Raw genomic sequence first — 121896 nt, 5'->3', positions numbered from 1 at the left:
TACAGGTGTGTTAATCAAATTACCAATTACTTAAATTAATCAAGATTTCGACTTATCTTGAAACGAAAACAATAATAAATCCAAAATCTATTCATTCAGTTCCTGCAGCTGCAAATAATTAACTAAATACATTACTCAGGACTTAATTGTTTGATATCTATCTATTATAGACTAGTTTCCGCCCCCGGTTTTACTCGCGTCCCTAGTTAACTGTTTCACTTAGCTGGATAGTGACAAAAACTATTATATGTCCTTCTCCTAGGTCTAAGCTACCTCCCTTATAATTTTCAGATTAATCTTTTAAGCTGTTCACACGTGATGGCGTGACCAAGGGATGTAGATAGAAGGAAGATAGGGGTGCGTTTAAACCGAACATCCAAAAAACTAAGCTCACACAAGTAAGTATATCCTCTAGGATATACTACATCGTCTCTACATCGTCTCTGATCATGCCTTTTAGGTATCAAATTTTAGTCTAATTAGAATTTGACTAAAATTTGATACCTAAAAGGCATGATCAGAGACGATGATCAGAGAACGGTTCGGTAATTTTGTTTCACTGTCAAACAAAACCATAACTGGAGCTTATACAGTAAACACACACAAACATAAATGGAAACACAGTCATGTAATTTCCACAACGCATTCCAAACAAAGTTAACAGCATCAAAAATATCTTTAATCCCTTATGACCTGATTCATTACAACAGTACAGCTGCTGTTTATCAAAATTATCAAAAATTATCTCCCTAAACCGAACACGTGTGATTAATCAACAAAATAAACTGATTGCATGATTGTATATTGGATATAATTGAAGAAATCTTTCTTATCAGTCAGTCGGTCAGCCGTGGTTTTTCAGTCAAAATGTTGCGTGCCGTGATTTTGTTTTGTGTCGTCCTAGCTGTTAGAGGACAGACTACTGATGTTTCTCAGTGTAAGTACCTCAATTAAGATATGTAGCTAGAAAGATGTGGCTTGGCAAAAAGTCCTAGGAGGGCTTTATTACTAGCGCATTTTGAAAAGCGTATAATGGCGCCAAAAACCTGTAGCAAGGTTCCAGGTGTCATATTTTGGACCGGTAGTTGTCAATTGTTTGCTGCTGATAAAAACTGATGGGATAATCCGCTAGTGTGAAGCTCTGTCAAAGTTTTACGTTTTTTAACCGACTTCATAATAATGATTTGAATTTGAAAATAAGATGTGCGCCTCCAGAGCTGGGTTAAAATATAGGCGGACATGGGTATGCTTCATTCATAGATAGGAAATGTATTGGGTGTAGTTTGAAAAAATGTGTTGTCATATGTCTACTTACCTACTCATATAATAATTGAAAGGGGTTGAATGTTTTCATTCACAGAGAAAACTTGGTTTGGAGTATCTTATCTGTCTACAGCATGGTATACTTTACCTAAATGTGGTTTAAGCGAGTATTTGTGTGTTTCCGATAAATCTTCTGTGTGAATCGTCAGAGACTTAGCTTTTGGTAATTTTAATTATGACATAGAAAGGTCACCATCCTCCAAGCCCTTTTCCCACCTATGGAAGATGCCTTTCCTAGACTGGAAGCCGACCCCAAGTCGGCTTCCAGTCTAGGAAAGGCATCTTCCATAGGTGGTCTTCCATAGGTGGGAAAACCCCAAGTCGGCTTCCAGTCTAACCGGATGTAGCTGAGTACCTGTGCTTATAATTATGACATATGTAGGTGTGTTACAGCGAAAATAAAGAATTTTATCTACTTAATTATGATAAGGTGTAAATGGAGTCATTTCATGTAATTAGTACACCACATAGCGGCAATCACAGATCTTATAAGATAACTGGTTACACAAAGAAACGAAGTTTCATAAGATAGCTTCTAAAACTGTATTCATGAGCTAGTTGATTAAAATGGTTCATTGTAGATAATGTTTTGGTAAAATTCCAATAGTAAAAACTTACGTCTTGAGAATACAGACCTTTTAACCCTACAGACCTACTCCCTACTTGATTAGAAGACATTAGAAGAATGAGAAAGAATCCTTCTCTGTGTGCGATGAGGCCTGTGCCCAGCAGTGGGACGATAAAAATAAGACTGTAATATTACATAATGTGTTGTTTTTCCCACAGGCACAGCAAACCCTGGTCCTTTGCCCATCAACGCGTACATCGCCGGCTGTGGCGCCCCCCCTTGCAACCTGCCGCAGCTGCAGGATGCTGTCATCAATATCATCTTCAGAGCACGTTAGTATTTCCTGTTTATTTATAAACCACCAGCTTTCGCCAGCGGCTTCATACTATATTTCGTTATATACTGTGGGAACTACTGTAAGCACCAGAATAAAAAGTACCTCATAACCTTCTTCGATAAATGGAATATCTGACATCGCAAGAATTTTTCACATCGGGCATTATGGTTGCTGAGATTTTCAAGTAAACAAACAAACTCTTTAGCTTCATAATAATTATCATCATCATGTCAACCAATTGCTGTTGAATGCTAAACGTACGCCTACTATCCCATCTCGTAATAATAACATAGAAAATTGATATCCAACTAGAGATCACAGTAACCCCAAATAATAATGGCTTCGCTGAAAATCAGCGCCGTGGCTCTGTCTCGCATAGGGTCGCTGCATATGCTGAGCGAAGGCCATTTCACGTGCTTGTGACGCATATTTTTCTTCTACCCTTTTCTTTTGTTTTCTTATTTTACCATGTTTTTTTGTGTTTTGTATATGCTTGTTTTTTAATAATAAATGCTTTGACTTTGTATCATATACTTTCCAGCCAACACCATAAGGACAATGAGGACTTTAGCCGTGGCGTACATTCCCTCACCTTTGGGTAACATTCCCTTCCCCTACGGGCTTGGAGACAACGCGGAGACTTGCAATTTCCTTACCAACACCTACTGCCCCGTGGTGCAAGGAGAGGTCATACAGTACACGCTCAGAATGTACATCGAGTCCTTCTTCCCTGTGGTAAGTACTTTCCACATGAAAATTAAAGTCAAAAGGTTTTTATTTCACGTAGATTTCAGGCTACTTTTTAGGGTTCCAAATAGTTGGTCCCATGGAAAAATTCTAAAAGAAAATCCATTGAAAACCCATTTGTTTTAAATGGATCTACTGTCATCTGACCCTGGCAACTTCCTTCCAGTTTCCAATCCATGGACCGCCTACCCCAAGTGGCTTGACCTTATGATTGATTGACTCGTGCGACTGTTACTTAGCCACAAAACTTCTACCACTACGAACAAAAATATTTGTATGCAAATGTTTTGTCTAAACAAAGCTACTGACTGCTTAGGATAATCTAAAACCTGGATTTTAGGCCTGTTTTCCTGCTATGGGTTAGCAGCGTGAGGGAGTGTCATACTCTTACTGACTAAATCCCATCATGTTCCTTCTTAGGCCTTTTATGTACCAGGGTCACGGTAACACTTTTGAACGAGCCCGCAGCTCTAGATTTAAGACCTCAAGTATACAGAAACTTCAAAGTCCCGCAGCCCCGGCAGGTCTTGGATATTATACCTAAAGTACAGAAACTTCAAAGTCATCTAAATGTTCTTTCATTCCAGGACACACAAGTTTCCATCGAGTTCAGGATCGTGGATGAGGCCAATTCTCCTGTAATGTGCATCAGAGTGCCAATCCGTATTACTGCGCCTGAGACCTTCGGAGCCAGGAACTCGACTCTCATCGGAGAGGCCTAAAGAGGAACTGCGAAACTATCGTAACTACAACTTCTTATTTCAAAGATCAATCAACTAAATAAATTATAAAGGTACTCTTAGGTCCTTCCTGTCTTCAAGAATTTTGTGTACATTTCTCGTTATCGGCACGAATCTTGAGCTCTGACTTACATCTGCGCAGAAGTGATTCATTAGCAAAGAACCAATCCCGAGTGACGGCTATGACGCGATGCACTGCGGGCCAATCACCCCTTTAGCCCGCCCCCGCGCCTCACTTCACTTCATACCACAAAAGGGACCCAATAAATTACTTCTGCGCAGGTGAAGATCAGAGCTCAAGATTCGTGCCGATAACTATAACTTTGCCACTCTGAAGCCAGCCATTTAACGCCTCGTGCATGCGTAGTTTGCTCGTTACATTTTCAATGTTGTGAAGCTAACTTCGGAGCGGTTATTTGACGAGTTCTGCACATTTTATATTTTACTAAGCAATTCAATGAATGGTAGATGTTTTAGTTACAGTAAGAAAACCGTAACGAAATGTGATATGTATTTATAATTTTTAAATAAACGTTTTTGTCGATATCCTGGTCGTTTTGTTTTATAACAATTTACCCGCATTTTAATATAAATAAGGACTGGCCATTTACCGCCACGTCTCTTCGAAACAACATCCCATACCTGGATAAAATATAGAATATTTTGCTCGGGGATAGTGAAGCTTCCCAACAATGTCTCAAATCGGTTCAGCAGTTTCGAACTTTATAGGGTAAAAACAAAAAAAAAAGGGTCCTCTTTATTATTATTAGTTTGGAAATATAGTTAAGGATTCCACTTAAGCAGGGACTTGTTCTTTCAGTCGGGCAATGGCAATTTCTTTCAGCTTCCTTCTGTGTAGCTTCATAGAGGAGGTGAGCGGTAGTTCGCTCATGAAGATAACTCCGCCCTCCAGCTGCTTGACCTCTGTCAGTTTTTCTGAAACCAATGAATTCATATGTTTTATTTCAACAAAAAAGAGCTCGATTTAATTGAAATGGCACGTCCCACTATCGCATTTACGGACGCAAGCTACTAAATGAATGCAACAAACGTAAAAATGCTCTGTCATTATTCTTTCTGCTGCTTGCATCTGAGTCAAACCAATAGTCGAATTACCAATGACAAGGGCAGTTTTGGTCTGGAAAAGTTAGCTCATTGATTCCTAATCAAAAAAATGACTTATTTGGGTTTCAAACCTACAATAATTGTTAACTTCAACAATTATTGTATGGGTTTCTATGTTTTGAATCCGAATGTTATTAATTTTACTTATTGTCGCTAATTAGTTCTAAAGGAATATATTTCTGCTCATAGAATTCTGCATAAGTTGAATACAATTCTATCATTATATGAAAGGTCTTAGTAGCCTACCTTTAACCAAATCTTTTATCTCCTGAGCCGTGACCTCAACTCCTGGGCGCAGTACGACGCACGCCACGGGCAGGTCTCCGCACTCCTCGTCAAATATGCTCGTCACTGCCACATCTCGTACGCCGGGGTGCTGCAGGATCACGCCTTCTAGTTCCACTGGTGATATCTGGAAATAGATATGAGCAGTGGAATGTAACGACTGCAAAGGATGTGGTCGCCTATAACTGGGAGCGCACACTATAGTTCGGCCGTTCAGAGAATGCGTTCCTGACACATCGCGATTGAACTGACGACGTAACTTTGTAATGGCGTTGCAGTTACGATAAAAATTTTTTGCTGATTGTTTACCGTTTTAACAATTGATGAAATAAATTTAAAACAACATTATTATATCAATAATCAATGAATGTTATAATTTTGGTCCAAACTGAGTGTCAAATAACTTGGTAAACAATATTTTTCTAAATCTATACTGCGCAATTACAAGGTTATGTCAGCGCTTTATATTTGTAGTGCTGTGCTAAAAATAACAGGCAAGTATCGTAATCAGTTCTTTTACAGTTATACTTATATTATAAAATAAAAGATTTGTTTTTCTTTTTTAAAATTTGAAAATAATGGACTATAAGATAACTTTTATGAATTTAATACAGCTAATTTCAGCTAATTATTAAAAGCTTATATTAGTATCTTAAGGTAACAAACTGCGTAAGTTAAAACTTCAATACCAATCTGTGTTTAATAATCTTAGCAAATTCGGATTTATCTCACATAGCTTAATCTCATAGACACCAATAAGTAAGTAGTATAATATGTGCGCAGTCCTGTTTACTATATTATGTCTATGGTTTTTATTTGATTATCCGGCTTATGTTTAATGGACTTGTAGCGACATGAAACGCATACAACCTTTTCGACTCGCAACCTTCAATAGTCATGAAGAAAAATACAATGAAGTTCAAATGTCAAATTCAAAATTTTAAATTTTCAAAATCAGATTTTCGTTGGCGCAGGCGTACACATATAAATAGGGCGCCGCCCGTATAAATAAATTAGTCGACATAAATTCTTCGTGCGTAACTCATCTCCTTAAGACTGTTTCTGCTTTTCAAACTGACATCGGCGCTAAATAGGACTTCGATTGTGTTTTTTATTGCGTTCTTTTTACTTTTGGTGCATAATAATGCCTAAACGTGGACAAACATTGAAAAGTGGAGCCCGTGAGTTAATCATCAAGCTGCAAGATTACTTTGAGCGGGAGCGGCAAAATTGCGGACCCCTGATACCTGTCGAACAAGTACAAGAACGCGTCTCTCAGGCGCTTGGAGTTAGCAAACGAACGATAACAAATATTAATAAAGAAAAGTTCGGCTCGACTGGCATGGAAGATAATATTTTACGTACTCCGAAGAAGAAACGTAGAACTAAACCCGTGACAGATATTGACACCTTTGACGCCGATGCAATCAGAAATCATATATATGGTTACTATTCCAGAAATGAATATCTCAACAGGAAGAAGCTTTTGGCATCCTTAAGAGAAGCTGGACTGTTTAGGGGGGGTAAAACTGCTTTAACCAAAATCTTAAAAGATATAGGTTTTTCGTATAAAAAAACAGACAAAAGAAAAATTTTATTAGAACGATACGACGTAATTTTAAAAAGGATAAGTTTTTTGAGGGAAGCAAAAAAAATTGATAACTGGGATAATGTCGTGTTCATTGACGAGACATGGCTAAACGCCAATCACACGGTTTCCCGTTCCTGGACGGATGATACACAAGCGTCAACGTCAAAAGTACCAATGGGTAAGGGGGCCCGTCTGATAATATGCCACGCAGGTTCTGCAAAATACGGCTTTGTGGAGAACGCGTTACTGGCATTTCAATCAAAAACCACAAATGACTACCACGAGGAAATGAATGCCACTACATTTAAAGAGTGGTTCCAGAACGTGCTTTTGCCCAGCCTAGCAGAGCCTTCTGTAATATTCATGGATAATGCCTCCTATCACTCGGTTCAAATACAGAAACCCCCTACCCAAGCTAATAAAAAAGAAGAAATGGTGGCTTGGTTACAAGCAAAAGGCATTGACGCAAATATGCAGATGCTAAAAGCAGAGCTAATTAAATTAGTTAAAGAAAATAAAGCGGCAAATGTGCGATACGAAATCGATGAACTGGCTCTGGAGTACGGTCATCGCGTTCTAAGAATTCCACCGTATCATTGCCAATATAACGCGATCGAGCTAATCTGGGCTCAAATAAAAGGTTACGCCGCCCGCCACAATACTTCCCCGCCATTCAGCACGAAAAAGATGATGACCCTATTAAAAGAAGCCTGCGGGGAAGTCACAAGAGATGACTGGGCAAGGGTTGTTGAGAAGACTAAAAACCTGATTTTGGAACATTTTGACCGAGATATCAGGATTGATTCTGTTATTGATAATAATATAATTATACATGTAGGGGAAGATGATGATGAAGACACCACCTCCTCAAGCGAATCGGAGTCTGATTAATATTCTGTACGCACATTCAATTCAATGTACTTACTTTATTGCATAGAAATTGTAACTTTGTAACAAAGAATAAATAAAACAATTTTATTATATGAATATTACCTTTTTTTGGTTTCCACTTAAATAACTAAAATAAAAATTTAAATGATTCCGCCAATTTAAAACGAAAATAATCTTAAAATAATTTGGCGGTTCATTTTGGAGGAACGGTAACGAACTCAGTGTTATGTTGTGCCCATCACTAGTCGTGACTAACTGACAGGTGTCAGGAACGCATTCTCTGAACGGCCGAACTAGACCTGATTTATATGAAATGATTTAACTCTTGTAATTGTGTTGCTGCTGTTGGCAATCCTAAATAAATAAATAGATGATGTTAGAGGCTAACTGTTTCGTGTTACTCGCATCCTAGGAGAAGTTTTTCCCTACTTGTACAGAAAATAATATGTCGTTCGGCTCTATCATCGAGCAAAATTCATTTGAATCTTCCAAAGGAGTCATAAGTGTCTAAACTTAATTATTAAGTCTTTCTACTATACTTCGGCCGTTCAGAGAATGCGTTCCTGACACCTATCAGTTAGTCACGACTAGTGATGGGCACAACATAACACTGAGTTCGTTACCGTTCCTTCAAAATGAACCGCCGCATTATTTTAAGATTATTTTCGTTTTAAATTGGCGGAATCATTTGTTTTATATTTTAGTTATTTAAGTGGAAACCAAAAAAAGGTAATATTCATATAATAAAATTGTTTTATTTATTCTTTGTTACAAGTACATTGAATTGAATGTGCGAACAGAATATTAATCAGACTCCGATTTGCTTGAGGAGGTGGTGTCTTCATCATCATCTTCGCCTACATGTATAATTATATTATTATCAATAACAGAATCAATCCTGATATCTCGGTCTAACAAAAGCCGGGTAATCAAATAAAAACAGATCGAAAACACTTGAAAAACGTGGTCTATGCGCACGAAACGACAACGGACGACTGTTTTAGCGTCACAAAATGGCGGCCCATAACGCCATTTGGGGTTACCATTTTTAATCTAAGTATAAAAATGCGGTTTGGTCATAGTTTTATTTTTATATTTCATAAAAGTTATAATTAAGTCTTATAGTCCATTATTTTCCAATTCTTAAAAAGAAAATCAAAACGTATTATTTTATATTATAACTGTATAAGAACAGATTACGATACTTGCCTGTTATTTTTAGCACAGCACTACAAAATATAAACCGCTGACATAACCTTGTAATAGCGCAGTATAGATTTAGAAAAATATTGTTTACCAAGTTATTTGACACTCAGTTTGGCACAAAATTATAACATTCATTGATTATTGATATAATAATGTTGTTTTAATGCTCCTCAATTGTTAAAACGGTAAACAACCAGCAAAAATATTTTTATCGTAACTGCAACGCCATTGCAAAGTTACGTCGTCAGTTCAATCGCGACGTGTCAGGAACGCATTCTCTGAATGGCCGAACTATAGATCTTCATTCCAAACTATCTACTAAGTAGATGTTACTATGACTGCTATCTAACTAGATGTCAAATATTCCTGTGCTTTATTGTAACATTCTGGTTCTTGGGTTGGGACTACACCACCCCCACACCGCTCGTTGAGACTTTGGGGGTGGGTTGCACTAGTACTATTTAACTATAACCATCAACCAGTAATTGTAGCCCATTGGTTAAAGTGACGGTCAAAGACAGCAGATTTAACACAGCAGGTTTGATTAATATTATCGTTGTCATCCTAAAACGTTGTACAAGAAAAAATGTTTCGAAGGAGTTTAGCTGGATATAAAAGTCCTGTATCATATAGCCATAGCCTGATGATGATTCCCCTTAGTCACCTTGCGACCCCTATACTTGAGGAGCAGTTTGATGCGCTCCACGAAGAAGAAGTTCCACCTGTCATCTCTGTACATCATGTCACCAGTCTTGAACCACTTGTCTTCCGTCAGGACCTCTGCGTTAGCTTCGGGATTGTTGTAGTAACCCTGAAAGTAAAATTAGTCTTAGATCTAGTTTAACTGGTGACGGATAAAGTAATAGTTATTTATCTGGTAGTTACTGCTATTTGCCAGACGAATGCTGCTTATTCCTGTCAGATATTGTTATCCGAGACCTGTGAAACTGGAAGTGATGGTTTATCCGTCAGATATTTCTCTGATAGGATAATTCTGAATTGAGCAGAGGTTGATTAACTGCAGATAGGTTGATAGCAACTAGCATAATTCATTAAGTCAGTAGAGATTGATTTCTACACTATCATATTTATGTATGTGCCTCCTATCATATGAATTATGTCAAATATTAATCTCCAATCGAAAATGATTGATCGGTTATTGTCATTCGCAGTAAAACAACTGTAACTACTTACTACATTTGAGTAGGAACTTAAATAAAGTTACAAAATCTTGATATGGCTTTTTACACATATGCACATACTTCTACTTAAAATAATGATTCAATTGTTATTATTGTATTTACGTTTATTTCTATCCGAATTTTATTTTTTAGCAGAATTTTAAAGAGAAATCATATAATTAACAAGATTGTTTCCGTCTTACCACAAAAACTTTTTAACGTCAGTTTAAGACTTGTCTAAAAAAATGTCAAATTATGACGTTGACATATGGTTCATTTTGGAGCCACATTTTTTTTAGACAAGCGTAAAACAGTGGTTGGAGTTGAGGTTTGGTCTTGACACGGTGTGCTTACTTAACCTTAAATTTTGCTTTCGGAAAGAGGTTTTAGTGCTGTTTCTGTGGTGTGTTTTTGTTTTTTGTTTGGTGAAGGATTTTTGTAAGTCTAAATTTATATAGTCTAAGTATTTAACACTCATTTCCCAAGGAAATGAGTGACAAAGAACCCCCTGATGGGGGTGGAGGGGTTCCTCCAGATATAGACATCTTAGATTGTTCCCAAGACATAAATGTAAGTCTTCAGCAGAGATCTGCCCTTAAACGACCTGCGGATTCAGATTCCTCCATTGAATCCAAGAAAAACAGACCTCCGTCTGATTCAATTCAGTCGGTTTTTTCGAAGCCTGGATTCGAAACCAACTCCAAACTTTTCTACAATGAGTGTGACAGAGCACCCTTCACTGTTTTTGTATCCAAAATTGAGCCTGATCCTGCCACTGGTACAACTTTAAAAGTCCTGAAGTTCGCTCAGTTCTTGCACAAAAATAACGTCAAAGGCATTTCTGAAGGTGGAATTAAGTCCCTAGGACGCAATAAACTCGCCATTGAATTCAAGACTGCTTCGGAGGCCAATAGTTTTGTGGAGAGTGACTTTCTTACCTCAAATAACTATAGTGCTAAAATCCCCCGCTTCCAAATTACTCGTATGGGCATTGTCAGGGATATCCCTACCGACTGGACCTTGGAGGACTTAGTCTCAGGGGTAGAAACTCCTCGCAATTGTGGGGAGGTCATTCGGGCTAGACGCCTCAACTTTAAAAATAAGAAAGGGGATACAGTAACGTGGTCCCCTTCTTCTACGGTGGTTCTGACTTTCGCTGGTCAAACTCTCCCAGAGAGAGTTTTCTGTTACAATGCCTCCCTCCCTGTCTCAGTCTATCATCTCCCAACAATCCAATGCCGCAACTGCCTCCGTTTTGGCCACATCCGCTCTCAGTGTAGGTCGAAAGCTCGATGCTTTAAATGCGCTCAGCCGCATCCTGGTGACAGCTGCAACGTCCCTGACTCACAGGTAACTTGCATTTTATGCGATGGTGGCAATCACAAGGCTACAGACGATCAATGCCCTGAACATTCACGCCAAAAAAATATCAAAATGGTTATGTCTCAGGAGAACCTCAGCTATAGTGAGGCGTCTGCAAGATTCCCGCGAGTTAAACGCTTCTACTCTAACGTCACGGCGAACTCCCCACAATACCATTCCACACAGGCTCTCGCTCCCGACTTCTCTCAGCTTTTTGCTTCCCCTCTCTTGTCTCCTTCTTCTCCATCTGCCTCCCCCTCCAAAACATCGTACACCAAAACAGTTTTCCGTTCCCCCAGACCTAGACCCGAGCTGAGCAAGTCATACGATGTTCAGGCCCATAGGTCGATTGTATCGTCCCCCAATTCCTCTCAGCCAAATGGCTGTGCTTTACAGCAGCCTCCTAACACAGAATCCACTCCCCTTTGTACTCCTAATGACAACCTTATTGAACTTCTCACTTGCTCCCTTATCAACATCCTCTCCAAATTTAGTGATGCCATACCGAACAACGTCCTCATACTTGTTGAGCAGCTGCTTCAATCTTGGATCCGTAGAAATGCCAAAGATCCTTCAATGGAATAGCAGAAGTATCACTCAAAAAAAGCACGATTTACTGTTCCTATTGAATCGCCACAATCCCGTTGTTTTTGCCTTGTCGGAGACATGGTTGAGGCCGGGGTCCCCTTTTAGGGTTCCTGGTTTCTCGTGTCTCCGGGATGACAGAGACGACGGTCGAGCGGGATGCGCCCTGCTGGTTAGCAGATCAGTCCCCTTTTCCCAGATTCCCATCCCTCTACATAATCCTGGTCTCCATGTTGTTGCCATTAGAGCCATGGACGTCTCCTTTGTTTCCGCCTACATTCCTCACCCTAATGCCAACATCCTGTCTGAATTTAACCATATTCTCTCCACCATTCCCAGCCCTTTGGTGGTGCTAGGCGATTTTAATTGCCGTCACACGCTCTGGGGTTCTCATACTAATGATCCCTCATCTAGCTTTCTACTAGACCTACTAGATGATATGAACCTCTGTGTCCTGAATGATGGATCTGCTACCCGTAGGGTCTCCCCTACACAAAATGCTAGTGTCCCTGACCTTTCTTTTGCCTCTCCCACTCTAGTCTCAATTCTCTCTTGGTCTGTCCTGCCTAATTCATATGGCAGTGACCATTTCCCCATCTTAATTACTTTTCATAATTCCTTCTCCCCTAACCCTCCCATTCAACCTCTCCAGAAATATCGCCTCCTTCAAGCTGACTGGGGTAAATTTTCTTCCTTGGTAGATTCAGAACTTCACACCCTTCCCCAGGTAAACTCCTCTAATTCCCATGACGTCTATGAAAATTTTGTCTCCTCTTTAAAACGTGCGGCTGACGCGTCTATCCCCCTAGAAAACTCTGCCCGGAAATTTATTTCCTCCCCTCCATGGTGGGACGCCGAGTGCACCGATAGCGTTCGAAAACGGAGAGAAGCAGAAATCCGATACGCATCCTCTATTAATATGACCAATTATCTCGATCTTACGAAAACTTCGGCACGCACCTGCAGATTATTGGCGAAAAAGAAAAAATCTGGTTGGCATAACTTCTGCGAATCGTTGTCTCCCCGTTCACCAGTATCGATAGTCTGGAAAAGAATTAAGGCATATCGCAGAGTCTTAGACGCCCATTCCTCAGACATTTCTTCCAATGACTCCAGTTGCTGGCTAGAAGACTTCATAAGTAAGCTAGCCCCTCCCTCTGTCCCTAGTTTTGAATGCCTTTCCTTGTCAGACTCTCCTCCCCCCTCTTCTGATAAATTCGATGAACCTTTTTCTCTTTCTGAATTATCTTGTGCTTTGGACCATCTGCGGGATTCCGCCCCGGGTGTAGATGGTATCCCATATTCTTTCATCTGTAAATCCTCTTCTCTTTGTAAACAAATACTCCTCAACCTTTTCAACTCTTTCTTCCTCTCTGGGGTAGTCCCCGAGTCTTGGAAATGCCAAATTATCATTCCAATATTAAAGCCTGGTAAAAATCCAAAAGATTCCTCCTCATACAGACCCATTGCTCTGTCCTCTGTTCTGGCTAAAATCATGGATAACCTTATCAAGAACCGGCTTGAATGGTTTTTGGAAAGTAAAGGCATCTTATCTCCTTCTCAGTTTGGCTTCCGAAGAGGAATGGGTACTCTGGACAGCCTTAGCATTTTCGTTTCGGATGTTCGAATCGCTTTTTCAAAAAATGAAAGCGTAGTTGGTGTCTTTCTTGATGTTGCATCAGCTTACGATAACGTCCAACTTCCACTACTCAGGCAGAAGATGCATCAGCTGAGTGTTCCTGTGAGGTTGGTTAACATAATCTGCAACATGCTAATGTCTCGAACGATCACTATCCGTCATCAACATTCCGTTTCCCCATCCCGTTTAGTCTGGAAAGGCCTGCCCCAGGGCTCGGTCTTAAGCCCTATCCTGTATAACTTATATACTCACGATTTAGAGTCTTCGGTTAACTGCTTCTGCAAAATTCTACAGTACGCGGATGATATTGCCCTCTATTATAGTTTCTCCTCCCCTCAAGATGCCTCTTCTCGCTTAAACTCTGCTCTATACTACCTCAATCAGTGGCTATGCGACCATGGCCTTAGCCTATCAGTGCCTAAATGCAATGCGGTTGTCTTTTCTCGCAAACGTAATATCCCCCCTATTAACCTATCTATTGATAATGTTCCCATTTCTACTCTTGACAAAATTAAATTTCTCGGTATAATTCTTGACTCTAAATTATCTGGCCTTCACCATCTAGAATACATTAGCAAAAAATGTGAAAAAGGTGTGAACGCCCTACGTGCCCTTTCTGGGGTTCGGTGGGGTGCTCACCCATCAACCCAAAGAATCCTTTATAATGCCATAATCCGGAGCCACTTTGACTACGGCAGCTTTCTGTTGGAGCCATGTAACAAAATTGCCTTAGCCAAATTGGATAAGATCCAAGCCAAATGTTTGCGAATTATTACAGGAGCTATGAAATGTTCCCCTATAAACGCTCTGCAGGTGGAATGTTTGGATCCTCCTCTTAACTTACGCAGACAATACCTCTCGGATAGATTCTTTTTCAAAGCTCTCCAAATTAAATCCCACCCCCTTCTTCCTCTTTTAAAAACACTGCATGAGCTTATTGCCTCTTCCCGTTACTGGTCACACAAACTTCCTCCTCCCCTTATTAACAGCTACAGTAAAGTCAATGATCCTCACATATCCCTAGTCCAGTCCAATACTAACCCTCTTTTTGAAGTTAGTTTCGAAACGTTACTCTTTCAACCGAAAGTCATTCTCAGCCTCGGTATTTCCAAACATGACCCTGGTGCTAATAATAAATTAAATAAGATTTTAACCGAAGACTGGCAAGACTGGCTCACTATGTACACTGATGCTTCCAAAATTTCAGAAGATGGCATTGTGGGAACTGCGGTGTGGATCCCTAAATATAAAATTATTCTGAGCAATAAAGTTTCTCCACACTCCTCTATCTATACAGGGGAATCAATAGCCCTTTTAGAAGCTGTTAAATACGTCGATTCTCATAGTCTAAACAAAACTTTAATTCTTTCTGACTCTCTAAGCTGCCTTCAAGATTTGATAAAATTTCCTTTTCGTGCTCGTCATAACTTCCCCATTATTCTTCAGATCAAGCAACTTCTGTTTAAATGTCACTCTTCAGGTATTCAAGTTACTTTGGCCTGGATCCCCAGTCACTCGGGCATCGTGGGTAACGATAATGCAGATTCACTTGCCAAGGTAGCAATTCGAAATGGAGATGATTCTTACCTCAGGACTTGTTTCCCTCGAGATCTGTGCTGCACCGCCAAACCTTCTATGATGAAGAGCTGGGATTCCCTTTGGCAGAAAACCCGTAAAGTCAAAGGTAAATTCTTCGGATCCATTCAACCTTCTATTCCTCACAAAGCTTGGTTTAGTAAACACAAGAATTTTAAGAAATTGGCTACATCGGTCATCATTCGATTGCGGCTTGGTTTTGTCTGTACTCCAGTTTTTTTGGCTAAGATCAGAGTCAGAGATCATTCTATCTGTGAATGTGGCCTGGAGGAGGGTACTCTGGAACACTTATTCTTTTCCTGCCCCCGTCTTATTACGCCCCTTTATGACCTCCTTCCTAATGACATCCCACGTCCTATTAACATTCCTTTTTTACTAACCCTAGTCCATTCTCCCATTATTAAAACGTTATATAAGTTTATTAGTATTAATCAGATACATATATAACATAATTCACCGCCTATACTCACAATAGTTATTATTGTTTCGATGTTTCGATGTTACTTTTTCGCTCTTACTTCAAATATGTATGACATTGACAATACTGACAATTAATCATTTATGTTCTAACAGCTGTGCCGTCTCGTGTTTGTCACAAATACTAACAAATGTTTTGTCCCCCTTTTTCAGCTCTACAATCGCTGTAGTCACTAGAGAATAATAAGTATTATTTTATTTTTAATTAAAAACCGATCAGTGTCATTTCCTACCTTGACGTTGGCAAAATCTTCGATACAAATGAAGGAGCCATAAACAAAAAGAAGAAGAAAACAGTGGTTAAAGTTTTTGTAGTAAGGCCATTTATGTTTAGTTTAGCGCCTACAGAAATTGAGTAGTTACACTCATGTCATACATCGGCACATTGCTAGTATTGCTATCAACCCCAAATCCTATATGTGTCTCTTCATAGACTAGAGAGAGTTACAATCTTATACTCAATCTTATACATAATTATTGTATGGAAAATGAGAACAGCTCCTTTTTGTAAAGTCGGTTGAAAACAAACAAAAACAATGTAATAGTTTCTTGTTTACCCAGACGACTTTTAATTGACTGTCATTTCTTTCTTTGAAACTATTGGCTAAAGAACAGTAGAATTTAGAACCTCTTCTTTTTGGAAAGTCGGTTAAAAACGAATTGAATTTATTGTTACCTTGATACCACCGGGTGCTTTAAGCCACAGTTCTCCATGCTTGTAAGGTTCGGTTATTTCCTCGCCAGAATCCAGATCAACTAACTGAAAAAAAAAAAAAATCTTTTATTGTATTTTTTATTTAATATTTATTTATTTATTTAATAGTTTTGTACACATAAAAACACAAAGAAGAATAAATAATAGAAACAATTGTACAAGGGCACAGCTTATCTCTAAAGAAATTTCTTCCAGCAGGCCCGTTATGGGAGAGTTAGAATAAAAGAGATTTTATGCGAAGAAAAATTCCGAAAGGATGAAAATGTTGTTGTGTACCTGATAATTCAGTCAGCAGTAAAATAACAATTTTATTGTAGGCATATTTTTATTCGTATAATAGAGATAAATTGTCTACGGATCATGGCTTGCATGATGTTTATATCGATAATTGGTTGCATATCTACAATTACTACTATAACTTTTTTGTTTTTAGAGGTTTTTCGATTATGATGTTAGCTCGATAGTCCGCGAATGATAGAAGAAAATATAAATTCTTCTTCTTTCTCCTGCCCTGTTCCCAATTTTACTTGGGGTCGGCGCAATATGTCATTTTCTTCCATTTTCCCCTGTCACTCGTCATACTGACACTCACAGAAGAAAATATAAATTATTTTGTTTATATTTATTTCTAGTTAATATCAAGTATATAATACGTACTTTGTATTGCAAATGAGCATACGGTGTTCCACAAGATCCTTCAGGTGAACTGTCGCTTTCAAACGTCGTGGAACCAATCTCACTTAAACCATGTCTGTCTAGTACTGTTGCATTTGGCAATACCATACTCTGTGAACAAGAATATTCTTTTAATAGAAACTTGAAACTTTGTATGTGTATCTATGGACGTTTGTTCCTCTTTCATGCAAAATTGCTGGCAGTAGTGAATGGATTTTGATGAAACTTAGCAGTAATATAGTTTACATAATCAGAATAACATATGGGCTATGTTTTTATCCGGGACAACCATCTACTTTTTATTAAAGGTTTGGAAAATACTTTTGTCAAGAACATGGGGAAATTGCTGGCAGAAGCTAGTATAAAATACCTAAAGTATAAAAGAGCTGGTATATGATGAGATGGCTTCCGGTTCGACCTGTCAAGTAAAGAACGCGTATATGCAAGTGTCCGAAATAAAAATACGAGTAAGTGCGACAAATCTAGAAATTCGTGCGTGAATAGTGCATCTAAACACCACTGTGCGTGCCTTGTACAGTATCCACTATAACTTAGGGGAAAATAACAGTAATTAGTGCTAAAAAACAGTGAATTGCGAAACTTTTTGTGTATAAACATATAACTACATACAGCAGAAAACGAGTCTCGCAACTGATTCTAACGTCAAAGTCAAAACACCACTTCCGACGTCTGACGTTTGACATTCAGTGTTGTTACTAGCAAAAAACCGAACACACCAACGAGTGTTGCCAGAGCCAAGAGAAAGCTACCAAATAGTAGAAATAAAAACAAATAATAGAGTCTTGGGAAAAATGGATTCACAAATCACCCTCTCAAAGCTAGAAGAACTATTCGCAAGACAAACAACGCTAATCACCAAAAATGTCACCGAAGACGTCACAGAAAAAGTAACCAAAAACCTCTCTGCCAATATAGATGGAAAACTTAAACCACTTATAGAAGAAAATATGAAACTAAGAAAAGAGGTTACAGTTCTTACAACAAAATTGCAAAAAATGGAAAGGGAAATAAGGAACAATAATATCATACTGTACGGAGTTAAAGAAACGGAAAATAATTCTAACGAGCTTCTAGGCCTGATCATACAAACCCTGAACGCAGCCTGCGAAAAAACCGACTTAGAGAAATGGGACAAATGGGAAATTAATAACTTTTACAGATTGGGAAAACCGATCGAAAACAAAACAAGGCCAATCCTGATCACAGTTACTCTCGCATGGCGCAAAGCAGAAATGCTTAAGAACAAAAAGTATCTACCGGAGAATGTTTATATTAATGAAGACTTTCCAAAGGAAATACTTAAAAAAAGGCAAGAACTAAAGAAACAACAACAAGAAGAAATCAATAAAGGAAAACTGGCTTACATTCGGTACGACAAATTAATTATAAAAGAAAAACCTTCAGAAAAGAGAAAACGATCGCCGACAAATTCACCTAAAACAACAGAACATCCAGACGAGCAAATAACCCCTGCACCACCAATTAAGATAAATAAAATTAATAAACTAGAACAGGTGCACCGCGCCAGATCAAGTTCACTTTCATCAAATGGGCCAAGTAAACAATAGCAACTACCGAAACAACAGGACCGGAAGACAAACGACACAAGCAATAAAACGGAAATAACGATTTTAACAGAATTAAACCCCCCCCCAAGCCGGCCGGTCACCGTGGGGGAAGACGACCAACACCCTCCAACAAATCTGCCATCTAATACAAGACAACGGACACGAAAAAGAAACAATCTATATCTGTGTACACTAAACACGAGAACCTTGAGAACACCAGAGAGTCTGGAAGAGTTAGAGTTAGCTATTAAAAACATCAAATGGGATATTATGGGCATAAGTGAGATGCGAAGAATAGGAGAAGGAATAGATGAGAGAAGCAATTTCATTATGTATCACAAAGGCGAAGTTGCTGGTCATAGAGGAGTAGGATTTTTAGTAAAACTAAACCTTAAAAGCCAAATAACTGGGTTCGAAGGCATATCTGATAGAATAGCTGCGATCCATATACATCTACCGAACCACTCTAAAAATTGGACAGTCATTCAAGTCTACTCGCCGACAGAACAAGCGACAAGAACGGACATAGATAACTTTTACAACAACCTAACAGAAATTACCGAAAAATATTCGGAAAACAATTTAGTCATAATGGGTGACTTTAATGCTCAAGTCGGCGCCCGAGCACCTGGGGAAGAACAAATAATAGGGAAATACGGAAGTGGCAAAAGAAGCGAGAACGGAAAAAAACTAGTAACATTTCTGCTTGAGAATAATTTAACTATACTGAACTCCGTGTTCCGCAAAAAACCGAAAAGCAAATGGACTTGGCTGTCTCCCGACGGAAAAACTAGAAACGAGATCGACTACATAATAACAAACAAAGTAAAGAAATTTAGTGACACAGGAATAATACAAAATCTAAACTTCAACACCAACCACCGTATGGTACGCAGCTGCCTATGTGAAAGTGGTACAAAAAAACCCAGACCAAAAGCAATTCAAATGAACAAAACACAAATAAGCAACGAAATTTGGAACCCGATCACTGCCCCAGAAGATTTAATGACAGTTGCTACCTCAGATATAAACTTAAAAGAAAAATATAACAAAATAGAAAACAAGCTCAAAGAACAGACAAGAACAGATATTACAAAGAGTCAACAAACCTATTTAAGTGAAGAAACTATAAAACTTATTGAAGACAGAAAAAATCTTATAACAAAAAAGGACAAAAAGGAAAACCAAAAAGAAATCTCTAACCTTAGCAAACAGATACGTGAAAAAATTAGAAAAGACAGAATCATTAAGAGAAACAAAACTCTAGAGAATTACATCAGCAAAACAGGAGGCACCAGGAAGGCGCTCAAGGAACTTCGAGAACAGGGGAAAGAATGGATAACAAAATTAAAAGATAAAAATCGACCAACTATATCACGCAACAGGATACAAAATATAGCAACAGACTATTACCGCTCAATATACAAAGAACAGAATCCAATCCAGCCAAAAACACAATTACTCGCTAAACAACAAAACATTTACAACATCAACAAGATCGAAGACATACCAGAAATATTAGAATCAGAAGTAGAAAAGTCTATAAAAAGTCAAAAGATGGAGAAAGCCCCTGGTCCAGACAAAATAACAAACGAACTCATAAGAGGTTCAATTAAAGAAATAACCCCGATACTAACAATGGTATTTAATGAGATTCTATTTACGGGCAGGTTTCCAAGTCAATGGGCAGAATCGCACATAATACTTCTGCACAAAAAAGGTCCCAAAGACGACATTGGAAATTACAGACCCATCTCTCTCATATCCAATGTGTACAAAGTTTTTGCTAAGATAATTTTGGGAAGAATATCACGTACACTCGATGAAAACCAACCTGTAGAACAGGCTGGGTTCAGAAAAGATTTCAGCACCATTGATCACATACATACACTAAAACAGCTTATACAAAAATACAACGAATACAACAAAAATATCTACCTGACCTTTATAGACTACTCCAAGGCTTTCGATAGTATCTCACACGAATCAGTATGGCAAAGTCTACAAGAGCAAGGCATCCAAAACGCATATATCAATATCATCAGAAATATCTACAGTCAAAGTAAAGCCAGAATCAAATTAGAATCTATAGGAAATGCTTTTCCAATTAATAGGGGTGTCAAACAAGGTGACCCACTCTCGCCAAAGCTTTTCACAGCAGTGCTCGAACACATGTTCCGAAAATTAGAGTGGGAACACTCAGGAATAAATATAAATGGATCACGGCTGAACCATTTAAGGTTCGCTGACGACCTTGTCATATTGGAAGAAGACCCACAAATACTACAATCCATGGTACAAACCCTTGTAGACCGGAGCAGAGAAATAGGGCTGGAAACCAACATGAGCAAAACCAAAATGATGACTAACTCGGTGCCTGTAGACATAATCATTAACGGACAGAAACTTGAATATGTCAAGGAATATGTATACTTGGGCCAGATTATATCAACAGACGACCAAATGTCCAAAGAAATAGAAAAAAGAATTGCAACTGGTTGGAAAAAGTATTGGAGCCTAAAAGAAGTAATGAAGAGCAAAGAACTGGGTATGAAGATCAAGAAGAAGGCGTTTGATACATGCATCCTGCCCTGCCTTACCTATGGCTGTGAAACCTGGGCTCTGACAAAGCAACACAGGGACAAACTAGCAGCTTGTCAGAGAAGCATGGAAAGGAGCATGCTAGGTCTAAAACTAATGGATAAAATCAGGAGTACAGACATCAGGAACAAAACAAAATTAACAGACATACTGACACGTATTGATCAACTCAAATGGAGATGGACGGGACATATGCTCCGTTGCAAAAAGGAAAAGTGGAGCAAACTGATTACAGCTTGGTACCCAAGGGACGGCTCTAGAACCCGAGGTCGCAAAGCTAGAAGATGGGAGGACGACCTGAAATTGACCTTAGGCCCCCTTTGGCTAAGAATAGCAGAAGACAGAAAGCAGTGGAAAGAGTTGGAGGAGGCCTTTGCCGTAAGGCACACCGAAATAAGGGACATTTTATAACATTTTGTAAATTCAGTGTAGCATATAAATATTTAACTTTAAGTTCACATGTTGTTTATTCGGAAATAAAAGGCTTAATTATTATTATTATTATCTTGTATGTCTCTACCAGACCTCGGGACTATAGAGTCCCGGATTTTTGGGAGGCGAACGTGGGGCCGAAGCCAACACGCTGAAGCCCTTTTGAGACAACTTTAATGAAATGGTGACACAAAACCGACAATTATCCCTGTATACACTATAGAAATGTACCCAAGGACAATCCCCGGTTCTGTGCTAAACTATTGCTAACTATGGATGAAAACTACTTGGGCTATTGTGATGGGATGCTAGTGGACTAGGAATGGGGAAACTACGGGAACTATGGCACCTGCCGATAACAATGTAATAAAAACACGTAAAAATGGCAGGTGGAGACTCGCCAACTCACTTACTGGGCCCCCGGGAATCAGTCACTGAAAAGCAACAAGAGGGCAACAGGGACATGAGCGGCTGAGAAGGGTGAGGATACCTCGGCGGACTTTAAACGCAGATCACGCGCTCCCTGTGGGTCCAGCATCACCGGCCCACTCGCCACTTACCACGAGGCACCTACCCTCCGAGCGGGCTGTTAACCCTGCTCTAGCGACTCCACTCTGACCGGCCGATGAAGGCAAGCCAAGAGGCGGGAGACCTATCCCCCGTCATGCTTCACTCCGGCAGGCCGGAGATGGGGGACAGTATACTCTCCCTGGAGCACTCGGATATATAGCCCCGCGGGGTCGCTACTCCCCGTCATCCGCCTCAGATGCCCTGCGGGGCTTATTATTATTAATTATTATATGATGAGAAACGTTTCAAAATGAGACTTTCTGCTACATTACGCATTTTGTGTAAGTACAAGTTTTGCAGTAAAGTAACTCTGTCAAACAATCCCTGAAATATTAAGCTACATACCCTCAATTCTTCAATAAGTTTAGTGGGCACAGCACTGCCTCCGATGTATATGACTTCGAAGCTTGATAGATCTACGTTCTCCCTTTTAGCTGTCTTTACTAACGTCGTCATCTTAGTTGGACTGATGATCATGAAGGTTGGCTGGAAATAGGTAATAAAGACTTAAATTCTTGTGATTTCGGTGAGATGGAGTGACAAACAATCTGTTTTTAGCTTCGAAAGAGCTTCCCAAACCAGAACTGATCTGATTGGTTGGTGAGTTAGATCACAACCAGAACAATGCTGAAGGGAAACCCCACTTTGTCACATAAGAGTCATTAGTTGTTTTCTTTGTTATTATTTATTTCTTTTATTTTAATCTGCTTTCGGCAAGAGTATGAAACCTTTACTACTACTTACTTTATGGCTGCAGCTTTATGCTTTATACAAATCAAATATGATTTCTGTATGTGATGATGATGATAGAAGACCACCTCATCATCATCTTTAGTATGCGTAGTTGGTTTGGATAACATCAAAGAGCTCAGAAATACTTTTTTTATGGGAAATCAACAAAGCATCCATCACGCTTTGGGTTAGCAGCTTTGGGTTGCCATAATCTTACAGACTAAAACCCATCATGTTCCTCTCCTCCGAAGTCTTTTATGTACCTGGGCCACGGTAATTCTTTCGAACAATAACGCAGCCCCAGCTCAGAAAAAATTACCTGATACTTTTGAATGAGCTCTAGAGTGTGGTCAGCAGTCATCTCAATGGAGGTCTGTATCCTAGTATACTTGTAGTATGGTGACATAACGTAGCTGAGGAGGGATGACAGCCACTGCAGGGGAGCCACCAGGAGTTTGGCACGAGTCGGGGGGATTTTCTTGGCGAAACCACTGCACAATAAATCCTTATTAATATTATATGCAAAAGTTCATTCTATGTGGGTGAACGTAGATCCACCAACAAGGTGGACAGACGATCTCATAAAGGTCGCCGCAAGACGCTGGATGCAGGTCGAAGCATTGAAGAAGTAGAAGAAGCATCTTTATTTGCTTTATTATTTGCTTTGCTTTATTGCTATAAGAATGAAGGCTGGTGTGGGAAGAAGTTCCCTCGGGTGAAATCACTGATAGAAGCTAGTTAAATATATACAGGGGAATGCTGCAGTATTTATTACATTAGTTTTATATTTACCTACTTTTCTTTAAAATTACTAGTCTGTTTTTTAATCTCGTAGACTAAATTGACACTTGTAAAACGTCAAACTTACAAATAATGTTGCCAGCTCTTTTGTGCAATGTTGTACCTACGATACCGATTTGTTGAATCGTAACTTTTTGTCGATAATAGACGAATTTATTTTTTATTCAAAGTTATATATTTACACACACACGGCTGCACGACGTGCTACAAACTGCCAGGGAAATCTGACCAAGCAACGTCATGCGTAATCCGACCATGTTTTAATCCCTTTAAATTAAACAAAAAAAAATAGACACCTTCAGTGTTGTTCCCGTACGCGTTAAAACGGCAATCTTACCCCTTTTCTCATACGAAATGGCAAAACTTAAGAAATACGGCAACTATGGAACTTGACACCATACAAACTGATGATTCAGAATATTCCTCAGACATGGAGTCATTATCTGAATCAGATTAATGCGAATGCCAGTAATTAAATTAATTTTTTTTCAGGATAACGTATTGTAAAAAACGATACTTGATTTTATCAACGGTAAGTTTCGGTTGTGCCACATCACTATTTAAAAATTGCAATAAACTGTCCACACTCGTAATGTCAGTTTAGTCTACGAGATTAAAAAACAGACTGTAGGTAACTCATTTCTTCTTACCATAAATAAATTCCGCTGCTCGCCAGGTTCTTATGCGTGATAATAGCGGCTTTAGGCTTTCCAGTGGTACCGCTCGTCGCTACCAGGTATCCTATAGTCTCCTCAGGATCAAAGTCTTCAGCTCTGTAAAATTATTGGTCTATGTTGATAAAATTTGTTTTTATTTATTTGTCATCACATTATGTAGTTACTTTGCCATTACAGATAACTTAATCTATTTTCTACATAATTACAAATATGGTCATATAAATAAAGATCTTATTACCCAAGAAAAAAGACTCAAAATCCAGACTCCATGCTGTCTCTTAGAATTAATCATTTATGAGAATATTCTGTTATACATGTATACGTTTCTCGATGGGCATCGGCATCTTCGAAGCTAAAATGTCCCGTACTGCCTTCACCAACACGCATGTCCAGCGCAGTGAGTAGGTATGGGCAAATCCCGCCATACTTGAGGGTCGCCATTAGAGATGGGTAACTCAGGAGTGATAGATAAAAAAGATATGTATCTTTCCGTTCTTATCACTCACTCTTTGTATCAGTTCAAATCCGAATGTATCAGTGTATCTTTAACAACTCATTCAATCCGTCGTCCGTTTGTACCTGTGTTGCACTCGCACACACAGCGTTGAGCGGCTGGCGTCACGGTTTCTCATCGGAAAGTCCAGACATCTCTTTCGCACTTCCCTACTTAGAATGTTCTGTCTCACTTTCTCGATACCGAGAATACGACGACCTCTGTGGCGCAAAGGTCACCAAGCCGGACTGCCGAACCTGAGGTCCCGGGTTCGATTCCCGGTTCGGTCGACATTTGTGTGATGAGCATGCTTGTTGGCCGTGGTCTGGGTGTTACAATATGTATTTATAAATATGTATATATGTAGCTATATGTAGTTTATCAGTTGTGTTAGCACCCATAACACAAGTTAATTAATAACTTACCGTGGGGCTAACCGACCGTGTGTGAAAAGGAGTCCCGCCATTATTTATTATTATTTATTATTAGAATAAGTGTTTGACCATTATTTTTATTTATTTATTCGATTTACACGGCTTTAACAGCCAATTACATAAATCGTAAACTTAAATTTAAAATGAAAAATAGAAACTTAAAAAAAAAAAAAAAAACTTAAAAATATTATAAACTGATATACGAATCTATCTATCCTAAACGAATCTATCACTCTTAGTTCGTACTGATTTAGTGATACATTGGATTGAATTGAACGACAGGCCCGCCGCTAGCTGTTTGTTCGCCCGCGTGCAAAACTGATTATGCCGCCCTACAACTACATGGTACTGGGTTTTGTCAAAAATGAAAAATTTAAACGTTAAGCACACAAAAATACACAAACAAAAGAAAAGAAAGTCGCGAGCGCAGCGAGCGCGAAATTTTTTGAGTATTGGGACACAAAAGCACCCAAAGCGGTAAAAAAAAGCAATATAGGTAAATTGGAATAGCCGCGAGCGCAGCGAGCGCGAAATTTTTTGAGTTTTGGGACACAAAAGTACAAAAAGCGGAAAAAAAGCACTATAGGTAAATTGGAATAGCCGCGAGCGCGAAATTTTTTGAGTTTTGGGACACAAAAGTACCCAAAGAAACCGTGACTGAAGCGAGCACCAGTGAGTTTTGTCACTTCGGTGCCTCAACTTTTTGTTAGATTTAGGACTGAAAAGTAAGCGCGGAACAAATTAAAACGTGTAAAGAAAGAACTGCGAGCGAAGTGAGCGCTTTTTTTCCAACTTTAAGGAATTCATTTAAGTAATCAGTCAATTTATTGTGAATTTGGCGCGAGCGGGCGCGACAAGGATGCGGGTGGAAAAGAGAGGGTTGACAGTCGGACTGTGTCACCTCTCTCAGTCCCGTGGCGATGCATGTCTCGAGCCTGCACTGCGACGGGTAGTGAAACTAGGCTTTGCAGATTACGAAAGCACCCTCCGTGGATGGTCCCTTTTGCCCGTGCCATCCTGGTCGTGCAGATATGTGCCGACCGAGATGGCGCCCCTCTAAACGTGGTACCCGGGGCGGACCGCCCCCTCCGCCTCCCCTTACGCCGCTACTGACGACCGTGATTGAAACTATAGCTAAATTACTTAGTCTCTGCTGGAGCACTGTTGATCTTAAATAGTTTTTAAAAATGTTTATTTTGAAAATGATCTTTCAACAGATGCTACTGAAACCGGCAGTGTAAGTAATATTCTTAGCGCTATTGCTGTTTTCGGAAATATTGAAATGAAATAATTGGTAAAAAGATATTGTATTTTTTAAATATTACGTGATAAGTCGCTCGATTTGCCGCCCCCTAGGACGTGCCGCCCGCGTGCGGTGCACGCCTTGCACGCCCGCTTACGGCGGGCCTGTTGAACGAAGCGAGTCACTCTGAGCAACAGTACAATGTCACTCACGGATTCGAAAGGATATAGAGATACAAAAGAGTGATACATATCCCAGTGATCAAAAGATACATATCAATCTTTTCTTTTCAATGATACGTTTTTCCCATGTCTAGTCGCCATTGTCCAACAGTGGACGTTTTCAATCAGTGACGACGATATTACTTGTTCATATGTTCTTACCTAAAATCCTCGATGGGCACATCTTCTCCATGTTTCTCCATAATTTCAGACAGTGTGACAGTTTCAGGATGTTTGTCAAAAGTGACTATCATAGGATCCAGTTCCAAGAGACCAGTAGCTTTTTGGACGTCTTCCACTTTTTGGCTTTGACAAAATATGATTTTGGGCCTGTTGGTGTTAAAGGTGTCTTTCAAGTCATCTGGAATGAGTTACAGTTATAATCATGGTAAACTGGCAATTAAAGGAAATACATATAAGATTAGAAACAGTAAAAACTGTAAGTATGTATGTTTAATGAATATACCATGCCCCTTTTGAGTAGGGTCGCGAACCATAGTAGTACTCTTTTTTTATGGGAAATCGTTGAATGATTAGTCTCTCTTACTGGCTAAAATCTAAGATGTCTTAAGCTCTTTATATACCGGGGCCGAGGTAACTCTTTCGAATAATCCCGCAGCACCGGCAGGGTGAAACATAGTCCCATTATTATTTAAGGTTTGAGATTAACCTACCACTGGTCTAAAAGTCTTTCAAGTCTATAAAAATACTGATGGATTCTTTTACTGTATTGCTACTTACTAACTGCCAAAGTCCTGTCAATAGCCGCAGTAGTGATACCAAGGAACATGGCTGCGTAGAATGGAACAGCCAGATCCAGGTGTGAAGGGGCCATCAAAACCATAACGTCACCGATCTTCAGGCCCAACTTTTTGAAGGCAGTCGCACATTTTATACTTTTTCTCAAAACCGAGCCGTTTGTCTCTGATTCTCCTGTAGCTCCATCTATCTGTGGATTTGATATAGCAGTAAGTGTTTGGTGACCTTTTGGAAACAAGAAATATGTTCTACTTCTAAATAATAAAAAAAACATTAAATATGTAATATGTAACCCAAGATTAACCAAATAGTTAGTAAGTCATTTTATATTAAAATTGTATTGCTGCGCCCTAACAGGGTCTCATGTATGTACCTACCTCTACATTCTATAACGCCTATGTAACACTCATGATCGCAATAAATATTTGAAGGTTGAAGTTTGAAACATTATCAGCCGTTTTTCATATTTTTAAGATAATTGGTTTATGGAGTTAATCTTGAATTGTGCTTAGGTTAGTTGTAAAGCCGACAATTTTTATCTAAGGCATCGTTCAGACCAAACGTATTGTCGGCCGCTGACTGTGAGCGCGCGTTACGCAGTTTATTGCTTTTCCATATATATTGAAATTGTCGTTCACACCGAACCGACTATACGCTATTACGTCGTCTGTTGTCGCTGACTCTCAGTGGCCGATTATTTTACTACGCGACTATGCACGGCGGACGCGGATTGGCTACGCGGACGCAGTGGCCGAATAGCGCCGCTCCGCCGCGCGCCTCGGCCGCAATACACTCGAGAAACAAACTTCAATGAGGACAGACGTGACACGCGATGTTCGACACCGAAAAGTTTATTGCAGAAGTACATTCTAGAGAATGTATTTGGAATGCGAATTCAGAAGAATTTAGTGATAGAAACTTACGAAGATGCGCTTGGGAAGACATAGCATCTGTTATGTATGAAGATTGGGGGGTTCAAATACTGAGCTCTTTTATGTGTAGAATAGTCAGCCGCTCAGCGTACGCATCTAGTGTGAACCTACACGAGCCTATTCTTTTGTTCACACATGTAGCGCATCGTACGCTATAGCTTATTGTCGGCTTGGTGAGTACGGGTACTGCAGATTGAGTCGACGTTCACACTGGGGCAGACAGTGAGTATACTCACAGTCAGCGGCGGACAATACGTTTGGTGTGAACAATCCCTAAGACTACTGGTTTATCGCGATAGTGAAACCTCCCAACAGTGCAATTCTTGTCCTCTTTAAAACTGTTCTGTTCTGTTACAGCATTTTTATCGTCCCACTGCTGGGCACAGGCCTCCTCTCACACGGAGTAGGATTGAACATTAATCACCACGCTTGTTTAATGCGGCTTGGTGATTTTAGACTATGGGTATAGGTAGTCCAGGTTTCGTCAAGATGTTTTCCTTCACCTTTTTATCAGCCATTGGTGTCTGAGATATACTTTAAAACTAGTGACACGTGACAAAATAGTTGTCTAACTAAAAGTTGTGTGGTCTAGGCCTTAAGATTAGATTATATTTATCTGAGATTATTGTAGTTTCAAGTAGGTCATCTGGGTACGTTTGTATTGGGCGGTAAATGGGTCAAGTTGGCGAATTTTTTGCAACCTTGATTCTAAATTATGTTTTACACTATTATTTGCTACTATAAGCCTAGTTTGTGATGAATGAAAGTCAACTGAATGAAGACTACTTAGAATGTGGAAAGGAATATATGGTGGTTAGCGAATGGATAGATTTAGAAACGACGTGTAAGGGTAAGTATGAAATTGCTGTTGGTAACCGCCCAGCTGTGTGAAAACCGGCTGTCTTAGTTGAAGTTATGGGTAAGGAGAAATGAGGATCATATGAGAAAGACGCTGAGCCAGGTTCACGGAAAGAAACTTTGGATACATTATGTGAAAGACGATATGGCTGGAAAGTAGGTTAAATTGGAAAAAACGTAAGACGGGGAAGCATGGGAGAATATGCTATTCTGACTCCAAATAATAAATAGAGAAAGGGCCGTTAAGATATTGTAGTTACCGACAAATAAGGTCGGTTCAGGCAACGTGTAGTTTATTTAAATATTTTTTGGAATTAATTAAATAAATGAAAACTTTATCAAATTAAAAAGTTCTGAATGAAAAATGCCTAACAGTCTTAATACCAACCTGCATAACAAAATCAGGATCATCCTTCAAGCTCTGCAACACAATTTTTCCAAAATGATACTTATCACTAGGAATCCCCGTTTCAGAAGCTATTCGAGAACTGAACTCATTAAAATATTTGAGAACTAATTCATTTTTGAAACTGAATTCTTCCATGATAGAAGTGAGTATCAAAATTATTTTGTACGTCAACTCTATTCTTGTGTGAATTTGCGAGTGTAATAGAGGCCTAAGTCTGACTGATGTAAGGTGCAAAGTTTTGATGTGATGCGTTATCTGCACGTAAACTTAAGTCGGGTACTCACCTGATCTGTAAAAGTGACGTACTGTTGCAAGTACAGTAACCTTTTATAAGTGAGTACTTAACACTTGTGGTTTCTGGGAACACAAAGTAGCTCTGTGCTTAAGGACTTTTTGAGCCGCATATACGAGGACTGTGCCACGAACGAAGGTTGGGCCTGAAGCATCATTTTTCAACAGGTACACCTCAAGCCGTGGCATTCGTTGTGAGCCTGAGTATAGATCCATTTTTAGCAATCTCTTGTAAACATGAGTAGGTACGCTTCTAGTCAGCGGGGCCCAGCAGACTAAGACCTGCCGGGGCTGTGGGATTGTTCGAAAGAGTTACCGCTGCTCTGCTAATAAAAGGCCTATGAAGGAACATGATTGCTTTTAGTCAGTAAGAGACTGACAGTCCCGCACGCTGCTAACCCACAGCGGGAGGAGTCATTTGAGGATTTCCCGTACGCTTCTTGTATCTTTATAAACATTCATGACGCATACTGCTGCCCTCATGTACTGTCATTTCCACATATGAATTAGGTATGTTACTGTATCTGCAACAGTAACAGTTATAGCTAGAAGGTAAGTACCAAGCTTTATTCTTGGCCTTAAAAAATTTTTGCGACAATGGCCGCGAAAGAGCATTAGATAACATTTTATATCCCTCGAAGGCCAAAGAGTGAATGCGCTGTATGTAATACTTATCACTGAAGTATTGCAATAAATAGAATAGAAGTGTTAAGATAAAGATTATTTATTTGTCTAAATCATTGTGAGTGCGCTGTACAAAAAGATTTGCGAAGCTGTTATGTAATAAACAGTTTTAAAAACTTTAAAAGGCTATAAAACATTGAAAACACAAAGTTAATAAGGTATGTAAGTATACTGTTAATAATATCGATAGGACATTTGGCACACATGGTCCTAAACCAACCATTCATAATAATCAAAACGAATTGTTTCTTTGTATAGGAATTAGGCATTAGGTGTCAAAACCTCAAACAGTAGAATCGATCAACTTAATTGAAACGTTATGATGCAAAGATCAATTCTTTAAGGTTTTCTCTTTAAAACACCTGGGGACAAAAGCAGGATCAGCAGGAATGGAAACAGCAATCTCAGCTTGTACTCAGTTGTATTTAGAGAGATTGGAAGCCGAATCCAACATAGTTGGGAAATGTCAAGGCATATTAAGAAATGACTTTAAAAAGAGGGATATGATCATCTTTAAAAATAAACACACTTATATTTGCTACAATTTTTTGAAGTTTTATTGTAGATTGATTGCAATACAATCTTTATCTTATATTAACTGCCTATTTCAAATTACTCAATAAACTATAGACGAGGGAATTACGATTGATAAGATTAAGAGTAGGTACCCGTACACTGCAGACTAAACGGTCGACCGATAAAAATATTTTTTGAAAAAAATCTTGATTCCAATCTAAGTCTTCAGGCGGTTTGGTATTGTTCGAATACCTGATCGTTGATATCGTCTCCAATACATCTCATTCGGTTTTTTTTACATAGATATTTACAATACATATTTACAATAAAAATCAAAAACTATCCTAGTAAAACAAACAACTAAAAAGCGTCAAAAAATTCGTCCCCATCGCTGTCAACTGGGAGCGTGCCCAAGAGGCTGGCAGCATTACCTCGTTGGATTGCCATGCTGATTCTTTGTCCGAGGTAATAGCTAGCCTTCTGGTCACGAGAAGCGTCAACCAGCCGCCTAGAGAGATCTTTAAATAGAATGTGGGCATTCGAACCCCACGACCCGAGGGTTTCAACCCCAAACGGTTCGAAAATATAGTTTCCGACAAGGCCACTATATTTCCGCCGCTTGAGGTTCTCCGCAGCCGCAGCGGCAGCAGCAGCACAGCACGCAGAACTTGGAAGGTGTGATGGCGCAAGAGTATCGACACAGGTTGCGTCCCATACTAAAGGCCTACCCATCTTCCAAGGGAATAACGACATGCCGTCTGGTCTCTTACCGTCGTCGTATCGTATATATCGTATATACATCTCCGTACTGTTAGGTTATGGGCGAAATAATAGTTAATTTAACGGGTTTCCTTAGTTTTATTTAGTACTAGCTTTTGCCCGCGACTTCGTTCGCGTGGAATAGTGACTTCCGACAGATTTTTGGTTTGACCAATAGATGGCGCTACATGTCCGGAATAAATTTTATTTTTATATTTTTTTGTAATAAAAACTATCCTATGTCCTTTCTCAAGCTCCAAACTATGTCTGTACCAAATTTCACAGAAATCGGTTCAGTAGTTTAGGCGTGAAGAAAAGACAGACAGACGGATGTTACTTTCACATTTATAATATTAGTTAGGATCAGGGTTTAGCAGAGCAGAGCGTTGTCCGCAATTTACAGGTGATGACAGAATGATACAGAGAAAAAGTCACATCGTTTAGAGTTTCTATTCTAAAACATACTTATCAAGATCCCGTCCCGGTCCATCCGACTAAAAAGTCTGCAGTGTGCCTTTACGTCGCTAATATACGAGGGCGATTGACTCTTTATCTCGATGCCAGAAATAAAGGGTTGGTAAACTTGTGGTGCCACTTTTGATCGGATATCGAAATAGCACTCTTGCTTAATATTGCGCACTTCGTACCATAGGTTACTTTAATCTCCAACATCCGACGACTTGGACTCTAACCGCCGTTTCCAATATTCTATCTATATGTTGAGTGCACCTCACTCATTATTCCTTCACTCTCATAGCCCTATGGGACGGCAATCCGACACGACCGGAAAGAGATCAGGCGCAGGACCGACATTTACGTGCTCTCCGATGCACGATGGTAGGTTCTTACGCGCGCCTTCAACTCTACATTCAACGTGCACATTCACATTCACGAGCGTGTCAACGGTACGCCCGAGCCCGTGAACGCGCCTGTGAACGTGAATGCCGCGACTCGGGCAAGTGTCGGTGTTTTGGCAAAGTTCAAAGAATGAATGTGTGAAACAATCACCAACTTCGAGGCTCCGGGCTGCTTCTTGAGCGTGAATCGAACTGGAGATCCCTTGCACAGTAGTCGTGCTATGCGACTACTATATAGGCCAATGAAAATGATACGTTGCAAAGTGTTTAACAGTTATCTAATTACATTCATATTATGAATGACATTTGTTATTTGGGTGTGGTGACTTATCTTTCACGGTCAAACGGTAAATGATAATGATTAGTGATATTGTATTGTATGTTATAGGTAACATTTTGTTCGGATGATGGAAATACTTGAAAATCTCTTAAAACATAAAGTACAGCGTCTTTTATTTTTGGGCATTTTAACAAAATAACATGGCCAAGTTCGAGTCGGACTAGCGCAAGAAGTGTTCCGTACCATTATCTATGTAAAGAGCAAAAAAAACACGTTTGCTGCAAGTACATGTAAAAGAAGCAAAAAATCAAGTTAATTGTATCTATGGGAGCTCCCTAAGTTATTTATGTTATTCTGGCTTTAAAGGTTTGGTTGTTATAGTGGCAATAGAAATACGTACCTACATAAATACCTACATGTGTGATAAACTGTCTAATCTCCACCATTTATAAAGTGCCCTTAGGGTACCGAACCCTAAAAGTTATCTCCTAATGTCGCGCAGACATAACATAAGCCAAAGTTTTGCGTAAACACTCGCCGCCTGATTAATGATAAATTAATGATAAATATTGATAAACAGATTGTAAGACTAGACATTATTATCTCAATGATGGTACAAAATAGGAATAAATATTCCATCAATAATAAAAACTGCCAAAGTACCATCATTGATAAAACTTGGGAAAATACGTTTATTATATGCACCCTAAAAATATATTATTCCAGCTTTCATTTCAGAGTTTGTTGTTATAGTGGCAACATATGGAGTTACAGACGACTTGAAATCAACCTATCTCAGTCTGTTTCATCAATAGATTTTCAACCTTTTCACAATTGTGGAAGGTTCGATTGGTAAGAGGAGTTTGGGCGTTCCTGGGCTATCGGCGGCCAGCGATGAAATTGTATCAAACGGTAGCTCTAGTAATTAGGAATAACTTTTACCATGGGCGTTATCCCGCGGGACATTTAGGATAAAACGATATCCGCATATTTGTACATTTGTAGTTTTTGATGTTTACTTAATTCTGAGCTTTTAAAGGGCTTTTAGTATATCATTTGAAATCACTGTCTAGCTATCACAGTTCTTGAGATGCAACTGCCCGTGCAGCGACTGCAAGAAAACAGCCTTAGTTGCACTTCTGGTTTTCATGTGATATGGCTTTCCATCATCCAATTCACAGAAATCTATAGATCTAGAGCTCCTCATTAGGAGTATTTCTTCAAAACAAGCACAGCTTGGTGGTCACTGGTCAGACTTATTCGTGGTGGGAGTGTCCGCGATTAACCAATCCGATTCGACCGTTTGTATAGCTCTATAATTTTACCTACAAAGTTGTGTATTGTTTTCAGTAATGTATCCATTAACTTAGGTCCTTTTTAATAACATATTAATCTAATAGACATCATCATTATCACCTCCCGAGCCTTTTCCCAATTATGTTGGGGTCGGCTTCCAGTCCAACCAGATGCAGCTAAGTACTTGTGTTTTACATGGAGCGACTGCCTATCTGATCTCATCAACTCAGTTACCCAGGCAATCCGATACCCCAAGGGGTACAACCAGTGCAAGACTGGTTGTCAGACTTTCTGGCTTCTGACTACCCGTAACGAATGCCAAGGATGTTCAAAAGACAGCCGACTTGTGCCTTCCGAAACACGGAAAAACTCGTCACGATAATATATGACATATATAAAAAAAAAAGAAAATAATGTTAGAAACAGGGACCAATTAAGACCCCAGAGACAAAACCAATTATTACGAAAGTCTAATACAGACGAGTAATAAAAAACTTATTTATTCAAAGCAGGCTGAAAATCAGCACCTTTCAGGTCAAAGGACAATGGGCACAAATATATGGGACCTGGTATACCCCACCAATAGGAATGTCATATATATCATTGGATAGGCCTTTTTATGTAGGACAAGATTTACTATGACAGCTTTGCTGAAATGTTTGTCCGTTCTGAGATATAGATCAAAAACTGTGCTAAAGTTAGAACTAAGTAATCTATTGATACCTCAAGTTTTTAAAGGAAAATCTAAGTACTAATAACTTTAAGTCTTGTAAGTACTACTGTGCCCGTTAGGATCCATAATTGTTACTATTATGTAGCATTTCAACCTTTTATTGTACCAACTGGATGTTGGGCGTAGTGAGAAACCGCACCAATAGGAAAGTCATACATATCATTGGATAGGTCTTTTTAACTGGAACAACATTTACTATGACAGCTTTGTTCTATTGTTTGTCCGTTCTGAGATATAGATAACAAACAATCTTAAAACTGATGCTAATCAATACTGTAATCTGATTTTCTTTCATATACAAGACTTACACTTAGTAGTTCTTAGATTTTCCTTTAAAAACTTGAGTTATCAATAGATTACTTAGTTCTAACTTTTGCACAGTTTTTTATCTATATCTCAGAACGGACAAACATTTCAGCAAAGCTGTCATAGTAAATATTGTTCTACATAAAAAGGCCTATCCAATGATATATATGACATTGCTATTGGTGGGGTATACCAATCTGCCCATTGTCCTTTACAAAGACAGCCCCCAAAACGCCCGCCCTTCACCACTTCCTATGTGTTTTTGCTGGGAAGAAGGCGTGGTGGAACAAACTCCCCAGCAACACAATTCTGTCTGTATGGTTTGAAGAACCGATGATTAGTTCCACATCTATTTATAGTTAATACTAGCTTCTGCCCGCGACTTCGTACGCGGATCCTGTCTCTTATGCCAGCGACTACGGGGTCAGCAAAATCAAAGATCTGAATAGTCTGATATTGAATTTGAAGGGCCCGTTGACTTGGAAACAACGGAATACGCATAACCATTAGAAACGTTCCATATATTTAATTTTTGTACTTTAACGGCAAAAGCACAGCAGACTAAACAAAACGCTGAGAACTGAACCGCAATAGACGTGACCATAGGGATAAAAGTGGTGATTCTAATTAGTCCGCATTTAAGTTGTGAGTGGCAAAAATATTAGGCTACGTATATTTTGGATACCAATGACCGTTATTTGGAGGGGATGTTAAACTGTAGGTTCCGGCTGTCATTGAACATTCTTGGCAGTCGTTATGGGTAGTCAGAAGCCAGTAAGTCTTACCAAGGGGTGTTGGGTTGAGCGGGTAACCGGGTTGTGGAGGTCAGATAGGCAGTCGCTCCTTGTAAAACACTGGTACTCAGTTGCATCGTGACTGGAAGTCGACCCTAGCATAATTGGGACAAAGGCTCTTGAGATAATAACGACAATAATAATGAGATACAGGCACCGCAGGACATCTGAGGCTGATGACGGGGAGTAGCGACCCCGCGGGGCTATATATACTGAGTTCTCCAGGGAGAGTATACTGTCCCCCATCTCCGGCCGGTCGGAGAGAACCATGACGGGGGTAGATCTCACGCCTCTGGCTTGGCTTGGCCGTCCAGAGTGGAGTCGCTAGAGCAGGATTAGTAGCCCTGCTCGGAGGGTAGGTGCCTCATGGTAAGCACAGGGAGCGCGTAATCAGCGTTTAAAGTCCACTGAGGTATCCTCACCCTACAGCCGCTCATGTACCTGTTGCCCTCTTGTTGCTATTCAGTGACTGGTTCCCGGGGGCCCAGTAAGTGAGGTGGCAAGTCTCCACCTGCCATTTTTACATGTACCTAATACATTGTCATCCACTAACATCCCATCACAATAGCCCAAGTATTTTTCCTCCATAGTTAGCAATAGTTTAGCACAGAACCGGGGATTGTCTTTTTTTAACGACGTCCACCGGGGATTGTCCTTGGGTTCATTTCTATAGTGTATAAAGGGATAATCGTCGGTTTTGTGTCACCATTTCATTAAAGTTGTCTCAAAAGGGCTTCAGCGTGTTGGCTTCGGCCCCACGTTTGCCTCCCAAAAATTCGGAACTCTGTAGTCCCGAGGTCTGGAAGAGACATACAAAATAATAATGAGATATAACGAAACAAAGTCGGAGATTGGGGGCTCGTAACGCCACGTCTAGGTATGTAAAATTTGTACTAAGCAGTGACTTAACACAAAATTCAAGCGTGTTGTATCTTCGTTATTATTTGTTTGTGAGGGAGAGAAAAGAAAAATACGTGTCCATTATTTTAGGGTTATCTAAAAGACGGACTAATTACTTTTTTTTGATTCGCCATACCTATTTCATAACATTCATTTCTATACATTTCTAGTGTAGTATTGCTCTTGAAGTTCCACATCAGGTGTTCCAGATCTTCGATGTTTATACGTCAATAGAGAGTGCTTATCAGATTGAACAACTTTTGCTAAAACATCATACCTGTATATGGTACAGAGAAGCTGGGCTCTTGGGGTTCCACATCAGGTGTTCCAGATCTTCAAATTTATTATCTCAGCTGAAAATGCTCATCACATGAAACAATTTTTGCCATGGCACCATTTTTGTATCTCTTATAGTTTTGTTGGTCTGTTGGAGTTCTGCATCAGGTCTTCAAGTTTCGAAGATAAATTATAGCCTATATGTTGACCAGGCTTAATACTGATACAACAAAGAAAAAATCATCGAAATCCGTTCAGTAGTTCGGAAGATTAGCGTGTACAAACAAACAGACATACAGACATACAGACATACAGACATACAGACATGCAGACATACAGACAGAATTTTTTTTTTGGATTTGTGCTCCATTACTGTTTCTAAACCCCACCCAATTATTATTTTTTTGATATATTCAATGTACAGACACAGTTTTTTTACAGATTTATTATATGTATAGATTAGTAGGCAAATATTTTTGTTGATCATCACTTATCTCTCGCAGACAATACGAATTATATAAGTAATTAAACAGACAAAATATTATGTAGGTATTGATAAAAATATAGTATATAAGGACCATGTTTTGCCGAGTTTAGTACAGATATAGGTCGGCTTTCGAAAAATACAGTTGGTATGTATATATTTTTATTATATTTATTTAGCAATAAGTCGTTATTAATTAGATTTTTTTCTGCTTAAATAATTTAATAGTTTTTATTACATTTATTTGTTCATAAATATATTACTTATGTGTGTATTTTTGAATATTTAACAATTTTAATTTTTAATATTTTTAATTAATTTTAATTACATTATTGTCTTACTAAAGTCAATAGTTTTTTTTTATAGTTTTAACGTAAAAATATTGCGGAACAATCTCTTATTTATTTTTAAGCGGTTTTTTAGCCAATTCAGCGTTTCTGGATTAATTAAAAATATATTAGGAAATAGTAAATTTAGGTTTTATTGAAATACCCCCCGGAAACGTTGTATGTAATAATTAGGATTATGTGCTGTACTAATCTATAATTGCTAATGTCACTGATAAGGAATTTGTATTTGTTGTTATACATAGTTAAACATTAGATAAATAATTAGTTATATTTCGTAAATTATAGTTCCTAAATATTTATACGTAAATAAACGTATTCTTCATCACATATTTTAGTAAATATTATGCTGTAACGATTTTGAGAAAAAAACATAAAAATCTTCGAAATATTTGCAGACAGTGTGCGCCGGTACTAAACGAACGGCTTCTTTTACGAAAATTTACGAAAACATTGAAATTTCAACTCTTACACTAAAGATATGTCTTTAGTGTAAAAGTTCACTTTCCGAAACTCCTCTCATCATAGCGAAGCATTGAACAACCAACATTGGAATTTCAACTCTTAAACTAACAACATACAATTCACTTTCAGAAATTCCTCTCATCATGGTGAAGCACGCTTACGATGCGGTCCATTTCTACATGCAAGAGGTTGCTTCCCACGTGGTGGCGAAGACCGGGATCCCATCAGACAGACATCATATGGGCAAGCTTATACTGCACTGCTTGAAAGAAGATCCAGATTTTGTATGCCAGGTAAGTCTACCGAAAAAAACTGTTGAAAACAAAAAGAAAACACGACTGAAAAAAAACACGAGTTTGTGTAGTTCCTTGGCTGGAGCAATTATCATTAATCACCAAGTTTCGGCCAGTGGTCTCATCTACTTCGTGAGGGAATTTATTCTCGTACCTGGATACTAAAAGGTAGCCTATTATGTTATTCTGATTTACCTACATACTGCTGGATGGCGGATTTTGATGAAACTTAGCATTAATATAGCTTATGTATCAGAAAAACATACCAGCCTGTATGTTTTTCTCCGAGTGTCTCCATTTTATCCGAGTGCAGAAAGAAGCTCCCTTGGGAAACGGGTGAAACTGCTGGTAGAAGCTAGCCTGTACCCATAAGGGGAATAACATTCGATATTTTATCATTCCATTATATTGTATTCAAAAGATTGATGGAGCAACAGGAGAATCAGAAACCAACGGCTCAGTGTTAGACAGGAGCATCCGATGCGCCATCTCTCTCACTGCGCTGGGTTTGAAGAAGGGAGATGTCATGGTACTTATGGGGCCGAACCACTTAAACTACTGCATACCACATAACGCTGCTCTGTTCCTTGGTATCATGGTGGCTTGTATTGATGATACCTTGAATATCAGTAAGTATCTTCATCATCAAGTCTTTTTATCGTCCCACTCCTGGGCACAGGCTCCCTCTCACACAGAGAAGGATTGAGCGATAATTACCACGCTTGTTAAATGCGGTTTGGTGATTCCAGATTTTATAGTCCAGGCTTCCTCGAGATGTTTTTCTTCGCAAAGTCAGTTACTATATTTTCAAAGAATAGCAGATTTTTAGCTCAGTTTCAAGAACCGCACGATAAATCCCGCTCTTAATGTGTCGCGCAAATACGCTTGGCTTTGCTTCAAACTAGTAGTGTGAAAGCGTTGTAAGGATTATCAATTCAGTTTTCTTCTTTATATGAAGAGAGTCATCTAATGGCAGTCAGTCGTTTAAAAACTAAATAACTTGTATCTAAGTTACTTTTTTATTTCCAGATGAACTGAAAGCAATGTTTGAAATAAACACTCCTAAGATCATTGTTGGTCAGAATAAGAAAACAGAGGATATTAAGAAGGCGCTCGATTTGTCTGGAGTATACGCTAAAATTGTCACCTTCGATAAAAGTGATGATTATACAAATCTGGCAGAACTCCTGGTGGTTGACAATGTAGCAGCAATCAAAGAATTTAAGTAAGTTAACACAAATAGTTTAATTACCAAAACGTTCCGATCTTATGTTACGTTGCCACATGATGGAATTTAGTGCACTAATTTCAATAACGAGTTTTCTAGAGGTTTAAAAAATACATTAATTGATGCTTATTATTAAAATTCTAATCTAACTACTAGAATAATAACTATTAGAATTTTTGTCTAAGCTAAGCATCTGAACTGTATCTCAAATCTGTGTTTGTAGCTAAAAACAAAGCCAGAGAGCTTTGTAGCTATTAGATTCATACTCAAATATAGCTCCTAGAACATAATACAACTTTAATATGTTACCTTTCAGACCTGTAGACATTGATCCTGAAGACGTGGTAGCTTACCTGACATCAACCAGCGGTACCACAGGAGTGCCCAAGACTGCCATGCTGACACACAAGAACTTAGCTATTGCTATACCTTATATATGGTAAGTTTTTTAACTGTCATTGGATAGTCTTTAAGGGGTTTTCGCAATTTGAAATTACTGTCCAAGGTTCACGGTAAAAGTCAATTTAATATACCTATCTTCAACGATTATTAAAAGAGATAAAAAATATCTATACAAGGAGTCGAATTATGAGCCTTATTTATTTTTTGTAAGTGAAATGTCTAACTTAGCAAATCGAAAAAAAAAAGTCTATTCATCTTTTCGGGAGATATGATGCCATAAACAGGCACGCGTACAGAGATACGTCAAAATTATGATGGGAAGAATAAAGACGAGAAGAACACAGAGTTAAGATAAATATAACCATTTTAATATAACCTTGGCATTTTCCTCCTAGGACTGGTTTCACTCAATTCCCGACACCAACACGGCTAGTGTTTGTGGTGTCACCAGGGCAGTGGCTGTCAGCTGGCTTCCACTACCTGTTCTCTCCAATCATGAAGTACACGAGGCTTCAGACATCAGCTCCAGTCGTCCCTGAACATTTCGCTGACTTGGTTAATAAGTATAAGGTAGGTAATCGGTCAGGTGTAACAATTATAAAGAAAGATCCTCTGCGATCGTATCGGATTGCCATTCCATCGGGCTATGGGAGTGAAAGAAGAGGGAGTGCACTTGTGTCTGTGCAAATGCCTGTGCACTATAATATATCCTGCGCAGTAATATGTCCTGTGCAACTGGCTAATCACATATGCGATCAGCCAACGTGACCGACAATCGGCTGGGACGTCATTATTATGTAAAGAAAGGAGGCGGGTGATAACTAACGAATATCTTGCTGTCCAATAAACACCAGTGGTATGTCGATGCCTTTCAGTCTTCAGTATATTTGACCAAGTGCCTCTAGGGTCGCAGGATGTTTCAAATGTGTAATTACTGGGATTAAGGAACTGAAGATTTTTTCTATTGCTCTGCACAAAACAAGAGGAGAAAGACGATGCCCACTATTTAGCTCTAATTAATTGTTTATTACAATGTTAACCAAAATTTCTTCCTTTCACAGCCCACTTACATTGCGACTAGCCCTAATCTGATGACGACCATGCTCATCAATGCTAAATGTGACTTCTCTTGCTTCGAAACCGTTCTCATGGGAGGCAGTGCCGTGTCGACAGAGCTTATCAATGAAGTGAAGGTAAAGGAACCATTTTTGTCAGTCTCGTTATTATCCTTACATTCAAGTAGTAGTTGTTGTGGTTAGCTATGTAAAAACTTAAAGAAAAACTAGCTTCAATAATACACCTAAAACGTTCTCCTAAGTCTGACAAATAATATTACGCTGAAAACAGCATCAAAATCGGTTCCTTCAAATGTAAAATAATAGCGTACAATAGAATAGAAAGTTTATTTAAAGTTTATTCTATGACAATACTTGTCAAACTGAGAACCACCTTTTTATTCAGTTAAAAACTTATAGCCAGTAATTTTCATTTTGATATTTATTTTTAGAAATATTGAAATCATTAGTCAACTCTTGGACAATAAATGTGATACGCAATGTTCATTCTTCCCTTGTTTATTGCAGAGGAGAGCAAATACAGATAAAGTATACAGTTTATACGGTATGAGTGAATTGGGTGGACTGGTGGTGCACCACGAGCATCATCCTGCACCCGGCTCAAATGGTAGAGTTGTTGGATCTTGCGAAGCACGAGTAAGTACCATCAGTTGCCCAGAGTTTCCCCCGAGAGATGATACTAATATACTTCCAATACAAAATCAAAATTAAAAGTCATTTATTCAAAGTAGGCTGAAAATCGAATTTACAAAGACAGCCCCCAAAACGCCCGCAATTCACCACTTCCTATGTGATTTTGTTGGGAAGAAGAAGTACATACATAGACTAAAGGTATCCGATGACCGTCTCTAGATTTTTTTGGGAACGAAATTTTATTCAGTGAGATATTGTAATAGTCAATCAAGATGGGAGTTCAAGTACTCAAGATTATTTTTTCTATTTCAGTTGGTTGATCCTGTAACTAATGAGGATATTGACGAACCCAACGTTAAAGGAGAATTATGGCTCAGAGGACCAGTCGTGTTCAAGGTCAGACATTATGCATTTTATAAGTATGTAGGGTATATACCAGCTTCTGTCAGCGGTGTTACCCGCTTTTTATGGGAATTACATCCCGGATTCGGATAAAAAGTAGCCTATATGTGTTATTCTGATACAAAAAGCTTCATAAACGCCTGATTTCATGAAAATCCATCCTGTAGTTTTGCGTGAACAGGAGAAACATCCATATTTACCTACAAACTAACGCCCTTGTTATTAGTAGGTAGGATTGGCGGTAAATTCTGGTCATAATAATTTACTTATTTTTCAGGGGTACCACAACAATCTAGGGGTTACAAAAGAGACGTTAACAGATGACGGCTGGTTCAAATCTGGTGATATTTTCTACAGGGATGAATCGTGGAATATTTTCTTTGTTGAGCGTTACAAGCTGCTGTTGAAGTACAGAAACCACCAGGTAAGAAATTTTGAAAAAAAAAATCAGTTGTTTAAGACACATGATGAGATGCCAATCAACAGCTTGTAACATCAACAGTGTAGGTATATTGATAAGAAATTTCGAAAGAACCAATCTAATTGAATCCTGTAGCTACTGCAAAGGTATGCCTGAAATTGCCTATCCCATGCATTACCTGGTCAAAAAAAGGGAGATTAGGGCTAGACTTTACAGAATCAAAGACTGGAAGAAACGGAGTAATATCATCAATTTTATGTGCCTTCCGAGACGTGTTAAATAATTCGTGTTGAATATTGCAGGTATCTCCAGTGGAAATCGAGGAAGTAATAATGAAGCACCCTGGCGTGTTCCACGTGGCGGTGACAGGGATACCTGACAAGGAGTGCGGGGACCTGGTGGTGGCGTGCGTTGTGCCCAAACCTGGCTGCAGCCCCACCGCGCAGGAGATCAAGGATCTAGTCAAAGGTAACTTTAAAGTTCTCCATAACGCCCATTTCTTGGAATTGTGTCCCTAGTTTGTAACGTTTTATCAGAACCTGTAATAGGCCTGAATAAAGATAATGCCCTAGCTTATTACCTTAACTAATATTGGACTGTGACTTATTGTAAGGGCGAAGGAAAACATGACCAAGAAACCAGAATACAAAGTCCAAGAAACTGAAATCACCAACCCGCAATTAAAAGCGTGATGATTAGTTAATGCTCAATCCTTATTCAGCCCGGAGGAGGAAGCCCGTGCCCAGCAATGGGGCGATAAAAAGGCCGATAATAATAATATCAGTAACAAATAACTTTAATTTGTTCCCAGAATCGTTGACAGACTCCAAGCAGCTAAGGGGAGGAGTGGTCTTTATGAAGGAGTTACCCTTCACTAGTACTGCTAAAGTCAACAGGAAGAAAATCAAGGAGATGGTGCTCACTCTCAAAAGAGAATAGAAATAAGTTTGAGAAATAACGACTGAATTATGGATTTAATTTTTGGACAAAATAAATGGATTTTTAAGTTGATTAATACTTATGTTTTCTCTTTTTCACATAAAGTTCATTTTTGTCTCAAATCAGGCCTAATAACCATGTTCATGCAAAAGAAGAATAGTCGTGGTGGCCTAGTGGGTAAAGGACAGACTCGCAAGTATGAGGGCGCGGGTTCGATCCCAGGTCAGGCAAGTACCAATGCAACTTTTCTGAGTTTGTATGTACTTTCTAAGTATATCTTAGACACCATTGGCTGTGTTTCGGATGGCACGTTAAACTGTAGGTCCCGGCTGTCATTGAACATCCTTGGCAGTCGTTACGGGTAGCCAGAAGCCAGTAAGTCTGACACCAGTCTAACCAAGGGGTATCGGGTTGCCTGGGTAACTGGGTTGAGGAGGTCAGATAGGCAGTCGCTTCTTGTAAAGCACTGGTACTCAGCTGAATCCGGTTAGACTGGAAGCCGACCCCAACATGATTGGGAAAAGGCTCGGAGGACGATGATGCAAAAGAACAAACTCCTAAGCTTATAGCGTGTCCCTGGGACATATCTTTACGTACCCAGATAAATACATGCGTACGTTGTTTGAGGATAGTTAACTTCCCAAGAGTGAAATAATTTTTCAAATAATTTTGGAGCCTTTCGTGTACAAACAAACAAAAAAATGTTTTCTCTTTTATAGATTGGTAGAGGTAGTGTAGAAGTAAAGATATCTATTAAGGAACTAAAATGTTAATGTCTATGATGGACATACTATCTTAGATTAGTGTGATAATTTCAATAGTTTATCTAATTATTAGTATCTCCTATAGAGTAGGTATTAATTATATTCTAGCAATGTGTCTAATCCTTCTATAATACAAATATAATAAAGAGGAAATATATTTTTGTTTGTTTGTATCTGCCTTAAAGACTCAAAAACAACTGAACGTATTTTAAATGATATTTCAATGACAGTCGTTACGGGTAGTCAGAAGCCAGTAAGTCTGACACCAGTCTAACCAAGGGGTATTGGGTTGCCTGGGTAACTGGGTTGAGAAGGGCAGATAGGCAGTAGCTCCTTGTAAAGCACTGGTACTTATCTGAATCCGGTTAGACTGGAAGCCGACCCCAACATAGTTGGGAAAAAGCTCGGAGGATGATGATTTCAATGATGGGAGGATACACTTTCCTGGGGTGACTCTATCCCGGTACGGGCAGTCATTCCCACGAGACTAAGTAAGTTTAATACTGTACCTAATAATGAATCCCCTTGTTAAAAGAAAAATCATGCAGTCATCGAAAAAAAAATTCAATATCATATAGAAACATTATTTATTTAATAATTCATTTACACTATTTACATAACAATTAACAATTATATTAGCTAAGAATACTATTCTCTCGGCAAAGTAAGTGCCAGTTCCTTCAGTGCCTTCCTATTTGTTTTCGAGGAGCTGGTCAAAGGTAGCTGTTTCAAGAAGATCACTCCTCCTCTCAGTTGCTTGGTGTCTGTCAATGATTCTGAAAAAAAATACAAGGTCAGATATCTAGAAGCATCATGAATTATCATCATCCTCCTGAATTGTTTGTCCTAAATTTTCACCCAGCAGCTCAGAGTCTAGAAGTTGCGGTGATTGATGTGAGAGTGAAGAATAGGGAGTGCACTTGTGTCCGCACAAATGCTTGTGTACTGTCATATCCCTTGCGCAGCTGGCTGGTTTCTTCAAATAAGAACAGCCGTATTTTCGAATGTCAAAATTACATCTTCTTCTTTATCTCGGAAAGTATGCTTTGTCTTTCACACACGAGCTCGTAGGGTTGGTATAAATTTGCAATAATTATATTATTTACCTTTGACTAGATCCTTGATCTCCTGCGCTGTGGGGCTGCAGCCAGGTTTGGGCACAACGCACGCCACCACGAGGTCCCCGCACTCCTTGTCAGGAATCCCGGTCACCGCCACTTGGAATACTCCAGGATGTTTTGCTATTACATTCTCGATTTCCACTGGTGATACCTGTATTATGGAATTTTGTTTGTTTATTACTTTATTTACATGACCTGATTTTTCAGTGATTTGATTGCTTCTAAAAGCTTCGTTAACAAAGAACTTTAAATTTATCTGAATTGTATCTAGCAACTCTTGCCAATCTTTGTAGATTAGAAGCATGCTCTGAATAACCCCATTTATAAACCCTATAACTCTGATAATGGCTTTTCTATTTGCTGTTGTGGCTATATAAAATCCTCTACTATACATAAGTTGAAATGAAGAAACTTGTTTATATAAATTATCCCACCTGGTGGTTTCTGTACTTCAACAGAAGCTTGTATCGTTCAACAAAGAAGAGGTTCCATGAGTGATCTCTGTAGAAGATATCACCAGATCTGAGCCAGCCGTCATCAGTTAACGCCTCTTTTGTGGCTTCGGGGTTGTTATGGTATCCCTGAAAGAGATAATATATAGCATACAGATAATATATAGTTAAATGTAATATATAGCATTAACCGTCTTTCACAAAAGTAGTTAAGTAATATGCTACACAAAAACCATCACAACAGGTTATGTTACGATAAGCTGGTGGCTCTTTCATTAATGCACTTTAGTAGGCGTCTGGCGGATGTGAGATAACTCTAGCACTAAAGCTTGTTAAATCTATAGCCATCGTAAAAAAAGATTAAAAATAAAATTTTACCTTGAACACACTCGGTCCTCTAGCCCACAGTTCTCCTGGGACGTTGGGTTCCGTTATAACTTGGAGAGTTGTGGGGTCCACTATCTGAAGCAGAAAAAGTTTTTATTGAGTACAGTACAAAGTTCTTGAAGTATGTCCTTGCCTCCGTGGTCCTTGCCCATCTAATTGTAGGCAGAATACTTTTCGTTGTATATGTGGGATCTCTAGAACTATAGATTTCTTGTAAAGATTAGAAATCAGGTCACTTACACTACCTATTGATACTGTTATTAGGAACTCAAGCGTGAACATTTCACATTCCTACATACGACTGCAATATCAGCCGTAGTGTAAGATGAGGTACTTAACTCGGGCTGCGCGATTATTCGAAAGAGTTGCCGTGGCACTGTTACATAAAGGTCTTCAGAAGCTCACACAGCTAACTCACAAAAAAAAAAAATAACTTACCTTCAATTCTACGGCACCGATCGGTCTTCCACTAGAGCCTGGTAGAGGATCATAGTCATGCTGCACAGCAGTACCACTCAACTCGCTCATACCATATACTCCGTAAACGTGTTCTGCTTTCGAAATTCTCTGAAAAACAAAATTAAAATTGTAATCTTCCAAAATCGTCCATGTAGTGATTGAGTTTATCCATTACAAAGAAACAAAAAAACTTTGGTACCTTCATTTCATCAATCAGTTCCTGAGACACAGCGCTGCCTCCGAGGAAGATGCAGTCGAAGCAGGTGAAGTCACATTTTGCATGTGCAATCATCGTGGTCATCAGATTGGGGCTTATAACAATGTAGGAGGGCTGTGGAAGAAAGAACCTTATTACGATACTGTTAAAGTACATAATGCAGTTGAACAATATAATGTAAAATATCAGCTTGTCAATGAGCCTGCTGTTAAAGCAAGAGATTATTATTTGTGACATGTGACTTGCGAAATTGCATTCCTGTAAATAAGTTAGAGATCTTTAAAGGCTCGTTGATATAACTTAACGATATTGTCTATCAATATCATGTCTATCAATTAGATTCTTTAACAAATCACGGAGGGTTCGATTGTAGGATGGTCCAAGTGCTAATGAAACTTTTGTAAGTTATACCTATATAAATACTTTCTAAGTATATGTACATATACTGGATAGCAAGACAGAATAGGAGCGAAAGGCAATCCGCCTAGATCAAGCACGGTGATTAACGGTAATATTATTCCTCTGTACAAGAAGTGGCCTGTGCCTGTGGACGATAAAAAGGCTGATGATTCAGTCAGATAATAATGGTCTTTGATGCTTACCCTGTACTTAGTAACCATGTCACCGAAATGTTCAGGGGTAACTGGAGATGATGTCTGCAGCCGAGTGTACCTCAGGATCGGGGAGAACAGGTAGTGGAAGCCAGCAGACAGCCACTGACCAGGTGACGTCACAATGACCAGCTTTGTTGGCGTCGGGAACTTGGTGAACACGGTCCTGAAAAGTTTTGTTACATAGTAATGTATTGGGCTTTTGATTTTGCTCATTTTGTACAAGGTGGGGTTCTTTTGATAAGTTAGACTTTATATATAGTGGTTGATGGAGAAATCCGTTAGTTTAGCGCGAACTAGGATTAATTGTTTTGGAATCTCTTGTACGTTTCTGTTACCCAATAAAGGTTCCTCATTTAAAAAGCTAGCATTTATATAAAGCTGGAAGTAGCTTGTTTGCTTGGACTCGCAAATCTCAAGAACTTCGGGACCGATTTCAAAATTATTTCAGTGTTAGAAGTATTTTCCAGTAGACGTGAGTGAAACTGCGGGAAACAGTTAGTCCGAGCTCGGTCCAATTTAATGTTGTTCAAAGCAGTTCCATAGCCTGTTCGTACCTTCTTTAATATGTGTAATGTTGCTTACCATATGTAAGGCATGCCAGTAATAATATTCTTGTGTGTCAGCATGGCAGTCTTGGGCACTCCTGTGGTGCCGCTGGTTGATGTCAGGTAAGCTACCGTTTCTTCTGGGTCAAAGTCTGTTGCCCTGAAAATTACACGTTTTTAAATTACATTATTCAATAAATAGGTAACTAACACCTTATGTTTATGTGATCTATATGTACATTAAGAGTACCGACAGCTAGCCTGGTGCCATGGTTGGCACAAAAATCTTGATTCCAATCAAAATTTTCAGTAGTTCTGATACCAGTTAAATACCTGATCTTTGTTATGTGCGTTCATTTTCATACTGATTTATAATCACAAAGAATCGGCTTATTATTTGCAACTCTAAACCATGAGTTTTCTAAATAGAAAACTAGAATTAGAGTGTATTTACACTTACTTGAAATCTTCTATCGCCTTCTTATTTGTCACCTCCAACATAGCCAGTGTTGTATGTTTGTCACCCTCGTCGAAGGTCACAATCTTGGCTTCTATTCCAGCCAGGTCTACTGCTTTTTCAATATCCGACGTCCTCTTATTTTGACCAAAAATTATTTTTGGACGATTCGTGTGAAATAGTTGTTGCAGTTCATCTGAAAAGCCAAGTCAAGTTGAAGTAAATGTTAGTCAGCGCAGCAGTTGGGTACCGGTGTTTTACATGGGGCGATAGCCTATTTGAGCTCCTCAACGCAGTTACCCAGACAAGACTTTCTGACTACTGACTGTCCATAGAGACTGTTAAAGAAGTTCAAATACCATCCCGGTGAGCATAGAATACTAACATACTATATTTTTGTATTGTAGGTAATACATAATTATCCACAAATATCTGCTACTCATTGAAATCTTTAACAACTATAAAGATATGAGCATAAGACCACTTTAAAAGTAATAATTTGGTGTAGCAACATCTATCTGGTTGATAAGATTCAACAATCATTAATGAGAAAATAACTGTCTGTCTGTATTAACGCTTTCACGCTCAAACGACTAAACCGATCGAGATGTGGCATTGAGATAGGTGGGTATTCTGAAGACGGACCTTCCTGAGAAAAAGTCTTTTAAGACGCGGGTGAAATCACGGGCAGAAGTTTAAAGTAAAATACTACTTACTGACATTCAAGGTGTCGTCAATACAAGCCACCATGATACCAAGGAACAGAGCTGCATTATGTGGTATGCAGTAGTTCAAGTGATTCGGTCCCATGAGCACCATGACATCTCCCTTCTTCAGACCCAGCGCAGAGAGAGAGATGGCGCAGCGGATGCTCCTGTCTAACACTGAGCCGTTGGTTTCTGATTCTCCTGTGCCTCCATCGATCTGAAATATTAAGTCTTCACTGTAGGGAACTAAGCTCTATCTCATCTGTCTACTTTTCCCCTACCACTTTAATTGGCATTACAATCAAAGTGGATGCAGCTGAGTACCAGCGTTTTACGTCACTGCCGCGACTGCCTATCTGACTTCTACAACCCACTCACACATCTAAATTACGCGTAACGACTGCTACTGATGTTCAATATTTAGTCGGGACCCAACAATTCCTCATGACAAGATGCTCAACTACTGGTACCACCTATGTTTTAAGCAAATAAATGTTTCTTTCTTTCTTTCTTTCAAACTATTAACGGACCAATCGCAACAAGCGTCGCTTAACTTTATTAATGTCATTTAACCACGAGGTCCTTAATTGGGGAATTAAGATTATTATGAACTAATGTATGATTGGTATATTAAACAAAAGCTATGTCCTAGTAATTTTGAAAATCATCTTCATACCTGCGACACAAAGTCGGGAGCTTCTTTCAAGGATTGCAGGAACAGCTTGCCAATATGGTATCTGTCTGACGGGATCCCGGTCTTCGCCACTAAACGAGATGTGATCTCGCTCATGTATAAGTGAATTGCGTCGTACGCGCGTCGAGCCATGGTCGCGTGTATTTCTGAAAGAATAATGAAATGATTGATTTCTGCTTTTTGGGTAGTCTGTTAATTTTTTAAGACCAATAGTTTGGCGAGAATCTCCAGAATTTGTTTTTAACAGCGTAACACACACACATTGTTCACTATACCCAGTTTTATCACAGATTACAATAATAGTGACTTCGTGAGTGTAAATTAAAGAAAAGGAGAAACTAAATATTAGATATCGAACCTACTATGTACATACCTTGCTACCTATGTTGGTTTATCAATGGAGGGTTTTTCTCCAAAAAAATATTTGATGTGATTATTTGAGATCTTAATTCTGTCAAATCAATTTTTGATCTACTCCCGATTTGGTAATTAATAACAGGTGTTTATGTAGATACAATTTTATTTACATCTACCTACCTACAAAAAGTATAGTCTTACGAAGATATAAAAATCTAACTTTTAAAGTAAGTATTCTTATATACAACATGTAACGTAATTAACGCACACCCTCAAACACCCCAATTAGAATATTATGTTATAATCATAATACATACACTGAATTTTTAATTTAACATGTATATGCTTTGTTATTTACTTAATTAGTTACACCAATTCTTAGAAAACTTTTTGGTCATACGCCCGCAAATACGCACGCAAATATCGCGCCACGCGCCGCTCGACTCGACACAACATAACGAAACTACGGAAAAAGCCGACAATACACGAAGTCTTATTACTTTGAGTTACGGTCTATTTGAATTTGTTTTGACTGTACAGGGTTAATATGACAATAATTTCCGTAGTTTTAAATATTTTTGGGATAAAAAATTACCTATATTAAAAGTGATATAAATCGATTCACAAACGATTCTGAACAAACTAATTTCAGGATGTGCGTTAATTAAGTTACATGTTGTATATATTATATTAGGTTCTATCTTTGATAGTTCTATGATTGAATTTATGGTACCTAACTAGACAGTGGATTTTAGTTTATCGGATTACTATCGTATCGTAAACTTTGGTCAAATAATAAACCATTATTCTGATCCCTTTTAGGACATTACTGCGTAGCATTTAAAATATTTGTTAAAAATACTTTTTTAATCTTTTGTTCAAATCAAAATTGCGAGCGTTGTAAAAGAAAAAATAAATACGAGAAAAAATGTTATCAATTAAAAATTCAAAACTTTCAATTAAGCACCGTTAAATTCGAGTATACCAACCTACTTAAATAAATTATTTTAAATCCACTAAAAAAACAAAAAAACTTGAATAAATGAAAACAATGCTTATATACTTACAATTTAAAACACAAATGAACAAGATCTTCAATTATTTCAACACGTTACATATAATTAAAATTGCTCACTAAATTATCTACCTCTATTTGTTTGTTAACTGTAAAACACAAACTAAATAATGTTCAACACACTTGAGATTTCAAACGCGACTGTAGTATGTAAACCGGCCTTGTACAATGTATTTATAATAGACGTTTTACGCTCAGTACCTATTACTCTGTTTATCTACTTAGATATGTAATACATAAACTAGTGTTTGTCCGTAGATTCACCCGCTTAGTGAGGGAAAATTTCAATTATTCGATAAAGGATGAGCTATAATTATAGCAAACTTTAGTGCTACTTTTTTATAGAAAATCAGTGAGGGCGTGTCAGACTCACTGATTAAAACCTGTCATGTTCCTTCTTAAGCCTTTTACGTACCAGGGTCTTTCGAACAATCCTGCAGCCCCGGCAGGCCTTGGCTCTATTCTGCCCCGCTGGGGGCATAACATAATATAATACTAAGGAAGATGAAGCTGCTGAGGCTGTGGGTTTATACATCATGGGTTTTATTCAGTAAGAGTCTGACACTCCCTCACACTGCGCCCACAGCGGGAGGGGTCATTTGTGATATCCCATAAAGGTATTTGATAATCGGCCTAGCAGTTTTTGAGTTTCGTACAGAAACTAAAAATTGTGTAATGTTAGTAAAGATGACAGATTCTGATTATATAATTAATATTTGGAGATTATTTGTCTTACCAAAGATAAAAACAATATAATAGCATCATCATGAACCGTGTGCATTTTTTGACGTGTTTTAGATAAAATCAAAAGACAATTAAAATATGTAATTTCATTTTATAGCGCTTCTCGTGACCAAAAGGCTGGCTATTATCTCGGACAAAGGATCAGCATGGCGATCCAACGAGGTAATGCTGCCAGCCTTTTGGTCACGCTCCCAGTCGACAGCGATGGGGACGAATTTTTTTACGCTTTTTAGTAGTTAAAATTTCTATTGTAAATATATTTGTAGTTCTGTAAATAACTATGTAAATAAATACAAAAAAATAGAATAGTTATTATTTGTCAAAAAAAAAATACTTTTACTTAATCATAAATAAGTAATATTTTTTCTTGTTTTTGCATATGCAGCACTCTACATAGCCTTTCAATATGAAATCGTTCTTTAAAAATATTTTCGTTTTTTTTAATACGAAAGTCTCTAGATTTTCTTTATTTCTTGTACTGTTTGTATTGTATTTATACCCTTAGTAAAACTATTACAACCTTTGCTATAATTTAATCTAACTAAAAATTCCATTCCACATTTTTTTTTGTAGTTCCTGAGGTTATTTTACTGACACAAACACGTATAAGATTTATTATTAGTTATGAGACAAGTAGATAAATTAATAACTTGTTCTATACGGAAATATGTATATATATATACCTTATCAATCTATTGTGTTCAGTATTATCTAATAGATAATAATTAACTGGAGGTTTTGATAATAACTATTTTACTATTTAATATTAAATATTATAATGCAACCTGTATCTTCCTATATGTCACACAGGTATAGGTTAACATACATAGGCATGAGTACATGTTATAGGCACATAGTATTCCGTTAATATATAGTATACTAGCTTCCACCCGCGGCTTCGCCCGCGTCGAGTTCGCGTTTCCAAGAGATCTCTCCAAAAGTTCGGGATAAACACTGTCCTATGTTCTTTCTCATGGTTGGTTTACCTCTGTACCAAATTTTATTAAAATCAGTTCAGTGGTTTAGACGTGAAAGCGTAACAGACAGACATACAGAGTTACTTTCTTATTTATAATAATTAATAATCGAATCCTCTTTATAATATTAGTTAAAAAAGTTATATCAATATCATCATATAGCAAACTGATGTACCTAATATTTAGGAAAATTGTTACATATTTATTTTTATTTTAGATACTTATATAAATAGAAAGATTAGAAAGACCTTTGGTCCGTACACTTTCGGATAAGTACCGAACTTTGGACTTTGGACTAGTCGTATAAAAACACCAAATCATAAGTCCTTTGTGGTTATTTATCCGGCGATATAGATAGTAAAAAACAATGGAAAATACCTTCTATAATAAAAAAAAGTGATGGGATTCCTTTTTGCGCAAAAATTACTGGATAATACTTTTTATCCGGATACGGGAAGTAGTTTTCTTAGGAAGCGAGTGAAACCACTAGCAGCGGCTAGTAGGCATATAATATTTGTGTACATGCTAGTAATCAGACACAGACACTAATTATATCTTGGACACCAATGGCTGATAAAAAGGTGAAGGAAAACATCTTGAGGAAACCTGGACTTAGTATGTAATAGTATTCTAGTATTAGTAGTCTGTATAGTCTGAAATCACCAACCCGCATAGAGCAAGCGTGGTAATTAACGCTCAAGCCTTCTCCGTGTGAGAGGAGGCCTGTGCCCAGCAGTGGGACGATAAAAAGGCTGTAACAGTATGCTAGTGATCGTAATTAATACGTCATCGTGTATAAACTAATTAGTCTGCTTCGTCATCATGACAGACAATCTTTTTTATCTTCTTAAATATATATATTATATAAGAACTCGATATGACTATCTGTTTGTGTCTTCACTGATAAACATTACACGTCCCAAGTTCCTTAAAAAAATATGAATTATCAACCTCGGAATTAAGTATTCCATGGTATTGATTATTCAACTTCTAAGAGAAGTTTTCACACGTTCAAAGGAATTAAAACATTCATCATCGTCATCATCTCAGCCATACGCTGCGCTTGCTGGTACCAATGGAGACCAATGACTACCGTGGTCTCCATGGGTACCCAAAACATTAAGAAATATATACATATTAAGAGATCCCGGTAACTGCAAACTGCGACTAAAAAATGACTCGTAAATCATTATAAAGAGGTAGTACGCTCATAACAACAACCCTAGTTGTTGTTATGACCAACCAGCCGGTATCAGACCAACATTTAAGTCTGCTTGTGGGGGGCTCTTATTATTACTGATTAGTAGCCCTCTACAAGCGCAATTATAGTTCGGCCATTCAGAGAATGCGTTCCTGACACGTCGCGATTGAACTGACGACGTAACTTTGCAATGGCGTTGCAGTTACGATAAAAATATTTTTGCTGGTTGTTTACCGTTTTAACAATTGAGGAGCATTAAAACAACATTATTATATCAATAATCAATGAATGTTATTACGTCGTCAGTTCAATCGCGACGTGTCAGGAACGCATTCTCTGAATGGCCGAACTAGTTAGTATAGTATAGTTCTATAGTTCTATAGTTCTATATCTTATCTTGTCAATGAAACAGCATGTCGATTCTATAAAATATAACAACTCACTTCGACATCACTCTCACTTCGACTTCGATCTAAAGGTAGAATTCCGTGGACGCGACAATAGTCAACCTTTGAAAATGTATGGCACCGTTGTCGAGGCCCGTGACAGTCGCGCGCGGCCGACGAATTTCGTAAGCTGCTCGCGGCATTGTCAAAAATTTAATTCTGGTTTTACTAAAATTCTATAGATGTTATTAAGCGCTAGACCATGTTGAGAAGCGTACGGCCGCGAGCGGCTCACGAAATTCGTCGTCCGCGCGCGACTGTCGCAGCCCTCGGCAGCGGTGCCATACATTTTCATAGGTTGACTTTTGTCGCGCGCGGCTGCGACAATCGCGACCCACGGAATTCTACCTTAAAGTTTCGTGATTGACATTGTCAAACTACACTAGCGCTTCACTATCGAGCGTGTTGACAAGTTGAACTAAATCAAAGTCGAGATTTTGACAGATTTGTCAAAATCTGTCTATCTATAGGGGAGGTAGGGGAGAGATGGGCAGTTGGGAGACATGATCAAATCAGAATAAAAGGGGGGTCCTTTTATTCTGATTTCTGATCATAGTTTTGTTTTTTTTTAATTGGGTAGTTTACGTTACCGACTGGTAACGGTGTTCATCCATAGACTATCTGTCATTTCTGTGAGTTGTCAAGAACAAACACTCGTAAAAGTACTTAAATATTTTGTTGCGGTTTCGGATCGTTATAAAGAGAAAACTAATGAAAGGTATGTGTATTTTCTATTATTAATTATTGATTGTCAAAATCTCCAGTTACAATTATAGTAAGTCGATGCAATCCACACCTATTATACCTTTAGAAGAGAGTACTACAGCAATAGTTAATGGGCCCCACGTTTTTATTTTAGTCTAATATGACCGGGACCACCTACGTAGGTTGACAGGTAAGTAACTATTTTTTATTTTCTAGTTTTCAGTGCACATAAGATAAAACCGTTTAACTTAAAAGTTTTTTTACCGATTTTTTTTTCATAAACTAAGTCAAAAGTACAGATACTATGTACTTTATCATTCTTGGCTAGTGGCAGTTACCAGAAGGTTATTAAAGAGGGCATCAGAACTTATTTATCGCAACCGTCTGCATCTCGTTGCATAAATGAAGTAGTGGAAGCTCTGAACAATCCGGCCGTAGTAAAAAAATATATAAGGTTTCCTCAAAATCAGCAAGAAAGGCAAATTTTAAAAGAAAGGTTAGTACCTAGATATAATATAATTTTAATATTATTATAATTAAACTGACCCTTTTATTTTTACAGTTGATCATGTTAGTGATTATTGTAAATTACAGGTTCTACAAAAGGTTTGGGTTTCCAGCCACCATAGGCTGTATTGATGGCACTCTGGTGGCAATGAAGAGACCAGCAGAGAACGAAGAACGGTTTTACTGCCGCAAAGGCTACCATGCAAGAAATGTGCAATTGGTAAAATGGATTTCAATGTTGTAATCAATTATAATTAGGTATAATAGAGTCATTGTAATTTATTTCTTTTTCAGATAACAGATGCAGATTTAAATATTTTACACGTGGATCCCACATATGGAGGAGCTACTCACGATAGCTTCATTTTTAATTATAGTGCTATCAAAGACCATTTAGAGGCATTAACAAATGCTGGTGAAGAAGTAGTTTTGCTCGGTAAGTAGATCCTTTCCTGACCCTGCTTCAGAATATAAGCCTAATTACTAAGTATAAAAACTACATAGTTATTTTTTTTTCAGGTGATTCAGGATATGCTCAGCGTGCCTACCTCATGACGCCAATTAGTGGCGCTGAAGAGAATTCCCCTGAAGCTTATTACAATAAGCGTCATTCAACTGCTCGCAACTCAGTTGAGAGAACAATAGGCCTCCTAAAAGGACGATTTAGGTGCTTATTAGTACACAGAGTACTCGACTACCATCCAGATGTAGTTGCAAAAATAGTAATTGCATGTTGTGTTTTGCACAACATGTGCAATCGCGCGGGAATTCCGGCAATCTCTATTTCCGAGGAAGAAAGAGTAGAAGAGCTTGAAATAATTGCTGAAGCAACAAGGAGGCAAACTAGAGATTTACCATCCAACGCCGATTTAGCTTTAGGTCAATTACGAAGGCGAAACTTCGTGAATGGGCTTTGGCGTTCACATCATAATTAATGGGTGCTAATTAAATAGACTTCTTTTTATTATCATTATTCGGCCCAAAAATGTATGTTGGCTTCTAAATTACTAAGTCAGCCACAATTAACTATGCCGGATTGCTGAACCAGAGGTCTTGGGTTCGATTCCCGGTTCGGTCGACATTTGTGTGATGAGCATGCTTGTTGGCCGTGGTCTGGGTGTGACAATATGTATCTATACTAATATTATAAAGAGGAAAACTTTGTTTGTTTGGTTGTAATGGATAAACTCAAAAACTACTGGACCAATTTTAAATATTCTTTCAATAATCTTAGCTGATGTTTATTTTGTTTTGATTGAAAAAAATAAAAAAATAAACTTATGTAAATTAGCTTATTTATTGTTCAACCACCTATAACAATTTACCTAGTTTAGGACCTCGAAGTTTAGTTTAGGCCGAAGCCAAACGCTGAATCCCTTTTGAGACAACTTTAATCTAAAAATTCTGTCCCTCTCTGCACTCCTCTCCAGAAAGGACTGCATGATCTGCGTATTCAATCTTTGTATCTCCAGCTGCTGTTCTTCCAACCTCAGGAATCTCTCAGTCATGGAGGAGAATTCCTATCTCTGTTGACGGCCTCTGCCAATGCTTGCAGCCCTTGACCGACTGCAGCTACAGCTTCAGCAAAAATTCTGTCCCTCTCTGCACTCCTCTCCAGAAAGGACTGCATGATCTGCGTATTCAATCTTTGTATCTCCAGCTGCTGTTCTTCCAACCTCAGGAATCTCTCAGTCATGGAGGAGAATTCCGTTCGCCGTTGTGATGGTGGAAGAGCAGCAACTGAAGACGTGTGACGTGCTGAAAAGAGAACACCTATTACTACATGCGTTAATAAAAACTCTTAAATAAATAGCTGCCTTTCGTTGTGATTTGTCTCAAAAATTGTTTTGATGGTTATTTTTAGTTTGTACTTACACACAGAACCACCTCGACTACCACGAACTGTCCTAGAGCGCCGAGAAGGTGAAGCCACTGAAGCTGTGTGACGTGAAACTAAAAAGATAAATATTTACATTTTAAAATTCTCGATCTAATGGTAGAGAATGCTGTTTAAATGTATTTTTTACCTACATGATGAAGCCGCAGTTCTTGGAATGACTGGGGAGGCTACTGGGGTGGAACCACGGCGTGAAGGTGAAGGTGTGGGCGTATGGGAAAGTGTTACAGTTGGAGGGGACAGGCTGGGATGATAAACATGAGGATTTGGAGGAGGAGTGTTGTCTAACTGGTTATTCTGAAACAACAGAAACAATCTTAAAAAGGCCCACTTCCTAATATTGAAATTAAATATCGACAATTCCAAGTGACACAGTAAATAATATTAAAGCACTTAGAATTTCAGAGATAGATACATACCCGTAAAATGCTTTGGCTAGTTCCAACAATGGAGCTGGATGAGGAAGCAAACAGTTTTCTCGAAATTGCACTAGCTGGTGGTCTGTAATTTCGAGGTGCTGGACTGTCCTCAATCAGGGCGGAATCCTGTAAATTGGATAAAATGGTATCTTCCTTGTGGGATAAAATTAAGATTATAATATTATTAGGGTTATTACAAGGATGAATTACTATTTCAATTATATTGGTAATAATAAAATGAATTTCAATATTTATAGATACTAATAGAATATAATCTAGACACATCATATACAGACATATTTAGTACAAAATAGCTTACATAAAATACAATAGCTGCTGATTCCTCAGTAGGCCGTGCCTGACTCTGCTGTTGTTGTGGTACATTAATCTATAATAAGTTAACATAAAAAAAAATGCTAGATAAGAGTGTAAAATAATGAATTCCATAAAATTATGAATTAAAAAATATCTTACGTTGTCATCATTAGTATTGTATATAGGTTGTGTTTCGGGTGATGGAGACGGCGTATCATTTTCCTGAAACAGGAAGGTAAATTTAATATAAAATTCACTTAACACTAAAAAGGGTCTAATCCACAAAAAAATGGGTGCTGTAAAAACGACAGCAAACCTTGCAGAGTGTTTCTAGTATTACTTACCAATTGCATTTCTGAATTTCTTACCGGAAACGGCTGAATGCCTAAATGTGCATCTCCTGTGGAAAAGCTTTCACCACCACACAAAGCAACAATCCTTTCCTCAACCTCAGTTAGCATCATTTCGTCCTCCACCCCACCACCAGTCCTACGCCTAGCAGCAGAGCGTGCTGCAACTTTTTTTTTAATGGCGCTTTTTTTGTCAGTCCAATACTACAATCAAACATTTATTTAAAATTAAAAAGAAAATTAGTTGTCTCCATTTCCACAATATTCTTGGTCAAAAATTGAAAAAGATTACATAAAATCAAAATAAAATATTTATGAATTCAAGGAACACACTTGAAACCAAGACTATCGGCTATCGCATAAGTGGTTTGCTTTAAGGAATGTGAAGTGGTTCTAACATACTGCTGCAAAAAAAAATACTGCTAACCTTGGTCCACTGTTTGTGGGTTTTGATGGTGCCACCTATACTGTTTAAGCGCACGGCTAATTCCTCCCACTGGCTTCGACTTCGCTCTCTGGCATTTTGCGTTCTCACGAAACCCTTCGCCAGGCCAGGGTTTTGCTCCATAAACTCAACCAGAGTTTCAACCTGAGCCGACGAAGGGTGAGACGACCTGTCATTTGGACTGAAATTATTGTTGGATTAATAAAATAAACACTTCTTTAATTAATATTATTTTTAACTTTATAACAAGAAATATAAAATTACTTCATGATTTTATCACAATTACGGCGAAAACCGGCGAAAACAAACAAGCTTAAACACAATATGAAGACAGAAGATACCCGATATATTACTTTCCTCTATGACAGAAGAGAAGAAAATATTGTCCTCAGATTAATAATGGTATTGGCGCTGTCAGTATTTTTTTTCGTAGGGTAAGCATAGATTATATTCACAGCACGAATTTAGAGATTTCTGTTTATTTTATACTTAAAAGCTGCCTCAAATTCCTTACAATAACAAATTATAACTAAAACATCATATTTAGCTAAAATTCTGTGTCAAAACTGATAAAATTAAAAACTGATTAATCTCGGTTGACATTTTGTCGAGTGGGGAAGTCACTAGCACAGCATTGGTCGATGTCGAGCTCACTTCACTTCGCAAGTGATTAGGTGATGTTTACAGAATGCAAAATCAAGGTCGTTCTGAATCGAATGCGAAGTGAGAGTGAATAGCGAAGTGAAATGCGAGTTGTTGTTCGAATTTTATAGAATCGACGTGCAGGCAGGCCTTGGCCCTGTTGCGCCCCGCTGGGGTTGCTGACAGTATTCTACTTGTGTAGCCCTTTCATTTGATACCCATATTGAGGGGGCTGTGCCATTTTGTGCCGGCGGCCATATTGGATTTAATTAAAGGTGTATACAAAATTTCAGACCAATCGGTTGACAGGAAGAGGGTGAAATTTGAATTACTAAATTTGATCCAAGAATAAATAATAAAACAAACGGGGTGAGCTAAATAAAACCGTTTAAATATCTCGTAATGTTGAAACTGATTGTAATTTTTAGGAAAGCTCTTTCATTATATCTAGCCGAATATAAGAAATGGCAATAAAAGTTGATAATGATCTGTAAAATCTGATTTTTTATGCAATAAATTGTGAAAAAGTGCCCATCCCTCCCCTACCTCCCCTAAAGTATGAAATGACATTACGAATCGAAGTGAAATGCGAGTTGTTGATCGAGTTTTATAGAATCCCAGTACAGAACAAAGAGTATCTTCAGGTGATTACGTCTTTTGCAAAAACATAGATTAGGACGTAATACATTAGAAAAAAACCTACTTTAATATCAATCAAATTATTTATTATTTAATCATGACTGTGTACATTTTTCTATGTACGGTAGACTACACATCAGTGGTAACTGTCATGCACCTTAACTCAAAAGTAATAAGTACGATTTTCCTATAAAACTGTTACCACTGACCTGAAGTTGACTGTATATACATATAAATGAAATAACAGTTTTATTCTGTTTCTAAAGTCAGCACCAACTCCTTGAGGTTCTTCCTGTTGACTTTAGAAGTGCTGGTCGTCGGCAGTTCCTTCATAAAGATCAAACCTCCTCTAAGTTGCTTGGAGTCCGTCAGAGATTCTGGGGAAAACATTTTTTGGACAATCGTCAAGTCGTACCTTATCACATTAAATCCTATCACATACATATACTTTATGATATTCTATGGCGAAATGTAAAAAAAATAACCTAATCCATTCCGTGGTTTAGCCACAGGAGTCATTTTTCTTTGTCATAATTAACAACATCATGTGTAAAGGAGGGATAAAGATTATTATTATAAATGTTTTGACCAGTTGACAGCTTTCAGTTTTCAAGGAAGAATTTCAGTTGTTTGTATTGACTGACTCTTATATGGTGTTCTAATTTCTCGCTCATTTTTATCCTATTTACTTTGTTTGAAACGATATATCATGAAATTCTCTCTTCAGGGTTAATTTCTGAGTTAAGACGTTTTAAGAACACTTCTTCATTTGAATCATGCATTTCTTACCTTTGACCAGGTTCTTGATCTCCTGCGCGGTGGGGCTGCAGCCAGGTTTGGGCACAACGCACGCCACCACCAGGTCCCCGCACTCCTTGTCAGGTATCCCTGTCACCGCCACGTGGAACACGCCAGGGTGCTTCATTATTACTACTTCGATTTCAGCTGGAGACACCTGCGATAGGATAAAGTCTAACTATAGACATGTATTGCCAGGGAGTTTGTTGCGCCACTTCTTCTTCCCAGTAATAACACATAGTATGTGGTTTTTGTTTTTGTCTCATGTCATTCTGTTGTTCAAAAAGTGTTGATTTTCAGCCTACTTTGAATAAACACTTTTTGATTTTGATTTTACATTATTTGAAACAACCCCTTTGTCCTTTTCTGGCCAAGGAGAGCTGTCAGTTCTATTTGGATGCTTGGAATTGAAATGCATAGAGAATATAAAATAGTAGCTACCCCTTTACTTGTGAACTGTCATTTGTCCTGTAAACCGTTTGAAAGCCCATATACTACCTAAGGTCTAGACTACTGTTAAGGAGTATGCATTATCCCTACTAATATTATAAATGCGAAAGTAACTCTGTCTGTCTGTCTGTCTGTTACGCTTTCACGTCTAAACCACTGAACTAATTTTAATAAAATTTGGTACAGAGATAGAGTTGACCAAGTGAAAGAACATAGGATAGTTTTTGTCCCGGATTTTTGAAGAATTCTGTTGGAAACGCGATATAAGCGACCTCTACGCGGGCGAAGCCGCGGGCGGAAGCTAGAAGAGAATAAAATAGTAGCTACCCCTTCACTTGTGAACTGTCATTTGTCCTGTAAGCCATCTGAAAGGCGATATACTAACTAAGGTCTACACTACTGTTTAGGAGTATGCATTATAGTTAAACTAGCTTCCGCCAGCGGCTTCGCCCGCGTCGAGTTCGGTTATATCGCGTTTCCATGGAAAATCTTCAAAAGTCCGGGATAAAAACTATCCTATGTTCTTTCTCATGGTTGGTTTACCTCTGTACCAAATTTTATTAAAATCAGTTCAGTGGTTTAGACGTGAAAGCGTAACAGACAGACAGACAGACAGACAGAGTTACTTTCTTATTTATAATAATTAATAATCGAAAAAATTGAGGCGCCTATACTCCATTTGTGAAAGTGATTTCTGGATTTACTTATAGTCTATGTCACCTGGCAATAGTGTAGCTTCTCAATAGTGGAAGATTTTTTCAAATCGCTTCGTTTCGGGGTTCATAGGGTACAAAAAATCAACCAAAAAGTATCCTCTTTATAATATTAGTTAAAAAAGTTATATCAATATCATCATATTGCAAACTCATGTACCTAATATTTAGGAAAAATGTTACATATTTATTTTTATTGTTATGTTCTTTCTCGAGGTAAACTCTATCTCTGTACCAAATTTCATTAAAATCTATTCAGTGGTTTAGACGTGAAAGCGCAACAGACAGAGAGACAGAGTAACTTTCGCATTTATAATATTAGTAAGGATAAATTAAACTATGTAGGTACTCACTTGATGGTTTCTGTACTTCAACAGCAACTTGTAACGCTCCACAAAGAACAGGTTCCACGAGTCATCTCTGTATAAAATGTCACCAGTTCTGAACCAGCCGTCTTCTGTGAATGGCTCTTTTGTTGCTTCTGGGTTGTTGTTGTATCCCTAAAATTAATTAACTTTATTAAACAGATTACTCAAAAAGATAGCTTGTTAGAAATATTTAAAATACAAGAATCAAGTAGAGTGCCATATACTCTGCCCTTCAATAGAATAAAAACGCCTTGAAAGTCTTAAGTTTCTTACTTTAAACACATTGGGTCCTTTAACCCACAATTCGCCTGGAATATTGGGTTCCGTAATATCTTCATTAGTTGAGGGATCCACTATCTGCAAAATATATATATCAGTAAATTAGAAGATAATGAGAAGAGAATGGATACTTTTTTGAAAGGGAAAGTTCCGCCAATGCAACTCTCTCGTGGTCGAAGCTTTGGGCGGCGGCGACCTCTCGCGTCCGGCCCTGGTTCAGGCTATGGTCCGGGGCGAGAGGGAATGGGATGCCGTCGCCTCCTTCTGCGAAGCGGTCATGCTCGAGAAGGAGGAGGCGGAACGCCAGAGAGTTCGCACCTCTCATCCCGGCCGCCGCGCTGGACCAGGTAGACACCATGGGCGTCGGGTGTCGCGTGATGACTCCCGGCCACCGTAGGCGTGGGTCTGTGGGCGGTGAGTTTGGGTGGCTCATCGTCCCTCTGTCTGCTTAGACAACAGACCCGTGCCGACGGCGCGCGTTGTTCCACGCGCTCCTCAAAGAGATGTCAGCAACCCCAGCGGGGCCAGCAGGGCCTAGGCCCGCCGGGGCTGCGGGTTGTTCGAAAGAGATACCGCGGCCCTGGTACATAAAAGGCCTATGACGGAACACGACGGTTTTTAGTCAGTAAGAGTCTGACACTCCCTCACCGCTGCTAACCCACAGCGGGAGGGGTCATTTGATGATTTTTGACGTCGTTAAAAAAAAAAAAAAAGTTCAACGAATAGGCTGACAGACCGGTAGAAGAAATATAATAGAGCGTTTTTCATGGTGTCACATTATTTTAATATGAGGGTACATCTTCACGGTGCATGTAGCAGGAGCCAGTTAACATACGCAAGTGACAGAGCACGCTGGTGAATATTTCGCTTTGGTGCATGCGCGAGTCTCTGGACACGCACGTTTTTATAATGAATAGCCACTGACGTGCGTAGCTGAGGCGTGAATCGGAATGTTAGCTTACGTAAAGGTCCTTACTTTTAATGCTACGCTGCCAATAGGTCTGCCACTCGACCCTGGAGCGGGTGGGTACTCGTGCTGCATGACGGGCCCGCTCAACTCACTCATACCGTATAAACTGTATACGTTTTCCGTTTTCGTTATTTGCTCTAACAGAAAAAAAGGAAAATTATTGCAGTGATTATCATCCATTTTTCATTTGAGCCGATATTTGGCATCATTGCTCGTTGGCTCAGGGCAAAATTGCCAATTATTGAACTAAGTCAAGGATTCTAGCTAATACTTCGATCTTTGAGTCCATGGAACACGATAACTATGTTGTATATTTGTAACTAAAATACCCTTTGTTGTTGATGGGTAATCAATAAAAGACCCCTGCTGTTGCTGCAGAAAACCGAAGTGTCAGACTTTTAATATTCAGCTTTGTTCCTTCTGGAGTATTAGTTGTTACGCTAACTAGCTGCTAGTTAGCTAATGTACTTTCTAAGTACATCTGACACATAAATGAGTGTGTTTCGGATGGCACGTGAAACTGTACGTCCCGGCTGTTATTGAACGTCCTTGGCAGTCGTTACGGGTAGTCAGAAGCCAGTAAGTCTGACAACAGTCTAAACAAGGGGTATTGGGTTGCCCGGGTAACTGGGTTGAGGGGGTCAGATAGGGCAGTCGCTCCTAGTAAAGCACTGGTCCTCAGCTACATCCGGTTAGACTGGAAGCCGACCCGAACATAGTTGGGAAACAGGCTCGGAGGATGATGATAGTTGTTACGCTAAATATATCAGCCTATCAAAACATAAACGACCGTCATGGAAAAATATGCATTACCTTGACTTCATCCACCAGCTCTTGGGCCACAGCGCTACCTCCAAGTATGACATGCTCGAAGCAGGTGAAGTCACATTTAGCTTGAGCCATCATCGTCGTCATCAGGTTAGGACTCATTGCTATGTAGGTAGGCTGCAGAAGAAATGACTTTGTTAGTATACTGAGAAAATTCTGTCGATATATAATACTTAGTGTTTAACTTTCCAAATCCACTTGAAAGTCTTGGAAAGGAATAACAAATGCTATGATGCATCAGCTAAGAACCGGTATCACTGGTTCTTCCAAATTGTTTCCATGTAATCATAATACGATGACCTATCTAAAGCTAGGTTGGATTTCACAATACTTTGCCCTATCATCAGACCTTCAAATTACAAAATATTCCTGGTATAGGATAGAATAGAATAGCATTTACTTCTTAGTATATGGTATTTTACATTCAGGTCTTACAATATAAAACAGTTGCCGTTGCCAGTGATGATATATATATTATAGATATATTTCATTCAATTATCTACTTACTGATATATTTATATTATCTACTTGGAACTACTTTGTACTTATTAACCAAGTCAGCAAAATGATCGGGAGTGACTGGAGCTGATGTCTGCAGCTGCGGGTACTTGAGGATTGCAGAGAACAGGTAGTGGAAGCCAGCTGACAGCCACTGCGCTGGTGAGATCACCAGCACCAGTCTTGTTGGTGTCAGGAAATTTTCGAACATTGTTCTGAAGATATGTTTTTATTATAAAGAGCCCACACGGTATTTCATTTCTCAAGTTGTTTGTGACGTTTTTAAACTAAGTTGTCTAAACCTGGATACAGAATTAGCTATATACTTTTTATTCAGGTGATGTGAGTGACTGCGAGCACATTTTCTTGGTCTCATCCTTAAGGAACGATTGATCTCTGCCCATAGAATCACAATTACGTTACGAACCTTAAAACTGGCATTACTAGGATTGGATTTACTAACCACATGTTTGGTACACCGAAGACGATATTCTTGTGTGTCAGCATGGCAGTCTTGGGCACTCCTGTGGTACCGCTGGTTGATGTCAGGTAAGCTACAGTTTCTTCTGGGTCGAAGTCTGTTGCTCTGAAATTGGGTAAACATAGTTAGGGATACCGAAGTAATGTTCATGTCGGAGTTATGAAGACTTCTTTGGATTGTCTGTGTTTGGACAGGATAGAATAACGCAAAGACGAAGTATTTTTGTGGTTTCTGCCCTTAGATTTTCAAATTAAATGTCATATGTATGTACTCAGACTCACTGAAAATCTTGAATCGCTTTCTTATCTGACACCTCCAGCAGTTGTGCCAGTGTTGTATGATTACTTTTATCGAAGGTCACAATCTTGGCGTCTACTCCAGCCAGGTTAAGAGCTTTCTCAATATCTGAAGTCCTTACGCTTTGAGCGATAATGATATTTGAGTCATTTACATGGAATAGTTCTTTTAATTCATCTGTAAAAAATTGGCCATTTTGTACAGACGACTTTACAATAATTTTAGAAGTTTTTGCCAAACTATGTAGAATGGACATGGAATTAACGAATACAATAAACTACCGCTTTGATTCTCTCCTTTTCGAAAATGCCAAGATACAGAGCAGCGTTATGTGGTATGCAGAAGTCCAAGTGGTTCGGTCCCATGAGCACCATAACATCTCCCTTCTTCAGTCCCAGCGCAGTGAGAGAGATGGCGCATCGGATGCTCCTGTCTAACACTGAGCCGTTGGTTTCTGATTCCCCTGTAGCTCCATCGATCTATGAATAGAAACGATGAGTTGGTCTTTTGTTTCGAAACATAAAATGTCGTCATATGTTTCACTAGCTTCCTCCCGCGGTTTCACCTGCGTCCCGTGAGAACTACTTCACGCACTCGGATGATAGATGACGCCTTCATCGATTAATAAGCTATCTAATATTGAAATAAACCGGCCAAGTGCGAGTCGGACTCGCGCACCGAGGGTTCCGAACAAATCCTGTATAGATAAAAAGTGAGTCTCGCGCCAACCGTTCAGTTTAGAACAATCATAGTTATTAATATTTTTTATTTTATAATATAACTAAAATAGTAGGCCAGTACCTTGTAAAAGTTATTTTATTAAAGTTATTTATATACAACATTTTGTAGTCATCATTCAGAAATCTGATTGAAAATAGCTAATTAAGGTCATGGGGCATATCTGACCCATTTTGTAAAAACTGGCGGACATGAATCAAAGTAGTTTTAAATCGTGGAGAATGGTATGACGTTTCTTTGAATATAAATATTTTATCAAAATTCCATGGAGACGAATGTCCAGGATCGTTTGAAAAATATAAAAGACAAGCAGTTTCAGAGGATTGTACAGGTTGCAATGCTAGTTTTTATTGTTAAAGACTTTTCATAAAGAAGCAGGATGTCAATTCGGATGACCAGGATCTGATGAGAACTGACCAGGATCTGGAAACCCTGAGAAATCGAGGGCAACTCTTGAATATTGTAGGCACGCATCGAGTCAAAACCAGACATGTGAGTGTATTTTTGAGGGTACTGGTAAACAGTGAAGGTTTTTAGCTGATTTGATAATGGAGACTACAGAGAGTCGAGGGAACTCCTGAACGGTATGTTGCAACTACCACGTGTTTGGGCTTATTTTATTCGTATTGGCGAAGACTTTCCACATAGATAAGTCTGACTGCCATTGTGGGATCGATCTGCAAAGATCAGATATAGTTATGGGAACTCCTTTACAATTTATAACGTAACCTTGTGTTGGAGCTTATTTTATTTTAGGTGATGAGAATTCAGTACTAATGGGATCTTTTATTTTTGAGGGATTAATCACCTAACGAGCCCCAGTTTCAGGTTTTTTTCGAAACTGCCTGACGACTTGTAACTGTCGAATTGTAACAACGACTGCTAGAGTGTAGGATTCGGGGCTGCTGGCTTTACGTTTCTAGAGCCTTGACAAAAGTGTAATTCTGTCCTTTTCTTTGTTTTATAAAATCGGCTTTATTTTATTTTGTAGCATTTTACAAACAAATCCAACTTCAAACATATAAAAAAGCAACAAGAAAACAAAAGCAAGAAAGAAATTAAAAAGATGATAGGTGCATCGGTCTAGAAGTCGGTGTCTAGAGAATGCATCTATATTTATTTAACCACCGAGATCTAGACCGAGGCATTTAGACAGTTTTCTTGTTGTTTTTAGAAGTTGTTTTTTTTTTTTGTAAAAAGTTTTTATTTTAAACTTTTGTGAAAAGTTCTCGTCAATACGAATAATATAAGCCCAAACACGACGTTACTAAAACATACCGTTGAGGAGTTCTCTCGACTTTCTCACGTCTCCATCATCAGGTAAGCTCTAAACCTTCACTGTTTGATAGTATCACCAGACATACATCTAAGAATCAAGTTTTAATCCTATGCATGCCTACAATTTCTGATAGTTGCCCTCGATTTCTCAGGATTTCCATCATCAGATCCTGACCTGATGACAATGGAAATAAACGGCGAGTATACTCTTTTACTAAAAAGAAATGTTTTCTCAAATCCGTCAAACTTGGTCGTTTAAATTCCCTATTGAAATGAGGAAAATATGTATTTGATTTGATTTGATAATACTTTAATATTTTATGTAACTTCAAATTTATCATTTTCGCAATTTTTCCTTTATCTGTACTATATAACGGTGCATCTTGCCGAATTTCAAGATTCTGAGTTCACGGGAAGTACCTTGTAGGTTTTGATTCCCTAGCGTGTGACGGAAATTCGTCAAAGGTGTCGGTATAACTACTGTATCTTTTGATCGCGTTAACTTAGAAGTTTGATTTTTTCACTGCCTAAAGGGACAATAGACCTAGGTATTTGGTATAAATTTCAATCTGATACCTTTATTCGTTTGTGAGAAATAAGGTAGTAAGTTTCATTTTATTAAAATATTTTTTTTTACATTATTTAACTAAAAAAATGAGATTTTCGTAATTTTTCCTATATTTGCATTATATGACAATGCTTCATGCCAAATTTCAAGACTCTGAGTTTACGGGAAGTATCCTGTAGGTTTTGATTCCTTTGCGAGTGTCGAAAATTTGTTGAAAATATCGACATAATCGGCTGTATCTTTTGATTGGCTTGGCTTAGAAGTTTGATATTTTGACAGCTTAAAGGGACAATAGACCTGAGTATTTCATGTGAATTTCAGCTTGATACGTCCACGCGTTCTTGAGATAAAGGGTCTTGACAGACAGACAGACAGACAGACAGACAGACAGACAGACAGACAGACAGACAGACAGACAGACGGACAACAAAGTGATCCTATAAGGGTTCCGTTTTTTTCCTTTTGAGGTTCGGAACCCTAAAAATGTTTCAAATCATATCAGTAGTTTCTAGAACTAACACTTTCAGATGAACAACACACTTCAGCTTTAGGGGTAAAATATTAGTGTAAATTTTTGAACTCACGTGCAGTACAAAGTCAGGATCTTCCTTCAAAGCCTGCAGAGTCAGTTTACCAACATGGTGTCTGTCTGATGGGATTCCTGTTTTCGCTACTAAACGAGCTCCAACTTCATTCATATAAAAATGGACGGTATCGAAAGGTCGTTTGGCCATTATCGCTTTTTCTGAAAGATTAAAAAAGTTCATCATCAGTTTTTGGGGGTCATCTTATTGAGCCCCTTAGGGCTGAAGCCCCTTGGGCTACGGGCTGGTTCAAACCAGTTACCGTAGCTCTGGTACACAAAGAGCTTCAGATAGCTTCTATTTTCTAATAAAGTTGCGAGGGCATTCCATTGAATTCACATAATTACTACACACATTTCGCCAAATGTTCTTTTTAATGGGAAATCAGAATGAGGGAGTGTCAGACTCTTACTAACTAAAACCTACCATGTTCCTTCCTATGTCCTTTATGTACCAAGGACCTTACACTTGCCAACAATCCCCCAGCCCGCCAAATGTAAATCGAAATAAAATAATAAAACACCAATAACACATATGAATACCAAAATCCTCACTATTAACCCTGGAGACTCAAATACAAAAAAACTTTAATGAATAAAAAAGAAAGAAAGTGATTATAGTTCGGCCATTCAGAGAATGCGTTCCTGACACGTCGCGATTGAACTGACGACGTAATAACATTCATTGATTATTGATATAATAATGTTGTTTTAATGCTCCTCAATTGTTAAAACGGTAAACAACCAGCAAAAATATTTTTATCGTAACTGCAACGCCATTGCAAAGTTACGTCGTCAGTTCAATCGCGACGTGTCAGGAACGCATTCTCTGAATGGCCGAACTTTAAGTAGTAATAGTTCACTTACGCTAAAATATTCCTTCAATGTACTCGTAATTAAGAAAGACACAATAGAACCAATGAATAAAATAGTCACTATTGATAAATATACTAAAACAAAAACTTTGACAATTACAACATTTTCTAGACTTTAGGCACTACTGTGCCATACTAACAGCCAGTTTCTTCATCAAAAGTAAAAGTCAAAGTAATGTCTAAAGTAAAAGTAACGGTCAAAATCATTTTTTTCTATTAGTTTTACTGTCACTTTAGCCTTTAGAAAAAACGAATTTGACCGTTACTTTTACTTTAGACATTACTTTGACTTTTACTTTTGATGAAGAAACTGACCGTAAGTGGTTTGAATCAATGTGTGGCATTTATATTATGTAAGTTTGTTTTCAAATTACAATCCTGACTATCTAAGAAAAAAAACTGCTAGGAGTTCTCACATTAAGTGGGTTCCGATGTTTTTGAAGAAGAAAAATGCTGTAATGTTCTGCTGTACTGTAGTCTCGCTGCATAATTAGATATCGTCATCATCATCATCTCAGTCATAGGACGTCCACTGCTGAACATAGGCCTCCCCCTTAGATCTCCACAGATACCTGCATCCAGCGTCTTCCGGCGACCTTTATAAGGTCGTCTGTCCTTGTCGGTGGACGTCCTACGCTGCGCTTGCTAGTCCGTGGTCTCTACTCCAGCACTTTTCGACCCCATCGGCCATCTGCTCTGCGAGCAATATGGCCAGCCCATTGCCACTTCAACTTGCTAATTAGATCTAAAATGTGCTGAGGAGCTTTATGATCACCTTAGAGACAATAGCCACCGTAGCCAATTATAAACGATCCGATCTGATATTTAAGAGATTTTTTTTGTATTATTTTTTTGTGCCTACTACAATAAACCGTAATTCACATTAATGTATGAAGTTATAAAACTTACAGTATGTACCTTCAATGAATTAACAAAAATATAAACAAGCGTAGAAATTGATTTGTAAATACCTTTCAGTAGTAGATGAAATTATCATATAACGGCTTATTATGTAATGTTTTACAAGAGGTCATAACCATTGAAAAAAAGATTAAGATATGCATAAAATAAATACCTAAAAACGTGAAACTTGCATGTATATGTAGATATCGATAAGATATGATCCATTCTACAATCCCACTAGGTACCCATTCTGAGCAAAGTATCAAAGCTGATAATATACCTACTTATTCCATGTAGTCATTTTACATAATTCACCCATAAAAATGGGAATTTGAATTCTAGGTACGGTATTATAAACAAGCTTACTTCAAGAAATATTTGTCAGATTTGAAAAAAATATGATAGTCCAATTATTAAGGAAGGCTATAGAGGGTCCAATTTGAATTATATAATATGACAAATCAAATCAAATCGAAATTCGTTTATTCAAACTTGGCTGCAAAACAGCACTATTCGAACGTCCAAATTTTACAAAAGACAGCCCCCAAAACGCCCTTCACCACTTCCTACGTGTTTTTGCTGGGAAGAAGAAGTGGCGCAACAAACTCCCCAGCAATTTAGATCATGCATATTGAAACATTGCGCCGATCTCAAATAACTAGGCAACAGGGCAGGAAGAAGAAGATAGCCTATTCATCGAGGTAGGCTATGGGATACTCTTTATCAGGGTGAGCGAAGTAGTCAGGGAGACCGGTGGTGGAAACTGGTTTATTATGTTCCACTGCTGAGCACAGGCCTCCTCTCACACGGAGAAGGATTGAGCATTAATCACCACGCTTGCTCAATGCGGGTTTGTGATTTCAGACTATATAGTCCAGGTTTTCTCAAGATGTTTTCCTTCACCTTTTCATCAGCCATTGGTGTCCAAGATATACTTAGAAAGTACATATAAACTTAGAAAAGTTGCATTGGTTCTTGCCTAAACTGGAATCGAACCCACACCCTCATACACGAGAGGTTGGTTCTTTACCCACTAAACCACCTCGATGATTATTTTATTATGGGTAGGATAATACTAACAGGTAACGACTTTGATTGACATTCACATGTACGAGTATGACCTTTACTGAATCTATACTAATAATATAAAGCTGAAGAGTTTGTTTGTTTGTTTGAACGCGCTAATCTCAGGAACTACTGGTCCGATTTGAACAATTCTTTCGGTGTTAGATAGCCCATTTATCGAGGAAGACTTGTTATCCGGGTTCGTGCAGAGGTTCCCATGGGATGCGGGTGAAACCGCTGGCAGAAGCTAGTAAAAGATAAAAATACCTGTATGCATAGTAACGCCAAAATCCAAGTCATAATGCTGACTGCAATCAATTTTCGCTTCGTCATCATGACAATTACTTAATATCTTTGTTATCTAATGTTTATAATCGTTTGATAACATCATTACTTTTTCCAAGAAATACCTAAATGTTTATAAAACTTTTCCTATCAGCCTTGAGATTCAGATTATTTAACAAATTAATAAATTTTTATCTGTCTATCGGTGGTACCACGCGTTGTAATTTTCTAGATCAAAATTTCAGGTGTTCAAAACGTTTTTTTTTTTTAATTTATTAGTATTTATATTTAATATTATGGACGTTATGCTTAATTGGATATTGTAATACTTATGCCTGTTTTCACCAACAATCTCTTAACGTTTCCCTAACTAAGTGTCACTTAGAATAAGGGCTCCCCCAATAATGAAGGTTATAAAGGCACTTAAACTTTGGTAAAACCGAAATTCGTATAGTGTTCCCTAAAAGCTCTTAGGGGATCCGTAAATTTAGGTACCTACTTGTTGGTGAAAATGGGCATTAGAGTTCCCAAACACTGAAAACTTTTAGTCGGTCGATAGATTGTTCGGGCTCATAGATTAGATCAGTATGGAGATGGACGGAAGTGCGCAAATTACAACGATCAGGTACATAGCCGGTATCAAATCGACTAAAAACTTTGATTGGATTCACGCTTTTCTTAAAAAAACAATTTTTTACCAACCATCGGGCGAACAGTCATTATTTTTTTTATTGAGGAATTATTTCTATAGATATTATAAATAACCTATGTTATGTGTATGATCAGGCTGGAAGCCGACCCCGACATAGTTTGGAAAAGGTTTGGAGAGTAGGTATATCAAAAAAATTGAGTATACAAAGAATACTAAAATATCAATTTATTCTCTTTCCAAAGTCAGCACCAACTCCTTGAGTTTCTTCCTGTTGACTTTAGAAGTGCTGGTCGTCGGCAGTTCCTTCATGAAGATCACACCTCCTCTAAGTTGCTTGGAGTCCGTCAGCGATTCTAGAAAGAGATGCATTCTCTCTTAGGCATTTTGTTCCAAATATTTTAAGTATTTAGGACTTCTTATCTTACTATCTTTGTTTGCTTGGACGCGCTATAGTTCGGCCATTCAGAGAATGCGTTCCTGACACGTCGCGATTGAACTGACGACGTAACTTTGCAATGGCGTTGCAGTTACGATAAAAATATTTTTGCTGGTTGTTTACCGTTTTAACAATTGAGGAGCATTAAAACAACATTATTATATCAATAATCAATGAATGTAGTTACGTCGTCAGTTCAATCGCGACGTGTCAGGAACGCATTCTCTGAATGGCCGAACTATAATGATCACGCACTACTGGTCCAATAAAGAGAAAATTGTTTCAGTGTAAGAAAGCCTATTTATTGATGGAGGCTCTTTACCTTGGTGCACGGAGAAGGTCCTACAGGACTTGGATGGAACCGATGGCAGAAGATATTACTGACATATTTTTTCTAATTGAACCAGAAGCTCCTTAATAGCGCGTTAGCCAAACAAACTTTCTAATATTGTAAAAGTGTAAATTAAAAAGGGCAACCCACTTCGATACTATGAATACCCCAAATCACTGTATAACAATATTGATATAAGTGTTTCTCGTTTACCTTTAACCAAGTCCTTGATCTCCTGCGCGGTGGGGCTGCAGCCAGGTTTGGGCACAACGCACGCCACCACCAGGTCCCCGCACTCATTGTCAGGTATCCCGGTCACCGCCACGTGGAACACGCCAGGGTGCTTCGATATCACGGTCTCGATTTCCACGGGAGATACCTGATTGGATTATATCTGTTAGCTTAGGAATGTTTTGACTTTCAGATGCAGGAAATGGTTCATCAGAACAGTTCGACTTTTACTGATTAAACTTACAATTACTTACAGGCTAAATACATGCAGGTTAGCTACAGGCCTAAATAATCCCTGCGTTATTTAGGTCTGCAACTACTGCTAGAAAACCAGAAAAACAAAAACACATCATCAAAACATACAATCAAACTTGTAGAACCCCTATTTCGTGATGAAGATTTGAAAAAGGAATAACTATTTAAGTATGTAGTCTCTCTCTTTATCGGTTTCAATAACGGCGACCCATGACAAAGTCATAGCGTGAGCGTGACTGGCTAAACCGAGTTTAGATTTGAAGACCCGGGCGCAAGCAACGTAATAAAGACATAATAAACGAATAAGTACCCAAAATACAGGCATACCTATTTTTTGGGGCTAATTGTAAAACATCTTAGGACATTTTCGAACAATATTTTAATATACAATCTCACTGACCTGATGATTCCTATACTTCAGCAGTAGTTTGTAACGTTCCACAAAATACAGGTTCCAATATTCGTCCCTGTACAGAATATCACCAGATCTGAGCCAGCCGTCTTCTGTCAATGCTTCTTTTGTAGCTTCTGGGTTATTATGGTATCCCTGAAAATCATTGATATTGTGGAGATACTATGTACATAAAATCTTCGCTGTCTTTGGACCTCTCCAAGGTATGCAAAGTTAGAGAGATTAGACAGACCCCTTGCCCGGTGACCGACTAAAAGTTTGATGTGATTAAAGATTACCTTTAAAAAAACTGTTAGTCAACCAACAAAATGTCTTCGAACAACAACTGTACAAGCTTAGTCTTCTTTGTGCGGGGCTTAAATAAATATTTATGTAACACTACATAATTTTGATGGTGATGGTGAAAGGTAAGCCACATATAGATTGAAGTCTTACTTTGAATACAGACGGGCCTCTGAACCATAATTCTCCCTGAACATTAGGCTCCGTGATTTCTTCCAGTGTTACAGGATTCATTAGCTGAAACAGTTAAAATAACATTTATTAAATTAAGAGACATATTCAGAACATGAAGAGCTAGAACAGATTTTTTCTGGGATAAATCTTATATGTGAGGTTCTTTTGGACACATGAGACTCCTTCGTATCCTTCACCACTACATTCTTCTATCTCTTTTGGGGCAGCTTCTCTACCGGGGATAGATATTTTTTGTAAGTATCCATGATAAATTGCAATAAGAACTTATTGAAAGTGATAATTTATTTCAGAAACATAATAACATCTTACTTACCTTTAATTCCACATTCCCATTAGGTCTGCCGCAAGAGCCAGGTGCTGTTGGAACGTCATGCTGCACACAGATCCCACTGAGTTCACTCATGCCGTACAAGACATGGACTTCTTCAGTTTGGGCTATTTGCTGCAGAGAAAAACCCAATGTGTAAATCAAAAGTAACACCAGTCGTTTGATCATAAGGGTGCGTCTACACAGTGCATGTAGTTGGAGCAAGTTAGCAAGCGCAAGTGACGCGCGCGCTCCCAACAGAGCACTTGCTTTGGTACATGCGGGAGTCGCTAGATCCGCACGTTTTTAAAATGCATGTGACCTGCAAATGTGCCTCAACATGAGTAAGCTTCTTGCACCGTGTAGATGTACCGTAGGGTTAAGGAACGCTCAGTATGATCGGTAGTTATGGGTAGTTAGAAAGTCTGAAAATCAGTCTTGCCGAGGAGTATCGGATTGCTCGGGTAACTGGGTTGAGTAGGTCAGATAGGCAATCGTTTCATTTAAAACATTGGTATTCAGCTGCATTCGGTTAGACTGGAAGCAGAACCATAGAGAGGCTAGGCAGATGATGATATACTTCTTGCTTTACTTGAAGGCTAAGAAAAGTTGGGAAAAGGTTAAGTAGATGATGATGGTGTACTACTAGCCTTATTTAATAGTTACCTTAACTTCATTAACGAGATCTTGTGTCACAGCGCTGCCTCCCAGCAAGATGTGCTCGAAGCAGCTGAAGTCACATTTTGCATTCATTATCATGGTCGTGATTAGAGTAGGGCTCATGATCATGTAGTCTGGCTGTAGAAATAAGAATTAAATAATGATAAGAAGATGAATTAGTGAAGTAAGAATTGATTAAAAGCAGAACTCTGGCTATTGTTGATGGGATTTGGGTCAGAAAACATTTTAACCGACTTACCTAAAACGAGAAGGTTCTTAGTTTACGAGACGTACGTACGAGACTATCTAATATAGAAGTAAACCTACTTAGATGCGGTCGGTTTTTCCGATGCAAAACTAAGCAATGTATTTATTTATTTAAAAAAGTACTGCCACATCGCAAACATTTAACATTCGATAACTTAAATTACTTTTTTAGTTTGTGTATGTAATGTAACCCTAAAGAAAGAAAACTGTTTTCAGAAATGCCTACCTTATACTTATTTACAAGTTCAGCAAAATGTTCAGGAGTCACAGGAGCAGATGTCTGCAGCCGCGTGTACTTTAGGATCGAGGAGAAGAGGTAGTGGAAGCCAGCTGACAGCCACTGCGCTGGTGACGTTACTAGCGCTAGTCTCACTGGAGATGGAAATTTCGAGAACATTGTCCTGAAATCCAAACTAATATTATAAATGCGAAAGTAACTCTGTCTGTCTGTCTGTCTGTCTGTCTATCTGTCTTTTCTTCACGCCTAAACTACAGAACCGATTTGTGTGAAATTTGGTACAGACATAGTTTGAAACTTGAGAAAGGACATAGGATAGTTTTTATTACAAAAAAAAAAAAAAAAAAAAATTATTCCGGACATATAGCGCCATCTATTGGTCAAATCAAAAATCTGCTGGTAGTCACTATTCCACGCGAACGAAGTTGCGGGCAAAAGCTAGTGAACATTATAAAAAATATATATCGAAGGGATAAAAAATATCATATTGATTAATGAAATACGCACCTGAATCATAGGGGCTAAATTACGAAAACATTATACTCATGATTTCACACCAAAAGTGGTAAACCTGGTTGATGTTAGAGTCAAAATATACTGATGAACGGATGTTGATGAAGCGACCGGGCGTGAAAAGTGGAACAAAGGGGAACATCTTATAATTTTGCAACAACAGGTACAAGCACGTAAGCTAGTTCATCTCATACAATACCGTTTCGACTTTATCTCTTATGGTTCAGTTTTGATTGGAAAAACAGATCTGATATAAGAATGCGTACCACATGGTCGGCGTACCCGTGGCTATATTCTTATGTGTTAGCATAGCAGTCTTGGGCACTCCTGTTGTTCCACTCGTAGATGTCAGGTATCCCACAGTCTCAGTAGGATCGAAGTCCGTTGCCCTGAAATAAGACATAGATTACAGACGACATAAGACGAGCGTGAAAACAAATGTTTGTTTCAAGTTGAATCAAGAATTAGTAATTTTCCTAAAAATATTATAAATGCGAAGTTTGTAGGTATGGATGTTCGTAGAGCTCTTTCATGAACTTGCTAAGCCGTAATGTTTATACCGTATAGCCGTAAAGGTTATACATCACAATAATATATAGGCTACTCTTTACTTATTTACGGGAAGTAGTTTACTAGGGACGCGGGCAATCTAACCAAGAAGGAAGAAATTAACTCACTGGAAGTCTTTGACTGCTTTCTCATCTGGAATTTCCAGCAGCTGTGCCAGTGTAGTATTGTTACTACCTTCGTTGAAAGTCATAATCTTGGCATCTACTTGAGCCAGGATCAGGGCTTTTTTAATATCAGACGTCTTCTCGCTTTGACCGAAGATTATATTCGGGCGATTTGCTTGGAACAAATCTTTTAGTTCATCTGAAAAGTGGATTGTCGTAGGATATCAAAACTAATGTGATTGAAAAATTAGGGGTCAGTGTTTGTCGTAGTAATGTGATGACAAAAGGGATGACACAAATATTGCAAAGAGTTTGTTAACAAATAATGTGAACTGATGCAGAGGGAGTACCAAGGAATTGATGGATTATTGAAATGCGTGAAAGATAAGATGAATAAGAAGGGAGAATGTTAGTATGTTGGCTGACAGAGAAGAATATAGAAGTGGAAAGTGTTGTGTACAGTCCAAAAAAGAAAAAATGGAAATAGGGCGGGACGAAGAAGAGAATTGCAAAACTGGTTTGGCAAGATTAGGTTCTAGGAAATACTCACTGACACTCAACGTTGCATCAATACAAGCCACCATGATCCCAAGATACAGAGCAGCATTATGAGGTATACAGAAGTCCAAGTGGTTCGGCCCCATGAGCACCATGACATCTCCCTTCTTCAGTCCCAACTGAGTCAGAGAGATGGCGCATCGTATGCTCCTGTTTAAGACTGAGCCGTTGGTTTCTGATTCCCCTGTTGCTCCATCAATCTGTGGGATGTAATTTAAGCAATTGAGTAAATGACTTCCCTTCATACCTTATGACTAGCTTTCTCCAGCGGTTTCACTTGCGTCTCGTGTGAAGTACTCCGCACATCCAAATATAAAGTACTAACTGTTTCCCTAGGTCTAATCCGCATCTCAGAGGAACTCGTTCCCGGTCCAGAACATAACATAGCCTATGTTACATGGGGATAGTCAAGCTTCCAAATACTGAAAGAATTCTTCACATTGATTCCGTAGTTTCGGAGCCTTTTGGGTACAAACAAGAAAGTGATTCCATTTTGTTATATTGCTATACTTACAAGTGCAAAATAGTTTCATTCTTAGTTACCTGTGCAACGAAATTAGGATAATCTTTCAAGCCTTGCAGTAGCAGCTTGCCTACATGGTGTCTGTCTGATGGGATGCTAGTCTTCGCCACAAGTTGGGCTCCTATCTCCTCCATGTACCAATGAACTGCATCGAAAGCACGCCTCACCATGATTACTGATTATATCTGTAATCAGAAAACAAAATTTATTTTGATAATGCCTCGAGTATCTTTTGCATGATCTACCCAACATACGTTGGGAAAATACCGATGCCAATATCCGTACCAAAATACAAGGTCCAAAAAATACCAAATAGTAATAAAACAAAGCAAAAGTAAATGAAATTAGAATATTATACAACACTTATGTACTTACATTTTTTTGTGATGCGTCAGATCCATGCAACACCAAAAAGTTATCAGTGATGATTATATTTTGTGTTTTACTTATATAATGCTAACATCATCAATTAGAGATAATTTATCAATAAATTATTACCTATCGCCTTTTACAACTTGCAACTTCTACTATATTAAAACTGCATACCAAAATCAATAGGTATTATTAAGATGATAAAGCTAAAGATTTTGCTATATTGTTTGAGTATATATTAACTGTTCAGGTTATAATATATGCTGTCTATACCGGTTGAGGTTAACAAAGAGAAATCATTTTTTCTTTGTTTGTACCCTGATTGCTGCGAAAATGCAGAACTGATTTGAAAAATTCTTTCACTGCTGGGACTGTAGTACACTATATCTCCGAGTAGGGCTGCCATCCATCCGGGTTTCCCCGGATTTGTCCTCGTTTGGAGGCCGTCCGGGGGCCATCCGGGCGGGGTTTCAAGAAGTGTCCGGGAAAAACCCGGACACTTTTCATTTAAGGAAGCACCTCATTAATTTAAGTATACATTAATAGTAAATGGATTACAAATTAGGTATTATTTTGTTTAAAAAAAATCGTACTCGTTCGGGGAAAAAATGCGATTTACGCCAAATGTCCGGGTTTTTTTAATTTTTGTCCGGGTTTGTTGAAATTCGGGATGGCAGCCCTATCTCCGAGAAACATACCTAGGTTATACAGGAATGAATTTTAAGCAGTGCGCAAAAAAAAACTCGTGGTCCAGAATCGTTAACAGAACATATCTGCATGATCAGTAAAAAAAATTTTTCATTCTTTTGTCTGCCCTAAAATCAGCAAAATATGGATACCAACTGGAGCTCCGTCAGTAAACCGGTTTCGCGTTGCCGCCGTGCATACTATGACGACTGTGACCGTACTATCGGTTACAAAATAAACATCTTTCGATATCAATAACTTTTCTTTTTTGTACTAAAACACTACAAAATTAAAATATACGTATCTATAAAACTTATTTAACTATAAGTTGACAAAGTTTGCGCACTGGATAAAATTCATTCCTGTATAATATTTTATCCGGAACGGGAAGAATACACAAAATAGCCTGTATACTTATGAGTATATCATATAACAGATAAACTCAATTAAACTAAATAGCACTAGTAACGGCCGGTTCACACATGTCTCCGTTTTACTGTTCCGTTTTATCGTGTACGTTTTTTTTTCATCGATGGCGTATGTAGTTGTATGAGTGACTTCACACATGGCACAGTATTCTGTATACAGTAAAAAATATCGTTCCGTACAAAAATTACATTCGTATAAACGGAACAGTAAAACGGAGACATGTGTGAACCGGCCGTACATAAACGCCAACTCATTGAAATGCATTTGTTCTCGCCACGGCCAAGGCTAACATTGTAATAGTTGAACAAAACGCATAATCATGTAGGTATACAAACAAACAGCTATTTACGTTACACAGTACATAATATCACGACTAGAGATTAAAGTCCAGGTGTTCACCCGGCAGTTCGTATATGATTGGATACAGCTTCCGTGTCTAAAAGTAGCTTCTAGGTACTTACAACCTTTTTTTTTTTTTTTAACGACGTCAAAAATCATCAAATGACCCCTACCGCTGTGGGTTAGCAGCGGAGAGGGAGTGTCAGACTCTTACTGACTAAAAACCGTCGTGTTCCGTCATAGGCCTTTTGTGTATCAGGGCCGCGGTATCTCTTTCGAACAACCCGCAGCCCCGGCAGGCCTTGGCCCTGCCGGGGCTGCGGGCCCCTGGGATTGTTGACATCTCTTTGAGGAGCGAGTGGAACAACGCGCGCTGTCGACACGGGTCTGTCGTCTAAGTAGACAGAGGGGCGATGAGCCACCCGAACTCACCGCCCACAGACCCACGCCTACGGTGGCCGGGAGTTATCTCGCGACACCCGGCGCCCATGGTGTCTACCTGGTCCAGCGCGGCGGCCGGGATGAGAGGTGCGAACTCTCTGGCGTTCCGCCTCCTCCTTCTCGAGCATGACCGCTTCGCAGAAGGAGGCGACGGCATCCCATTGCCTCTCGCCCCGGACCATGGCCTGAACCAGGGCCGGACGCGAGAGGTCGCCGCCGCCCAAAGCCTCGACGAGGACCCGGCGGTGCCCCTCCCATGCGGGGCACACCTGGACTGTGTGGTCCACCGTGTCCTCGGGGCTGTCCGCACAATGGTGACACCCGGGCGCCTCCTCACGACCGATTCGGTGCAGGTACCTCCCGAAACAACCGTGTCCGGTGAGGACCTGCGTCATGCGGTACGTGAGGGCGCCGTGACTCCTCCCGAGCCACTCCTCAAAGAGGGGACTTACCGCCACAATGGTGGCGTGCCCTACTTACAACCTTCATCAATCAATATGCCCTCTGTTGACAGCTCGAGCAATCAGTGTCTGCGTCAGGATCGCTGCCACAACTCTTCGATCCTCTCGAAATACATATAAAGAGTAGCTACCTAATTGCTACCAGCTACCATTAGTTGCTACCAATTGCTACAATTTCAACTTATGTATGCCAACTTGCTAATTTATGATTGCAAGGCGCAAAAACTCATTTTTTTAATATCTTTTTATCCACGAAATCGATGTGGTCCAAAATTTAATTCTGGAGGGTAGCAATTAGGTAGCAACTCTGGGTGAAAAAAAAAACTTAATACTTTTGCACCGTTTCCACCTTCGCACTGGGATGCAGAATATCTTCAAAACCAAGAGGGTAGCAATTGGTAGCAACTAATGGTAGCTTGTAGCAATTACATAGCAACTCTCTGTATTTCGAGAGGATCGGAGAGTTGTGACAGGGATCCTGACGCAGACCAGTCATTGTAGGTATGGCTGGCGACTGCTTGACCGCACGATAAGAACGATTTTTTAACAACTTTATAATCTTATATGATCATCTGCCTAGCCTTTTAACTATATTGGGATCGGCTTCCAGCCAAACTGACCTCTATGACCCAGTAACTCGGGTATCCCTGTTCCCCTTGACTGGTAACTAGACTTTCATTCTTTTGACTACCCATTACGACTGCCTACAATACTCAAAAGATAGCGGGGACCCGCCAATATGCTGTCCTTTCTCAAATATAGAGAAACTCATTAAGACAATATGGCCACTCACATGGTTCATCCATAAAATATACGGTTAGGGTACTTTCATATCATATTATTTAATTGCATTCCACAATGTATAGTGTTGGTGTTACAAAATGGCTAAAAGCTAAGTATAATTATGGACCCTGTAGAGCACAGCAAAATTAAATTAATCTTACTTCTGGTGTGCATATACCTACATGGAGTGTGCAGTGTAGGCCGATGCGTAGAGAAGATTCAGCCAGGTCGTTCAGCATCTGTTGTAGGTCCTGCAGCGTTTCCGCCATGATGACGATATCGTCAGCAAATCGCAAGTGAGAGATGTGTTCGCCTGTGTCTGTGAACCAAGGTGTCTGGAAACAGTGGTTTCTATGAAAAAGTTTACGGCAAGAAGTGCTATCTATGAACAGAGATTTCTGTCAACAGTGCTTCCTATGTACCGAGATGTATACAAACAATGTTTTCTAACAACAAAGTTTTCGGCGAAACGTGCTATCTAGGAATAGAGATTTCTATTAACTGTGCTTTCTGTATATAGTCATATCGTACAAGCGTATTTCTATATTGGGTTCCACATGCATTGTGCACATGCATTGTGCATCGAACACTGCATCATAGACACGCATACCTAATTAAAGTAGGACGCTCATATCAACTCATCTACAGTATTAATTACAATTGCAATAGCGTGCTCTAAACAATTCCAAAGACGGAAATCTATTTCTTTTTAAATTCGTACTGAAGGACCAATTAAAGATTTATTTGTTTAGAGTAGGTACACGCACTCTGCAGATTTTTAGTCGGCCAAAGTAAGTAGTTTAAGTATTCAAGGTCAAAGTCCCGTAGCCGGATGGTGACAAAAACTATCCTGAAACCTTCTCCCGGGTCTAAGTTACCTCCCCTCTAATTTTCAGCCAAATCGGTCAAGCCGTTTTCATGTTATGTCGTGACAACGGAAAGCGGGTTTCATTTTTAAATATATATTTATATAGATAGACATAATGCAGGTGCTTATGAAAAGTTCAGCTAGTTGCACGGTTCCAAGGACTTACGGCCAGTTTCTTCATCAAAAGTAAAAGTTAAAGTAATGTCTAAAGTAAAAGTAACGGTCAAATTCGTTTTTTCAAGGCTAAAGTGACAGCAAAACTAATAGAAAAATTGAATTTGACCGTTACTTTTACTTTAGACATTACTTTGACTTTTACTTTGGCTTTAACTTTTGATGAAGAAACTGGCTGTTAGTCTCATGAAAAAGAACAGGCAAGGATCTCTTTTTAAAATAGCAGTCCTATTGTCTTAAATAAGTTGACAGATCAGCGAGGGCTACTAAAAATACAAATATATCATCATCATCATCAGCCTATCGCAGTCCACTGCTGGATATAGGCCTCTCCAAGTGCACATATATGAAATACAAATATATATTTTACAGAAATTGAATTCTCTAGTTTCTTTGCTTTGATTGTCAGGTTAACCAACCCCTACTGTTTTAAAATTGACAGGTTAAACAACCCCACATATCACTTTAAATGACAAGGCGGTATTATAGTTAAAACTATGAAGGCTTTCTATTTATTATTTATAGAGCAGTTAAGCCAACAAGGGAAAAAAACGCCTGCTATTAATTTATCATCAATCAGTATATTTGCCTCTTCGGGATCGATTTTTTTCTTAAGGTTCATAGAAACTCGGAAATCTTATCTTTAATGAAAAACAATAGAAATAATCACCACCAGGGCACTAGGCTACCATGACTTGAAATCTGAAATCGCCAATGCGCCTTGAGCAAGAGTGAGGAATAATTCTCATTTCTTCTTTGTCTGAGAAGAGCCTGTACCCTGAAATCTTTTTCTTCTTTCTCCTGCCTTGTTCCCAATTTTACTTGGGGTCGGCGCAATATGTCATTTTCTTCCATTTTCCCCTGTCACTCGTCATACTGACATTCACTCCCTTCCTATTCATGTCCTCTCCCTCTCCATCCGTCTACATTCATACTTAGCACACACTTTGTTGCATGCGTATCATCCCTCCTCATTACATGCCCATACCATGACAATCTTCTACTCCTCATCTTTTCTGTAAATGGCGCTACTTTCAGACTTCCTCTAATGTAATCATTTGCCTGTACCCTGAAATGGGACAGTAAAAATTATAATGGAGTAATATAGCCTGTATTAACAGCATACACAGGTTCATAATTATTTGCACATCATTGAGATCGATCCATATTGTTGTCGAGTCATGGAAGCACCATGAACTTTGATCATGACTTTAATTTTGTGTGTTTTTCATACAGCGGCCTTCGGACTTGAAGTCAATTTAGAAGTTTCTTTCGTGGAACAGAAAAATGTTTAGGTTTTTTGTCTAAGAGTTCAATCAAAGTTTATATGTGTAAGGTTGGTTATACACCAATGCCCCTGATTGAATGAATTATTTTTAGAAACTAATATTTTCAGTAAATAATTGCGCGTGTGTTAAGATAAAGTTAACTAAGTCCGTTAACTTTGTTCTAACGTCAAGTGGAACCCACCAATAACGTGCCTTCCGAAACACGAAGGAGCTCGTCATGACAAAATGTTCACCCATCCGCGGATCGACCTCGCCAAGCGTTGCTTAACCTTATGATCGACCCACCATTTCGCCATGAACTTAACCACAGGCTCCTTAAGTTACCTATAAATAAGTCTATTGTGACAAATATACTTAGATAAAGTATCTCTACCATACACGACAATTGTATCATCAAGTAATTTTATGCAAACCCAGCAAACATTGTTAGGAGCTACAAGGTAAAATCTATATTAATATTATAAAGCTGAAGAGTTGGTTTGTTTGAACGTGCTATTCTTAGAAACTTACTTAAAAAAACACTATTCTTTTATGTATGCCATTTTACATTTTTGGTGATCATTACGAGTAGTCAGAAGCCAGTAAGTCCCACAACCAGTCTTACCTAAGGGTATTGGGTTGCCCGGGTAACTGTGTTGAGGAGGTCAGATAGGGCAGCCGCCCCTTGTAAAACACTGGTGCTCAGCGCATCCGGTTAGACTGGAAACCGACCCCAACACAGTTGGGAAAAGGCACAGCAGTTAGTATTTTTATTTAGGAATACCTATACACTGTTTATAGATATTATATACTTCTTAGATGCGTGAAGTCCCCGGCCCCGGTTATCATTTGAACGTCTGAAAACCAGTCTTACCAAGGAGTATTGGGTTGTCCAGGGGATAAAATGCGAATTTACGTCAAATGTCCGGGTTTTTTAATGTGTGTTCGGGTTTGACGAAATTCGAGATGGCAGCCCTAACGGGGGTAAAGACGCAGGTAGAAGCTATTTTAAAACAAGTCCTTGAAACACAATTGTCAAGCTCAACCAGTAATTTAGTGCCACAAAGAGCCGCCATTATCTTCGAAATAATTTATATCTACTACATATTTGACGAGAAATACCGTTTCGATCGCTTGCTTGCTTTTAAAGGAGATGGTATATCAGGAATTCGTTTTTTTTAGACTTAAGCCAAAATATTTCAAAAGTGGGTCTTAAAAATACCGGCTATAGTGCTAGATTTAGATCATTTACAGCCAGTTTCTTCATCAAAAGTTAAAGCCAAAGTAAAAGTCAAAGTAACGTCTAAAGTAAAAGTAACGGTCAAATTCAATTTTTCTATTAGTTTTGCTGTCACTTTAGCCTTGAAAAAACGTATTTGACCGTTACTTTTACTTTAGACATTACTTTAACTTTAACTTTTGATGAAGAAACTGGCCGTTAGAGTACCGGATACTGCAAACTCTAAGTCGGCCGATAGTTTGTTTGGGCTCATCAATCAGTATGAAGATGAATGGTATAGTACACACATTATATATTTTGCTGACTGACTGAATGATTGATATCAAGATTTTCTTTTTAACTCTCATTCTTTAAGTGGTACAACCAAAGCTATGATTTACCAGTATCAGATAAATATCACTATTAATGACATTTAGTCATATTTCAACAATAGTTCAAGTTAACGAGTTAAATTAACTATTATTTTGCTCATAACTCAACAATAGGCAGTTAAAGTCAGGACTGCAGTAAAAGACAATATTCATATTTGCAATAGTTATTTGCAATAGTTATTTGCAATAGTTATTTGCAATAGTTATTTGCAATAGTTATTTGCAATAGTTATTTGCAATAGTTATTTGCAGACCTTAACTGTTATAAATCGTGTGCGTATGTCCTCTAGCTCAATTGATGGAACTAGGTATATCCAGTTGTCATTCACCTCTCCAGCACCGAGGGGGCCTTCCAAATAACTTTATTTGCTGTGTTTGTGAGCTTTAAGGATCCATTCTGGTCCTTTCTTCCGCAAAAGAATAGCTAAAAGTCTATAAAAAATCAGGTAAGTTTAAAAAATATTTACTCCGATGTTTACTCGTCAAAAAAAGTGTGTACCTATTAAATTCGTCATTAGAAAATACGTCACCACCGTTGTATGTAACTAACGCAATGAAAACTAAGGTTTTGTACATACGAAATTATCGAAGTTATCTAATATCATAAATTAGTATTTAAATAGTAAAATTAATACAGTAATGTTTAGATCAATAGCACCCTTCTTAACCTAGTGTGCAAACAACTTTATCTTTGTGTCTACTGCAACTTATATAATGAGCCACTTACATACCATATAACAAGACAGAGTAGTTCTGAACTCATAACCAATAGGACATCTTCATATTAACCTCAAGTAAAATAGTTCACTTAAAACCTTTAGTACTGAAGGACCAAAAAGTATTTGTTGGCATTCGAAATTTGAATTTGAAGTGATTCCAAAGAGTTTATAAATTTTTAACTACCATAAAGTATAAATATTGTATAAATATTCGAAATTTAAATTTGAAGTGATTTTATCTAAAGTTTTCGTGATAAAAAGTGTATTCTGAAAGTAAGTGTTGCAGGAATTAAATTTTATTCGTTTTTCGATAAGGTTTTTTAAGTGAAATGAAAATTGCATTCTTAGGTCGATGACCTCTTGAATCGAATAATAATTTGCTTCCATCTCTTCTAAGTACTACTTGCTGGTGTCCATTAGTGTTACCAATTCCTTTTTTTTATTTTGCTATTTATGAGATACTGTACCTACTTCATGAAAGCGAATTAGAGGATATCACTATAGATGTTTACTACCTAAAATATGATAAACTGGAAAAAAACATATTTTTGAGCATTTGGAATGGATAAATCACTGATATTCTGCTACATCCAGTTAGATTGGAAGCCGACCCCAACATAGTTGGGGAAAAGGCTCGTAGGATGATGCAATGGATAAACTCAAAAACTACAGGTCCGATTTAAGACATTTTTACACAGTTGGAAAACCACACTCTTCCCGAGTAATATAGTTTATACTTACGGGAAACGGCTAGTGTTGAATGTCTTCGACCTTCTTACGTAACTACCTAATTTTCATTTCCAACAGCACAAGATAAAAATGCTGTTTAGGTAAAATACAAATACAGTTTAAAGTTTTTTGGATTTAAATAGTGAAATTAAAAATAACAGTGTAAGTATGTCGGCGAAAACCGGTGTCCATTTAGATATCGAAATCATTAGGATTTGTAAAACTATTCTGGCAAATAAAAACTCGGTAAAAATTAAAAATGTATGTTAAAAAGATGTAACATATTTTAGGCAGATACCTTACTTAGATACCTAACTTTTCATAACGTTTCATTCGCGTATTGAGAGAATTGTAATTTTAGAGTTTATTCCACAGTATAAATAAGGATATACTTTTATTTAATATCCATTATTGCATTATTTATAAGCTTCGATAATAGCTAGGTACTACTTTAAATTATCAATATTGAGACATTCGTATTCAATAAACGGTCTCATTAAATTATACTTGTAGCGGTTCACTGATAACTTAATACTTATTTAGGTATTTGTGGTAACTTTAACTTACTCGTAGTTTCAATGGCTAACTTTGCTTCAAAGAAATAGGTTTATCCAATTTTCTATGACTGGTGACACTTTTTGTAAAAGACTACAAAAAAAGGAGATTCCCATTTTGACCTGCATGAATGTGCCCATGTTTGTGAGCGATTATCATGCTTGGCTAAACCGATTTTGCTGCTTACTACTTTTCTGACTCAGGAGAAGGTTTTCAGTGCTCTTATTATTGAATTCAGTTTTTTATTTCGTAGGTATTATTACTATGGCAAATAAAAACCATTCAATTTGTAGTCTTTCAATTATCTTTTTGTATTTACCTCGGTCCTTTTTGTACCACGGTACCAAAGACCCAAGTACCACGTCACTCGTACCTGGTCATCTGATCATCATCAGAACAAATGATCTCGTACAACATATGTCTACCCAATGACATTTAGATTGACTTAACAATCAATCTTACTTCCTACTGTCAAGTCTATAAGGTCTTAGAAACATGAGCTAAGTACTGGTTATGAATTAAACTGCACAAATGAAGGGCTTATTATTTACATTGGATTTTGAACTGTATGTACAGGTACTATGGTTCAAAGTGCAATAAATGTTACGGCATTAACGGTATTGTTCAATGAATTATTGATAACTAGTGGTTTGTCCGCGGTTTCACCCTCGTTCCGTAGGAATTACTACCCTTATAGGGCTAAAATATTATAGCCTATGTTACTCGGGAAGAGTTTAGCTTTCCAATAGTGAAATATTTTTTTTAAATCGGTTCGGTCGTTTCGTAGTCTTTTTTTTTTAGCGATGGCAAAAAATCATCAACTGACTCCTCCCGCTGTGGGTTAACAGCGGTGAGGGAGTGTCAGACTTTTAGTGACTAAAAACCGTCGTGTTCCGTCGTAGGCCTTTTATGTACCAGGGCCGCGGTAAATCTTTCGAACAATCCCGCTGCCCCTCGTTTCGAAGTCATTTAGGGTACAAACAAATAAATGTTTCCCCTTTATTGTATTAGTATAGATAATTATTTATTTATTTAATCAAGTGCATTGTATAGTTTACACTTCCTAAGATAATTATATCTTGAATGGGTAGTGCATTATTGTTTTATATTAATAAGCTACTGATAAAATGTCTCTGACTCCATTCAGATAAAATATCAATGTTTCGATTGGTAGCAAGAAATCTACACGAATATGTATAATAAAGAGTTTTTTTTTTGTTTCATTTTTTTGTTTGTTTGTTTTTTCCCTAGAGGTTTCGAAATGACTGAATTGGCGTGAAAAATTATTTCACTGTTGGAGATATATTTTATCTCGGTGCACCGCGGGAAACTGCTATTTCAATTTTTTTTTTTTTAATTCAATTGTTCAATAAACTTTTTAATGCGAAATGCAAAGTGTGTCAAACCTATTCACATCTTTAATTCTTCCATATCGTGGGTTAAGAACTAGAGTAGCGTAAGGGCAAAAATACAAAAAAAAAATTTTTTCACCATTCGTTTATTTAATCCCCATATTTTTATGTGCCAAAAAACTGGATCGATGTAGTGTGTTGATTGCTTAGTACAACAATAACGTATATAAAAAAAGATATTTGTTTATTGCCAAAATGAAGTGTTTCTGCTTACAACAATCTTGACATTATTTTCTCAAAAAAATTACGAGCACAACGATCGTAACTCGATTTACAGAGCGAATAAGACACCAAAATATGCCTTCAATGTAATCGCTTAAATAACGTATCTTGCCATACGTTAATAGCGCAGAAAGTTTGATTATGTAAGCTTAGTTTGTTTCGTGCTAAATAAACGTAAAGTACCGTTACTGTCCTTGTTTCGTAAGCTTCCGTAATTTTTCTTCCTGCCAAAAAAACGTAAGGGTGGGATACGCTACTATGGCACTAATTTATGGAACAGCTAAAATGACGTATGTCAACCAGTTTTTGAAAAATAAATTTTATTAAAATGAAACCGTATTTTGATTGACCAAAAAGTTACATTATTCTGTAGCCGATAAATAAAGTTTTATTATTAGTAAAAATCAGATATCTAACTACTATAGATTTACCCCACAAAAAGGGCTATAAGATAACAGTAGGTAAAGGACATTGTTCAATTTTGGCCTAAGAACCGATGTGAATATAAATTATACTATAATTTTCATTTATTTTTATATTGTTTGAAACATATTTTAGTATTCCACGGACACTTCAAATAAATAAATTCCAAATAAAAAGTTGGGTCACAATTATTGATGCCTTATAAAATGTTTCCGTCAGCCAGTCCTGCCAGTTTCGGAAGTTTTCGCGATTTCGGTAAATACGGATCGAATGGAGAACCTCCTTTCCGAAGTCGGTTATTAAAATTAGTTGGTAACGCTTTATTCATTTAAATACCTAAACTGACTAGCTAGAAAAAAACTAGTATTCTATATGTTTTAAGCGAAATCGCGAATTTCTAGCTTGGCATTCGAGTAGGATTATAGTTTTCGTAATTGGCAGCACTGGTGTACTTCAGTCAGTTTGCTAGTAGTCAGTTTGATTAGAATATATCGCACGCTTAATCAAAAAAAGAAATATATCAAAATTGATATTTTTTGGATATGACTGTTTAAAGTTTAGAAGTATTCTGGGTTGAGTTTTATCAACGTATTAAAATTAATGTAGACATGTTAAAAGGAAATAAACTGATTCATAAGAAAGCTGGGCTTATTGGCTTTTGTTTAGTGCTATATGAAAATAAATTCTATTTACTATTGACTAGTAGATGATGCATTAAAAAAAAAGTTCCTAGTTATTTCACTTTATAATTAAAATTCTCATACAAATTTTAAATGTTACCAGTCATAAAACAAAATATATCTCTTTATTAATAAAATGTTGTTTAGCTATTTAACTTAGTAAGCCTTATTTCAATTTTTAATTAATAAATGTAATAATTTTCTTCAAAGAATACGAAATATTTCTTTGTCTAACAACATAACGGGAAAATATCAATAAATATTGTAGTAATGAAACACATAATTAGAAATTAATATTCTTTTATTTTAAAGTAAAAGTATAACTTAAGACATTGATGTCTTGGCTAACTGAATTAAATTCCAAATTCTGGGGAAAAATTAAAAACTATATCAAAATTAAAAAAAAAAAACTTAACAAATTATCACAAACTTGAGATCCGTAAAAAATGTTATAAATGTAATCAACTCAACTAATATTTATTATACTTAAAAACAAAACTAAAATTCTTCTTACATTAATGTCAACTAACTGAATTAAATTCCAAATTCTGGGGAAAAATTAAAGAAAAATATCAAAATTAAAAAAAGAAAACTAAACTTAACAAATTATCACAAACTTGAGATCCGTAAATATGTTTTATATAAATGAAATCAACTCAACTAATATTACTTAAAAACAAAACTAAAATTCTTCTTAAAAACAAAATAAAATTCTTCTTACATTATTACAAAAAAAAAAAAAAACAATGTTAATACAATTATTGGAGACACAAAATAACTAAAATGTTTATGAAATCAACTAAGTAAATCTAATTAATTATGGAATTATAAAAATTTGCGTAAAAAGGAGGGATAAGTCCTTTTGCGATAAGATCTCTTAAATCCCTCTTTTTATTACGACTTATATCCTGCCTTTCTGTGTAAGCTTTTTTTAGTGAAATTTCTGTTACCAGGTTCATCTTCTTCCTTTTATTTCTTACTTCAATTTCCTGGTAACCATCGTCCTTGTATGAAGTTTTGTAATAAATACTTAATGGTTTCTCTTTCTTCATCATCAACACTTTTATATTATTCCAAGTAACTGGTTGTCCGTCCGTGTTTATGTTATAATTGTATCCCCATTCTTCCTGCAATAGTTTAGTATCAACGAAGGAATCAAAGGTTAGTTCGTGTACATTTATAGGTGGTTTACTTTTCTTCGCATTTTTTATTAAAGCTATGTACTGATCAGGGCTGTAAATGGGCCCTGATTTAAGATTTTTCTTTATCTCCTTCTCTATTAAACTGTGTACGCTGTCCGCTTCATTTTGAGTATGCCCTGTGATTAAAAACTTGTGTGTTATACATTTTATATTCAACGTGTTCACAGCATACAAATACAATGTTGCGATATATTTATTTTTATTCTGTCCGCAACAGTTATCAGAATAAAATATAACGTTTTTCTCTTCTATATTTCCTTCACATATCCCTTCAAGATACTGCCATACACAAGTTCCTATTTCTATTGCCCCACGTTTGGCTTCTGATTCTGTCCAAAAATAACAATGTACTTTATCATATGCCGTTTTTGAATCCGTTGGTGTCAATTCCGTTAATGTTAAATTGTAACTGTTAAGTTTAGATTTATAGTAGAATGCCGAGGTATCACCTCTTGGACATTGGAGCACTGCTTCTAAATCATAAATTGCGACAATATTATCTTTGGTAACTTTTTTACGATCTTCTTGTTTTTCTATTCTGCTTAATGACTTTTCTTCTATGTGTTTATTATATTTATCTTCCAGCTCTTTCTTTTTTTCATCAGTACTGTTTTTAAATGATTCACATAAGTCACACTGATCTTTTTTTGGCTGAAAAAAACTTAAATTAAATTCTAATGTGAATATTTTATAGTATGCTATGTAATTTCCTGTCTCTTTATTGTTTTCTTCTTGTTGTTTAACAAAATCTGAATATAAATCCTTTATAGTTTTTCCGCCGTCAATGTATTCTCTGGTAGAAGTAGCTCTTACATAATGTGACTCTATTTTTGGAATGGATTGAATATGCTTCCGTATGTCGTCAAGAAATTCAGGATTAAGAGTTTTGTGGCTATGGTGTTTCCCTCTCAAATCTTCAAGCATAAATCCAGCGTCACTTACTTTATGCTGTACGGTGAATATCATTCTGTCCGTAATATCCAATGTAGATTTAAAAAATGTCTTACATACCCTTATTGTCTTATTATTAACAGTAAAATTATAGGCTTTATTTGGGCGTCTGGGATTTGTAGCATTTGTGTACCTATATTTTGGAGTTATGTCTACCATGCAACTGCTTATAAAAACTCTTTGTCTTGTCAGGTCTCCTAAATCCCAAAATTCTTTGAATATATTATACCTTTCATCCATTGATATATTACTTGTGCATTTTAATTTACATTTATCTGTGCAAGGCACTTTAAGACAGCGGCTGGGAATAACTTTCTGAGATTTTGATGTGGATATATACGATTCACCAGTGTTCCGTAACTTTTTAACTTTATTTTGTTTCCACTTTGCCGGATTTAGAGATCGCTTGCGGCCTCTTTTACAAATCTTCTTTCTATCAGAATCTGAAACACTATCGTCACTGTCAGATGAGTCTGTTTTGGTGGCAGCATCGAAAAAATAGTTTTTCTTTTTGTGTTTGGTAGACAGTTCATAATTAAATGTAGGGTCATCATCACTTAAGTTTGTGTTGTCACTTTCATCAGTATACTTTGGGGAAATATTAGCAGGTAGTGTGGAAGTTGAAGCGCTCTGTGGTCTTACACCATCGGCGTAATGTTCAGAATGTTGATTAGTTCGTTTAGAAGACGTAGAACTGTCTGAATCCGAAGATGAACTACTAGAGGAGGAGGAGGAAGAAGAGCTCGATGAAGACGAGTTTGAAGAAGAAGACTTCGGCAGTGCTTTTTGAATGCTTTGATTCATTTCAGGATAAGTTTCAATGTTTTCTAAGTTACTATTATCATTTGTGGTTGAATCGTCACTGTCATAATCTGGTACGAGGTTTGTTTTCAATGTTCTAATTATTGATGTGTGTTTAGCAAGACTACTATTATCTGTTTTACGGGAACTAATAAATCGAGCATCAATTTTGTTGGCAAATTGATCATCTCTATCACAATCTGATAAGATCTCATCACAGCTACTTACATCAATATTTTTATTTGGAGAGACATTTTCTGTGTTTTCGTTAGCTGTACTGTATTGATCTTGTACAATAGTATTGTCGATTTTAACCCCCAGTTCATTTACATTGTCTTGATTAAGAAATGTTGCATCAGGTGATACCAATTTGAGAATACGACTTGCTCTCCAAGATGCCATCCTACAAAAAATAACAATACATTAATTTCTTAATATTAAATATTTTTACAGTAGTAAAATAAAGACGCGTCTGCAACTCGGAAGATATGAATCGAGTAACGGGTAAATATCAAAATCGAGGAAAACTATTTTGATCGGCGCAGTTGATACCTACTATTGTTATTGAAGGACCAACCTAAATCACTTTGTCCACGTGCGGAACCAGAGCGGGTCGCTAGTTAATCATAAACAGCAATAAGCATGTTTTATTATTAAATTTGAACGATAATTTAAAACTAAAGCGAAATAAGCATGTTTCACTATTAAATTTGAACGATAATTTTAAACTGAACCGAAATAAGTCATTTTGTGCCATAACTATATTTATAGTTTTAATATAAAAACGAAATAAGTAATATAAATTTGGATGACGCGTTACTAAAATTTAAACTAAACTGCAATAAGTCAAAATGATATCACAAAGTAGTGAGATACTTTTTATAATAAAGTGAAATAAGACGTAGTTATTCACTTTATGGATAAATTAAAATAAGAAATAAGACTTACCTGTTAATAATATAAAGAAGTATGCCGTAATGTTTCGCCCTTTGAATAATTTTTCGATCACCTTGCTTGCATCACGGTTGGCACACTACTGAATATAGCAGTTTACCGGTACCAACCTGTTCGAAAGCGTTAGTCAGAAAGAGAGCGACAGTCCTTTATTTCGTTCATATTCATTCAAATCGAGCGGCGGTTGGCGCGTACATATTCTTAGCGATACGTTATTACGTTTTATGATTAAATCTTTAAATAACTTATTTTTGAGTTATTTCTCTTTATGATTAAGCGTGCGATATGTCAATGGTTTGATTGCTTTGCGACTATCGTTTCTTTTGTGATTTTCTATGCGTTTCATGGTTTTATTGTAACAACTTTGGCTTGATTACGGACTCCGATTAGATTGCGTTCTTGTTAGACTCGGCTGTGTGTAAAGGACTGGATTTTCCTGGCATTTTCGGATATTTCTCTGTCTGTGATCGAATTTAGTTGTATTATAATTACAACAATGGATGCAGAATATAGTACAACCCGTGCCGATAAAGAATGGGATTAGAAATCGCGACAGCTGTATTTACCTCTCGCTCATACACTATAACACATGAGCGAGAGTTGAATACAGCTGTCGCGATTTCTAATCCCATTCTTTATCGGCACGGGTTGTATATTCTATAAATTGTGGATCTGCTGGAGGTTCTTTGGTATTAGAAAACGAAGATATACTTCGTTGCATACAACAATGGACTGTTCCCCGTATGGTAAGTGGTCTACGAATGTGTTTTTCTAATTTTGATAAGAATGTTACTACCTACTTATGTTTTCATAAGCACACAATTTCTCGGATTTCAAATCAATTGCCACAATTGCAAGTTACTTGACATTTACTTGTTTTATTGTATTTATTTATTACAGGTTGAAGCTCATGACCTTATATGTACGACGTGTTGGTCTGAAGCAGTCGATCATAATAAGATGCAATGCACTGTTGGACGCAATTGTGTACTTTGTAAGAAGCTCCTACCATCAGGCATTTCTGTTGCAATTGTATCGTTGGGCGTAGAACAGTGGGCTGTTGTGCCCACATAATGACTATTATCTGGTACTTAAGCTGGGCGAGATACCAAAATTCAATTGAACCCCCGGCTCAGTTCTTAGATAATATATTATTGAGAAATATTGATGATTAAAAACCTTTAATTGAATATAAATATTGTTTTTATTGCACATCCTCGAAAACCTCCTGTTAAATTATTTTGTGTGGTAATGACATTTTTAGTATGGTGTGTGCCTTCTTGATAATAGACCGCGGGTTCGATTCCCGCCTTATGGGATGTAGATAGCTAGGTAACTGTCTAATATAAAAGTAGTAACAATCATTTAAATAAATAATTCTCCATCGTAATAATATCGATATTTTATGAATTGTGGTGAATGGAACTCTTCCATTTTGGATACTTATGCGTTTTATCACAAATCCAAAGTGGATTCACTATATATTAAGAAACGTAACGTTGAAAGCAAAAGCGTTTAGGTAGTTGTTTTTCATAAAAATTCTAACAATTTTGTATAGTGTAGTTTGATAATACTACTCTGATATTTCACGCAAGCTTGGTTATTTTTTATTTATAACCTCAAAATATTAACATTTTTCGTAATTATTTTAGTTTCCTGAAGTGTCCGTTCGTGAAAACTTATTTCATAGGATTCCATATAATTTTAAGAGTTTATAGAAGTCACTTTCCATTCGAACGGTTCTTAGGCAGAACATGTATGGAGCCGGAACAATGTCCTTTGAGTTGTTTTCGGGCTCTCCTGAGAAGTTGTCATTTTGGCCTTACGCTACTCTAGTTCTTAACCCTCGATATACTGGCTTATTTACGTCGATTAACATAAAGAAAAAATAAAAATACGCAAGAATAATGAAAATGCGTTTTTCGAACAAAGTAAATACTTAGTTAAAAATGTGCGCAAACTAGAATAACTACCGTATTTTCCTTTGAAAACTGACAGCGGTTAATTTTTCTTTCGGAACTAAATAAGTAATAATAAGTTTCGGAGTTAAACAAGAAGATTCAAGGCGGATGGACAATTTTTTCCTTGTTTCCTTCACCTTTAGTCAGACATTGGTATCCAAGACATATTTAATGTTCTTAAGTATCATCATCATCAGCCTATCGCAGTCCACCGCTGGACATAGAACTCTCCAAGTGCACGCCACTGAGATCGATTTTCGGCTTATGTATAATTCATAAAAATGTAACGTTCACTTACAGGTCATTTAACTTTCTAAGTACCAACAGAAGACCAAAAGGAGCAAAAATGACTTTGCGTCGGATGGTCAATGACTCCGTTCATTGGTTCGTGGGAGAACTAACTTCAAGAATAGTAGCCGAGTCTGGGATACCGACGGACAGGTATCATCTTGGCAAGATATTACTGCAAAGCTTCAAGGATGCACCGGATTTCGTGTTGCAGGTAAACAGCAATCATACTGATAGAAATATTAGGTGATTTTCACCCCATTATGTGATTTCACCCTAGTGCAATTTACACACTGGCCCCGTGGATAGATTAAAAAATAATATAAGAAACGAAGAGCACAGACATAGTCAGACATAGGTTGTTTTTCCGCATTAATACATGTGTGCAATTTCAAGAATTAAATAAAGAGGCATTTTTTAAATTAAAATGCATTATAGGTACAAGATTTTCTAAGGTTCTAAGGTTTTCTTTATCAACTAGGACATAGTACGCAACAAAAATGTGTGCAATATGTAATTAAATTTAGTACCAAATTATTAAATCGAAAAGATTTACAGCCTTGTTTATAAACCATGCCGGAAATTGGTTGTACCTATATAGGGCTGCCATCTCGAATTTCGTCAAACTCGGACAAACATTTAAAAACCCGGACATTTGACGTAAAATCGCATTTTATCCCCTGGACGAGTCCGAAAAAAATTAAAACAAACATTCACCTGATTTTTTTTCCATGTACTATTAACCTCATTCCATTTACTTAAATTCAATGAGGTGCTTCCTTACATGAAAAGTGTCCGGGTTTTCGCCGGACACTTCTTAAAACCCCACCCGGACGGCCCCCGGACGGCCACCAAACTAGGACAAATCCGGGAAAACCCGGACGGATGGCAGCCCTAGTTGTATAATTGCCCGGGAAATAGGCAAAATTTGATTCATTGGCGAAAAATCAGTTCCAAGTCTCCAATATAATTCCATAAGACTTTCTACAACTTTTTAATAAAAATCCTCTCCCCAGATCGACGGAGCTACAGGAGAATCGGAAACATACGGTTCAGCTCTTGAGAGGACCGTTCGATGTGCTACCTGTTTCAAGAACCTGGGTCTTGGGCATGGAGACGTGGTGATACTCATGGCACCCAATCATTTGGATGTAGCTATACCCTTGTATGCTGCTCTGTACCTTGGGATTATTGTCGCAGCTGTAGACAGGACTTTGACTATTAGTATGTGATTTTTTTTTACCTTTATAAAGACAGAAGAACGCCATCATCATCATCTTCCGAGCCTTTTCCCAACTATGTTGAGGTCGGCTTCCAGTCTAACCGGACTCCTATTTAAAAAATCCTAATGATCTACTTCACACTCTTGCTTTTTTATCTAGGTATATTTTTCATCGTGCTTATTCATGCATCGGAGAGCACGTTAATGTCGGTCCTGCGCCTGATCTCTCTCCGGTCGTGTCGGATTGCCATCGGGCTATGAGAGTGAAAAAATAGTGAGTGCACTTGTGTCTGCGCAAATGCTCGTGAACTATAATATGTCTTGCGCAGCTGGCTGATCTCCTTATATGATAACAGCCGCCGTGGCCTAAATCGACCGTGGACGCCATTATATTTTTCACGAAAAACACTTTCTGTAGAGTTCAGAATATTCTGTATTAGGTACAAATTTCAAAAACAGGAATACATTCTTACATTACGCATTTTAATAAAAAAAAATCTATTGTGATAGTTTGATAGCTAGTAGGTAACTGTAAATCGGTTTGCCTAGATGTTTGATTACTTAAGTGTTTCAATAAAAAATACAAGTAGTTAGTTACGCATGTCGGAATACTACTAAGGAATTTTCCGTATAATTATGTGACTTGTACAAAACATCGCGTTAATAGTTAAAGATAATCTTCTTGATTGGAGTCATTAGCACGATATGTTTTTAGTCGACTGTGTGAGAAAGAGGGTGATGTTATTCTCAGTTCTGACATTCTCTGTATCAGAATTGGCTAATTAGACTTTAAAATGTCCGGGACAACAAATTAAAATAACTAAGAAAGAAATAGTTACACACTTCATTTGAGTAAACAATCTTGGTACCACTTTATATTTAAAAACACATTTTTGGGGGCTGTCTTTTGTAGATTTGACATTCAAAAAGTCCTGATTTTCAGCCTTCTTTGAATAAATGACTTTTGATTTTGATTTTACTTACCATACGAAAACACCAAACTTTTGCTCCATTTCACAGATGAACTACAACAAACCTTCGCCTTCTCTAAACCGAAAGCTATATTCTGCCAAAGTGATAGAGCATCTGATATCCAACTTACTCTGAACAACCTGAACTTAGACGCTCAGATTATCAGCTTCGATAAAGGAGACTACCTCTGCAGTTTTAAGGATTTTATGGCCAATTATGGAGATGACTTGCCTGTGGATGAATTCAAGTAAGAGCGCTTCGATACTACAAAGATTTAGTCGCCCGCTAGTTGGTTTGGACTCATAAATCAGTATGAAGATGTATGGAAGTACACACGTAAGAACAATTAGGTACTTGTTCGGTATAAGACCGACAAAAAACTTTGATTGAATTTACGATTTTCTCATTTTCTACCTACCAAGGACCGTCTAAATAGTCTAGGCTATGGAAACTTTTTTATAAACCCAGTACTCCACTTGATTGATTTTGCTCCTAACAACCGTGGTCTCTATTATGTCACAGTCTTTATATGTATTGTTAAAAATACTGATCATATGTTAGTCGTTTCAAAGATATGTAATAATAAAGTATGGATATAAATAATTTAATGGTTAACAAGAAACAAGGTATTTAATGTATTTTATTTCATTTTTATACAACAATAACAAATTTAAAAATTACTAGTCACATAAAAACTGAAAATTACTATAAAGGCGTTATTGAGTTATGGTACGACGATTTGTAACTTCGGTTTTTCCCAGATGTGCGAACTTTGACCCTGAAGAATCACCAGCGTTCCTGATAGCTACCAGTGGAACAACTGGTCTGCCCAAAGCTGCTGCGGTCACCCACAAGAATTTTGCTATCATCACACCTTATGTCTGGTAAGATCCATTTCTCCTTTAGAATTCTAGGAAGTATAGGGGTATTTTAGGGGTATTGTGTCCAAGAGCGATGTCGTAGATAGAGTGAAGTGGAGAAGACAAATTAGGAAAGCTGACTCCACCACCATGTGCGATACAAAGCAGGAAAGAGAGAGTGTGCTAGTAGGTACTGGAAAAATCATTGTATAATTCCTACTAGCCCTGAAGTTGGCTTTTATACAAATCATAAAACACAAATATAGGGTAGATAGTTTCTTAACAGTTCTTTAATTTTAACTTTGGAGATTTTATACCTGAAATATCCTGGAAGAAGGAATGATTAGAATGATAATATTTTCATTTTAACAGGGCCAGATACACGAAATTCCCAACACCGACTCGTCTGGCCCTGATAGGCTCACCACTGCAGTGGTTGACAGCGCTCCTGAACTTCATCATATCACCGTTGTTGAGGTTCCAAAGGCTGCAAACGTCAGAAAACATGACGCAAGAACATGCTTATGAGCTAATTAATAAATACAAGGTAAGGAGTAGACTAATGCTGCAACAGAACTGCGTTTTGGGTTTCTACCTTCACTAATACAAGAAGTATAAGAAGTCATCATCCTCCGAGCCTTTTTCCTAACTATGTTGGGGTCGGCTTCCAGTCTAACCGGATTCAGCTGAGTACCAGTGCTTTATAAGAAGCGACTGCCTTTACAAGAAGTATAAGAAAACGTTACTTAAAAATTACACAGATAAAATATTTATAAATTAAAAGTACCTGAATTTGCTATTCAGAATTTTTTAATTTCTATGATTTGGAGCCTATCTACGTTCGGGATGGTTGGCACTTACAGGAGGATACCTAAGTTTAGTTGACGCTGGTATGATGATGATAATGAAAATATCACAGTCAACTTAGAAAAAAGCATAATTTACCATGTTGCCAGTCACATTTTTGTTCTACTACGTATATAGCTAGTGTTCTTCTCTTCCAGCCAACATATTCAATCTTCAGCCCCACAATGATGACGACTCTCATAAAGCCTGATGACCGAGATCGATGTGACTTCACATGCTTGGAACTCCTCATGTTAGGTGGAAGTGCTGTTCCTCAAGATCTTGTTGATGATCTGAAGGTTTGTACAGAAGTCTTTGTATGTCCGAACAGAGTAAATTACCATTAGGATTAATATGAAATTGGTAATCTGATAGTAAGATCTGAGAAAAAAATTGCTTCATATATGCTATATTTATTATGTTATGTTATATATAGTCAGTGGGCTAAGAGCTTTGGACTTTTAGTCAACCCCTCTAAATCTCAAGCTATCATTGTTGGTGGCAGATATTTTCTAAATAGGTTGCAATCTTCTCCGCCACTCTTGTATGATAATGTCATTATAAATTACTCTTCGCACGTCAAAAACCTGGGTGTGTTAATGGATTGCCACTTGTCTTGGGGTAAACACATTGCGGAAGTAAGCAGGAGAGTATTTTGCACGTTTCAGTCTCTTAAACGGCTCCAAAAGTTCCTGCCTTTTTCAACCAAAATTACTCTCGCTCAGTCGCTTCTTCTCCCACTACTAGATTACGCTGATGTCTGTTTCCTTGATGCGACTGAGGAACTTCTAGACAAGCTCGAACGTCTGCAGAATCTGTGCATCCGCTTCATTTTTGGGCTCAGGAAGTACGACCACGTGTCGGAATTTCGAAGTCAGTTGAAGTGGTTGCCTATTCGGCGGCGTCGAGATGCTCACATTCTTTCTTTTCTCTTCTCTGTTCTCTATAATCCCCTCTCACCAAGATATCTTCGGGAACGTTTTGAGTTTCTTGTTCCGAGAGGCAAACCTTGTCGCACTTCCTCATCTCTCCTTCTTCGTGTCCCTTCCCACACTACGAGCCGCTATGATGGATCGTTCACTGTTCGTGCTGTGAGACTGTGGAATTCCCTTCCACACTCAATACGCGAAAGCCCATCGTTGGGTGCATTCAAGAGACGAGTAAAGGATTACTATTTATCATCATGAATGACATTTATATTTGTATGTATATATATATATTTTTTTTTTTTATGTGTATTATGTTTATGTATTGTGTAGTTTTACTACATATATATGTTTAGTATATTGTTATTTTATATATATATATATATATATATATTTCTTTAATTATTAATGTTTGTTGTGCACTTGTTTGAATCTTCCCTACCACTATCGAATCTCTCTATGGCTTTAAGGTTGGCTGTAAGAGAACCCAATTCTGGGTTAAGCTCGCCATTGTACATAAACTGTCTGTATTATTTTTATATATTTGTTGTTAAGTGTGCAATAAAGAATAAATTAAATTAAATTAAATTAAATTTATTGAATTTGTAATTTATTGATTAGTTTTAACTTGCCCTTTCCCAATTTTATTCTGTCTGGTGTTATTTCACAAATAATACCTATTATTTTTATTTATAGTAAGTGTATATATTAGGTAATAAGTTAGTTGTATGTTGTATATATATTTATTAGTAACTAATTAGCCGTCAAATTAAATTATAGATAATTGATTATTTCTAGCTATATCGTTTTTTACATAATGCATGCATACATGTATTTTTAGTTTAGTCGCTTCCTCTACATACATCCATATTTATGCATAAAACTTTAAAACATTATCCTCATTCATCCACATCACATGCTCTTACTATATCCGATGTCTTCTCTTCTTATTAATAGCTTTTGACTGCCTCGTTGATCTAGTTGTCGATTTTGAATTAAAATTCATCGCTTTATGGGTTTTGGAAACTTTCACAAAGCAGCCCGGAGACTGGATGTTGGCGGTGTTACACTCCCGTGCCCGGGAGGACACATAAAGCCAGCATCCCCGAATTCTATCCGGTAGCAGTCGTTGTTACAATTCCACGTCAGAGGCCGTCTGGTGGATTTGAGAAAATTCTGACACTAGGGCTTGCTAGGTGATTAAACCTGCAGCCCACTCGATAAGAAGGAGAAGATTAATAGCTTGTTATCACCATATTACGTTTATTGCACTTTGTACTGTCACGCCATCTGAATCTATATATCTTTAAATATCTTTTATATGCTTTCTCATTGTGACTGCACTTGTTTTTGTGTTCTCATTACCGTTATTTGCTTTCATGAGTTATTTTGTAATTAAATTACTATAAAGCTTGTGGCACATTATAGCAGCACCGCAACAGCACGTCTGCAGCACGGCGTCGCCTCGAATTAAGACTACGGCTAGCTGCCAGCGCGCCAACCACGCGCTGTCCGATCGCCGTCGGCGGCGCGCCGGCCGCGCGCCGGCCGCGAGGTGTAAGCTTGCTGTCACCGCAAACTCAATATTATTTTAAGACGATTATGATTGATGTTATGATTGAACACGACGTAATGACGTTGTTTCGCTGCCGGCTCGGAGTCGGCGTGCTAATTGCACGCCGATCGCCGTCGGCGCGCTGTACGCATGAGGACCGCTCGCTTGCAGCACGCGGGCGGCGAGTCGAGTTGTGTGGAAGCGGCGAGCACGCTGACTGCTCGCCGTTGGCTTTTTCATATTGACATTACGAAATATATTATAATATACACGATTTAATGCTCTAAATTGAATGACATCTTAAATGCTGGCGTGGAGCCGTGCTGTTGCGGTGCCGCTATAATGTGCCATCATAATCTTTATTGTTTAACATCTAGACACACGGCAGTGTGTCCGCCAAGTTCGAGCAAAAAAGGCGACACACCGGCCGTGGGTTATATTACACGAACCATTTCGGGCCAAATTCGACCCCCCTGTAACTCAAAATCTATTTTATTTACGCATATCAAATTTCTAGTATCTGTTGAGACCCCCTCACTTATCTAAAATACAAAATTTCATTAATATACCTATTGTAGGTCTTGAGATATTGACGTCAGAAAATCGCTATTTTTACTATACACTGATTCACTTATTCACTGACTCACTCATCAAAAACCTAGACCACTTCCAATGGTCGTATTGACTTGAAATTTGGCATGGAGGTAGGTCTTTATGTCAAGGTAAAGGGAAAAATCTGAAAATGGCCAAGTGTGAGTCGGTTTCAAAATAATGAAGGTGTTTTATACCCGGTGTAAATTTATACCCCTAAGGAACTAAAACGAACTAAATTTATCTATATTTATATAATATATCTTCGAATGGTACAAAGGTTTGTATTTAGTCAAAGTAACGTAAAAATCTGAAAACGGCCAAGTGTGAATCACTTTCGAAAATAACAAATGTGTAACTTTGATCCACGAACATAATATATGATAACATGTCATGTCAGTCAGTTGGTAAATCTAGTCATAGTTAATCTAGTTCATTTCTTTGTAAGAAACATAGTGCATATTAAAAAATCTAAAAAATAGTATAAATGAGACATTTCTTTAACTAACTTCATCATAAGAAAAAAATAAAATAAACAACCTTACAAAAATAAATGAAATCCCACCCAAAACAAAAATGTGAAAGACTGCCAAGTTCGATAATATGGGAATGCTTCGCCTATAAAAGAAGTGAGATCTGAATAAGTACCAAGTTCCATACACATACCTCAGTTAAAAATAGTTACTTTTTAATGATGATTACTTGGCAAGTTTTAATAGAAAATTAAATACTTGATTCATTGCGTTTAGTAGGTTTATAACAAGGTGTATGAAAACTTGCCAAGTAACATCATTAAAAAGTAACTATTTTTAACTGAGGTATGTGTATGGAACTTGGCACTTATTCAGATCTCACTTCTTTTATAGGCGAAGCATTCCCATATTATCGAACTTGGCAGTCTTTCACATTTTTGTTTTGGGTGGGATTCATTAGAACAAAAATGATTCATTTATGCACCAATAAGTGACAAACATAGACAACACGTTTGGATATTCTGGTCCAAATTAAGAGTCAGTCGAAAGTTTGTTTGGGTTCATAAATGTGTATGAAATGGCAGTCAGCACATTACAAAGATCAGTTATTTAGACGGTATCAGACCGACTGAAAACTTTGAATAGATTTAAGATTTTCTTAAAAATAGGCCCTTGAGGCCTTATCTGATTTACAGATTATTTTTGGGTGTTTATTTATATAAATATGTGTATATTTAATAACTTGTTTCTATGATTTTACTTATTTACAGATGATATCACCAAATACAGAAGTCGTGAATGTATATGGCATGAGTGAGCTGAGTGGTGTCGCGTTTCATGGGGACGATCCCGCCCCAGGGTCCTGTGGGAAACCCATGGGATGCTTTCAATATCGGGTGAGAAGTCTAAGCCTTCATACACACCTACATATTTAAAGACTATCTGTTAAATGCGGTTTCACCCGCGCCCTGAGGAATTTACTTAATGCACTTTACGCTATTCTGGTACAGCTATAATAGCGTTGGTACTTGTGTATTGGTCACCATGTACTAGGACAGCATAAAATACATGAAGGAAATCCCTCGCCGAAAACTCGCGTGAAACAGCCAGTAAATATAAATTTTGCACATTTTTTAAAGTTCTTTATAGACGTTCATCGGTTCTTATAATCATCCTCATCATCCTCCGAGCCTTTTTCCCAACTATGTTGGGGTCGGCTTCCAGTCTAACCGGATGTAGCTGAGTTCATCGGTTCTTATAAGTGTTTATTATACCTATTCTTGATGGTTTTTAGATAGTAAACGTTGAAACAATGGAAGATGTTTATGAACCTAATGTGCCAGGCGAGTTGTGGATCAAAGGACCAACAGTTTTCAAGGTAATAAAAATGTTGCAATAAAATATATTTATGGTCAGCAGGTGATTAACAACACAGGTGAGGTCGTAAACATTCCGGTCGCTAAGATAAACATTTACATTTATTTATACTAACCTGCTAAAAAGTGATAACTTCAACTACCTGAATGTCGTTCTGCGCCTGATCTCTCTCCGGTCGGTCGGATAACCATTCTATCGGGCTATGAACGTTGTGCACTATAATAGGTCCTACGCAGTTGGCTTATCTCCTTATAGATCGGCTGCCGTAGCCGATAATCGCAAGACGTACTGTTCACATACTGTTGTGTGACTCTTTACGTTACGCTGCAATTTGTTGTTGCTCCGCAAAATAATTACGAAAACAGTGCATAAACCTACGCAAAGTGCAATTGAAAGTAATAGACTGTTAGATGGTGATAACTGTAAAAGACAAGTGACAATAATACAGTGAATTAGTGCATAGTGTTAATAATAAAGACCAAATCAACTCTCAGGCATCGTTCAGACCAAACGTATTGTCGGCCGCTGACTGTGAGCGCGCGTTACGCAGTTTATTGCTTTTCCATATATATTGAAATTGTTGTTCACACCGAACCGACTATACGCTATTACGTCGTCTGTTGTCGCTGACTCTCAGTGGCCGATTATTTTACTACGCGACTATGCACGGCGGACGCGGATTGGCTACGCGGACGCAGTTGCCGAATAGCGCCGCTCCGCCGCTCGAGAAACAAACTTCAATGAGGACAGACGTGACACGTGACACCTCGCGATGTTCGACACCGAAAAGTTTATTGCAGAAGTACATTCTAGAGAATGTATTTGGAATGCGAATTCAGAAGAATTTAGTGATAGAAACTTACGAAGATGCGCTTGGGAATACATAGCATCTGTTATGTATGAAGATTGGGGGGGTTCAAATACTGAGCTCTTTTATGTGTAGAATAGTCAGCCGCTCAGCGTACGCATCTAGTGTGAACCTACACGAGCCTATTCTTTTGTTCACACATGTAGCGCATCGTACGCTATAGCTTATTGTCGGTTTGGTGAGTACGCTTACTGCAGATTGAGTCGACGTTCACACTGGGGCAGACAGTGAGTATACTCACAGTAAGCGGCGGACAATACGTTTGGTGTGAACAATCCCTTAATCATTATCCATCCTACCGTCAGTTACTTTTATCCGTGCGCTGTGACCTAAACGCGTAAGCGCCCCGCATCGTACGGCGCTTGCGACGTTCTTCTCGCGAACTCAGCTCGCCCGATTTGCCTGGGCCTTTATTAGTGTGCACTTTTGTCGTAACAAAATAAATAAATTATATTTTTTGTTCGTAACTTTCGGGTGGGCCTTTATTACTCGACTGTTCTTCCTAAAACACTAAATTAAGCGGATAGTGACACGAGACAACATAATACAGTATTAATCAAAATAATGCCAAAAATGCTTCGCACTCCACCAAAGGATGGTGATTTCGGAATTCTTGTGTGTGTGGAATCGGAGCCGAATATACGCGCAGCGCCTACCAGCACGCCAAATAAAAAATCTAAGACAGGCAGACCGAAACGCCCGCGCACTGACAGCTCCCCTGATACTGATTTCTACACAGATGTTCATCGATCACTCACAGACGAACAATTGCTGGAAACAATTCGCCAAGAAATACGATCAGCCATATCGTCGGAGATACCAGAGATCAGCAAAACCGACACTATTAACAACGAACTAAGGGAGATTAAGGAGTTGTGTCTTGGTTTGAAACACTCTGTTGAATTTATGAGTACTGAGTTTGACCGCATAAAGTCCGAGCTCGATGCATGCAAAAGTGACAACAAAACTCTTCAGAAGGAAAACGAAACTCTTAAGAGTACAGTAGCCGATCTGGCTCAACGGGTTAATCTTATAGAACAAAACTCCCGGCAACAAAATGTAGAAATTAACGGGATACCAGAACACAAGTCAGAAAACCTAATCAAGACCATTGTACAATTGGGGAAAGTCGTATCTAGTACGATAAAGGAAGAGGACATCTTGTCTGTTGTGCGTGTAAGGAAATTAGATCCGGAGACTAAGAATCCAAGGGCTGTTGTCGCCAAGCTACGGAGTACACTTTTGAGAGACACGCTATTAACATCTGTCTCACAGTTTAACAAAACTCACCCCAAGGAAAAACTGAACTCCCAACATTTGGGTTACGGCAACGCGGTCCAGCCGGTATTTGTTTCGGAACATTTGTCACCGTTGAATAAAAGAATCCACGCCGCTACCCGAAAAGCTGCACGTGAGAAGGGATATTTGTATGTATGGGTACGCGACGGCAAAGTTCTTGTTAGGAAAGCTGACGGCCATCAAGCTAAACACGTAAAAAGTTTGGAAGCCGTTATGTTACTCTAATTTCCTTTACCTGGTACCTATTCAAACCGTACATCAAGACTCAAAAATTCACTATCTATTATCAAAATTTTAGGGGCTTAAAAACCAAGACCAATTCTATTAGACTAGCCGCCCAACTATGCAATTACGATATTATAATTGGAGTGGAGACTTGGCTCGACGATAGTATAAAAGATGGGGAAATCTTCGACACCAGGTATCGAGTTTTCCGCAGAGACAGGGCCTCTACAACTCTGAGATCGAAAAGAGGTGGAGGCGTACTCATCGCCGTATTAAAATCCATTGATTCTGTGCGCATATCAAAATGGGAATCCGATGTCGAAGATTTGTGGGTTCGAGTTAAAACCACTGAAGGGAAAAGTACACATTATTTGGATATCTGCGCTGTCTACCTACCACCACCGATTCAACATGCGGTCCTAACTTCATTCTTGAACCGAGTATCTACATTGATGGAAGAAGCAGGAGAAGACATAATGATAGTGGGAGACTTCAATCTCGGTTTTATCAATTGGAAAGTAGACAATAGTCCAGATGGTTCTTCAAGTACAACTGCTTCAAATTATGCAAATAAATTAGGCTACGCCTTGGTAGATTTCATGTCAGAGAATAATTTAATGCAACTTAATGCCGTTAAAAATTGTTACAATAAGACCTTAGACTTAGTTCTTGTTAACTTTCACGGAGGAACTGTTAACGAATGCAATAGTCCAATCACAAAAGTAGATGTATATCACCCACCTCTTGATATAAGAATTAATAATAATTCACTAGCATCGCTAAAAACTAAAACAACTAAAAAAATTAATTTCAGAAGGGCTGACTACGAACTCATAAATAAAAATATTAAGAATATAGACTGGACTAAATTTTTTTCTGAGCTGAGAGATGTTGATGACATGGTGCGGGTACTGTACACACATATTCGTAGCATTATTAATGAGTGCGTTCCACCTTCCAGGGTTCCGAATAAAAGCTTTCCTGTCTGGTATTCTCGTCCTCTTATCCGACTTCTTAATGAGAAAGAAAAGTTAAGGATTCGTTTTAAAAAGTATAAAAACCCAAGAGATAACTTCGAATATAAAATCCTCGATAATCGCGCTAAAAAACTGATAAAAGAGTGTTACAAAAAATATGTTATTAATATAGAAAAGGATATAGCACAAAATCCAAAACTCTTCTGGTCTTTCGTCAAGACCAAGAAAACAATATCCAGGGATATTCCTACCACCATGTTTCTTGATAACAATGTTGCAACGTCTGGCGAGGAGATCAGTGAACAATTTGCTGCATACTTTTCATCTACTTTCATGCCTTCTCTAAGCCATAATACTCCAAGTTCTAACACTGGCTTGCGTGATTACTTTCAACTCGCGTTGTGTGGGTTGAATATTACCGAAAGAGAGGTGTTTAAAGCATTACACAAACTAGATCTGTGTAAGGGACCGGGACCTGATGGCTTACCCCCATTATTTATCAAGAAATGTGCAGCAACCTTATCTCTTCCACTAAAAATCATTTTTAATTATTCCATCAAATCTTCTAACATCCCTACAGAATGGAAAGTAGCCAACGTAATTCCTATATTCAAGAAAGGAGAACCCAACGTCACTTCCAACTATCGTCCCATATCAATTCTTTCCATATTTGCCAAACTCTTCGAAGCTCTTGTTTGCCCTGTATTGACACGTCACATAAATTCACAGTTGGCTCCTCAACAGCATGGCTTCACAATTTCCAAATCCACTACAACGAATTTAGTTCATTACATTAACAACATTAGTAAATCTCTTGATTCGCGCATACAAGTAGACGCTATTTATACTGACTTCAGTAGTGCTTTCGATAAAGTCAGTCACAATTTACTTAAAATAAAGCTCGAACAGTTCGGGGTATGTGGCCGCCTTCTTAAGTGGTTCGAATCGTATCTATCTGAACGGCGACAAAGAGTGGTGGTTAGAGGTTACGAATCACAGTTTTATATTTCAACTTCGGGCGTACCACAGGGTTCCCACTTGGGACCGATACTCTTCCTAATTTTTGTTAATGACATTGTCTATTCAATAAAACACTGCAAGTGTTCAATGTTCGCTGATGATCTGAAACTGTACAAAGAAATTAAATCTGATTCAGATACATTACTTGTTCAGGAAGATTTGGATGCAATACATGAATGGTGTCAACTTAATTTGATGACCCTTAACGCTAATAAATGCTTCCACATCACTTTCACGCGTAGCAAAAAAGTACGGCCATCACTATATACCATAGATGGTGTCTGTCTGCAAAAAGTCGATACCATTCGAGACTTAGGTATCATACTGGACAGTAAACTGACGTTCATCAGTCACATCGACGCAATTGTTGCCAAGTCATCTAAAATGTTGGGTTTCGTGAAAAGAACTTGCACAGAGTTTCGGTCCTTATCAACACTTAAATTACTATATAATACTCTTGTCATGAGCATACTAGACTACGCTTCTCCTGTTTGGAACCCCTCCTACCGAATACATGTTGATAGGATTGAACGAATACAAAGGAGCTTTACTAGATATTTACGATTCAGATGCCCTAGCTGTGCCAATGATGCAGACTATTCCGTTAGACTCAACCATTTCAATATGATCTCGCTCGAGGAACGCAGAAGATGGAACGATCAGTTGCTGTTCTACAAAGTTATCCATAATTTGGCCAACTTACCGGAGCTACTGTCAGGAATCAATATATCTGTACCCAGACGGAGCATAATTAGATCCACTCGTAAAATAAATACATTTACAATATTTTCCTCAAAAACTAACCTTGGGCACTCTGCCCCAATGTATCGCTTAATGGATACCTATAATAAAATAAACGCTTGTGGTACCCTAGACATCTTTGCCGACACAATTTCCCAATATCGGAGTAAACTTTTATTACTGGCTAAAAATAAAAATAAATGACTTAAGAAATTACTTATACTTATAGACTTATATTCCAAGCCAACCAATTGAAATTTTCATACCAATTACTATTGCAGTCATTATCAGGCCCTACCACTAAATATATATATATATATATATATATTTAAAATAGATTAATTGTTAATTGTCAATTACCTTCAACATGCATGATTGAAAGTGTTCAAATTGTAGCTTTGTAAAATTTAGTATGTACATAAGTGCTGTGTACTTCTGTAAGTGACTTGTTCACCATGATGTGATGCATGTGAAACATCCTTCAATTAGTTGTATAGTGGATAGGTCGTTGAAGTACCTAATTTATAAAATAAAAATAAAATAAAATAAAAGACGTCATCATCATCATCATTATTATATAGTAAGGATTTCTTCATTCAGGAATACTATAACAACCCAGAGGCTACAGAAGAAACGTTTGCCGAAGACCGGTGGTTCAAAACCGGAGATATGTTCTACAGAGATGAGAACAGGAACTTCTTCTTCGTGGAAAGAATCAAGTTATTACTCAAGTACATGAGTAATCAGGTATGTGATATACCTACTATTGTTTTTGAAGGTTTGGAACAATGAGCATATCTTGAAACTCTTTATATATTTCGGTTTCTTAGACAACACCGATTTTGGGTCAAGTGACATTATAGATTTCAAAATTTTGAAAGCACTATCACACGTTGAGGAACCGAGGTGATTTATGTTTTTGGGTTCTTTGTGTAAGTTCTTATACACTATTGGCCTACCTACAGACAAATCTCTAGATAGGCCATTAATGTATCAGAAGCGTATAGGTAAATAGTTTATTGAGCTAAATGGAACGTTGAAAGCCCATTACAATAAAACCGATAAATTGTCCCGATTCCCTGCTGGGTGCGAAAGGAAACCCGAAAGAATCCCAATATATTTTTATTTCAGAAAAATACGTATCCCAAATCTTCAAACTTCTTTCAGATATCCCCAGTGGAAATCGAAGCAGTAATCCGGCAACACCCGGGCGTGTTAGACGTAGCTGTGACCGGAGTCCCGGATGCAGCGTGTGGTGACCTGCCCGTGGCTTGCGTTGTGCCACGCCCGGGAGCCGAACCTAGTGCTGATGAGATTAAGGATCTGGTTAAAAGTAAGATATTTATTTCACTGGGAAATTGGTGAATGTTGGGATGTATAAGACCTGGGGGTGATGTTTGCTAATTTAACGTGTCAATTAAATCTCAATACCAGGCGTAACCTTAAGACCTTAATATAAGACCAATCTTTTTCCAATAACATTTCATAGCCTGCCATCTGCCATTCTGCCATTAGTCTGCTACTAGTCTATAGAGTAGTTTGCTCTACAATCATATTACAGTTGTAAATCAATTGTGGTCTTTAGCGGCTGGTATGCATACCCATCATATACATAAATATAGTCGCTCGTTTTCCTGTGCCTCGGAGAGCACGTTAGGCTGTCGGTCCTGCGCTTTGTCTCTCTCCGGTCGTGTCGGATTGCCGTCCCATCGGGCTATGAGAGTGAAGGAATAGGGAGTGCACCTGTGTTTACGCAAACTTTTGTGGACTAAAAGGACGTGGTTTTGATTACTATGCTATGACTCCCTCAGTTTGTTAATTTATTATTTTTTTTACAGATACTCTATCAGACGCCAAACAGCTGAGAGGAGGCGTGATATTTGTGGACGCTATACCAATGACAGCATCCACCAAAGTGCACAGGAGGAAACTAAAACAAATGGCCCTAGAAATGCCAAGAGAATAGATCTTATTGATTATTTAGCACTTGTTTAGCCAAGTAAAGATGCAGCACTTCAAGCTACCCGGTAGAATAGTAAATTTTTCCCAATCAATATTGAAACTTATAGTTTACATATAAGGTTGAATATCTATTAAAGAAAGATTTTTGCTTAGTTGACACGCAGATTAGAACAGACTCATCCTCCGAACCTTTTTCCCAACTATGTTGGGATCGGCTTCCAGTCTAACCGGATTCAGCAGTTGAGTACCAGTGCTTTACAAGGAGCGACTGCCCTAGGCTTTCCCTTTCTACTAGGTTGTTCAAATATATGTAGCTGAATAGAAAATTGTTAAGCATTAGACGCTGTGACCAATTTGGCTATGATTAGAATCTCCCGATATTTAATAATATTCCGTAGTATATAATGTAGGTGTAGTAATTTTATTTTTTTGGAACTTACCTAATTAATTGAAATCTACACTTCATGCTTTATCGAATATTGTAAGTATAGATAACTATTTTAGCAAAAATATTTATAATTGTTAACAAACGCTTAAATAAAGTTTATTCTAATAGAATAATGGTATTTTATTTAATAGTCTACCTAATGTCTAACAGAAGTGTTAGTAAGTTACGTCAATAAAAAAGCCAATAAACTTATTCGACTTAACATCGTTATATTACTAACAAATACATTTTCTGATTCTGATTCAAAGATATGTCTATAGTCACGGATCGTTATAAGTATGGATGATTGCAATTTTTGAGACTGACTAGTACCTACTCGAGAAATAGGTTCCATATTCCTACTTATTTTATCACAACGACATCTCTAACAGCCCTTTATTGTATTTTGATTCGTAGTTATAACGCCTTATCAAATTCTTGTAGCATGACATTGATATGCGTTTTGCAACAATCAAATACCAAACCGCAATCAGACGTTTCCTTTCACGTTTTCGGTTACGGCTCATCAAGCGGTTGCAGTACCTTTGCAGCCTGGCAGCCGCACCGGGTCAGTCACGAAAGGTTCAATTTGAAAGAACGTAGAATTCAGACACGTCAATAATATTGGTCTTGTGATAGTAGGTACGTGATTGTTTGTCTGCGTCATTTAATTTGTAGTATAACATAACGTCCTCGAAAATTATTTTGATTTCATGCCGTCATAAGCGGCAGCACTATAGAATTATTATCGAAAATTCACGCTCTGGACTGTATCAAAAATTTGAATCGGCCACTTTTTATCTAGTATGCTGTAGGGGACCTAACTAAAGGTACTTAAATGAAAGTGGACTGTAACACTTAATACATAATATATTGGTTCACTGGACAGTACAAATGTTGGAAAACTAAGATAGGTATGCGCGCGCGTCGTCGGCTGTGTCCGGTGATGGAGTGCGGCGGTGCGGTGCGGGCCGCTGCTGCTGGCAGCCGTCCCCCCCGCCTCGGTGACGCGACGCCCTCTGTCGGGCCCTGGTGCGCCAGCTATGAATCACGCCTTGTGTGCGTGAACATCCTCCCCGGGTTGAAGCATTCAATCTAGTGGAAGTGGACAAATATTATTAAAGGAACGTAGAATTGTTCCCTTACGCGTCTTCAACTCAGCCACACGCGTTATCCCGTCGCTCCCCGGGAACACCTTCGTGACACGTCCCAGTGGCCACAGCATTGGCGGTTGTCCTCTCTCCTTGATGAGAACTAACGTTCCCTCTGCCAGTTGTCCTGTAGATGACGTCCACTTAGTTTTTTGCTGCAGCAGAGAGATATATTCTAAATGGAATCGGTTCCAGAAATGCTGCTTAATATGCTCCACTCTGTGGTAGCGCTCCAAGCGGCCGATGTTTACATCAGACACCTGTGGATGCGGAACAGCTATTAGTGATCGTCCAATCAAAAAGTGTGAAGGAGTAAGGACAGTAAAATCTAACGGATCAGAGGAAAGTGGTGTGAGAGGACGTGAATTAAGAACAGCTTCTATTTGAGTTAAACAAGTGACCATTTCTTCGTATGTGAAGTGTGTTAACTGTAATAGTCTTTTCAGGTGGTGTTTAGTTGATCGAACGGCAGCTTCAGCAATGCCGTTGAAATGTGGAGAATATGGAGGGGCAAAAGTAAATTCAATACCCCTTTGTGCAACTTCATACGATATATTTGATTGTTGTAAGAATTGTTGCAACTCATTACAAGTGCCTACAAAATTGGTGCCATTGTCAGACAAGATGCTCTTGGGTTTGCCACGACGAGCAACAAAACGGCTTAAAGCAGCCATATAGCCCTCCTTAGTAAGGTCTGTAACGAGCTCGATATGGACAGCTTTCACTGCAAGACAAACAAAGATGCATAGGTACGCCTTTACAAGTTTACACCCTCGCCCCTTTCGATCTGCTATCAATATTGGCCCGGCATAATCGACACTGGAATTTAAAAATGGGAATTCCAATTGAGTCCTATTAACAGGCAATTGTCCCATGACAGGTTGAATATTTTGACACTTGAACTTAAAACATTTAATGCAGTGTTTTACAACTGATTTAGATAGATTTCTGCCTCCAAGTGGCCAATACACTTGCCGTATACTTGCGATCAACAATTGAGGGCCAGCGTGTAATAAATCGTAATGATATTCGTGGAAAATTAATTTAGTGATATGATGTTTGCAACATAGTAAAATTGGATGCTTGATATTATAGTCATAAGGCGAATTATCAAGTCTCCCGCCTACACGGATAAGACCATCTTCGTCAACAAAAGGACTCAAACAAATCAATCTATTTTTGCGAGGCAAAGTCTTACCAGCTTTAAGAATGTCATATTCTTTGGAAAACATCTCCATTTGAGCTTGTCTTAAAATGAAATTTAAAGAATCTTGAAGTTCTTTAATTGATAATGGATTTTTATCCTTGATTTTGTTCTTTACATTATTATAAAATCTTAATATGTAGGCCACCACTCTTTGTAGACGATTTATGTTAGAATATTTATGTAATAATGTATGAATTAATGATGTATTTGTGTGCTGTGCGTGTTTTTGTGTGTCTGTGAGAAACGAGTGATCTGTGAAGTTAGATGTAATTACTTCTGGTAGATCCTGTTTCATAGCTTTGTTGGGCATAGCTGGCCAGTGTGTTTCATCATTTAACAAGAACTCTGGGCCTGACCACCATAAAGAACACTCGCTGATAAGGTCAGCCTTCAGCCCACGAGAAACAAGATCTGCCGGATTGAATCTAGACGGCACGTAACTCCACGTATGACCTGCAGTACTCTCCTGTATCTCGTTAACGCGATTGCGTACGAAAGGTTTCAATACGTTCGGTGACATAGCTAGCCAACTCAACACTATTGTTGAATCGCACCAAAATTGGCATCTAGTAATAGGTAAAGTAATGGAACTTTGTACCTTAGCACACAGTCTAGCGCCTAGCAACGCCCCACAAAGCTCGAGACGTGGAATGGTAGTAGGCTTTATTGGTGCTACGCGATTCTTCGATGCAAGAAGTTGTACCTTGACTGCACCTTCCATATTCACCGACCGAAGATATACGCAACAACCAAAGGCTCTCTCAGAGGCATCTGTAAAAACATGAATTTCATGCAATATAGCATTGTCACACACAACCCATCTTGGAATGCGTAGATTGTTTAAACATGGAAGAGTGTTAACAAAATTACTCCAAAAATGGTATATAGACTCTGGCACCTGCTCATCCCAGTCACACTTATCCAACCACAGCTTCTGCATGACAATCTTAGCCTCGACTACACATGGACCAACCAAGCCTAATGGGTCAAATATTTGACTGATGACTGACAAAATTTGGCGTTTAGAAACTTGTTTCTTATCATCAATAGAAATAGAAAATGCCAAATAATCTGCCTCACACATCCAGCGTAAACCTAATGTTTTTGATGACGCGTTCTTATCTTCAGACAGTCTTAGACAATCCACAACTGTTGAGCTATCGCAAACCTGGTCTAAAATTGAGGAACTATTGGATTGCCATTTTCGTATGTGAAAATTCGCTGACGCTAACACAGAAATAACTTCCTTGACCATTTCTACTACGCCTGAAACTGAATTACCGCCTGAAAGATAGTCATCGATGTAAAAATCACGCTCAATTGAAGACTTGACGGTAGGACTTGTAGCAACATTAGCCAAACTCACTAAACACTTTGTTGCTAAGTACGGAGCAGAAGCTGTGCCATAGGTAACAGTATTTAGACAATAAGTCTTTAACGGTAACTTAGGATCAGTCCTGAAGATGATTTGTTGCAATGGACGTTGCGACGGTGTTACAGCAACAGCACGATACATTCTAGCTATATCTCCTGATATAACGTACTTATATTGCCTAAATCTTAGTAGAATTGACAGAAGATCTTCTTGGATAGTCGGGCCAACCATCTGGATTTGATTGAACGACACACCAGACGTGGTTGCCGCTGAAGCATCAAAGACTGCCCGTAGTTTCGTGGTCGAGCTGGATTCTCTGATGACCCCATGATGAGGCAAAAAATATTCAATACCGTCACCTGAATGTGGCTTCCTAGACGTTGTATTTTCTGTCATGTGTCCAAGACGCTCATACTCCTCCATGAAGGCAACATAACGCTCCTTGAAACTTGGATCACGAAGAAAACGACGCTCCAGTGATAGAAATCGCCGCTTAGCCATCTCGTACGACTCACCTAGAATGACAGGATTATCCTTTAAAGGAATTGTCACAACAAACCTACCCTCACTGTCACGAACAGTATTGCGGCGAAAACTTTCTTCGCACGCACGTTCCTCCTGTGATAAGGCATGTTTAGATGGGACCGAATCAATTTCCCAAAACCTGTTGAGGTTATTATTTAATTCCTCCATAGAAACATTACAAAAATGTGCTTGGTTATTTGAAATATTGCGTAATGGGACTGGACCTGAAACTATCCACCCTAGTTTTGTTGCATGAAGCTTGGGTTTATTCCTACCTAAATTTATAGATGAGGAACCTAAAACATTCCAAAACACTTCCGCGCCAACAAGAATGTCGATTACAGACGGAATATGGAATGACGGATCTGCTAACTGTATGTCTGCCGGTATATTGATATTGTCTATATCTACAGCTTTGGCTGGCAATATTTTAGTAATTTCAGGCAATATGAAGCTAGTGATGGTTTCCCTATAGCCACCATTCCGAGCCTGAATTGTAAATCTACAAGACTGTGTGCTATTAGATGTTTGCTTATTTATACCTGATATCGTGGAGTTAACGTTACGTCTAGGCAATCCCAGCTTGTGACACAGTGTTTCAGTGATAAAATTAGCTGTGCTACCGTTATCCAGCAGGATCCTGGCGTCGAACTTCTCACCTCGGGTGCTGACCACTGTCACCAGAGCTGTGGAAAGCAAAACAGAACGAGTAGTAGCTGCAGTGTCGCTTGACATAACAACGCTTTCAGATGTGCCGTTTTGTAACTGTGCACCACCAGAAACGTCATCAGTCAGTAAAGTAGGCAGAGCTACACTACTAGGCATTGGGTCTTGTACAGTTGAATTAGACTGCTCTACGTGTAAAAGCGTGTTATGCTTACGATTACAATATTTACAGTGTGACAATTTGCAACGTTTACTTGAATGCCCTGGACGTAAACAATTAAAGCACACATTAAGCTCCTTCACCTTTGCTAAACGGTTTTCTACTGACAACTTACGAAAATCATCACACACAAACATGAAATGATTATTTTTGCACAACGGACAATTATTAAATTCCTTATTAGTATTAGGTTTAGGTTTTGTTGTATTATAGTTTTTTTTAGAATTATTAGTATTTACTGTGTAACTGTTTGTACTACCATCTTCCTTATTTGTTGATTTGCTATGTTCTACTGTCTCTAATAAATCAGCCCTTTTACTAACAAACGAACAAAATTCTGACAATGTTGGAAATTTGGGTAAGGTATTGCTATACTCTTCCCAGTCTCTGTTAGTGACCTTATCCAGTCTGCTACTCATCATAATCACCACCAGTGTACTCCACTGGTCAGTGGGCTCGTTCAGTGATTTTAAAGCTCTAATTTGCTTATTGATATTATCAACAAATTGACGTAAGGCTACACAAGATTCTTTAAGAATTGCCGGAGTATTAAACAAAGTTTGCACATGGTTTTTAACTAGAAGCCTGCTATTATCATATCGCTCACATAATAGATTCCACGCTAATTGATAATGCTCGCTCTTAAAATCTATATTTTTTATCACTTGCTGAGCATCTCCCGTAAGCGAAGCGCGCAAATAATGAAATTTGCTAATATCATCGATAGCACTACTACTGTGAATAAGTGACAGATATGTATCTCTATACTCGAGCCAACATTGATAACTACCATCGAAAGTAGGCAAATTAATTTTAGGTAAGCGTACAAAATTATGACGGAACGATGCACCTGTGTTTTTATCCGCTGAGCCCGCTACAGACCCGCCGTCAACGCCGGCATCAGCGCTGATAAGCAGGCTGCGCGCCTGAGCTGCCACCGCGTGGTACCGCTCCTCAAACTTGGCACGTTCCCCGTACGCCTCGTCTGGCTTATCCGAGAGCACCTCGATCTCCAACTGCAAATTATCAAATTCATCGTATAAAGCATCAAATTTACGAAGGCGACCCTCTAGCTCAATACGCTGCAAACTGGATAATGAATCGCAACTCATAAGCACATTAACATGATTGCAAAAATTCGTAAGCTTAGCTTTAATAGCACTGCGTTTTCTTATTAACAAATCTTCATTAGCCATTATAAGAAGGTGGTTTGAAAATAAAAAATACAAAAGATGTTATGCAAATGATGCGATAGAATAACAGATAATGCGATAAGCAAATGCACAAGTGATGACTAACGCAGCAACCAGATGTTTCAATACGAATAGGCTCGTGACTCGTGACCGTTAGCTCATTAGCAAAGAACTTAAACGGTTAACCGATAAGAAATCTATTCCATACAGCACTGAATGAATGCGCGTTAATGCCAATAGACTTAAAAATGATTTAAATAATCACTTGTTTGCTCAAATTTGAAACTGAACTGAAAACGGTTGCAACGGAAATTTTTGAAATTTGAATTTGTAACGGAAATTATAAAGAAAGGAATTTGGAACGATACACAAATATGCTTATCTTTATCCACAAGGCGAACTGTGTTGATTCCCACGAAGCACGTAGATGACCCGGCGTGTTCGACCAACTAAGTCGAGACTTGACCACCGTCGACGTGAAGACTTCGGGAACTTGTAGACGTCCTCTCCTCGTTCTACGTATTTAGACGACTCCAACTCCAAACTTCTCTTCTCTCGAATGCCGCTTGTAGTGACACGGCGCTTTTGAAGACTCGTCGCTCGTATCAAAGTCCACCAACGTCGCCTCGTACTGTCACCGCGCGAACGATTTCTTTGTTCGTAGAAACCCGTTACGCGGATTTAAATTGTAGAAGGCCGAAGTGACCAAAATGTAGGGGACCTAACTAAAGGTACTTAAATGAAAGTGGACTGTAACACTTAATACATAATATATTGGTTCACTGGACAGTACAAATGTTGGAAAACTAAGATAGGTATGCGCGCGCGTCGTCGGCTGTGTCCGGTGATGGAGTGCGGCGGTGCGGTGCGGGCCGCTGCTGCTGGCAGCCGTCCCCCCCGCCTCGGTGACGCGACGCCCTCTGTCGGGCCCTGGTGCGCCAGCTATGAATCACGCCTTGTGTGCGTGAACAATGCATCGAAGTATATACCTCAAGTCAAAGGTGAAAATGCGAGAAACAGTACAACCTAAAAAATGCTGCATTCTTTTTACAACATTCAGTGGTA

The 121896-nt window shown here is 38.1% G+C and overlaps 10 protein-coding genes and 1 pseudogene across 16 annotated transcripts; 4 read left to right on the top strand and 7 right to left on the bottom strand.

Annotated features, from left to right (window-relative positions):
• Nucleotides 1–793: 793 nt before the first annotated feature.
• LOC124639669 lies at nucleotides 794–4261 on the top strand. 2 transcript variants are annotated; one of them, XR_006985476.1, is made up of 5 exons: nucleotides 794–937; nucleotides 2110–2223; nucleotides 2770–2963; nucleotides 3563–3802; nucleotides 4021–4261. XR_006985476.1 is itself a non-coding variant. In XM_047177112.1 (4 exons), exons 1-4 carry the CDS (start codon nucleotides 868–870, stop codon nucleotides 3695–3697), a joined length of 513 nt encoding a protein of 170 aa, XP_047033068.1. In that variant the 5' UTR covers nucleotides 794–867; the 3' UTR covers nucleotides 3698–4261. The 2 variants fall into 2 exon arrangements, 1 of the variants encoding a protein (XP_047033068.1); XM_047177112.1 differs by having other exon boundaries at nucleotides 3563–4261.
• A 205-nt stretch (nucleotides 4262–4466) lies between these two features.
• Nucleotides 4467–30019, bottom strand: LOC124639666 (luciferin 4-monooxygenase-like). The gene is made up of 11 exons (XM_047177107.1): nucleotides 29774–30019; nucleotides 27578–27785; nucleotides 26999–27197; nucleotides 24419–24541; nucleotides 23287–23458; nucleotides 22581–22721; nucleotides 17026–17154; nucleotides 16330–16413; nucleotides 9478–9624; nucleotides 5087–5252; nucleotides 4467–4651 (listed from the first exon to the last, which is right to left on the bottom strand). The coding sequence occupies exons 1-11, from the start codon at nucleotides 29927–29929 to the stop codon at nucleotides 4512–4514; spliced, it is 1665 nt and encodes a 554-aa protein (XP_047033063.1). The 5' UTR covers nucleotides 29930–30019; the 3' UTR covers nucleotides 4467–4511.
• On the top strand, nucleotides 17461–18768 carry LOC124639668. The gene has a single exon (XM_047177111.1). The coding sequence runs from the start codon at nucleotides 17856–17858 to the stop codon at nucleotides 18630–18632; it is 777 nt and encodes a 258-aa protein (XP_047033067.1). The 5' UTR covers nucleotides 17461–17855; the 3' UTR covers nucleotides 18633–18768.
• Nucleotides 30020–30747: 728 nt separating the features above from the next.
• On the top strand, nucleotides 30748–44252 carry LOC124639667 (luciferin 4-monooxygenase-like). 2 transcript variants are annotated; one of them, XM_047177110.1, is made up of 12 exons: nucleotides 30748–30927; nucleotides 38912–39075; nucleotides 39497–39704; nucleotides 40105–40300; nucleotides 40620–40742; nucleotides 41101–41275; nucleotides 41767–41898; nucleotides 42289–42417; nucleotides 42727–42810; nucleotides 43094–43240; nucleotides 43540–43705; nucleotides 44049–44252. In XM_047177110.1, exons 2-12 carry the CDS (start codon nucleotides 38926–38928, stop codon nucleotides 44174–44176), a joined length of 1638 nt encoding a protein of 545 aa, XP_047033066.1. In that variant the 5' UTR covers nucleotides 30748–30927; nucleotides 38912–38925; the 3' UTR covers nucleotides 44177–44252. The 2 variants fall into 2 exon arrangements, with proteins under 2 accessions (XP_047033066.1, XP_047033064.1); XM_047177108.1 differs by lacking the exon at nucleotides 30748–30927 and adding an exon at nucleotides 38062–38118.
• A 1258-nt stretch (nucleotides 44253–45510) lies between these two features.
• Nucleotides 45511–52174, bottom strand: LOC124639815 (luciferin 4-monooxygenase-like). The gene is made up of 12 exons (XM_047177297.1): nucleotides 52018–52174; nucleotides 50576–50739; nucleotides 49909–50116; nucleotides 49196–49388; nucleotides 48773–48895; nucleotides 48179–48353; nucleotides 47559–47690; nucleotides 47339–47467; nucleotides 46892–46975; nucleotides 46496–46642; nucleotides 46047–46212; nucleotides 45511–45716 (listed from the first exon to the last, which is right to left on the bottom strand). Exons 2-12 carry the CDS (start codon nucleotides 50723–50725, stop codon nucleotides 45589–45591), a joined length of 1635 nt encoding a protein of 544 aa, XP_047033253.1. The 5' UTR covers nucleotides 50726–50739; nucleotides 52018–52174; the 3' UTR covers nucleotides 45511–45588.
• Nucleotides 52175–57883: 5709 nt separating this feature from the next.
• LOC124639877 lies at nucleotides 57884–60069 on the bottom strand. The gene is made up of 8 exons (XM_047177383.1): nucleotides 60014–60069; nucleotides 59605–59790; nucleotides 59396–59458; nucleotides 59241–59309; nucleotides 58922–59047; nucleotides 58637–58799; nucleotides 58481–58558; nucleotides 57884–58363 (listed from the first exon to the last, which is right to left on the bottom strand). Exons 2-8 carry the CDS (start codon nucleotides 59698–59700, stop codon nucleotides 58110–58112), a joined length of 849 nt encoding a protein of 282 aa, XP_047033339.1. The 5' UTR covers nucleotides 59701–59790; nucleotides 60014–60069; the 3' UTR covers nucleotides 57884–58109.
• Nucleotides 60070–61383: 1314 nt separating this feature from the next.
• Nucleotides 61384–70312, bottom strand: LOC124639860 (annotated as a pseudogene).
• Nucleotides 70313–74151: 3839 nt separating this feature from the next.
• On the bottom strand, nucleotides 74152–80008 carry LOC124639859 (luciferin 4-monooxygenase-like). The gene is made up of 11 exons (XM_047177366.1): nucleotides 79844–80008; nucleotides 79293–79500; nucleotides 78746–78941; nucleotides 78335–78457; nucleotides 77544–77718; nucleotides 77057–77188; nucleotides 76397–76525; nucleotides 76042–76125; nucleotides 75595–75741; nucleotides 74922–75087; nucleotides 74152–74294 (listed from the first exon to the last, which is right to left on the bottom strand). Exons 1-11 carry the CDS (start codon nucleotides 79991–79993, stop codon nucleotides 74167–74169), a joined length of 1638 nt encoding a protein of 545 aa, XP_047033322.1. The 5' UTR covers nucleotides 79994–80008; the 3' UTR covers nucleotides 74152–74166.
• A 7986-nt stretch (nucleotides 80009–87994) lies between these two features.
• LOC124639363 (luciferin 4-monooxygenase-like) lies at nucleotides 87995–114625 on the top strand. Its single transcript, XM_047176693.1, has 12 exons — nucleotides 87995–88248; nucleotides 98166–98367; nucleotides 99170–99377; nucleotides 100396–100594; nucleotides 101109–101231; nucleotides 101580–101754; nucleotides 102212–102352; nucleotides 106369–106494; nucleotides 106893–106976; nucleotides 112706–112852; nucleotides 113273–113438; nucleotides 113944–114625. The coding sequence occupies exons 2-12, from the start codon at nucleotides 98212–98214 to the stop codon at nucleotides 114069–114071; spliced, it is 1653 nt and encodes a 550-aa protein (XP_047032649.1). The 5' UTR covers nucleotides 87995–88248; nucleotides 98166–98211; the 3' UTR covers nucleotides 114072–114625.
• On the bottom strand, nucleotides 92280–96191 carry LOC124639362. The gene is made up of 2 exons (XM_047176692.1): nucleotides 95899–96191; nucleotides 92280–95353 (listed from the first exon to the last, which is right to left on the bottom strand). Exon 2 carries the CDS (start codon nucleotides 95350–95352, stop codon nucleotides 92806–92808), a length of 2547 nt encoding a protein of 848 aa, XP_047032648.1. The 5' UTR covers nucleotide 95353; nucleotides 95899–96191; the 3' UTR covers nucleotides 92280–92805.
• Nucleotides 114626–115346: 721 nt separating the features above from the next.
• Nucleotides 115347–121796, bottom strand: LOC124639459. Of its 5 annotated transcripts, none has more exons than XM_047176833.1 (4): nucleotides 119295–121796; nucleotides 118587–118742; nucleotides 117451–117623; nucleotides 115347–115905 (listed from the first exon to the last, which is right to left on the bottom strand). In XM_047176833.1, exons 1-4 carry the CDS (start codon nucleotides 120832–120834, stop codon nucleotides 115585–115587), a joined length of 2190 nt encoding a protein of 729 aa, XP_047032789.1. In that variant the 5' UTR covers nucleotides 120835–121796; the 3' UTR covers nucleotides 115347–115584. The 5 variants fall into 5 exon arrangements, with proteins under 5 accessions (XP_047032789.1, XP_047032790.1, XP_047032786.1 ...); XM_047176834.1 differs by having other exon boundaries at nucleotides 115347–115800; XM_047176830.1 differs by having other exon boundaries at nucleotides 115347–117623.
• Between the last annotated feature and the right edge of the window lie 100 nt (nucleotides 121797–121896).

Source organism: Helicoverpa zea, chromosome 19 (genome assembly GCF_022581195.2).
Source record: "Helicoverpa zea isolate HzStark_Cry1AcR chromosome 19, ilHelZeax1.1, whole genome shotgun sequence".
Classification (NCBI taxonomy): domain Eukaryota; kingdom Metazoa; phylum Arthropoda; class Insecta; order Lepidoptera; family Noctuidae; genus Helicoverpa; species Helicoverpa zea.
Note: the sequence above shows the minus strand (reverse complement) of the source record. Positions and strands in the feature narration are given on the sequence as shown.

Excerpts from the sequence above, each read along its gene's own strand:
- LOC124639668 (XM_047177111.1), top strand. The coding sequence starts at position 17,856 with ATGGATTCACAAATCACCCTCTCAAAGCTAGAAGAACTATTCGCAAGA.
- LOC124639859 (XM_047177366.1), bottom strand. The coding sequence starts at position 79,993 with ATGGTGAGGCGTGCTTTCGATGCAGTTCATTGGTACATGGAGGAGATA. Across the intron at positions 77,189-77,543 it reads AACTTGTAAATAAGTATAAG|CCAGACTACATGATCATGAG; the intron begins GTAGGCATTTCT and ends TTATTTCTACAG. Across the intron at positions 76,126-76,396 it reads ATGGGAATGTGGAATTAAAG|CTAATGAATCCTGTAACACT; the intron begins GTAAGTAAGATG and ends TAACTGTTTCAG.
- LOC124639666 (XM_047177107.1), bottom strand. The coding sequence starts at position 29,929 with ATGGAAGAATTCAGTTTCAAAAATGAATTAGTTCTCAAATATTTTAAT. Across the intron at positions 23,459-24,418 it reads AGCAGCGGAATTTATTTATG|TGGTTTCGCCAAGAAAATCC; the intron begins GTAAGAAGAAAT and ends TTTATTGTGCAG. Across the intron at positions 17,155-22,580 it reads AACTTATTGAAGAATTGAGG|AGTATGGTATTGCCAAATGC; the intron begins GTATGTAGCTTA and ends TCTTGTTCACAG.
- LOC124639877 (XM_047177383.1), bottom strand. The coding sequence starts at position 59,700 with ATGATGCTAACTGAGGTTGAGGAAAGGATTGTTGCTTTGTGTGGTGGT. Across the intron at positions 59,048-59,240 it reads CAGCAGCTATTGTATTTTAT|GATTCCGCCCTGATTGAGGA; the intron begins GTAAGCTATTTT and ends TCCAATTTACAG. Across the intron at positions 58,800-58,921 it reads CTAGCCAAAGCATTTTACGG|AATAACCAGTTAGACAACAC; the intron begins GTATGTATCTAT and ends CTGTTGTTTCAG.
- LOC124639667 (XM_047177110.1), top strand. The coding sequence starts at position 38,926 with ATGGTGAAGCACGCTTACGATGCGGTCCATTTCTACATGCAAGAGGTT. Across the intron at positions 40,301-40,619 it reads GCAGCAATCAAAGAATTTAA|ACCTGTAGACATTGATCCTG; the intron begins GTAAGTTAACAC and ends GTTACCTTTCAG. Across the intron at positions 43,706-44,048 it reads GATCAAGGATCTAGTCAAAG|AATCGTTGACAGACTCCAAG; the intron begins GTAACTTTAAAG and ends ATTTGTTCCCAG.
- LOC124639459 (XM_047176830.1), bottom strand. The coding sequence starts at position 120,834 with ATGGCTAATGAAGATTTGTTAATAAGAAAACGCAGTGCTATTAAAGCT. Across the intron at positions 118,743-119,294 it reads CGTTAACTCCACGATATCAG|GTGAGTCGTACGAGATGGCT; the intron begins GTATAAATAAGC and ends CTGTCATTCTAG. Across the intron at positions 117,624-118,586 it reads GTCTAGGAAGCCACATTCAG|ATGCCTCTGAGAGAGCCTTT; the intron begins GTGACGGTATTG and ends ATGTTTTTACAG.
- LOC124639363 (XM_047176693.1), top strand. The coding sequence starts at position 98,212 with ATGACTTTGCGTCGGATGGTCAATGACTCCGTTCATTGGTTCGTGGGA. Across the intron at positions 106,495-106,892 it reads TGGGATGCTTTCAATATCGG|ATAGTAAACGTTGAAACAAT; the intron begins GTGAGAAGTCTA and ends GATGGTTTTTAG. Across the intron at positions 106,977-112,705 it reads AAGGACCAACAGTTTTCAAG|GAATACTATAACAACCCAGA; the intron begins GTAATAAAAATG and ends TTCTTCATTCAG.
- LOC124639362 (XM_047176692.1), bottom strand. The coding sequence starts at position 95,352 with ATGGCATCTTGGAGAGCAAGTCGTATTCTCAAATTGGTATCACCTGAT.
- LOC124639815 (XM_047177297.1), bottom strand. The coding sequence starts at position 50,725 with ATGGCTCGACGCGCGTACGACGCAATTCACTTATACATGAGCGAGATC. Across the intron at positions 46,976-47,338 it reads TCGGTGCCGTAGAATTGAAG|ATAGTGGACCCCACAACTCT; the intron begins GTAAGTTATTTT and ends TTTCTGCTTCAG. Across the intron at positions 46,643-46,891 it reads GAGGACCGAGTGTGTTCAAG|GGATACCATAACAACCCCGA; the intron begins GTAAAATTTTAT and ends TATCTCTTTCAG.
- LOC124639669 (XM_047177112.1), top strand. The coding sequence starts at position 868 with ATGTTGCGTGCCGTGATTTTGTTTTGTGTCGTCCTAGCTGTTAGAGGA. Across the intron at positions 938-2,109 it reads GACTACTGATGTTTCTCAGT|GCACAGCAAACCCTGGTCCT; the intron begins GTAAGTACCTCA and ends TTTTTCCCACAG. Across the intron at positions 2,224-2,769 it reads CAATATCATCTTCAGAGCAC|CCAACACCATAAGGACAATG; the intron begins GTTAGTATTTCC and ends TATACTTTCCAG.